Raw genomic sequence first — 144,179 nt, forward strand, 5'->3', positions numbered from 1 at the left:
AAAGATATTTAATTTTATTAATAAAATTTAAAAGAATACAAAAGTTGTGAGCGTTAATCACACCGCAACAATTTTATTATTACATAAGTTCTACTTTTGTATTAATAAAATTTTTTTAAAAAAATATTCTTCTCAACTTTCGAATATAATTTATTAAAAAAATAATATATTTATCAAATAAATATTTTTATTCAACTAAATAAAGTTAAATTTGACCCATAGAATATTTAAAATATTAGTTAACTTTGATCCAATGATAAATTATTATAATACTGTTTAATATACATTTTATTTTTCTATTGATCAATTTTAATTTTGAAAAATTATTAATCAAATTTATCTAGTTAAAAATATTTAATTGAGAGTCTATTAACGATGAATTATAAAAAATAGAGTGTTTGAAAAACTTGGAGTAGCAGAGACATTCTAATAATAGTATAAAAATGGCGAAAAAGAAAAAAAAATTAGAGAAATAAAATAAAATTTAAAAAGAAATAACTTTAAATGTGTTTTTGATTTTTTTTAAAGATTTTTTTTATAAAAATGTATCAATTACTAAAAAAAAAATTAATTAATATTTTTAATTTAATAGACAAACCTAACTTTGATTAATAAATCAAATTTTAATCAATAAAAAATTTAAAATTATTGACTAAATTTTGGTTGAAAAAAAATTATAAATTATCAATCAAATCTAAGTAAAAAAAATTAAAATTATTGATAAATCTAATCTTGACTAGTAAAAAAATTAAAAATTATCAATCATATCTAATTTTGATCATTAAAAAATAAAAAATTATTAGTTAAATCTAACTAAAAACTATCAACTAGAACTAGTAAAAAATTATAAATTATCAACTAAATTTAACTTTGACCGGTAAAAATTTTAAAAATACTGTTCTAATTTAATTCTAAATATTTAGATAAACTCATATATTTCTAAAATATATTAATAATTATATTTTATTTAATAAATGCTATATATCATTAAGAAGAGAAATGAAGGTTACTGATAAATGTCTTCCTTATGTGTTAGTTACTATTCCAAAGGTTAGTAGTCGTCCGTGGTTTACCTTCTCTGTGTTGGCTCTCGGACGGGTTGGCAGGAGCGCTGGGGTGAACGTATTCATCTGTTGCCACCATTGGTTAAGAATAGATTGAAGTATAAGGAATATGAAAACTTATTCAAATAGAAATTGAGTTGTTGGATTATTAGAGATGAGAATGTGATAAAAAGTTATTCGCTTGCTCTTAGTATCTTTATTAATCTATTTCTAGGTTAATATGGAGGAGGTAAATCATGGATGACTACTAGCTATTAGTTTAAGTGGTCAAGGCATGAGGAATGACATGTTTGAACGCTCTGAGTATTGACCCCAAGACCTTATGTAACAATACCCATGCTATGAAAAAAGTGTTGGAAAGTTTGAATACAAACAAGAGGTGGATGGGAAGGATTATCATGTGCATGAGAGTTTATTCCTACATTAGGGAGTGAGTGACTTGATGGTTGATTTCTATTAGATCACAACCATTGAAGTTGTGAACATTGACAAGGGAGAGGCTCTCTTTTATGTGTGTCAGTGTAGGGGTAGTTGTAAATCTAAGGTTTGGATTATATTGAATCAAAGGTGACTCGTGTGCGAACATAACTTGCGCATCGAATGTCGGACTGTTGGTGGCAAAATTTATGTAAGTGAATCAACTTACATTTTGTCACTCGAATCCAATTTTACTACTACTCAGATGCGTAACAGATGCATTAACTGATATTAACGATATATTCGTAACCTCCCGGGTGAAACGACCGGCTATATTTGACATTTTAATTTGGGTGAGGAAAGACAGTAAATGACCATTAACCAGATTGCCTAAAGACGAAGCTCCTATAAAAGAGGAGATTGTGATCTCAAGTAGGGAGAGGTACAAGCACTTAAGCAAAAGAGACGCAAGGAAATCCATCCACTTCGTTCCCCTCTTTCGTGCATCCTCGTTTGACAAAACTTTCATGATAGTGTCGGGTACACACTAGGTTCACCATGAACAACCAATGTTTGGTTGTATACTTGGTCTCAGATGTTCAATATGATCTCAAAGTATAGCCAAAGGGGACGAATTGAATCTGTTTTAAGGAAATGCATCAAATGCAAGCTTTGGTGTTGTTAGGATGTATATTAAAAGTCTAGCTTTTTGTACGAACATTTATTTTGAAATGAGAATCGCATTGGTCAAATGTCTGCATTTAGTAAAATACAGTTGTCCATTTAATTTATATTGTAGATAACATGGTGTGTGGTGTCACACAGAAGATCATGTTATCAGTTTCTTATAAATTATAAATAGTAGCTCACAACCAAGATGGATTGGGGCAAACCATTGGAATGGTTGTAGTGTAATTTGGTACTAGTTTATCTTGATTATAAAATTACACTAGTACACTATGTATGTATTGAGCAGGACCATTTGAGGTTGTTCCTTTTATACTGACTGCATAAAAGAACATAACCTCTGTCATTATGGATATGCATACTCTTAATCCCGATATAATAACAAGCACATATACTTAGTATTTATTTCTTTGATTTATCAATGGATGAGATTTATTTGTTAAATTAATAGGCCCAATAAGTTGGAAAATAATATTATTTATATGGTGTGTTGTTGATTATAGAAGGGAATTGTGTCCTAATTATCTAAGTTGATGATGCCCCCTTGAGGAGCTCATAAGGATTGTCATGTAAACCTTGTAGGTGGACTTAGTCCGACATGACAATGAAGTTGAGTGGTACTACTTTTAGAGTTAGATATTAATTAAGTGAGTTGTCAGTAACTCATTTAATTAATGAACATTCGATATCTTAAACACAGGGAGATTAATACACTTATGATAAGAAGGAGCTCATAATATAATATGGGATTGATGTGGTAGTTCAATAATAACTCTTTAGTGGTATGAGTTATTATTAATGAACTTGAGTTAGGTGTTCGGGTCGAACATAAGAATCTCAAGCTCATCGGGAGACCAAAACCAATCCCTCCACTCGGTCCCTGCTGTAGCCTCTATAAAGCCTCGTGTTCACCCGTTTTGATTTTCCTTCTTACCCAAATGAGGGGTTGGCCACATCCTTGCTTGGTGCCCAAGCAAGGGGCCGCCCAAGTCCTCTTGGAGCCCAAGATGTGGGTCGGCCAAGCTATGCTTGGTGCCCAAGCATAGGGTCGGTCATACAAGAAGAGAAAAGGAAGTTTTGTTGAAAATAAAATTTTGATAAAATCTTTCCTTTTATAGCTTTCTACAATAGATTAAAAGAGAGATTTTAATTTTGTTAAAATCTTTCATTTTTTGTAGTTATCTACAATGGTTAAAAGAGATATTTTAATTTTGTTAAAATCTTTCCTTTTTTGTAACCAACCATTATAGGAATAAAAGGAAGATTTTGTTTAAAACAAAATTTTATTATAATCTTTCCTTTTATAGCTATTTACAATGATTTAAAAGAGAAATTTTAATTTTGTTAAAATCTTTCCTTTTTTGTAATCATCTACAATAGTAAATAAAAGGAAATTTTATTAAAAACTTTCCTTATTAGCCGCTAGCAAAGATTATAAAAGAGGAGGAGGGAAACACCCAAAAAACTAACACAACCTAAGGCTCCTCTTTATTCTCTTGTGTGGCCGGCCCTTCTTCTATTGTCTTCTTTCCCTAAAGGTCGGCGGCATCCATCCTTTCTTCTTCATTAGGGTCGGCGCCCCTTTGGAGAAGACTCTACCTTGGTGGCCGGTTGCTTGGAGGAGGAGAAGAAGAAGAAGGAGACCTCTTCACTTTGTATTCTTTGATGGCCGATAGCTTGGAAAAGAAGGAGAAGGTCAGGTGTCTTCGTTTTGGTAGATTATCGCCCACACGACATCCAAGAAGAGGAGAGGAATACGGCAAAAGATCAAGAGGTCTTTAGCTACAAGGAAATATACAACTAGTTCTTTGTTCCGCTGCAAACTAGTTTAGTTTTTCTTTGTATGGATCCTGAAATACCAACCACTACAACAAAAACTGCAAACGACAACACCCCTACGACAACGGTTTTAAGAGAAAGCATTGCGTATTTGCTCAAAGACAACGGTTTTTGCCAAAACCGTTGTCTTTGAACTCCCCATTAAATATAAAAGACAACGGTTTTGGCAAAACTGTTGTCATTGAGCAATATTTTTTTAAAACGACAACACTTTTTACAATGGTTTTATAAACCGTTGTCTTTATCCGTGTTTTTAGCGTCTACGACAATAGTTTTGAAAAAAACCGTTGTAATTGAATTTGGTCATTTTCCCCCTCGCTGTTTTCCTTTCCCTCGCTGTTTTCTTTTCGGCGCCGTGTTTTTCCTTCGCGCTCCCGAACCTAGGGCAATTTTCTTTCCCTCTCCTCATACAATCTCTTCACGTCATCCCGTCGACCACTGGATCTTCCTCCACAACGGTGTGCTCTCCTCTCTCTCTCATTCTCACCCTCACTCTTGATTTGTCTACCTTTGCCTCCTAAAGGTTTGAGATGAGCCATGTCCTTGGTGCGCTCCTTGCATCTTCCCCTCTTCTGGCACAAGCCTGGACCCGCTGCCTGCGTGCCAATGCAGGTAGCGCCAACTTCGTCATTGACAGGAGCGACGATGCGGTCTTCATCACCTTCTCCGGGACACAAGCCGTCACTTCGTCGTCTGGCCTTGGCAGAGGGTTCTTCGAACCTGTTTCCCTATATAGCAACACACACGACATCTTCGCACCGCTAGGAAGAGGCGAGGAGGATGACGGCGGGAAGCCGCAGCCCATGCTCCTCCAGGCCAGTGCCCTCCGCTTGTTTATGAGCTTGTACCACACCTCCGAGTTCCAGGTCTGCGCTCGATCTTTTTTTCCTTCGATTAGGGTTTCTTCTGCTTCAGATTCAATCGAATTAGGGTCATTTTTTTTTAAAAAATAATTCACCAAATCATCTTAATCGTATCATTAATTGAATATGGCGATCATTTTCCACGAGATTTGTTCCTCTAGTTTTTCTTAATGACTTCTTAGATCATAGAAGAACATGAAGACATACGTCTGTTTCGCATGTAAGCAAGCTTCTTCTGCAGGGTCTATAGCAGACTGCAAAGGCATCAGGATTTTAGCCATGGCATCCTTGTTTATTGTTGTTTCTGTTCATGTCTATAGAACTACAGCAGAGTCGAAGATGCATATTTCTACATTATATGCTCCAAGAAGACTGCCCATTTTCTAACAAAGAGAGTCAACAAGTTTCAGTTAAAATAGGCTAATTTTTCCATGCCTGGAGAAGACAGCAGAATCTTTGATGTCCAAATAAGTTTGATATGTTTTCCATCATAAAATTAGCATGTGACCTCTTCTATACTCCTTTTGTTGTTTAGTCAGTATTAAGATAAGAAGTTCTGATTTTAAATCATTAATTAGTATTAGGATGGCGCCGAAGCCGCTGGACTACGAGTTGCTGAATGAGAATGTGAAGAAAGTTGCATATGTTGTCAAAGGGGAGCTTTACCTGCGGGCTTCGGAGTTGCAGAAGGAGGGGAAGAAGGTTATGATGCTTTCTCATACACAATTTTCGTTGATTGTGCCACAACATGATTTGAGTTAAATAGAATAAATTTTATTGAAAGAGACTCTTATTTCGATTCCTGAAAGATCTGACTTTGATTATTTTTTTTTCCATTCTTGTTATCTAGTTGAAGATATCTTCCTGGGTTATTTAGCACTGTATATGTTTGCTTTATTGCTTGTATCAAGATATGAAGTGCACATATGCCTTTGATTCTTTTTATTGTTAGCTTGTTGGGATGCCACTTGTGAGATTAAAATTTGAGGTTATAATACTGCACTCCCCTTGCAATTTATTCTTAAGAAACAAGATACAAGTTGGACTTACTTTCCATGAGATTGGCTTTTTTTGTTGTTTGCAGATTATTTTCACAAATGTCGGGAACCCTCATGCTCTCGGATAGAAACCATTAACATTTCCCCGTCAGGTTTCCATTTTCTCTTTATTCTTTCTTAAAAACTACTTGTATCAAAGTGTTGATCATTCTTCTCTATTGCTTGACTTAAGGAACTCAGTGAGAAAAAATCATCTTCACAAGTCAAAAATTCCTTGTACATGGAGCAATTTCTCCTTCTCTGTGCTCCCTGAGATAAAGAGACATTTTCCATTAGATTTCTCTTTTTAATGGTGTAATTTTTTACCTATACTATTCTCCAGGTGGTAGCATTGTGCCAAGCTCCATTTCTATTGGATGACCCTAATGTCGGGCTTTTATTCCCAGCAGATGTCATTGCAAGAGCTAAACATTATCTTTCATTGAATTTGGGTGGTTTAGGTATTCACATATTCCTATAATTTTCAACTCGCAGTCTACTTAAACCTTTTCCTTTTTGATGCAATCTGTTTCTCAAGCTAAACTGCTTTGCAACTTGTTTCCTCTTGTTAACGGTGATCTGGAAAAGAAATGTATTCTGTACTTGTTTGTGCATTTGTAACCCAAGCAATTTTTATGTTGACCTTTTCATAACATTTGTGTCATATTCCAGTTTTTAGTTGTATCTTTATATGTAACAAACCCAAAACATCATCTGCAGGCCATGTTATTTTTTTCATGTTGATGAGTAAATATTGTTTTAGTCATTCTGATAAGAATCTCAACTTTCTTTCGAGCAATCAGGTGCATATAGTGATTCTCGAGGACTTCCTGGAATTAGGAAAGAATTTGCAGAGTTCATTGAAAAATCTATGCATGAGTTGGACTTTTTTATTTCTTCTTCTAACTCTTGACATTTTGTATGGCCGATAAGTCATTTGCAAGGGATGTTCAATCGAACTATCAGATTATTAGAAGTAGGTATCGAGCCAGTGTAAGTCTATTTGCATGTCTAAATATCATTTTGTTTATCATTCAGCCACCATATTTTATTATCATCTTTTTTTATGCCAGATATGTATTTGACGGTCAACCTCCAGAGTTGAAGAAACAAGAACTTGCCAAAAGGCTAGTCTTTACAGTTTTGTCATTGTTCCCCTCCTTTTTTTTTTGTTGCAAGATAATGATAATCTTTAAGCTTATTTTATTCTTTAGATATTTAAAGAGGAAAGATGCAACTAACGATCTGAACACAACAATTGAGGTCATTGCTTGTGCATAACAAGTACCTTTATTGAGACTCCTTCGTGTGCTAGAATTTCTTTTGCTGTCTTGGTTACATTTGTTGTTTGCAGACTGGTGATTTGGAGGGAATTGAAAAGTACAGCAAAAGGACTGTCAAGGTAATCTTTGATATTGCTATTTTATTGGAAATTACCATGAGGATCTTATTGATTATGATGCAATCAACATAAAGTTAGCATACTGATTATCTGTTTTCTTCATATGTAACATAAAGTTTCTTTAAATATATTTTGAACTTTCAAATTACTTTCTTGAAGAATTTGATTCCGGTAGATGACTGTAGAGTTTTTTCATAGGTAACCAAGCAACATAATGAAGATTGTAAATGTCTCTTAAGACTAATGGGTGTGCCTACTATTGAGGTAAACTAGTCCACTTTCACTTATTGAATTCTTTATCCTTGCTACAAGAATTTGAACTAACAATGACACAATTTTACTTTCTCTTGCAAACATTTCCTAAAGCTACATGCAATTGCTTAATATACAAGTATTGTATCTCTAGTTTTAGAAGCTAAACTCATCTTTCTTATCTAAAGGCACCCTGTGAAGCAGAAGCTCAATGCGCAGCTCTTTACAAAAGTGACAAGGTAAAATGATGCAATGTAACACATTCTATTTTATTTTTTTAACTTTAATATCCTAAACGTATTTGTTTGTTATCAATCTCTAGGTGTTTGCGGTTGCCTCAGAAAACATGATACTTTAACTTTTGGGGTACCAAGGTTTCTCCATCATTTAATGGATCCTAGTTCCAAAAAAATCTCTGTGATGGAATTTGACATTTCAAAGGTATATTTATTCTGCTTATTGCTAATTGAATTACTGTATTTATTCTCATCCTTATTTTTCAAGTTCTTGAAGAGCTAAGACTCACTATGGATCAATTCATTGATTTGTGTATTCTCTCTGGATGTGATTATTGTGATAACATTAAAGGTAAACTTTCTTATGAGATATTGTACATTCAACAAGTTTAACATTCAAGGCTAGTACTCTACTGCTTACTGTTTACGAAATTTGATAACTAATGTTCATTCAAATCTCTAGTATGATAATGCTTGTGTGGTTGAATATGGTGTCAGTGCTACAACTGTTCCATGTCTATGTTACTTGGACTTGATATAGTTCAACATGAGTATGATCGCAATCTCTGACATGGCTATTTTTACAAATTGTACATGTGTTCAATAGGATTAGTGATTGTTCACTCTTAGTGTCACTGTTTGAGTGTCATTATCCAAGTATCTATATCCAACGCAGATTTGGGCAGTTATGTCATGCTTTGGAAATTTCCATTTTTTTTAAATGTTTGGTTGAAGGAAAAAAAAACTCTGTTTCTACATTTGATGTTCTATGAAATAAATTATACACATACCTTTGCCCAATACCTCATTCTAACATTTGATGTTACATGACGCTTATTTAGTTGTTTCTGCATTATGCAAGGACTGACGGTTAAATTATATTTTGTGAATACCAGAGTTCTTTTCCTTTCAGACACAGCCTTGATATTCCTCTTCCAATGTGTTACTCATGAATGCAGCTGATTGAGAGAGGATTTATTATTATTATTATTAGAACCATATTTTGATAAGGCTCCTTGAGTCACATGGAGTACATTAGTTGGAAGAGTTTCTCCATTTCTTCTAGCAGTGACTAACAGTTCTGCAACATGTACAAATAGATACTCAAAGATTATGTTCAAGGGTAGTCATAAGTTTGAGTCAATGTAAAACTTGATGAAGTTGCAAAAAATCCTCTTTAAACCAGTCATTAGTTGAAAACGTAAGAGAAGGAGGAAAATTTGTAATTGTCTATTTTTTTCCCTAACTGGATAAAAGTAGTTTTTTAGTTGCTCTTATTCTTTGGTAATCATATTTATAGTAATTTTGACTATAATCACCTCAAACATGCAACTTTGAGTATAAAATGGCCTGTTTCCTTGTATTGCTTATTTTCCAAGAATTCATGTTGTCATGTAGACTATAATCTGGAATTATGGAATTTTATAAGTTTTGTTGAATTTTTCTTTTGCAGGTGGGGCAATTCGTGAGGCTTGAGTTTTTTTGATGCAAGAAGTGAGCTTTGTTAGGATGTAGCTTGCCTTGCTAATTTGTAAATTTAAAGCGCGCCATATGGAGAACAACAAATGGAAAACATATGATTTAATGTATATGGAGAACAGTAATGGAAAACATGTGTATTTTGATGAGTAACAACTCATTTTGTATATATGGATGTTTATTTTGGATTTAATGTAGTAAATATTTAGTTTTGTATTGGTGGTTTGCTTATAGTAAAATAAGATTGGTTGTTTGGTATTAATGAACATTAAAGACAACAGTTAAAAATGTTGTAAAAACTATGTAAACCACAACGATTTTTTTTTGAAAAAAGTGATAAAAGACAACAGTTTTATCCGTTGTAAAATATATTAACAATGTTGTAAAAAAAAGTAAAACGAGTAAATATTATCTACCACAACAGTTTATCTCTGTTGTAAAAAAAGTCTACCACAACGATTCATTTCTGTTGTTGAAATTATCTACTATAACAGTTTTAAAACGTTGTCGTATCCTTCGTAGCCAAATTTGAGCATATATACAACAACGGATAAAAACCGTTGTCAAATGTCTACAAAGACAACGGATTCAAAACCGTTGTCGTAGGGCCATACATTCTACAACACCCTCAGTTACAACGGTTTTTTCACCCTACGACAACGGATAATATCCGTTGTCGTTTGCAGTTTTTGTTGTAGTGAACACAAGAGGTTAGTGATTTTGTGTTTCGATTTTGTGTTTCAATTTTGTATTTCGATCTTGTACTTCGATTGAGATCTCTTTAGTTATACCTAGGGTTTACTGTGAGGAGTTTAAATATTCAATTTTTTAAAAAAACTTTATCTAGGAAGTAACGTATGATCTCATAACCAAGAAAGTCGAGTGTCTCGCCAACGACCTGGAAGTCAATCCTTGAAATAAATATTTAATCAACTTCTGTAATATGGTTTAACTTCTGAAGAACACATGAGTTGAACTTGGAGTAAAAATATTAAGTTTTATTTCTAATCCAAGTTTAACTTATGAAGACACATGGTTTGAACTTGGAGTAAAAATGTTAAGTTTTGTTTCCAATCCAAGTTTAAGAACACATGGGTTGTTAGGAAAAGTTCTATGCTTGTACAAATTTTTATACAGGGAAAATAGAACGAAATTTCGAGTAACACCCAACACGTGTTTCCTTCCCTGATTTGGCATAGCTTTCCTGGCTCGGTACAATGACCCACTTGACATGATCAATACTTGGCAGTCGAGCATGCAACTTCTTGACTCGGCATTGCTCTCCCGACTTGGTAGCTAGGCAGCTCGGTTGACTTAACACTCCACAATTCCACTTGAGCTCAAGTAGCACTCGGGAGCATTCGTCGTTCGGCCTTCTTGGCGCTCAGACTTCGAGACACTCAGCAACCCGCTTGGGCCCATTCATACTAGGGAAGCACTCGAGACTGCTCAGCTCAATAGCAATGACTTCTCACTCGGACTAGAAAAGTACTCGGGAGTGCTCGACTTAGTAGCAGTGACGTCCCACTCATGCCCGGCAAATTAGCCCCGTAGGTAGTGCTTGTGATCATCTACTTAGGCCATCTAATATATAAGCCTCAAATTAATTTCATGTAATTTATTTTCGGCAAATATCGTCAAACAAGGATAGTGCCATACTTAGAATTTGATGTCCAGTTTTAATAAAAAAAAAAAAAAAAAAAAAAAAAGGTCCCTTACAAATTCTTATTACTATTTTAACTTAAAAAATCATCCACACATTTTTTTTTTTAAATATGATTCTCTTTTCATCGCGCGATAAATATTTTTTAGCGAGTCATAAGAATGCAATATGTAAAGTAAAATATGGAGTTAAATTACATTTAATATTGTAAAATATAATTAAATAAAAATATAAATATTACCAATAATCATTTGAAAATGACATATCTTGTTGTTTTAACGGTAAATTTATCAATTAAGTTTGTATAATTAAAATGCTTAATTATTTTTTTTAATATAATATAATATCATTAAATCATTTAATCTTTCTTATGACATGATGAAACGTATGTTTTAATAAATTTCTAACTTAGAAAAGCTCATTTCTGAGGATAGTGTGAGCTGGAGATGGCACTGTAACTGATATGTTTACTCTTTATCAACACATTGCTGACTTGTTCTTCCTATCATTGTCATATGACTCACATCGGTGTGAGCTGGAGCAATTACTACAAGATTGATGTGTAGCTAATAACTGTTTCCCGTTTTTGTATTGGCAATACATATTTAACAAGAATTGCTACATTAATTCAACAAATTTTTTTTTTAATTGCTAGTATGGTACACCATTACTTCCTTATATAAGGTAAAGGGAGAATTTGAGAAGCAAATTACAAAACTAAAATCAAAGAATCAATTATCCAATTCACAAATTATGAGAAAACCTTCAACTCAAAAGAATTCTCATAATCCTGATAAGATATTTGTAAAAAGAAAGGTGGAGTTGCGGATAGATAAAGCACAAAGAAGGCACAACCAGGAATGAAATTGTCTAAAAGAGTTTCAAGTGATAAAAAGATGAATATGTTCGCCCCCAGTACTCCCATCAATCCGTCCCGAGTCAATATGGAGGAGGTAAATCACGGACGACTACTAGTCTTTGGAATAGTAACTAGCACATAAGGGAGACATTTACCTCGACTTTGCCGAAATTCGAGTCCCAGACCTTATGATGGCAACACCTCATGCGTTAGCTACTAGACCCATCTGAGGGGACAGCCTAAAAGAGTTTCAAAAAATACTTTTGGGGTGCATTTGGTTGAAGATTATCATTGATAATCTTAGTTATCCATCTAAGATTATCAATAAAAACTCTGTTTGATTTAGATAATCAACAATTCCCGAGTGATGATCCATGCCCGACACGTCACCAAAAGGGGCATGTAGCATGGAATCAGAAAATCTCAAAAAAAATGAGGATTTTTTTGATTTCGGAGTTAACGAAGTTATTTTACCAAAAATACCCCTAAAATTTTTTATAACAAAAAAATCATTTTAAAGTAAAAAAATATAAAGTAAAATAATAATAAAAATAATAATAATAATAAAGTATAACGTAAACTAAAAAAATAAAAAAAAATGTAAATAAAAAAATTTTAAAAATTAAAAAAACAAGAATTTCAGAAAAAACAAAAAAGAAAAAAAACCAAAAACGTAAACTAAAAAAAGAACTAAAAAATAAAACCGTAAACTAAAAAAAGGAACTAAAAACAACGTAAACTAAAAAATAAAAAAAATAAAAAAACGTATAATAAAAAATGTTTGAAAAATAATATGTAAAGTTAATTTTGGAATGGAGGGTACAGTAAAATATTAAATTAAGTTATATATTAAAATCTTGAAATAAATAAGTTTTTGTTATATTATCACGGTTAAATCAAATAATTTTAAATTATGTTTTATTTCTCGTAATTTTAATTATATGATTATTTGATAATCATATAACTAAAATTATAGATGATGATTTAAATCAAATACATCACCCTTAATATTAACTCCTACAAATTTAAGGTACAAAATCTTACCCAACTTTAATTGGAGTTCCATCTGAGAACGTAAAAAACTTTTTTTCTTTTTTGGTTTAGAGAATTGTGCTCTAAAATGACAAAATAAGGCCTTCATTTCAAGAGATCCTCAAGAAAGCCCTATGAAAAAGACCGCAAATTTGCAACGCTCTCACCTCTTTCCATGCTTTTGTAACAGTGCAAAACAGATAGCACTTCGAAAGCAACAAAAGTAACGCCGCAAACCAGAACAATTAAGTTGATCAGAAATAAAAGCTAGACAAATAAAACAAAGACTTTTCAAAGAAGATGAATCGAAGAAGCTGATAGCTTGCTATCGCCGGCTGTGCAAGAGACAATAACTCTCGAGGAAGAGGTCATGGCGAAATTAAGATGATGAGGATCAACACTTTTCGTTCAAATTAAAATTTTAATATTAAATGATATAATAAATTAGTAATTTTTAAACCCCTTTAAGAAGTGGGCATGAGGTGAACCTCACCCCAATGGGCATGCAGACAGGCCCGACCCTAACTTTTAGAGGTCTTTTGATAAAAAGAGTAAAGTGACTTCTATAATAAAAAATTTTATTAACGTACCGTTTGAATATAATTTAATAGAAAATTTTAAAAAACAATATATTTTATTTAAAATATATATGGTAAACTTCATACAAAATTTATTTCTTAAGATTCTCAAAATATGTTTCCTAAGTTCTCCAAAAAGTGTAATGCCTACAAATTAAAAAAAGTATGAAATAATCATTGAAAAAATCTATATTTATAGCATTTTGAAAAGTAAAATCATCATTAAAATCTTCAAAATTAAGTTTTTCTAACACCTCATTTTTTATACATAAAATTATTAAGCCATTTACATTCAAATCATTATCATCATTTTCTCTCAATTAATTCTTCCTGCTCATTCGTTGCATGATTATAATCATCATTTTCTCTCAATTCTTCTCACTCATTAATTGCATAATTATTTAATTATTTTTTATTACTCGATTGTTGCTTATTTATTGTATGATTATTTAGTTCTTCTTGACTTTTTTCTTACAATTCATCAACTAAATCTTCAATTGAAGAGCTAGCTTTAAAAAACTTACGAAGACCACCTTTGTGAGTTTAATAATTTGTTCCACTCTTTTTCTTTTGTTTATTTTCTAACTCTAAGATTGATATTTTTTTAGAAACATGTTTCTATTACAAGTTTCAAGTGTAAAAGTAAAACACACAAAACCAGCAATAAAGCTAACAATGAAACAAACACAAGCAATGAAAATAATAAACAAAGAACAATAAAGCCTGGTTTGTGATTCAAGCAATCGATATAATTTATTCTATAATGATTAAAATTGGGATGATTTATTTATACTCTTTCAAATATGTAAGAAAAATCATAAAATATTGACTCCAATACAATATTAAAAATCAATATTGAATATTAACAATAAGAAAAAATATAAATAAGTAAGTAATTTATAGTTGTAAGTTTATATATTTATGAATGATGATGTTGATGAAACTAAAATTAATAAACTTTTCTAATTTAATTAGAAGAAATTCAAAGGAGAATACGGAGGAAATTAGTGTTTAAGATTCATACTTTACTATTTAGAGTCTTATGACTTCATTAAAGAAATTAATGAAGAAAGAATTGTACAAGAAATAAAATCTAATTGGAAAGAGAAAAAAAAAAGAACGTTTACCTTTCTTCTTTTTTTCTTTCTTTTCTTTTTTAGATTTTTTAAAAATTTTAATAGAAAATATATTTTTTTTGGATGTTTATTAAAAACAATTCAACAAAATATATATATATATATATATATATATATATATATATATATATATATATATATATTTGGACCTTTATTAAAATAATTCAATCAAACATATTTTTTAGGTTTTTATTAAAGCAATCTAAGTATATATAATATATATTATATATGCATATTAAATTTGGAGATTCTTAAAAATCAAGATCTCTTAGTCATTGCCTCAGTGAGGTATGCCTCAGTGATATACCTCATGACCGATTCTACATGCAAATGAGAGCTTCTTTGAAAGGGAATGAATATCTGCGTGTATAACAATAAGTGGCAAATGGAAAAGAAAGAAAGAAAAAACAAAAGTGTAGCTATTCCTTTTCTAAAGTAATAATTCTTATATAAGAGATTATGTTAAATATTAATTAAGGGTATTCCATTATACCCATCCGAAAGGACACCACATGATTTCATTTAGGATGTGTCCCTTCGGATGGGTATAGTGGCTAACGCATAAGGTATTGCTACCATGAGATCTGAAGTTCGAATTTCGACAAAGTCGAAGTAAATATCTCCCTTATGTGCTAGTCACTATTTCAAAGGTTAGTAGTCGTCCGTGATTTATTTCTTCCGTATTGACCTTCGGACGAATTGACGGGAACATTAATGACGAATGTATTCATTTTTTACTATCATGATTTCATTTAGGATGTGATGCTCACTTTAGGATGCAAGAGTTCCCGAGTTTAATTAGGGGAATGCCTTGGTTTTGATTTATTTTACCTTTATTTTTTGTTTTTTTATTTTAAACGGGGGCAGGAGCAATTTTGGAGTGGGTATAATCTGACATTTGGAAACTGCATTAAAGAACTACATTATTTATATATTTTTTTTGCCAAGGAAATCTGATGGTCATGATTCAACTCGTGTGCTAAATTGTATGAGGATCTTTGAAAGCCGAGCTATATGGAGAATTTGAAAGCCGAGTTGCATGACAAACTCTGTCATACAAATCCACCATCAATTCAGCTGGGGAGTGTTTGGTTAAGGGTTACAGTTGATAACCTTAATATGGTATTAATAAAAATTTTGGTAATGAGTGATTTTTTATAATCAACTATTCATGTCAACAATTTAGGAATATAATCCAAAAAAAAAAAAATCTTGAAAGCTTAAGATTTTTAATGATTTCATTATTAATTTTTTTCTTCTCCAGCTTCTCGTCCTTTGGAAGCGTCGTATGTATCATTCATCGATGTACTTTTCTACAGTATCTTGTCTTTCAGATGCACCGAACCCGTCAATTCACTTCCCGTGTCACCCTTCTCGCTAGTTGCGTTTTCAATTCTATTTCTTGTGTTCCTAAATTTCTGCACACTTAGGCACAAGAATCAAATACAACAAAATCTAACTTAATCCGGTTGATTACATCAAAATTTTACTAAGATACTTATAATCTCTTCCTTTTTAATCTGTATCAAACCCAAGTTAGAGTAATAAAAACAAATTAACATAAGTAAATTTTGAATTTGCAATTTACTAAATTTTTTTTTGCAATTTAAGTAAGCAATTTTGCAAACTTAATAGACCTCCCCTAAATATAAAAAATTAGAGGCATATATTAAAAAAATCCCTAAAATTTTCTAAGGAATATTTTTGAAGAATAATTTTTTGAATATCCAAATTTTTAAAATTTGAACAACTAGATTTTGAAAAAAATAATAATTAAAAAATTATTTTTAAGTTTCAAAAATTACTGAAAATTTTTCTAGTGGTAAAAAAACAAATAGATTAGTTAAAAAAAATTTATGACAAATAAATAGTTATTTTGACCAGTACAAATTATTTAATCAAAAATAATAATTTTTGAAGTTAAATACTTTAAAAATAAAATTTGATATATAAAAATCATGATAATTTTTTAAATATGTAAAATTGAATTTTTATTCATAGAAAAATTAAAGCTTTCAACAATAATGTTTAGAGAATTTTTAATTACCATAACATTACTTTTAGTAAATAATTCAAAATAAATTATATAACAGTAAAAAAAATAAAAAAAATTTCTTGTAATAGATAACATAATACTTTATTAAGGAAAAATAAATTTTATAAACTAACTCATGAAATATTTTTAATTTTTAAAATATGATTTTCATTAAAAAATTATTTAATGATAAAAAAATTCTAAATTTTTTTCTATTGGTAAATAACATATTTATTTTCACAAAAAAAAATTAAAATATAATTAACTTCGAACAGAAGAATTATGAAATAATTTATTTGATCAATTTTATTATAAGACAATTTTAAGCATATCAAAAATTAAGGTAAATTAAGATTAAAAGATGCATAAATATTAAACTAAGCATGATTTATGAACCCAAAATAAGTTTCTATCAACTGAATTAATAAGATATTTTTTGAGAATGTATTTTTGTGATACTTTTGTAATTTAACCATTGTAATATTTGAAATATCAATTTAGTCCTTAATTATTTATAAAATTTTGAACATGTGCACATGCATCATCCTTTTTTTTAACTTAGCATTTTCAATTTTCAGTTTGTCGAATTCTTCTAGTGAACATGCTTTGGCCAACACTACTTTTATTTCTAGGCTTTCCTTTTTCAATTATTCATTTTTTATTTTAAGCTAACATAGAGACTTAGGCATAGATTTTATGTCTAAATACAATTGATTAGAAGATAGAAGATATACCTCACTTATCAAATCAGATTTGAAGCTTAATTCTCCCCCTACATCACTATTGTCTTCTGATGTAGTTCTCTCTTTATCGATGCTTACTTCTGAGTTACTTGATTCTTCGTGACTCACCATCAGTGCCAGTCTAATGAAAGCTTCTATCTCAGATTCTGATGAAGAGCTTTCATCCTAGGTAACCTTGAGATTCTTGTGCTTAGATCACCTTGGCCCTTTGTCTTTCTCCTTCTTGAGCTTTGAGTAGTCATCCTTGATGCGCCATTCTTTTTGACAATTGTAGCATCGAACCTTTCATTTGCTCCTTAGATTTTTCTTGGCCTACATCTTATTAAGCTTGTTAGATTTAAAAAATGTTTTAAACTTTCTTACTATATATGCTTCTTGATCTTCGTTAAGGGATAAGTCTGACTCAAGTCCGTCCTTTTTGTTGGCTCTTAGTGCCAGGTTATAGTTTATCTTTGTTTCTTTTGTTACTCATGCATATCTAGATTTATGTAATTCGAAAATTGAAAAAGTTCTTCTAAGGTACTTACCTCCAAGTTCTTAGAGATATAATATGCATTTACTAAGGTTGACCACACCATTGTTCTTGGGAAGGCGTTGAGCGCATACCAAATTTCGTCTCGATTCATTACTACTTCTCCGAGGTTGTTGAGGTAGGTGATTAGTTCCTTGATCTTTGCATGGAGTTGGGCCACCTTCTCTCCCTTGTTCATCTGAATGTTTGTTAGTTGATTTCTGAGGATGTCCTTTCTCATTAGCTTTGCTTCTGATGTGCTTTCATGGAGCTCTAGAAATTTCTCCCAGAGTTCTTTGGCTGAGGTGTAGCTTTCGATATGATTGACCTCTTGATATGGCAAAACACTGAGCAGATGAAATTCTAATATTCTATCTTTCTGTTTGCGACGGAATTACTCTGTTCTTTCTTATTCCAAAGTTGTTCTTCCTCCACCTCTCCATGCTCCGGGTTCTACAAAACCATATTTAATAGTTAACAATATTTTAAACTCCGTTTTAAAAAATACCTCTATTTTTTTCTTCCATATCGTGAAGTCTCCCTCGAACTTCGATGGATGCATGCTAGTTTCGGCCATTTCTTGTGCTTTATATAGTGGTTAGTCCTTCTGAAGTGTCCTCACTCTAATACCACTTGTAGGTCCGGGGTGACCGACAAGAGGGGATGAATTGCCCTGTTAAGAAATTTAAGATTTCCTTTTGCTTTCTTATTTTAGTAAAGATAACACAGGTTGGTTGAGCAAAAGTTAATCAAAATAAATATAAAAAGAATAGTAAGAGACAAGATTGATTTACTTGGTTTGCAATCAGAAGATTGCTAGTCCAAGACTTTGAAAGCTCCATCGAAAATCTTTTCGTATCAGAGTAGTCTCTTACAGCAATTAAGTACAGAAAAAGACTATAAAAGCAATAAACAAAAATTTGAAGTTCGAATTCAAGTGTTGTCATGAATCTTAAGCTCTAAGTCTCCTTTTATAGCTTCACTGGTCGAAGTGACTGTTTGCTGATGTGATGCATTCTTGATGCCCAGACCAGGTCCAAGTACCCCAGCAATCCGCTTCGCAATGGCTAAGTGACAAGTCTTTTATCCACTCCCAGACACCCGGATCACTGCTGGCGTGAACATAAATATATCCACACTGCAACGTCTACACGGGGGCACCTCTTCTATACCAAACAGGTTCGGGCGCCCGAACTCCCGGCGCCTGGACAAGTCAACTCCTTGTTGACTTATCCGGTCGCTGCTCCGACGCTTGGGTGATTAATAGGACATCCAGAATTAGGCACACCCATACCCAGCTCTGGCCTTGTCTCCTCAAGTAGTCTTCCTCTCTGGCTTTTTGTCCCTTGGAAGCCTCATGTGTATTCTTCTCGTTCGTCGGTGTACTCTTCTACACCACCTCATCCTTCAGATGCACCGAGCCCGTCGACTCACTTCCTGTGCCACTCTTCTCGTTAGATGCATCTTCTGCTCGACTTCTTGTGTTCCTTAGTTTCTGTACACTTAAACATAAGGATTAAATACAACATGACCTAATTTAACTCGGATGATCTTATCAAAACTCCACTAGGGTACTTACACCCCCAACAATGCACCTTATTTGCTTCGCAATAGATCTTCAATGACTCATTGATGAAACTTTATCCTCGCCTAGGTGCCTAGATCGTTCAAACCACCTAGAGTTTTACTGACGTGGACTCCGAACATTATCCTGGCAGCAATGGCTCATTGGGGTGCCTCTGCTGGCCCAAGGTGTTCCGGCCGCCTGCAGTCCGGGCGCTTGGACTTGGTCTAGGAGCCTGAACAAGTCAACTTCATGTTGACTTGTCCGGCTGCTACTCCGATTGCTTGGGTGATTCTTGGTTATCCAGAGTTTAGCTCACTCGAACCCAACTCCGGCCTTCTCCTCCAGCAGTCTTCCACTCCGGCTTCTCGTCCCTTGGCAGCATCATGTGCGTCCTTCTCATCTATCGGTGTACTCTTCCGCAGCTTCTCGTCCCTCGAATGCACCGAGCCCATCGACTCGCTTCTTGTGTCATCCTTCTCGCTCTCTACGTCTTCCACTTGACTTCTTGTGTTCCTAAGTCCCTATACACTTAGACAAAAGGTATCAAATACACAAAATCTAACTTAACCTGATTGATCATATCAAACCAACCCAGGGTATTTATAGAAGAGTTACTCCTAAAAGATGAAAGGTTTCTTCCAAAAGGTGAATAGACATGAGGTGTGTCTTTTCACTTAAACCTTATCAATTATCATTAATTAATTTAATTGATTAATCTGATTAATTATTTACTTAATCTATTATAATTATTAATTAATTAATTAATTAATATTAGAATCATAATTAATCTTTTAATTAATTAATTAATTTAATTAATTATAATTTCACAACCCTCAATGGTTCCGTATACTCAAATTAGCGTTCATGTAATCTAATCCATGAATTCAACTCATGTATGAGTCAAGCTTCTGTCCGATCATATCGGGTCATCCCTTCATTAAACATTAATTTCTCATTTACTCGAAAAAATAATTTATGATGGTCTACTCGAGAAATAGCCGTCTTATCCCTATTAATTTTTTCCAACACTTTATAGAGTAACTTAGTATAGGAGTCTATCTATACACGAGAATCCATTGAAGACATAAAAGCATTGCTCTTAGAAATTAGTCCAATTTTAAAAACTAGTCACACAATCAATAAGATCAAATTTGGTGAACACAAAAAAACCTAGGCAAGCATTCAAAGCACAGAACCAATAACTCAAGAACTTAAGGTCGTCCAACTTTGTCTCTTCGCTAGAGAATCGACGAGAAGAAAGAGAGACAAATTTTTGTTGCAGTATCTAGTGGGGAATGAGAAGGAGTCTTGGTCTACACGACAAAACAAGCAGCTCATAATTTGAGTGTCATAGAGCTTGAGGCTTAGAAAGACCAGACCTTAGTCTGTGCCCAATTAGTTAGAGGGTGATCTTAGTCTCTACTTGTGCAAGTTATAAGGTTCTAGGAGAAAGCTGGTAAATTAGTAAATATAAAACTAGGTTGTTCCATATCTTAAGTTGAACTAAACAACATTAAAACTTTATTTTATTCTTCATAATCTTGGTTATATGATTACTATATAATCATATTATCAAGATTCTACATATGATAACTTGAACCAAACACATTTTAAAAGTTAAGTCATATCAAGAACTTCAAAATCGAATGGTATGAGAAACCCAATAAGTCAAGTTGCACGGGGAACTCAAAAGACTGAGCTATACGTATAACTCGATAGATTGAGTTGAATGAGGAATTTGAGAATCCAAATTGGGTTGAGAACTCATGCGAGGCTTCAAGTCCTATTTTACATAAATCATGTCGATTTAACCTATTGACTAGAATGAGATTGTTATCTCAAGTTTTCAATTCCTTTTCTTAATTCATAGATTGATCGTTGAAATACATAATTATTTTAAAGATGTTTATCGTCATAAGAAACTATTATTCAAGATAAACTACCCCAAAAAATAGTTATTATCATTTTGATTGGTAATATATTGTTCAAAAATAAATTTATGTGAACAACAAAGAAAAGTTAATCAACTCCCTCAATTTATTCACAAAAAAGGAGGGAAAAGGAAATGATTCCGGTCCAACCCTACCCATCCATTCATTTTCCTAAGCGCGAAATCAAGTTTGATCTCGAATATTAGCCATAGAAACTTTGATATCGAAATGTCCAAACACCTCCGTGATTGTGCAAGCTTGCATCACATTCTTTAGCCTTTTGTATAGATTCCCACTCCAACTCTGTGGGAAGAACACAGTGCCATAGATCTGCCCCTCACACCACTCTACAGTACACACATAAAGCACTTCTTCCATATTTATCGCAGCAACTTGTATTCCATCGCTATCGCCTTTCCTGCATGACACCTAGAGAATCAAATTGAGAAATAGTACACAAGTTGTCACACTAGGAAGTTGTATGGCTCCAAACTAAGCTACGTAATTGCATAAAAGATGTGGGCATGTCGTCATGAATGTGGTGTATGGATAAAACACTTTGGGGAACAAATAAGAGGATCATAGTTCGAATGATATTCTAGAGGTCAGCTTCGAAATGTGCATAAGTTGGGCTCCGGACTTACCCGATAGGCAAATTAGGAGGGAAGACCATTTACCTCCAGATTAATCGGGCAAAGCTTGGATAGTTGGATTATCAAAAAAAAAAAAAATTTAGAGGTCAACTTCCAAATGTGCATAAGTTGTTGTCTACCTCTAAGATTAATGGGATGAGATTAGATACCTAGATTATAAAAATAAAAATAAAGTTGAAAGATGTGGGCAGCCTTAGTTTCAATAGCCATTATTATTGCGCGCTGAGCAAAACATGAGTTGGACTACATAGGTAATTTTTGCCTCAATATGCCAAAGGTGTGATGATATTTCTCAAGAATAGAATTGATAAATAGTACACAAGTAGTTGCGCTAAGAAGTTCTATGGCTCCAAACTAAGCTACATAATTGTACCTCGAGAATAAGAGGCACAGATGGAGGTTCATGAAAGATGTGGGCAGCCTTGGTTCCCCAACGAATAGGGCATTGCTTCCTTCTCCACAAACATATCATTTATTCACTCAGCTTCGAGATACGATAGCAACCTTCTATTCAGTGCAACTGTTCATGTGTCCTTTATGTCTCAATCCTGCAAATTATGACCAAAATGTAGCAGTTAGCTCAACTTATTCATTATGTACATTTACCAGCATTGATTATGTTCATCGCCGTCATTTGTTAGACAGGCTTTGTATCCTGAAGAATTCTGAACTAAACGGTGAAACATTCAAATCTTATTTTTCGTAAGAAGATGCAGCTATTGAATGTAATAGCTAAGGAACCATTGGCTGGGCAGCTTGTCATAGCGAGTGTTAGGTAGCTATTACATAGGGGCCTAACCCCTTTTATACATCAATTTGCAAATGCCTACTAAAGATAATTACAAAAACTCAACAATTTTTTTGTATATATATACTAAAGGAAGTATAGTGGCTCCTCCTTTTCTACTTTTCATAGATGTGATATAAATGACTAACATATCTGAGAAATTTCATTTCACTCGACTGACCAGTTATCGACCAACTTTACTAGTTATGGAGGAATGTTTGCTTCCCATCCAATGTCTATAAAAGGCAGACTCTAGCTTGGCAAGAAAGCATCTCCTCCGCAAACCACTCACTTAGACAAGGGGTGTACAATTTCTTTCAAGCTTAATTCTACAGGTAATAACTCTGTTTACAGATCCTTATGTAGTTCATGCTATAGTAACAACATTTTGTGAGCAGATTGAATTTATTGAATCATATCCACTCTTGCAAAATACAGGTACTAATGGAGGCTAAAGTGCTTATGCCACCAAAAATTCAACAAACCTTCCAAAGTATGGATGAAGTATATGATCTGATTTCGAGATCAAGGCCAGTGCAGGACTACAATGACGGCATACGAAAAGCAAGGAGTGCTGATTCAATCATGGGTAAATTGCCAAATGATGGGCATTTTCCCTGGTTCAGCTCAAGGATGAACGGAAGCTTCGTTAGGAAGGTGAGTTCAGAGAGATCAGATTTGACTGCTGATGGTGGAAATACTGCAGAAAACTTGTTAGCCACTGTTGCAGCGATCGATAACGGCACAAGAAGCACAGGAAAAAGCGAGCATGTGGTTAACTATAGAACTATCTTGTCATCACCTGAAAAACAAGAGAATGCAACACATGGTAAAACTTGCCTGCTGAAGTAATATTATGATTAATTGATTATGAAGCTCTATAACCATATTTGTCAACAATGCTATCTAGTACCACTTGATTCTAGCAATAGCAGCAGAAACAGCAGACTTGCCTCAGTGTAGAGACAACTCAACTAACCAAATGATACTGTTAGTTTCTTCATGCTCAACTTTTGAAGTAGGAAGAATTTCAAATGCATGTATTATTTCAATTGATGATAGAATGATGCAAATTTCAAGCAAGCTTTGATTAATCTATATAAAAAAAATACATCTACTGACAAACATTTATACTAAAGATGGGGAAGTGGCATGGCAGGGTTCATGGATGGCAACAAAGACAAAGAATCAGCATTGTGGATGAAAATCAAGAAAGAGCCTAGCTTCCCTATATATCTCAAGGTACCGTAACAATCAGACATATTCCCTAAATGATAAACCATCTCAAGCTATTAGGTTTGACCACCCACTTCATACAGTTTTCAGATGTGGGATACAAGGTCAGAAGAGTAAATGAAAGGCCTAGTCCAGTTTCAAATTCGATGGAGTATGTTCTTCAAGGAGTTACAGGGTCAGTGGAACCTGGTGAGATTTTAGCTCTTATGGGGCCATCAGGAGGTGGTAAAACAACTCTGCTTAATATCCTGAGTGGAAGAATAAAAATTAAGAGTGACAGCGGAAGCATAACTTATAACGATCAACCATACAGTAAAGCACTCAAGCAAAGGTATCAAACTCCATGCAAAACTATCCAATCTCTGTTATAGACTTATTTCTAAGACAATGATTTAATCTTCTTCCCTACTACTTGGTGCACTTAAAGAGAATACTTGGTGGTGAGCAGGATAGGATTCGTGCTGCAAGATGATGTAGTCTTTACCAGCCTAACAGTGAGAGAGACCTTGACTTATGCTGCTCTTCTTAGACTTCCCAAAACATTAACTAAACAGCAGAAGGAAGAAAGGGTCATGAATGTCATCTTTGATCTAGGACTTGAAAGGTAACCACTTGAGCCTCAACACATTATCACTACAATGAAAATTTTGAGGTTTACCTAAAAATTTTCTTTTGGATGACAACTCATTGACGATCATAGTTTTGATATATGCCAAGCCATCCCTCATCATGCTAGCTGCTACTAACATCTATATGATCCACTACAGGTGCCAAGATATGATAGTAGGTGGAGCTAGTGCAAGAGGAATTTCAGGTGGCGAAAGGAAGAGAGTTTGTATCGGGAGTGAAATCCTGCTTGATCCATCACTTCTTTTTTTAGATGAACCAACATCTGGTCTTGATTCAACTACAGCAATTAGGATAATTCAGATGCTGCTCAACATTGCCCATGTATGCTATATACTTATATTAACAACTCACCTCCATATTTGCAAATTATCATTGTGGTTCATGCAGGCAGGAAAATCTGTGGTTATTACTATACACCAGCCTTCCAGTAAAATATTCAATATGTTTGATAAGTTAATTCTCTTGGGCAAAGGCAGTTCCTTGTATTTTGGAAAAGCATCAGAAGCAATGATATATTTCTCCTCAATTGGTTGTCGCCCTCTCATACCAATGAACCCAGCCGAGTTTCTCATAGATCTAGCCAATGGGAACATCAATGACAAATCAATACCTATGGAACTGGAACTTAAGTCCTTAAATGGGAGTCAACAAATCAAATGCCATGAAGACAGCCCTTCTCCAATAGACATTCATGAAGTATGTAGAAAAGCAAAGTATGTGCTCACTTTTAAACTTTTTTACTCTCATGCTATTAATTATTTCTTTCCACTATGCTTTGGTAGTATCTTCTGGGAGTATATGAAACCAGAGTTGCGGATGTAGAAAAGCAGAAGCTTCTTGCACCAGCTGCATTTGACAGGAGGTGGATAGTGCAAGGAGGAACCAGCTCAAATGACTTAAGGGTTAATTGGTTGGAGCAGTGCCACATTCTTTTCTGCAGGGGTCTAAAAGAAAGGCGCCGTGAATACTTGAACTGCATCCAGGTCACTCAAGTCATAACAACCGCAACAATTATTGGGTCACTGTGGTGGGATTCTGATGCTTCTTCACCAAAAAAACTACAAGATCAGGTGGGTGTTTGCAAAAAATATTCTGTCTTTGATAAACAAAGATCAGTTTCGAGTTTCTAACTTTTGACAGTAAAACCCACAGGTAGGATTGCTGTTCTTCATGTCTGTATTTTGGGGTCACTTCCCAGTTTTTGCTGCTATTTTCACATTTCCTAAAGAACGAGCTATGCTATCTAAAGAGAGATCAGTGGACATGTACAAACTCAGTGCATACTTCATTGCTAGAACCATGAGTGATCTACCTTTGGATCTCATCCTACCAACAGTCTTCTTGCTCATTGTCTATTTCATGGCAGGATTGAGATCCGACTTTGTGGCATTTCTAAATAGTATGCTAACGATATTTTTGACCATTGTGGCTGCCCAGGTAACTCATTCACTACTGTTATATTACAAAATATAAGTTAAGAGATACGAAATTATTGTATCATTGTTGTATAATAGAGAATTCTTACACCATACAAATAGAACTATCTTGATCGGGGCAGATAAATCATAAATCTTAATAACCTAATAGCTTGTATATATGGGACTACATAATTTTATGAGAATTCATCAAGAATATTCACTCACCGAGCAGTAGCAATGACTTTAGGGTACCCATAAGAAAGGAGTATAATGATTCATGGCTAAGTTTTATTTTGATAGGGTTTGGGACTGGCCGTAGGTGCATCTATGATGGACGTCAAGAAAGCTACGACATTAGCTTCTGTCATCATTATTACTTTCATATTAGCTGGAGGTTACTTCATAGAGGTAACTCATTTGTAGAAGCTCCTAACTGATCATATAGCATAACTTTATTAAATAAACTTTGCTTGTCCCTGCAGAAGACCCCATTCTTCATGGAATGGATCCGCTATTTGTCTCTCAACTACCATGCCTATCGTTTGCTCCTTAAGGCACAGTATCGATGCACAAACAAGAGCCACAACAGCTATGTTCCTTGTGAGTCACCTTACATAAAAGGATTCAGACTTGACAATGGAGGGATGGAAGTGGGAGCTTTGATAGCTATGGCATTTGGGTACAGAATATTAGCTTATCTTTTCCTAAAGAAGACAATAGTCCAAAGTTCCTAAGGCTAAAAACATGAACAAGAATTGAGCTTCATCAGAACTTCAGCTACTTTATGCTTTCTACATAACATTGTAGTAAGTAATGAGAAGTTTGCTCAACACATATCAGACTTAGAATTGTATGATGATGCAAAGAAATATCTATGGTAGATCACCAAATTAAAGTAAATAATAATAATAATAATAATAATAACAACATCAACTATGAATTCTGTTGAACTGATGATTCTATTCTTTAAATAGCTTTCACAAGCCAAAAGAACTCTTCCACTTAGTTGCTAGAAGAAGTTTCCATAAGCATGGAAGTTTAGAAGATCTTTTCTCACAGTGAATTGCGAAGAAATATGCAAAAAATTCCTTTTTGCCTCAATTATGCAAAAATTTAAATACAAATATTAAATCCTAAATCTCTAAATCTTCTACTTCTTAAGAAAATCGAAAATCCAAACCTTTGGGGCGTAGGCGGCACTGCAGCTGCGTCACTGCCACCACAGCGTCGTGTAACCTGTCCTTTTCCTCCAAATATGTAGTTTTTGTTGTGATATGATTACGCTAACACGGTAATTTATAATTGCACCAATAAATAACAAGCATACAATAAACGGTAATAAGAGTAAGGTTAAGAATTTGTGTATCTCCGGTTGAAACGTCGGGCTTGCCGACTGTCTTTAGAGAATTTATTACCGCCCACGGTGCAGAGGCTCTCCGTCAAAATCCTCCCAAGATCCGACAACCGCTCGCGCCGTTCGTAGGTGCACTCCAAGACGAACGCCGCACTCGAGGAAGTGTATTTATACACTTGAAGCAGTGCAGAGGAAGCGACACATGCTTTGCTTCTGCTTCCTCATCTGAGGCCTCACGCGACGCGGACAGAGCCGAACAGATGTCGTCGTGCGAGGGACAGATCCAAACCGGACCAAGCGATGATCACGTGCGTCGCACCCGGTTTATGGATTTCCGGCTCGAACCCCCCGAAACCACCTGATTTAGGCTCAGCCCGCACATGTGTGTAAGTCCCCTTAATATTGCTAAGCATGGATGGAAGGACTTCATATATAAAGCCTTCCAACTTTTTTGGCTTAACAATATGAGACTAAAAGCATAAGAAATAATGTGAATTAAAACTCAACAGTTTTGAGGCAGCACACTTCGCAATGTTATTCTCATTCTGCGGCAGGTGAAATCCCATTGCAGATTTCTCTTGGTCCAGATGAAAATGCTAGGCTGATAACATCTGTTGCTCTTAGTAACATTGGTCTTCAGGCATCTTGATAACTGATATTTGCGCTTCTGAACGAAGGGTCAACCCCCAAAAGTTTGTTCCTACAAAAGCTTGCTTTCGATGAATATAATAAGATCTCTGCAAAAGCTTTGTGTCATGTTTATATGGTTTGATGATGTGTCTACAATTATGCTTACGTAAAATGATTACGATAGCCATTTAATGGTTGTATTAGACGGTAAAGTGAGATTTCACCGAAATTGTTTGAAGAGATAGATCGATGAGGCACTGTTGGAAGGTGGAATTGACATCGCAGTTCATTCAATGAAGGATGTTCCTACTTATCTTCCACAAGACACCATCTTGCCCTGCAACCTTCCCCGAGAAGACGTAAGGGATGCATTCAACTCGGAATTACCTGCTGGAAGTGTTGTTGGAACAGCTTCCCTCGGGCGACAGTCTCAAAGCTTAGACAGATTAAGGTATTGTAAGGATCCCATTATATTTTGCTCCAGATAAAAAGCTTTTTTTGCAATCGTAGAGCTCGGTAAATCTATATGTTTTCGTCTTCCATCATTAGTGCTCTTTCACTTCGTTAAATGCCCTAGATCGACGTGTAAGCATACTCGTGCAAATATTCATGAGACCTACCATGGAATATGTGTTAATATGTTACCGTAAATTTTCAGAATTAGTTGAATTTAAATACATTAAATTAAATTTAATTTATCGGTTGATATGACCTGAGCAATCTTAGATTGTCAGCAGAGGTTGATTTCTACCAAATACTAAACCCAGACGAGTAACTGCTTGGGCACGCAAGCAGACAGTCGAGCAGACTGAGCGACCGACCGTGCGAGTGGCTCACTGGGCGAGTGAGAGGTCGGATGAGCAAAGAGGTTGAGCGAGTGAGCGGCCGGACGGGCGAGTCACAAACCAAGTGACCGAGGACCGAGCGAGCAAGCAAACGAGCGCCGAGCAAATTGAGCGAGCGACTGAGCGAACTGACCGAGCGGTCGAGCGAATTGATCGAGCGAGCTGAGGTCGAATGGGTGTGCAGCCAAGTGAAGAAGGGGCAAGCGAGCTGTGGCTGGATGGTGCAACCGAGCGAAGAAGAGGCCGAGCGAGTAGAGGTCAAACGGGTGTACAACCGAGCGAAGAAGGGGCCAAGCGAGTTGCGGCTGGATGGGCGTGCAGTCAAGCAAAGAAGAGGCCAGGCGAGCAAAGGCCGAACGGACGTGCAACCGAGCGAAGAAGAGGTCAGGCGAGCAGAGGGCCAAGCGAATGCAGAGGCCGACCGAGTTAGCGACCGAACAAACGCAGAATTCGAGTGGGTGGATGGACTGAGGCCTGGGAGGGTCGCAGTTTCCACGAAACAGATTCACTCCACCTCCGGTTGTGCTTCGAGGTTTCCTCGGGCCCTCTGTTTCCTAGGCTACAACGGTGAATCGTGATTCCCCACCAAGCACTGATGGTCACGGCGAACTGAGAGGTACTCGACTGCTATCACAGGCACTACACTCCTCTTAGCAAGAGATACATGATAGAAGAGAAAAGGAATGTAGGTGGAGAGCTTTAACTTTTTGAGCATGTAACCTTTTGTCTATGGTCTCGATCTCCTTATATAGGAGCTCAGATTAATAAGCAACGTTAATTATCATTTAATGATCATTATTCGTCAGCTATGAAACACCAACGTTTCACTTGGCTACATTAATTTTTAATTTAATGCATCTATTACACCCTTAAATAAGGGGCAAAAAATTTATGTAATAAATGTTGGTTGTTCCACTTGGACAAATTTTGCCTAGACCGATCCGACATTTGGTGGGTGCAGGTCATGCTCGCACACGAGTCAACATGGTTCAGTGCAATTCGGGCCCTAGATTTGCACCCCCTGTGCACCCACACGTGAGAGAAAGCCTCTCCCCATGCATTTATTTACATCATCAATGCATATGAATCAATATAAACCAACCAATATGTCTTGAAGCTCCCAATGTGGGACTAAAGTCCTATTTATAATAAAGCTTCATGCCTCTCCCACCTCTTCTCCATTCACATATATCCAACAATCCCCTACATGAATGGAGATAGGGTATGCGATAGCATTCAACAGTTGAGTCTAGTATAGAACAGATAGGTTTTACCCTTTTAATCTTCCCTTGTGAAGATCTGTTTGCTTACTGACTGATAGTAGACGCAATGTCCTTGAACTGTTCTGTCGTCTGTATAAGCATTGACATATTTCACCTAAGACTCTCCCTAATAAAACTCAATTCTCATGAGTGTGTTCATTCTTGGCCATGAACATGCTTGGTTCTATGTGAAGTTCTAAAAATTGTGCTTCCAATTCTCTTCGAAGCGGCTTCACTTCTTTCTCACATAGGTGATCTTTTAAGAGTATTCCATATTACTCTTCTTGGTGTTGGGACCTTGACGCCTCTAGGGCGGCGGCGGGGGGACGTGGTTTAGAGATAAAACTCCTATTCCATGACTATTCGTAAGGTGGACGATCCTGATCCGTCGGTGGATGACTCCCCGGAAAACCTTCGGCTAGCTTGAGTAGTTCCTTGTGGGTGGAGAAACCTCGCCACAAACTCGCACAAGCTCTTGATCACTTAAGAATGTTGGTGTGGTTAGCACTGACGGTCTAACTCAGGTTTTGATGAATGACAAAGTAGGTTAAGTTAGTTTTGTTGTGATCTAACACTTTGATGAAGTGTGCAGGAGAAGTCCAGATAGATCGACAGGCTGACCTGATATCTGGCACGAAACCTAGCTAGGTCGACAGGCTAACCTAATAGCTGGCATGAAGCCCAACTAGGTCGACAGGCTGACCTGATAGCTGGCATGAAGTCCAGCTAGGTCGACGGACTGACCTGATAGCTGGCACGAAGTCCAGACTGGTTGACGAGCTGACCAGATGTCTGACACGAAGTTCAGCTAGGTCGATGGGCGACCTGATAGCTGGCACGAAGTCCAGATGGGTCGACGGCCTGACCAGACGTCTAACAAATAAGTTAAGGTAAGTCAGTGGAGGGGAGTAATTTGGTGAGGGCGCGTTCCCCATTCAAGGGAACAATAGGTGTCGATCCAACTTAGAACCGTTTCGGGAATCTAAATTAAGATTGTGACTAGATTCCGATCTCGGTGAGATGAAATCTAATTACTACTCTTTTATTATATTTGTGCTAACTTTTATTTTGCAGGGTAGTATAACTTTTATTTTACCTCGGACTAACATTTTCTTGCAGGAGAAGGATGATAACCATAATTTTGCTACACTATTTTGATTCATAATGCATGTTTTTAATGATCTTGTTCATAGATGAAACCTATATTGATATCATATTTCATGCATTACATTTATCTTGGACTTAATTACAAATTAGTTTATTTTCATGGTATTTGATGCTAATTAATATTTTAATATTTTCTTTGTAGGCATCAAAAGGGTCATGGACCTGATTAGATCAGACTATATTTGGGTTAAAATCTAGGGCTAAACAAGACGATCAAGCCTTAGAGCGATTTGGACCGTTCATTGAAGATCGGAGAGATCTGAGCCATCCGTCAAGAATCTAGTCCATCCAACTTAATGAGGAGCAGATCTTATCCATTGATGAAGATCCAGAGATTTTTATCTAGATCAGAGATGTTCTTACCGTTGGATTAGATCTAAAGGATTCTGGACTGTTGATCAGAATTGAGGTTGATTTAAATAGCAAGAAGCTACAGTGAGATCGCGAGCTCGACGACATTTCTTCCTCGCGACTTCACCACTATACATCGTCTCCGACGCTTCCATTCACAATCTAGATCTCGAGTCTAAATTCCTTCTTCGACAGTGATTTTATCATCAATCAGAGATCAACAAATCGAGGATCAAATCCAGATCAGAGGGCGTTCCACGATCTGCAATTACTTCTTCCGTGATCCGTAGCTACCATAGAATTGAGGGCGTTCTCTAGATTTGTGGTTCCCAGTCATTCGCAGCTGAATGGGCGTTCCCTGAAGCTCCTAGATCAATTCCACCTCCACCTTCATTTGCAGCTATTGAATCAATCCGATCAATTGATTTAAGTGTCGTGATGAACATCAATCCTCTGTTCTTCGTGCAATCCGATCGCTAGCTGAATGGGCGTTCCCTGAAGTTTAGCCTATCATATTAACAGTCCGGAAGATTTGAATTAGTTGTTGAGAACTCAATGGGCGTTCCCAAGAGTCCCTTTGCAGATCAGCAGAGAGAAGGAATGGAATCTTGCTTTGAGTTTGTGAATGTTTATTCTTACCTAGATTAGAGTTTTTATTTCCAGCATTCATGTTTCAATTTCTTTTCTCTTCAGAAAACCCCCATTCAGTTTTGAATTTTGTTGTAGTTAATAACTGAGATGACGAGTTCATTTCCTAATCGTTTACAGCAAGGTCATTTGCCAATTTGAATTCTAGATTCCATTTCATAAGTCTTGTCTTAACAGTTTTTTTATCAGATTAAGAGTAGCATTTGTTAGTTAGTTAGTTAAGGAGTTTTAGGTTGTGATAAATCTGAATTCAGACAAGAGTTTAGATGAGCTATTGAATGAGATTTAGTTTCTGAATTTTGTACCTAAATTTTGGTTTCTGATATTATGCAGCAGCTTAATTGAAATGCTTATTGGACAATTTGATGCTAGGTGTTGTTGCCTTTTCAATTTCTCTTATTCTATACAGCCTAGTCTACAATTCATATAGGGAAGTTGTTAAGTGCAATTTAGCTAAATTTGAATCAAATCTTAGCTCTTTTTGTTAGAGTTCGATTCTTGTGTGAAGAATTATCTATCTACCTTGAGTTGATTTCGTTGTGCAGAATTACTAGATTGAATTACTGCAATGCATTAAAAGATGATTGTTGTTTACTTTCGAATCTAATTCGCACACATGAACTAGTTATCTTTGAAAAAATATGACTTGGGACTCCTTACTACAACAATGGTCTTTAGATTTAATGAGTTTCAATCTTAATTAATTTGGAGCGCCTTGTGACATGCGAAAACGGTGACTACAAAGGACTTTCTGAAAGATGGTGGTACGGGCGCTCGAAAGGCAAAACTCTATCCTGTCGCAACGAGGAGCGCGCTAATTGGCCGGGCCTACGTCACGGTCCAGGTGCCCCGAGCATGCCTATAAAAAAAAGGCCTTCACGAAGCATCAAGCACAACTTCTTCCTATGACTGCTCCATTGCGCACTGCTCCTGCGAGGCTGCTCTGACAACTTACGATTTGAGCTTATTATTTTTCTGTTGTCAGTATTTCATTCTTGTACTTAACTTTGTAATCAATTTTCGAATTGCTAGTGAATTGTCAAACGAAAGCACTTGACGAGTGCAAGCCTTAGAGTAGGAGTCAACGAAAGCTCCAAACCAAGTAAAACTAATTCGTGTTAGCGTTGTGTTTTGTCTTTCCTTTCTGCTTACTCTATTTCGATAACAAATTTTCAATCGCTATTCACCCCTCCTCTAGCGACTTCTACGATCCAACAAAGAAGACTTTCGAGACTCTAATAGGAGTTAACCATCTCTATTTTCGTCAACCTTGGCCAAGCACCCTGAGCTTTATTAAATAGAGCTCGGGAGGAAACACCTAGTAGTGTTTCCCGACACCAGTCGACTGGTACAACCACTAGTCAACTGGTCATAAGTGAAATTTGATCGTTATAAGTCAACAGTTGGCTACCAGCCGACTAATTAAAACACCAGTCGGCTGCTACAATAATGCTACAGTAATACTACAGTACTTCTACAGTAACACTACAGTATTGTTACAGTACACAATGAAATTTTACCCTGAGTACAATCTCTCATTCACTCGTCCTTGCCCGCACAACCTAGACCTAGCCTTCTAGCCTCCTCCATCAACCTTGCACCCCTCAGATGTCTCCCCATCCTTCACGCCTTGCCTTCTAGAGCTTCCATTAGCCTTGTCATCATTGTCGAGACTTCGCTACCAAGAGCCACGCTCTGAGACTTCATTCTTTACCAAGTCACACTTGAACTTACATTGCCAAGACTACATACCTGGACTTACACCGCTAAAACTCACCCTTGGACTTTCGTCCTTTGCCAAGATCACCCTTGGACTTTCCTTATTGTACCTACATCCTGCACACTCACAATGTATATCAAATACAACAATAACTCTAACTTAAATCTTTTCCCAAACATCAAAACCTAGGGTACCAAGATTGCTCCAACAATCTCCCCCTTTTTGATGTTTGGCAAACCGTTTAAGTTAGAAAAACAATATAGCAATACATATGCAAATAAATATGCAAATCAACTCATGCATAAATAATGGAACCTAGCTAAATCCCTAAGCTCCCCCTTTATCTAAGCTCCCCCTTGAGCTAGGATTTCTTGCAAAGGTAAACTTCTCCCCCTTTGCTAATAAATGAGCAATCGCCCCCCCTTCACCTAAGCTCCCCCTTGAGCTAGGATTTCTTGCAAAGGTGTGTAGGTTTCCCACTTAAACCTAAACTTCTCCCCCTTTCCATACATCAAAAAGAGCTCCAATAATATCCGAATTATTGGGCTCTTTGATCTCTAATGACCATAAACATTATTAATTAATCCCCCATAAGATTACATACATGTTCACCACTTTTTTGATCATTTTCTAATGCTGAAAAATATTTTTAGATCGTATTAGTCGACTGACATAAGTCTCAGTCGACTGTCATCATCAAAATAAGCTTACAGAGACATTATGTGCTCAAAATTACTATTACTAGTCGACTGGTACTCTATTTCTGTAAAAATCAACCTTTCAGATCCAACTTCATAAATGCACCAGAAATTTCACTAACCTCCAAAAAATCTTAAATTTTGTGAAGAGGTCTATTTTATCCATGTCTACTTGGAAAAATATATATAAAAATATATTTATCACAGATTCCAATATTGACATAAAATTCAAAACTAGCTAAATGGTCCAAATGAACCTTGACCTAAAGTTCTAGTTTTGGCTTCCTCTTTATGTATCTGCCCATACTAAACCATAATGTATCCCTAACATTAGTTTATATGATATCTATACATCAAAAACTAATTTTTATGCAATATGAACTCAATTCACATTCCAATGCATGAAACATACCCCAGTTGTGCTAACCCACTAGGTTAGAGACTTAAGTCCGTCTCCTAACCACTTGACACATTTGATAACCCATCTACCATGGGTCCCAGAGGCTCTTCCTAACCTTAGAAATCTTAACCTTAGTCACTTCCTTTGGTGACTCATCCACTATCGCTACACCCACATGGTGTACCATATGTAGGACCGTTAGATTCGATAGAGGGGGGGGGTGAATATCGATTCGAAAAAATAAGAGTTTAAGCGCAGCGGAAAAAGATAAAGTAGACACAAATATTTTTACTTCGTTCGGAGCCTGTGACGACTCCTACTCGAAGGCCCGTGGTCCTTGACCACTTTCGTTGGGCAATCACTAGCAAGTCGAAATATGATTACAGAAAAAGTACAGGAGATGCTAGTAATAATAAAGCAATACCGACAAAAAGAAAATTAAACAAAAACCGGAAGAGCACTTTTGTCGAAGCGTTGTTGGCGTCGCACTTGAACGTCGAGCAGCAAGATCAGCAGAAGAGTTCTCAGTCAAAGTTGATTCTGAAGCTCCTATCTGGGGCTTCTTTTATATGCTGTTCCGGGCGCCTGGATCCCTTCCGGGCGCCTGGAGTGTGACGTAACTGCTCAAATCAAGATGCTCCACGTAGCGACGAGGTGTCTGGATAAAATTCGCCTTCCGGGCGCCCGGATCCCTTCCGGGCGCCCGGACCTCCGGGCGCCCGGACCACCTTGTTCCAGAAAGACTCCTTTTTCCTGCAAAACAAGGTTAGTCCGAGGCAAATATATATCCTGTAAAACAAATGGTTAGCACAGTTAAAGTTCAACAGATAGATAAAGAGAGTATGACTTAGATTCCGTCTTTCCGAGACCGGAATCTAGTCACGATCTCGACTTAGACATCCGAAATGGATCTAAGCCGGATCGACGCCTAATGTCCCCTTCCCGGGAACACGTCCTCACAGTCACTCCCCTCCAGTGACTTACCTCACTTACCTGCCAGACGTCCGGTCAGCCCGTCGACCCGTCTGGACTTCTCGCCAAGCGTCCGGTCAGCCCGTCGACCCGCTTGGACTTCTTGCCAGCTATCCGGTCAGCCCGTCGACCTAGCTGGACTTCTCGCCAAGCGTCCGGTCAGCCTGTCGACCCGCTTGGACTTCTCGCCAGCTATCCAGTCAGCCCGTCGACCTAGCTGGATTTTTCCTGCACACTTGATCAAAGTGTCAGACAACAACACAACTAACTTAACCTATTTGTCATTCATCAAAATCTGGGTTAGACCGTTAGTTCTACCCGCACCAACAATCTCCCCCTTTTTGATGGAATGACAACTTGGTTAAGTTAGTGAAAGCATATGTACGAAACAACATGCATTTGTGTGGTTTTAAAGTCAGTTTGTGTTTTCAAATTGGTTTAGCTAACTTAACCACCTAACCCTCCTCCCCCTTTGGCATTCATCAAAAAAACAAGGGTAAACAATCATAGTGTAGAGTTACTGAATAACACTTAAACAATCATAGTTCAGAATTTAAGGACAAAAGTACAATTTTTCAATCCAAGAAAAGATCAAGTTGACTTGGGGGAGTATAAAGTTTTGAAAACTTGTATAAAGCAGTAGTTTTTAGCTTTTAGAAAAATTTCAAGATTTAAATTTACAAACATAAGTGTATAAGGTCTAAATTTCAAGATTTAAATATTCAAAACAAGTTTCAACTTTGAAACACTTTTTCAAACATAAGTTTTCAAAACCAAAAATTCCAAAACTAAGTTTGAAAAACCTATTTTGTTTAAAACTAATTAAAATTTACTTTTCAACACTAAGTTTGTAAAAGATTCAATTTTCAAAATCAAGGAAAATGAGTTTGAGAAGCTTAGTTTGTAAACTAATTTTTTTCGTAAAATTTAATCTTGAAATCAAAATATCAAATTTGAAGAACTAGATTCAGGACAATATTCAAAGTAAAGTTAAATTAAATTTAAATCTTTACTTTTAGTTTTCAAAGGATATTGGTAAAAGTAAGATCATATTTTTAGAATGTTTTTGTAAAATTTGTTTTTCAAAATCAAAATTTCAAAGTTCAAAACCTTTCAAACTTTCAAATTTTTGTAAAAAATTTCACAATTTTTAAACAAGGTGTTTTTAAACTTTGATTTTCAAAATTAAGTTTAAAATTCAATTTGGAAAACTAAAGTAGTTTTATTTCTCCCCTTGAATTTGATATTTAACTTTAACCAGCTGTCTAACCAATTAGGTACTAACTAACTATCAAAAGATAGTAGCTTTCACTTGGTTAGTCAGATTAAGTTAATTATAATCAATCAGTGTTTGACTTGACTGATGAACTTTAATCTGATTAATATCTGAATTGTATTTAACGTCCAGACTTATGCTGATGCACTGAAATAAGCATCTTAAGTCCAGACAGTTGGCCTATGCATCTCACCCCTTTCTATGTTTATCAAACACAAGCAAGGTAAACCTAAGGTGTTGGTGAGATGCTCAAAAAACTAGTCCTATGGGTACATGCTTTCTAAGGATGTAAAACTAGTTTAAGGCCAAAACTGTTTTCGAAAGTCTAAAAATGGAAAGTTTGAAAACAAACAAGTTTAACCTATAAGTTGGTAAAATCATTTTTGAAAGTATTTTTGAAAGATCCTAGTCTATTAAGCACATCCCTAATTTTCGTCGTAAGTTGCTAAATTCACTTTCAGGGAGAGGTTTTGTAAAAATGTCAGCTAAATTTGATTTGGACTCAATGTACTTGAGTTCAATGTCGCCTTTAGTAACATGATCCCTGATGAAGTGGTGTCTAATTTCAATATGTTTGGTTCTTGAATGATGCACAGGATTCTTGGTTAAGTTAATTGAACTTATATTGTCAATTAATACTTTTACATTTGTGATATTTAAGTTGAAATCTTTTAGAGTATGCATTATCCATAATATTTGTGCAACACATTCGCCTATAGCTATGTATTCTGACTCAGTTGTAGACAGAGCAACACAATGTTGCTTTCTACTAAACCAGCTGACAAGTGATGAACCTAATAATTGGCATCCACCACTTGTGCTTTTGCGGTCTAATTTGCATCCAGCATAATCTGAGTCAGAATACCCTATTAGTTCAAAATTACTTGTCCTAGGATACTAGATTCCTACATTTGTTGTTCCTTTAAGATATCTAAAAATTCTTTTAACCTGTGTCAAATGGGATTCCTTAGCACAAGTTTGGTATCTAGCACACATACTAACTGCAAATAGAATATTAAGTCGGCTTGCAGTTAGGTACAGTAGGCTACCTATTGCACTTCTATAATATTTTAAGTCAACTGGTTTTCCATTTGGGTCACTATCTAAGATTGTGTTTACAGCCATCAGTGTTTTTATTTCTTTTGTATTTTCCATTCCGAATTTTTTAAGTAATTCTTTGGTGTATTTATGTTGAGAGATATAGTTTCCTTCATTTGTCTGTTTGATTTGTAATCCTAAGAAATAGGTTAGTTTTCCCACTAAGCTCATTTCAAACTCTTTTTCCATTAGATTAATAAATTCTTCTAAAAATTCTGAATTTGTTGAGCCAAATATTATGTCATCCACGTATATTTGTGCAATAAATATGTTTGTATTTAATGATTTGACAAACAAGGTTGGACCGTTATTTCCAAAGGCAACTGTTCCTAGGCTTTTGTAAGTGAGTTGAGTGAACTTGGTGTGATCTCCAGTCATATGTTTGGAGCAACCACTGTCCAAAATCCACTTGGTTTCCTACAGTAAGTAGGATTTTGAAGTTAGTCTTTCGAGCATGCATTAATTTAAGTTTAAAATTAAGATTTTGAGATTAATTTAAGTTTTAAAATTAAATTTTGAGATTAATTTAAGTTTTAAAAATAAAATTTTGAAATTAATTAAAATTAAGTTTTAAAATTAATTTAAGTTTTTAAAATTAAAATTTTGAAATTAATTTTTTAAGTTAAAAATTGAAATTTTAAAATTAATTTAAGTTTTAAAAATTAAAATTTTGAAATTAATTTAAGTTTTAAAATTAAAATTTTGAAATTAATTTTTAAGTTTAAAATTGAAATTTTGAAATTAATTTAAGTTTTAAAATTAAAATTTTGAAATTAATTTAAGTTTTAAAATTAAAATTTTGAAATTAATTTTTAAGTTTAAAATTGAAATTTTGAAATTAATTTAAGTTTTAAAATTAAAATTTTGAAATTAATTTAAGTTTTAAAATTAAAATTTTGAAATTAATTTAAGTTTTAAAATTGAAATTTTGAAATTAATTTTTAAGTTTTAAAATTAATTTAAGTTTAAAATTACAATTTTGAAATTAATTTTTAAGTTTTAAAATTAATTTAAGTTTAAAATTAAAATTTTGAAATTAATTTTTAAGCCTTATTCATCTCACCCGATCTGTATTATCAATCAAGGAATCCTATGATTTTGTGAGATGAAATTGGTTTGATTACAGAGTTTTGGTTTAACTTGTGTTAGATTCAGACTTAGCTTTGGTTTCCACAAATAGGCATTCTTCAAATAAACTTCTAAGCTTGGTGAGTCACAAGGACATCATTAGAAGTAACCAACCTTTCGAGGTTTTCCGAATAGTCCTATCCACGGAACTTAGTACTACATCTTGGTCTAACTGGTTAGGATTCGTTTAAGGGTAGCTTCGGTCAGTTCCACTTGGCCAAATGCACCAGATAGAAACCATATCTTTCTAGACATGCGATGCCCAAGTTTCCCTAACGTACTATCATCCAAAAATTTCACCAGTACCATGTTTCAAGTTAAACTTGGTCTCTTTTTAACTAATCCTAATTACCCTGCCGGGTTGGTAAATTTTGGGTTACCCTATCGGGTAAGTTAGTTTTGGAGGTGCCAGCTATTCTGGAGCCTCCCCCTGAATTATTGGCCATTAATTTAAGTTTTGATTTTAGGCTTGTGTCGATTCTTTTTATAGTTATAGTTAACTTGGTGATAATTCTGTTTAGATTTTGAATTTGATTTAGGTTTGTATTTTGGATTTTGGTTTGGTTTATTTAATTTTATATAATGTATTTTTTCTTTAGGTATATAATATTGATTAAGTCCTACTTGCGTGGTCAGACACGCTTTCGGAACCCAAGCTAGATTGGTTGACTTGTATTGGGTTATTAATGATTTGAAGGTTTTATTTGAATTCGACTTATATCCTAGTCCGGTTTTATTATAACATGCTTTTTGATTATTTAGGATTAAATCTAAATTTTTTGATCTTGTTGTAAATTTTTCTAACATCTCTTTTAAGTTGTTTATTTCATTTTTTAATGATAAATTCTCCTCCTCAAGTGTTAGATTTTGAGTTGGATTTGAATTCTTTAATTGTTCCTTAAGGTTTTGATTTTCCTCAAGAAGTGATTTGTTTTCATTTTCTAATTTAGTTAATTTACTATTTAGACAGGAAATAATTCTAAAAAATTTTTTGTTTAAATTTAAGTATACCTCATTCGGGCCTTCGGAAACGAGTACGGACTCGTGGCTTGTTTCGGGTTCAGACTCATCTTCATCTTCCGACTCGTTATCTGTTTCGGCTTCGCGGGCCATCAGTGCGAGGTGGCTCTGATGTTTCTGCTCTTCTTCCTCCGATTCGTCCGAGGAGTCGTCCCACGTTGCTTTGAGTGCCTTCTTTCTGGTTGGCTTTGGTTTGTCAAACTTTAGTTTTGGACATTCGTTCTTGTAATGTCCCTTTTTGTTGCAGCCGTAGCAGGTCACGTTCTTTTGTTCTGAGGGAGAGCTGATCTTTTGAAGATCCTTTTTGCTGAAGCTCCTCTTTCTCCTAGTGAACATTTTTCTTACCAAGTTCACCAGGTGTTCTTCGTTTTCGGAGTCTTGGTCAGATTCTTCTTTAACTTCAGGCTTGCTTTTCTTGGAGGAACCTGCAAATAAGGCTACACCTTTCTCGGCTCCAGCATTAGTTTGTTCGTGCAATTCTAATTCACAGAAAAGCTCATCCAATTTTAATTTAGAAAGATTCTTAGAAATTTTGTAGGCATCCACTATTGATACGATGCCCACAAACTATTACGTGGAAAAGCGTTTAAAGCGTACCTTATTAAGTCTCTGTTCTCCATTTGGTGGCCTATCGCATGGAGCCCGTTGAGGATGTCCTTGATCCTCGCGTGGAGTTGATTCGCTGTTTCTCCTTCCTGTATTTTTATATTAAAAATTTTATTTAAAAGCAGGTCTCATTTTGTTACCTTAGCGTCGCTTGTTCCTTCGTGCAGCTCGATCAGTTTGTCCCATAATTCTTTAGCGTTCTTGTGTGGACCGACTCTGTTTAGCTCTTCTCTTGTTAGTCCGCACTGTAGAGTGTTGATCGCTTTGTTTTCTGTTGACGCTTTTTTCTTGAGATCTGCTGTCCAGTCTTCAGGATCCACTAGATTCCCGGCGTTGTCCACTGGAATTTTGTAAGGTCTTGTAATGCTCATCCACTGGTCAAAGTCAGTTTTAAGGTAGACCTCCATGCGCTTCTTCCAGTAAGGGAAGTCGTCCCCGTTGAAGAGTGGAGGTCGCACTGTGCTGAATCCTTCTTGTTGGGACATTCTGTGCACAGGTAAATAAAAAATATCCCAAGACTTGGTCTTGGATTAGTAGTGCGGGAAAAAAAAGCTAGATTCGTGTTGCACTAATTTAAATTGATTAGAGAAATATTAAGTTAACGAAACACCAGTTTAAAAAAAACAAAAGAAAATTCACCCCCTGTCTGATTGGTGGTTGCACCAAATCAGAGCGGTACCTGCTCTGATACCACTTGTAGGACCGTTAGATTCGATAGAGGGGGGGGGGGTGAATATCGATTCGAAAAAACAAGAGTTTAAGCGCAGCGGAAAAAGATAAAGTAGACACAAATATTTTTACTTCGTTCGGAGCCTGTGACGACTCCTACTCGAAGGCCCGTGGTCCTTGACCACTTTTGTTGGGCAATCACTAGCAAGTCAAAATATGATTACAGAAAAAGTACAGGAGATGCTAGTAATAATAAAGCAATACCGACAAAAAGAAAATTAAACAAAAACCGGAAGAGCACTTTTGTCGGAGCGTTGTTGGCGTCGCACTTGAACGTCGGCGGCAAGATCGCGAAGAGTTCTCGGTCAAAGTTGATTCAAGCTCTGTCGGGGCTTCTTTTATATCTTGTTCGGCGCTGGATCCCTTCCGGCGCTGAGGTGACGAATCTGCTCAAATCAAGATGCTCCACGTAGCGACGAGGTGTCTGGATGAAATTGCCGGCGCCGGATCCTTCCGGCGCCGGACCGCGCCTCGACCGCGCCGGCCGGGACCTCGCGCCGGATCCGGCGCTCGGACCACCTTGTTCGAAAGACTCCTTTTTCCTGCAAAACAAGGTTAGTCCGAGGCAAATATATATCCTGTAAAACAAATGGTTAGCACAGTTAAAGTTCAACAGATAGATAAAGAGAGTATGACTTAATTCCGTCTTTCCGAGACCGGAATCTAGTCACGATCTCGACTTAGACATCCGAAATGGATCTAAGCCGGATCGACGCCTAATGTCCCCTTCCCGGGAATGCGTCCTCACAGTCACTCCCCTCCAGTGACTTACCTCACTTACCTGCCAGACGTCCGGTCAGCCCGTCGACCCGTCTGGACTTCTTGCCAAGCGTCCGGTCAGCCCGTCAACCCGCTTGGACTTCTTGCCAGCTATCCGGTCAGCCCGTCGACCTAGCTGGACTTCTCGCCAAGCGTCCGGTCAGCCCGTCGACCCGCTTGGACTTCTCGCCAGCTATCCGGTCAGCCCGTCGACCTAGCTGGATTTTTCCTGCACACTTGATCAAAGTGTCAGACAACAACACAACTAACTTAACCTATTTGTCATTCATCAAAACCTGGGTTAGACCGTTAGTGCTACCCGCACCAACACCATAGGTGACAATTGACTTACAAACTTGACTTTCTTAACCTTAGAAACCTTGTTTTTGGTTAATTTCTTCTTGCCACCTTCACATTGGACACCTCATTCTTGCCATAATTATATGTCACCCTAGCATATTTCTTCTTATTGGCCTTGGATGACTCTCCCTTATTCTTTGTCACACCTCCCTTACCAATGTCATGTGTCACTTTAGCACTTGACCTCCACTTGACATGGGAGGGACCCAATTTGACATTTTTAGGTTTTGACCACCCAAATACATGTTAAGTCCTTTAGGTTTAATAATGAACCTCTTTATGATTTTCTCCATTTCCTCAAGCTTTACCTTCAAGGATTGATTTTTCAACTCTAGGACTCTAACCCTAGAGTCAATATGTCCACCTTGGACATCCGTAGACCTACCCACCTTCCTAGGCATATGTCTCCCTTTATTGGAATTAATGCTTAGGTTTTCACTCACTTTCCTTCCCTTTGGCAAAGAGGTTTGGGTCTTATTAGGTCTACCCTTACTTAATTTAGCATGAATATGTCTCTTAGGGTTATCACCTACATTAACCCTATTACTATCATTATATCTAAATCCCTGATTATGCTTGGGCAAATAATGAAAGTGATTTCTAACAAGCATATAAGAATTAGAGCTTGAATTAAACTTTAAAATAGAGATTACCTTCTCTTTTATCTTTGAAGTTCCCCTTTGACTTGAGCTCATTTTCTTTTCCCATTTCTTCAAGTGTACCCATTTTTTGAGCTCTCCTCTTCGTGGGCACTTCGTGTGGTAGTGTCCCCACTCACCACAAGTAAAGCACCTAATGTGCTTCTTCTCCTTCTTTTTCCTACAACTCACATTAGTTTCTAAATTAACTTTAGTGAGTTTAGGGTTTACCTCCTTTACCTTCTTGAGCGAAGGACACCTACTCTTGTAGTGCCCCATCTTACCACACTCAAAGCATTTGATGTGGTCCTTTGTGCTCTTCTTGCTAGTTGAGGTGGAGAGTTGAGCTTCCAAGATCTCCTCTTCCTTAGATTGCTCTTATTCCTCTTCATTTGATGATGTGGACGGTTCCACTTCTTCCTCCCTTGAAGATGTAGATGATATCTCCTCATCTTCCTTCTCCTCCTCAGATGTTAAGCACATGTCAACAACCGATTGATCCTTCTCTTTTTGAACCAATGAGCTCTTCTCCTTGGGCTCCTCCACTACTTGGAGTTTTGTAGGATCCTCATGAAGCGCAACTGCCTTTTTCCAAAGGTCACTTGCGTTCTTATATTCACCTACATTCAATACCAAATTAAGAGTTAATAAATTAATCAAAATTCTAGTTACCTCCTTGTCCGCCATTGATTGCTTCCTTTGCTCCTCGATCTAATACCGAGGCCAGAGGCACTTTCCCTTCTTGTCCTTTGGAGCTTCAAATGGTTCCTCCAACACAATCAATTGGTTCTAATCCATTTGGAACCAAGTCTCCAACCACTTCCTCCAATACTCGAAATCATCTTAATCGTATGGAGATGGGTTTGGATATCCCATCCTAGAGGGCCTTCGGACTCCATCTTCCTCTAGCGCTTTGCTCCCTCAGCGATTAGTGTTGGTTAGTCCTAGGAAAACATACCGGTTCCATTGTACAAAAATTTTTGTACAAGTGTCGAACCTTTCCTTAAATAACTTATTGTGTTCTTTAGAAGTTAAATAAGGAATTGCTGACGGAACTTAACATCATTGATTCCAAATTTAACTTATCTGTTCTTAATGGTTTAGATTTGAATCGCAAGCGGAACTTAACACTATTGATTCAAATCTACCTAAGTTATTAATTCCATAAATATTAATTTCCAAAATTGACTTCTAGAACTGCATGGCGAGGCACATGGCTTTCTTGGATATGGGAGCAACCACCGCCGCCTAGGCAAAGCCTTTTAAGAAAAGCTAATATTTATTTCCTTAAATAACTCTAGGTTAACCAAAAAAAAAAAATCTAATCACAAATTCGAAAAATAAGAAAACACAAAATCGAAAAATAAATTCGATTAAACTAGATCTAATTGCCTCTTGTATTTAGAATTCTTACAAAGAAAATAACTAGTATGATGCGGAAGAAAACTACTAGTTATACCTTCTCTTTGTAAGCTAATGACCTCGAGATCTTCTGCCGTATTCCTCGCCTCACCTTGGATATCGTGTGGGCGACGATCCTCCAAGATGAACACCACCCAAAAGAGTCCTTCCTCTTCCTCTAGAATTCGGCCACCACCACCACCAAGGAGAAGAGAGCAAAGGGAAAAGGAGAAGGGAGAGGGCCGACCACCAAGAGATCACCCAAGCAAAAGAATAAGAGTTGTATCTCATGAAGCCCCCTCACCTCTTCTTTTATATTACTTACCCAAGGCAAATAAGGAAAAACTTTTACAAAATATAAAATCATCCAAGAGTTTTTCCTTTTCCTTTTCTTTCCTCTTGATTAAATCAATCACCAAAATTAATTGGATGATGATTTTATTATTTTAATATGGTCGGCCACCTTGCTTGGGCACCAAGCAAGGTTGGTCGGCCCCCACAAGAGAAAGAAATAAATAATTTTTATATAAAATTTTACAAGAAAAATTCTTATAAAATTTTACAAGCTCTCTTTCCTAAAGTAAGAGTTAAAAAAGGAAAGTTCTAAAAATTAAAACCATGTTTTAAAATTTAAAACTTCTCTTATAAAATTTCCTTTTTTAACATGGTGATAGAAAATTTAAATTTTAAACTACTTTTCCTTTTTTTTCTTAAATCATGAGGATGGTTAAAAAAGGAAAGTTTTAAAATATTTTAAACTCTTTATTTAAACATGTGGCCTAATTCAAATAAGGAAAGTTTTAAAAATTAAAATCTCTCTTTTAAAACTTATAGTTTTCTACAAAGAGAAGATTTTTAAAATTCAAAACAACCCTCCCTTTTTGAATTATAGTGGCCTGCCCCTTCATGCTTGGTCACCAATCAAAGGGTCGGCCCCTATAGGAGAGGATGTGGCCGACCCTTGCTTGGTCACCAAGCATTGGACCGGCCAACTTCTTGGACACCAAAAAGAGCCTTACATTTGGATGGACTTGAGGCTATAATGAGGCTACGACAGGGACCTAGAGGAGAAATTGGTTTTGGCCTTCCGATGAGCTTGAGTATCCCATGTTCGCCCCGAACACACAATTCAAGTTCATCGATAATAACTTATTCCACTAGAGAGTTATTACCACACTACCACACCAATCCCAAATTACATTATGGGCTCCTTCTTATCATGAGTGTGTTAGTCTCCCTGTATTTAAGATTACGAATGTCCACTAATTAAGTAAGTTACTGACAACTCACTTAATTAATATCTAGCTCCAAGAGTAGTACCACTCAACTTTATTGTCATGTCGGACTAGGTCCACCTGCAGGGTTTAACATGACAATCCTTTTGAGCTCCTCTTGGGGACATTCTCAACATAGATAACTAGGACACAGGTTCCTTCTATAATCAACAACACACACTATAAGTAATATCATTTCCCAACTTATCGAGCATATTGATTTATCGAGCTAAACCTCACCCTTTGATAAGTTAAAGAAATAAATATTAAATATATGTGCTTGTTATTATATTAGGATTAAGAGAACATACTTTCATAATAACTAAGGTCTAGTTCTTTTACTAAGTCAGTACAAAAAGAACATACCTAAATGATCCTGCTCAATACACTTAAAGTGTATCAGTGTAATTTATTTGTCAAGATAAACTAATACTTAATTACACTATGACTATACTGATAGTTTGTTCCTTTCTATCTTAGTCACGAGCAACTGTTTATAATTTATAGAGAACCGACAACATGATCTTCTGAGTGTGACACCACACTCCATGTTGTCTACTATATAAATTAATTGAACAATTACATTTAATAAATAAATGCAGATTTTGACCAATGTGATTCTTTTATTTTAACAAATAAATGTTTACAAAAGCTAGGCTTTTAGTATACACTCCAACAATCTCCCACTTATACTAAAAGACTAAGCTGCCATATCTGTTGCCTTACATCTGATTCCCATCCCCTCCACATACCGATCAAAAGCTTTCGCCGGAAGGGCCTTTGTGAAAGGATCTGTTAGGTTATCTTCTGATGCAATCTTGGCGACGACAACTTCTCCTCGCTTGACGATGTCTCGTATCAGGTGGTACTTGCGCTCTATATGTTTACTTTCCTTATGAGCTCGTGGTTCCTTCGAGTTTGCAACTGCACCGCTATTATCACAATAAATTTTGATGATCTTGGGCAAACCAGGAATCACATCTAAGTCCATTAGAAAGTTCCTGAGCCATACAGCTTCTTTGGCTGCCTCAGAGGCTGCCACATACTCAGCTTCCATGGTTGAGTCCGAGACGCATTTCTGCTTAACACTCCTCCATGCAATAGCTCCACCTCCTAGAGTAAACACATAGCCTGATGTTGACTTACTATTATCCCTATCTGATTGGAAGTTCGAATCCGTGTAACCCACAGGGAGCAAATCGGCTGCTTGGTAAACTAGCATATAATCTCTAGTCCTTCTCAGGTACTTCAATATATGCTTTACCGCAGTCCAATGCCCTTGTCCAGGGTTACTCTGATATCTGCTGACCATGCCCACGACAAAACAGATATCAAATCTCGTACATAGCATTGCATACATAAGGCTTCCTACAGCCGAAGCATAAGGGACTGCCTTCATTTCCTCCATATCCTTTGATGTCTTTGGAGACATCTCTTTAGATAAAGCTACTCCATGCCTAAAAGGTAAGAAACCTTTCTTGGAGTTCTGCATGCTAAAACGAGCAAGAACCGTATCTATATATGATGCTTGGGATAGGAACAACATTATTTTCTTGTGATCCCTTATAACTTTGATCCCAAGAATGTGTGCACATTCTCCTAAGTCCTTCATATCAAATTATTGGACAACCATACCCTTACGTCCGATAATACCTTGACATTGTTGCCAATTAACAAAATATCATCTACGTATAGTACAAGAAATACCACCACGTTTCCGTTACACTTCTTGTATACACATACCTCATCCGTACACTGAATAAACCCATATGACTGGATTACTTCGTTAAACCGGATGTTCCAAGATCATGAAGCTTGCTTCAATCCATAAATGGACCGATTAAGCTTGCACACTAGATGCTCTTTGCCTTTTTCAATGAACCCTTCTTGTTGCTTCATATGGATGTTTTCTTCAAGACTTCCGTTAAGGAAAGCTATCTTGACATCCATTTGCCAAATCTCATAATCCATATGAGCAGCAATGGACAAGAGTATCCGGATAGACTTAAGCATGGCTTACGGCGAAAAAGTCTCCTCATAGTCGATTCCCTCTTTCTGAGTATACCCTTTCGCAACAAGCCTTGCTTTGAAGGTTTCTACCTTTCCATCTGTCCCTCTTTTCCTTTTGTAGATCCACTTGCATCCAACGACTTTTACACCATCAGGTAGTTCTACAAGCTCCCAGACCTTATTAGAGTACATAGACTCTATTTCAGAATTCATTGCCTTTTGCCAAGATACTGCATCTATATCTTGGAGTGCTTCATCATATGTCCGGGGATCGGGTTCATGTTTACCCGGGATCAAGTCCGAAGACTCTCCCAAAAACATGAATCTCTCATGTTGCCTCACAACCCTCCCACTACGACGAGGCACCGTCTGTGGTTGTGTATCATGTGTGACACGTGTTGCAGTCTCTTGTGGTACTTCATCTTGTACTGTTGGTACTGAAGTAGACGTGTCCTCTCTAATTTCTTCTAAAACTATTTCACTCATGGGCTTATGGTTTATTACATAATCTTCTTCTAAAAATCGAGCATTGGTGCTAACAATGATCTTCTGATTTTTAGGATTATAAAACAAACCACCTTTTGTTCCCTTAGGATATCCCATAAACAGACAAACTTCTATACGTGATTCCAACTTGTCAGTATCTCCCTTCAGCATATGTGCTGGACTACCCCATATCCGGATATGATTCAGACTAGGCTTGCGCCCATTCCATAATTCCATGGGAGTAGAAGGAACTGTTTTAGAAGGTACCATATTCAGAATGTACACTGCTGTTTCTAAAGCATATCCCCAAAACGAATTCAGTAATTCTGAATAACTCGTCATTGATCTAACCATTTCCATAAGAGTCATATTCCTTCGTTCTGCCACACCATTCTGCTGGGGTGTACCAGGTGCAGACAATTGGGATTGAATCCCGACTTCTGATAAGTAATTCCTAAATTCTCCAAAGAGGTATTCGCCACCACGGTCAGACTGTAGTGTCTTGATACTTTTACCAAGACATTTCTCCACATCAACCCTATATTCTTTGAACTTGTCAAAGCATTCAGACTTGCGACGCATCAGGTAAATGTATCCGTATCTTGAATAATCGTCTATAAAGGAGATGAAGTATTCATAACCACCTCTTGTCTGGATAGACATAGGACCACACAAATCAGAATGAACCAGTTCTAACGCATTTTTGGCTCTATACCCCTTGGCCTTAAAAGGTCTCTTGGTCATTTTACCTTCCAAGCAGGATTCACATGTTGGAAAGTTTTCCAACTCTAATGAACCCAATAGTCCATCGGCTACAAGCCTCTGAATCCTACTTAAGTTAATATGTCCAAGCCTTAGATGTCAAAGATATGTTTGGTTAATTTCCGAAGGTTCTTTTCTCTTTTTAGAGTTAGAAGATCTGTTATTAATTTCCATATTTTGCTTTGTGGGAGAAATTGGATTTAAAGTGTATAAATTGTCAACCAATGCACCAGAACAGATAATCACCTTATTTCTCTTTATAACCACATTGTTACTAAAAGAAACTGAATATCCATCCAAATACAGTTTAGAAACTGAAATTAAATTCTTTCTAAAACTGGGTACATAAAGATAATTTCTTAAAACCAAATTTCTATTCCTATCAAAAGATAAGTAGACGTCTCCCACTGCAACAACCACCACCTTAGTAGCATTGCCCATGTAGACGGTTATCTCTCCATCAAATAGTCGCCGGTTTCCTGGAACCCCTGCAAAGAATTGCAGACATGATCAGTGGCTCCCGTATCTACACACCAGGTGCTGGTAGATAACACCGCTAAACATGTTTCAACTACTAGAGTATGAGATATACCTTTATTGTTATGGTTCCTACGAGGACAGTCCGCTTTCCAATGTCCAGACTGCTTGCAGATGAAGCACTTGCCCTTCGGCTTCTTCATTCCAGCTTTCTGTCCTGTACTCTGAGGTTTATTCACCTTCTTTGCTGAAAAGACCTGTTTCTTCTTCTTCTTGCCTTTCGACTTAGAAGTAGAATGATTTTCAGCATAGTGAATCTGAGAACTATGACAAAATATTCCTTCTGCTGCCTGTAGTTCTGTCAGAAGTTCCACCAACGTATACTCTCTTTTGTTCATGTTATAGTTCAGGAGGAACTGCTCAAAACTTCTGGGTAGCATTTGGAGAATTATATCGACCTGGGTTTCCCCATCAATTTCTCCTCCAAGGACTTGTATTTCATTCTGATAAGCCATCATTTTGAGGATATGGTCCCTTACGGGTGTCCCCTCAGACATGGTGGTTGTCATTATCTTTCTCATTGCCTCTTGCCTAGCAGTCCGACTCTGGCGCCCAAAGAGTTCTTTGAGATTGTTCATTATATCATACGCTGTTGGTAAGTCTTGATTCTGATGTTGCAATACATTTGACATTGATGCAAAAATGTAACACCGCGCCATCTCATCAACTTTTACCCATTTCTTATGATACTCAATCTCCTCTGGGGTAGAGTCACTGTCAGGTGCATCAGGGCAAGCCTCAGTCAGTACAAACTTATAGCTTTCAGCAGTAAGAACTATGTCTAGGTTTCTTTTCCAAACAATATAGTTGGGGCCAGTAAGTTTGTTCTCTTTCAGTATAATGGCTAGTGGGTTGAAAGTCATCCTAAGAATCACAAAAATAAACTTTGGTCCAAACTTATAGCTTTCAGCAGTAAGAACTATGTCCAGGTTTCTTTTCCAAACAATATAGTTGGGGCCAGTAAGTTTGTTCTCTTTCAGTATAATGGCTAGTGGGTTGAAAGTCATCCTAAGAATCACAAAAATAAACTTTGGTCAAGACTCTAAATTTAGAATAATATTGATTCCTCAAATAATACTATTTTAAATTAACCAACACCTCAAATCACTGTGAATATTGCATGCCACGTTAATGTGGACGTATACAAATTCATCATTTGTAAGAGGAGGGTGTAACCCATTAATTTTATTATCTTCTCATCCTAATTTTATGACAAATAAAATTAATAGTTGGTTTCACTTTGGTCACACAAGACAATAGCAGTGACTCCGTTGGGGAGGATACTATTGAATGCGTCTAAGTGTATACCATTACTTGATACTAAGTCTATTAAATAGGATTGTGCCCCTTCAGTTGGAGAGGATCACACGCTCCTAAATAATTTCCTATAACCATCCATAAAAGGAAGTTTGATCTAGTGATCCGCAACAAACCCATCCGTTGTGGAGGGAGGCACTCAGAGCCAACACGCAGGCTTGTTGCATCACTTACAAATCAGTAATGAAGACCATGAGATTTATTAAAATCTCTCTCCCACTTAGTTATTTAAAAAATGAGGATTTTTAACCTATCCTAGCATACATCACATGCATATAAACATCACAGTAAATAAAAATAATAAATTTGGAAATTAATTTTCCAACTATTATGGCATTTTCCATCACTGTCTTCAGTATGCTCCAACCCTAGCTGCTGCCATCTTTAGCCACCGCCATCGGGTCGAGTTGTCGCATCCTTCTTGCTTCTTATTCCGCTGCGCCTCTGGTGCTCCAAAAGTACCACGCCTCGCAAGAATTCGATCCGCAACAAAAATAGAATTTTACATATATCGATCCTATATTTCACGAGGGAATGTACATGTATTCTAGATCGAATAAAAATAAAATTCTAAAAAAAAAATAATACAGCTCCTGTTATATTTTTATACATACAATCATGCACACAAATAATGCCCTTGACATGCCCAAGGGTCCAATCACACACAATATCAATAAGCCATAATAGTTGGAGTCTGCAACCAAAGAGTTAACACATCCTACTATTTTCCTGCCTAAATTATGTATGACATGTGCATAACCTATTTGAATTCTAAAAATACACATAGGCAAACCCTAGCTCTAATACCAATTGTTGGTTAGTCCTAGGAAAACGTACCGGTTCCACTGTACAAAAATTTTTATACAAGTGTCGAACCTTTCCTTACATAACCTATTGTGTTCTTTAGAAGTTAAATAAGGAATCGCAGATGGAACTTAACATCATTGATTCCAAATTTAACTTATCTGTTCTTAATGGTTTAGATTTAAATCGCAAGCGGAACTTAACACTATTGATTCAAATCTACCTACGTTATTAATTCCATAAATATTAATTTCCAAAATTGACTTCTAGAACTGCATGGCGAGGCACATGACCTTCTTGGATATGGGAGCAACCACCACCGCCTAGGCAAAGCCTTTTAAGGAAAGCTAATATTTATTTCCTTAAATAACTCTATGTTAACCAAAAAGAACAATCGAATCACAAATTCGAAAAAGAAGAAAACACAAAATCAAAAAATAAATTTGATTAAACTAGATCTAATTGCCTCTTGTATTTAGAATTCTTACAAAGAAAATAACTAGTATGATGCGGAAGAAAACTACTAGTTATACCTTCTCTTTGTAAGCTAATGACCTCAAGATCTTCTGTCGTATTCCTCGCCTCGCCTTGGACGTCGTGTGGGAGACGACCCTCCAAGATGAACACCACCCAAAAGAGTACTTCCTCTTCCTCTAGAATTCGGCCACCACCACCACCAAGGAGAAGAGAGCAAAGGGAAAAGGAGAAGGGAGAGGGCCGGCCACCAAGAGATCACCCAAGCAAAAGAATAAGAGTTGTGTCTCATGAAGCCCCTCACCCCTTCTTTTATATTACTTGCCCAAGGTAAATAAGGAAAAACTTTTACAAAATATAAAATCATCCAAGAGTTTTTCCTTTTCTCTTTTATTTTTCCTTTTCTTTCCTCTTGATTAAATCAATCACCAAAATTAATTGGATGATGATTTTATTATTTTAATATGGCCGGCCACCTTGCTTGGGCACCAAGCAAGGTTGGTCGGCCGCCACAAGAGAAAGAAATAAATAATTTTTATATAAAATTTTACAAGAAAAATTCTTATAAAATTTTACAAACTCTCTTTCCTAAAGTAAGAGTTAAAAAAGGAAAGTTCTAAAAATTAAAACCATGTTTTAAAATTTAAAACTTCTCTTATAAAATTTCCTTTTTTAACATGGTGATAGAAAATTTAAATTTTAAAACTCCTTTTCCTTTTTTTTCTTAAACCATGAGGATGGTTAAAAAAGGAAAGTTTTAAAATCTTTTAAACTCTCTATTTAAACATGTGGCCTAATTCAAATAAGGAAAGTTTTAAAAATTAAAATCTCTCTTTTAAAACTTATAGTTTTCTACAAAGAGAAGATTTTAAAAATTCAAAACAGCCCTCCCTTTTTGAATTATTGTGGTCGGCCCCTTCATGCTTAGTCACCAAGTAAAGGGCTGGCCCCTATAGGAGAGGATGTGGCCGACCCTTGCTTGGTCACCAAGCATTGGACCGACCCACTTCTTGGACACCAAGAAGAGCCTTACATTTGGATGGACTTGAGGCTATAATGAGGCTACGACAGGGACCTAGAGGAGAAATTGGTTTTGGCCTTCCGATGAGCTTGAGTATCCCGTGTTCGCCCCGAACACACAACTCAAGTTCATCCATAATAACTCATTCCCCTAGAGAGTTATTACCGCACTACCGCACCAATCCCAAATTACATTATGGGCTCCTTCTTATCATGAGTGTGTTAGTCTCCCTGTGTTTAAGATTACGAATGTCCACTAATTAAGTAAGTTACTGACAACTACTTAATTAATATCTAGCTCCAAGAGTAGTACCACCCAACTTTATTGTCATGTCGGACTAGGACCACCTGCAGGGTTTAACATGGTAATCCTTATGAGCTCCTCTTGGGGACATTCTCAACCTAGATAACTAGGACACAGATTCCTTCTATAATCAACAACACACACTATAAGTAATATCATTTTCCAACTTATCGGGCATATTGATTTATCGAGCTAAACCTCACCCTTTGATAAGTTAAAGAAATAAATATTAAATATATGTGCTTGTTATTATATTAGGATTAAGAGCACACACTTCCATAATAACTAAGGTCTAGTTCTTTTACTAAGTCAGTACAAAAAGAACATACCTAAATGATCCTACTCAATACACTTAAAGTGTATCAGTGTAATTTATTAGTCAAGATAAACTAATACTTAATTACACTACGACTATACTGATAGTTTGTTCCTTTCTATCTTAGTCGCGAGCAACTGTTTATAATTTATAGAGAACCGACAACATGATCTTCTGAGTGTGACACCACACTCCATGTTGTCTACTATATAAATTAATTGAACAATTACATTTAATAAATAAATACAGATTTTGACCAATGTGATTCTTTTATTTTAACAAATAAATGTTTACAAAAGCTAGGCTTTTATTAAGAGTTAATAAATTAATCAAAATTCTAGTTACCTTCTTGTCCGCCACTGATTGCTTCCTTTGCTCCTCGGTTTAATACCGAGGCCAGAGGCGCTTTCCCTTCTTATCCGTTGGAGCTTCAAATGGTTCCTCCAACACAATAAATTGGTTCTAATCCATTTGGAACCAAGTCTCCAACCACTTCCTCCAATACTCGAAATCATCTTGATCGTTTGGAGATGGGTTCGGATATCCCATCCTAGAGGGCCTTCGGACTCCATCTTCCTCTAGCGCTTTGCTCCCTCAGCGATTAGTCCGTAGAAGAGCGACCCGCTCTGATACCACTTGTTGGAACCTTGATGCAGATAGAGGGGGGTGAATAGAGACTCACTCAATGTTTGCTTCCTACAATGGTTAGTATGCCCAGCAGAATACAAAAATTAATACTAACAAGAGAAAGCAAACCTAACACGTTGATTTAATGTGGTTCAGAGATAAAGCTCCTACTCCACGGTTGTCCGTAAGGTGGACGATCCTGATCCGTCAGTGGATGACTCCCCAGAAAACCTTCGACTAGCTCCAGTAGCTCCTTGTGGGTAGAGAAACCTCGCCACAAACTCGCATAAGCTCTTGATCACTTAAGAAGACCTTGGAGACTTTAATAGGGGTTAACAACCTTTATTTTCGTCAACCTTAGCCAAGCACCTCGAGCTTTATTTAATAGAGCTCAGGAGAAAACACCTAGTTGTGTTTCCCGACACCAGTTGACTGATTATAAGTGAAATTCGACCGTTACAAGCCAATAGTCGGCTACCAATTGACTGATGAAAACACCAGTCGACTGCTACAATAATGCTACAGTGTTGCTACAATACTTCTGTTGGTTCGGGAAGCATCCGACGATCGAACCTAAGTTTTGATAATGGCAAAGAGATTCAAAGTTAAGATTCCTTGTTATCTAACGTGCTTAAATGAGTCTTCAGGAAAGTCCTAACTGCGGTTAGGCAAGAGGAAAATTCTAAGGGGTGGTAACCTTAGTTCTTATGGGGTGGTAATCCTAGTTGGAGGAAAACCCTAAGGGGAGACAACCTTAGGTCATAGGGGGCAGTAACCCTAGGTGGAGGAGAAATCCTAAGGGGGGCTAACCTTAGGTCCTAGGGGGAGGTAACCCTAGGTGGAGAAAAACCCTAGGGGGCGGTAACCCTAGGCCCTAGGGGGTGGTAATCCTAGGCAGAAAGTCCAGTCGGTCTGGAGAACCAGACTGGCATCAGGTATGCTCTCTCGAGAGGAGTAGGTGAGGACGCGTTCCTCGAAAGAGGGAACAGTAGGCGTCGGCTCGACCTAGAATTTTTGGTTGGAAATCCGATGTCAGAACTGGACAGTCTGATGACTGTCTGACTTTATATTTATGATATTATATGCTAACTTTGTGTTGAAGAGTATTTTTTAGACTAACGTATCTTGTAGGTACAAAGGAGCAACCTTAAGCCTCGGATGAACAGTGTCTGAGGCGCCTCTATGGATCTTGGAGGCGCCTCGGGTGCAAAGGAGTAGAGATTGCGCGCGACAGAGTTGGAGGCGCCTCAGACTAAGTTGGAGGTGCCTTTGACCGCAGATTGGAGGCGCCCTGGACTGGAATGGAGGTGCCTTCAAGTGGATCAGAGGAGAAGTTTTCAGTGCTGATCCACGCGACTGACTTGGCAGCATGGAGGCTCCTTTGAAGGGGTTTGAGGCACCTCCAACAGGCTTTATAAGGGACATCTCGAGCAGCACTTCAGAGAACAACCTTCCAAGCAACCCTTATGCAACCAGCTGCTAACGAGAAATTCCGATGAAGCTATAACTTGACGCCGACGACCCGGAGCCCTGATTCTACTATTTCTTGTTTGTCGTCTATAAATTTTACTACTATTGATTGTACTTCATTTGTAAACATTTTAACGATATTATAGTTGTTGCCCAACGTAAATGCTCAACGAGCGTGGGCCTTGGAGTAGGAGTCACCATAGGCTCTGAACCAAGTAAATACCTTGCATTTGCGTTGTGTTCTTTTACATTTCCACTGCTTTAATTCTTGATCATTTTTCGAATCCGAAACGCGTGAAATCCACAAGCGCTATTCACCCCCTCCTCTAGCGCGATCTCGATCCAACAATTGGTATCAGAGCGGGGTAGCTTTAATTTGGTGTAACCACCAATCAAGCAATTTTTTTGTGGTGTTTTTCAATTTTTTTGGAGTCAATTGGAATTAGTATTGTTGCTATATTCCAATCTATTTTCTTAGATCGAATCGATTTCTGCTCGAAGTTGGTGCAACACTACTCGAGTTCGCTATAAATACATCCCACACTACTAATCCAGGATCAAGTCCTGGGATATTCTTTTTGTCGATTTTTTTATGTGCATATCCTCTAAATGGCCCAACAAGAAGGCTTCAGCACTATCCGTCCCCCGCTCTTCATCGGAGAAGACTTCGGTTACTAAAAAGGCAGAATGGATAATTTCCTGAAGATCTAGTTCGAGATGTGGATGATCGTCAAGACTGGATTTGAACTACCGACTGACGGAGACGACAAATCTACACCCTGCGAAAATTGGGATTCAACACTAATCAAGAAGGTGGAAGCAAATGCCAGAGAAACTTGCACCCTCCAGTGTGGACTAACAAAGGAGGAACTCAACCAAGTTGGCCCGTTCTCAAGTGCAAAGGAGCTGTGGGAGAAGCTGATCGAGCTTCACGAAGGGGCGTCCGACACCAAGGTAAGTAAAAGGGATTTAATACTTAATAAACTATACAATATTAAACTGCAGGAAGGTGAGATAACTACCCAACTCCATGCCCGGATCCAGGACCTCCTCAATGGGCTTATGTGGTCAGACAAAAAGTGGAGAACCGGGACATAATCAGGTACTCTCTAAATGCTTTTCTGAGGAACACCCTGTGGGCATCCGGATACTTACAAGGAGTCTAAGGATCTTTCCTCTATTAAACTAGATGAGTTATTCTCCGAATTCGAGTTGCATGAGAAGATTAATGCATGCCCGACCGAGAAAGGGTTGGCTTTGGTTGTAGGTACAGGTAGAGCACGCGAATCGAAATCAAAACGGAGAATCGAACCGGAGACAGAAGAAGAACCAGAATCGGACGACGACGACGAGCTCACAACCGAGCTTGTCAACATGGTGAAGAAACTCTACAAAAAGAAGGGCTTCGACAAAAAGGATGTCAGAAAGGTCATCCAGTCCAAAGAAGCTCAACCAAGCTCAAAGGTGAAATTTGAGGTCACGTGCTACGGGTGCAATCAGAAGGGGTACATCAAGGCAAACTGCCCGAACCAAAAAGATCCGAAAAAGCCAAGAAGAAAGAAGGCCTTGAAGGCAACTTGGGACGAGTCTTCTTCTGAGGAATCCGACGACAAAGAACTCGAGTAGGCAAGCTTTCTCGTGTTGACAGCCCGGGACTACACCAACGAATCTGGAAGCGAGGACGAATCGGAAGCCGAGTCCGAAAGAAGCCACAGATCTGTATCCGTTTTCGAAGGGCCAAACACCTCTGTAAGTATAAATCATCTTTATAATTTAATTAATTATTTAATGCGTAAAGTAGCTAAGTCCAATGTTCAAATCAAGTGGCTTCTAAAGGAAGTAGCATCCCTTAAAGAAGTGACTAATACCGAATCCTTGACTGAATCTGTTCAGATTGGAACCTCAACTCAAGTCCAAAAGCTTGAGGAAGAGAATTCTAGCCTAAAAATTCAAATCAAGGATTTGAAGATTGCATTGGAACGGTTTACACTAGGTTCCAAGAAGCTTGACTTGATTCTTGGAAAATAAAAAGTCGTATACAATCGATCCGGACTAGGATTTAAAGCAAAACAAAAATTTCGTTCCTATTTATCGCTTATTAACAGACTAAATAGTAAAATAGTCCAAGCATGAGTACCCAAGTCCAACCTGGTCAATCAAGTTGGACTTGGTCAATATTGGATTCCCAAGGATCAAGTACATTACCTTGATAGACCATATCGAGGCTATGATCCAAGGGGAGCAAATAGAAAAAATATCCTGATAAAAATGTAAACCATTAAAGGAATATAACTCAAACCTAATTTATAAAGTTAAATAAAAATATACAAAAATCAATAATGAAGGGTGAGGCTCCAGAATAGCTGGCACCTCTAAAAGTAACCCACCCGGTAGGGTAACTAGGATTAGAATAAAAAGGGACAAGAGTTTAACTTGACTTGTGATACTAGTGAAGTTTTGGATGATAGTACGTTAGGGAAGCTTAGTCTATACATGTCTAGGAAGATATGGCTTCAACCTGGTGCATTTGGCTAAGTGGAACTGACCGAAGCTACCCCTTACGGATTCTAACTAGTTAGTCCAAGGTTTTGTACTAAGTTTAGTGGATAGGACTACTTGGAAAACCTTGAAGGCATGGTTACTCTAATGATGTCAGGTGACTTACTATAGCCCAGAAGTTTATCCAAAGAATGCCTATTTGTTAAGCCCAAAGCTAAACCTGAATCTAACATAAAGTTAAACCAAACCCTATAACTGAACCTAATTCATCTCACAAAATTATACGATTCCCTGATTTAAAATTTGGATCGGGTGAGATGACTAAGAATTAAATTAACTAATTAAAATCAAATTAATAATTAAATTAAATTAAAAAAAACTTATTTAAAAATCTTTTAAAAACTTATTTTAAATCTTTTAAAACTTATTTAAAAATCTTTTAAAAACTTATTTAAAAATCTTTTAAAACCTATTTAAAATCTTTTACACTTATTTAAAAATATTTTAAAAACATATTTAAAAATATTTTAAAACTTATTTAAAAATCATTAAAAAAAAACTTTTAAAAAACTTATTTAAAAAACTTTTAAAAACCTTATTTAAAAATCTTTTAAAACTTATTTAAAAATATTTTAAAACTTATTTAAAAATCTTTTTAAAAACTTATTTTAAATCTTTTAAATCTTTTAAAACTTATTTAAAAATCATTTAAAAACTTTTTTAAAAAAACTTATTTAAAAACTTTAAAAAACTTATTTAAAAATCTTTTAAAACTTATTTAAAAATCTTTTTAAAACTTATTTAAAAACCTTTTAAAACTTATTTAAAAACTTTTTAAAACTTATTTAAAAATCTTTTAAAACTTATTTAAAAATCATTAAAATTTTTTTTTTTTTAAAAAAAAACTTATTTAAAAACTTTTTTAAAAAAACTTATCTAAAAAGTTTTAAAAAACTTATTTAAAAATATTTTTAAAACTTATTTAAAAATCTTTTAAAACTTATTTAAAAATCTTTTTAAAACTTATTTAAAAATATTTTTAAAACTTATTTAAAAATCTTTTAAAAACTTATTTAAAAATCTTTAAAAACTTATTTAAAATCTTTTAAAACTTATTTAAAAATCTTTTTAAAACTTATTTAAAAATCTTTAAAAACTTATTGGAAATCTTTTAAAACTTATTTAAAAATTTATTTAAAAATATTTTAAAAACTTATTTAAAAATCATTTCAATCGATAACATAAGTTCCATTAATCTAACCAAAAACTCAATTCACCATTCAAGGACTAAGCATATAGAAGTAAGACACTATTTTGTGAGGGATCATGTGACTAAGGGTGATATTGTACTTAACTATATTGAGTCCAAATCAAACCTGGCCGACATATTCACAAAATCCTTACCTGAACTTGAGTTCAGTGCACTTAGAAGACAAATAGGGATGTGCTTAGTATAATAGAATTTATTTTAAAATTAGTTTATTTCTAACCGTGTTTGGAAAATTCTAAGAAAAATGTTTTTCAAAATCCCAATTTTGTTAGATTTTTAAAAATTTGAACTTAGCCTAGGAATTTACCCCTAGAAATCATGTTCCCCTAGATTTCAGCTAGAGCATCTCACAAGCACACTAGGCTTAACTTACTCATGTTTGAAAAACTTAGAATGGTGTGAGATGCATAGGGTACAACCTAGACTCTAGACTGCTTATTTCTGTGCATCATAGTGAGTCTAGGCATTAAACACCAAAATTACATTAATTAAGTTAAGTCATCCTGTCTTAGTCAAATCTAATTGGATCACTGATTTAACTTGACTAACCAGGTGAACACTGTTGCCCTCTAAGCAAATAGCTAGTAACAAATAGTTAAACATTTGCCAAGGGGATTAAGTTTTACTCATGCTTGGACTTTAGAACTGAAAATGAACAAATTCTCTATTTCAAAAGTGAAAATAACCTTAGTTAAAAACTTTACAAGTTTTAATTTCTTAAAAAGTTCTTTTAAATTTACACTAAGTTTTGAAGGCTTTCTAAAATTCAGTATCTTTCAAAGGCTTTTCAAGATTAAAAATTCTCAATTAAGTATTTTTCAAAAGCCTTTCAAATTTAGCTACGTTAGCCTATTTCAAAAGTTAGCTAAGTTCTCTCTAAAGCTCTTTCAAAATTTGATTAAGTATTTTACAAAATTTTCTTAAACTTAATTAGACCTTTTAAAAACTTTTAACTAAGCTGTTTTAAATCTAACTAATATTTTCTCAAAAGCTTTTCTAAATTTAACTGAGTACTTTTCAGAACTATCTCAAATTTGGCTAAGTCAAGTATGTTTACAAAGCTTTGTCTTCAAATATTTTAATCCAAGTACATAAAACCTCTATTTTCTAAACATTTTCATCCCCGCTTTAAAACGCTACGTGTTCATTTTGACAAATAAAATTTATGAAAAGTAAAGTTTTCTCAGAATAAACTAAGGCCATTGATCACTATTTATTTTTACACTCTTGTTTATTTTTTGATATATGGCAAAGGGGGAGAGTACAAGGAAAATTCAATTCAAAAGGAATTGAGTTTTTATCAGGGGGGAGTCTACACTTAATCTAGCTCTGCACTTAATTTTATCATTATGCTTGTGTTTTCATGCTTATCTTTTTTATGGCATTATTTACTTAACTTTGAATTTTTGTTGTCATAATCAAAAAGGGGGAGATTGTTGGTGCAGGAAGCATCCGACGATCGAACCTAAATTTTAAAAATGGCAAAGGAATTCAAAGTTAAGATTTCTTGTTATCTAACGTGTTTAAATGAGTCTTCAGGAAAGTCTTAACTGCGGTTAGGCAAGAGAAAAATCCTAAGGGGTGGTAACCTTAGGTCTTAGGGGGTGGTAACCCTAGGTGGAGGAAAACCCTAAGGGGCAGTAACCTTAGGTCCTAGGAGGCGGTAACCCTAGGTGGAGGAGAAATCCTAAGGGGGGCTAACCTTAGGTCCTAAGGAGAGGTAACCCTAGGTGGAGAAAAACCCTAGGGGGTGGTAACCCTAGGTCCTAGGGGATGGTAATCCTAGGCAGAAAGTCCAGTCGGTCTGGAAGACCGGACTGGCATCAGGTATGCTCTCCCGAGAGGAGTAGGTGAGGACACGTTCCCCGGAAGAGGGAACAGTAGGTGTCGGCTCGACCTAGAGTTTTCGGTCGGAAATTCGAAGTCAGAACCGGACAGTCCGATGACTGTCAGACTTTATATTTATGATATTATGTGCTAACTTTATGCTGTAGGGTATTTTTTGGACTAACGTATCTTGCAGGTACAAAGGAGCAACCTTAAGCCTTGGATGAATAGTGTTCGAGGCGCCTCCAAGCTCGCAAAGGAGTAGAGATTGCGTGCGACAGAGCTAGAGGCGCCTCGGACTGAGTTGGAGGCGCCTTTAACCGTAGATTGGAGGCGCCCTGGGCTGGAATGGAGGCGCCTTCAAGTGGATCAGAGGAGAAGTTTTCAGCGCTGATCCATGCGGCTGACTCGGCAGTATAGAGGTGCCTTGGAAGGGGTTTGAGGTGCCTCCAACAGGCTTTATAAGGGACATCTCGAGCAGCACTTCAGAGAACAACCTTCCAAGCAATCCTTACGCAACCAGCTGTTAACAAGAAGTTTCGACGAAGCTATAACTTGACGCCGACGACCCAAAGCCCTGATTCTACTATTTCTTGTTTATCGTCAGTAAATTTTACTACTGTTGATTGTACTTCATTTGTAAACATTTTAACGATATTGTAGTTGTTGCCCAACATAAATGCTCAACGAGCGTGGACCTTGGAGTAGGAGTCGCCGTAGGCTCCGAACCAAATAAATACCTTGTGTTTGCGTTGTATTCTTTTACATTTCCGCTACTTTAATTCTTGATCATTTTACGAATTCGAAATGCATGAAAACCATGAGCGCTATTCAGCCCCCCTCTAGCGCGATCTCGATCCAACAATTAATATTAGAGTGGGGTAGCTTTGATTTGGTGCAACCACCAATCAAATAATTTTTTTGTGGTGTTTTCAATTTTTTCAGAGTCAATTGGAATTAGTATTATTGCTATATTCCAATCTATTTTCTTAGATTGAATCGATTTCTGCTCAAAGTTGGTGCAACACCACTCGAGTTCGCTTTTATTTTATAATACATCCCGCACTACTAATCCAGGATCAAGTCCTAGGATATTCTTTTTGTCAGTTTTTTTATGTGCATATCCTCTAAATGGCCCAACAAGAATGCTTCAACACTGTCCGTCACCCGCTCTTCACTGGAGAAGACTTCGGTTACTGGAAGGGCAGAATGGAGAATTTCCTGAAGATCTAGTTTGAAATTAGGTTACCGATGGGCAGTATGAATCCTTCACTGATTCATTGGGTCGTTCCCTCACAGTGAGCAACTTTGTCAGTACAATTAGGTTGTCCATTTGAACCTAGTTCTTGGGTTTTCCAGTCTGCATAGGTTGGGTTTCCTTTACACCAACATTTCTCATCGGCATCAAACCCATCCCTTGCGATAAGATTGCAACTAACTTTTTGTTTAACCCTTTAGTCAATGGATCTGTTGTTGGTGCAATTTCCAGTAGGTCAAGGTTGACCGAGTTGACCAAGCGTAAACCTTGGTCATAGTTTCGATGTTTGACAATACAGAAAGACATGTAGACATGGACAATGCAGGTGCAGTTGTCCATGCGGAGAGATACTGATCAAGGTCTGATCAGGTTGAATGAAGAAGAGTCAAGTAGGTCAAGGTTGACCGGATACTTGACTGGGAAGTCCTAACTGGGATGTTAGGCAGAGTGAAAATCCTAGTGAGTGAAGCTAGGTGAAAATGAAAGTCCTGGTGAGTAAAGCCAGGCAGTTGGTGAAAGTCCTGGTGAGTGAAGCCAGACAGTTCGGAAAGTCCTGGTGAGTGAAGTCAGGCAGATGGGAAACCCTGGTGAGTGAAGCCAGGTAAAAGACCTAGTGAGTGAAGCTAGGCAGGTTGGAAGTCCTGGTGAGTGAAGCCAGGCAAGGGAAATCTAGATGGGTCAAGGTTGACCAGACATCTGGTGAAAAGTCCAAGCAAGGAGCTTGGCACGGGAAAAGTCCAAGTATGGAGACTTGGCACGGAGAAGACCAAGATGGAGACTTGGCACGGAAAGTCGGAGAGGGCTCGGTAGCTCGTTCTCCGGACTGTGGTCAGAGAGGGCTCGGTAGCTCGTTCTCTGGACCGGACGAAGTCGAAGAGGGCTCGGTAGCTCGTTCTCCGGACTGTGGTCATCTCTGACCGGACGAAGTCGGAGAGGGCTCGGAGCTCGTTCTCCGGACTAGAAGGCTCGGTAGCTCGTTCTCGGGACCATTTAGGGTTTAGGGTCGAGTTTAAACTCGGATCGGGTGACCGATCCGATACGCTGAGTATCTCGATCGGTCGTGACCGATCGGATAACAAATGAAGGGTTAGAAGTCATCGATCGGGAGACCGATCGAGAGAGCCAACTCTTCGTGAGGAACCGATCGGTGGGGACCGATCGTCTGATCGGTCTCAAGACCGATCAGATAACCATCAGTGGCATACCGATCGGTCCCTGATCGGTCCCCAGGACCGATCAGAAGGGCCCTGGACCGATCAGGCTTCAGCCTGATCTGTCCAGAACTATCCGTTGGGAGCCAACGGTCTTCTCTTCTGGCTTTTTCTTCGCAGGTGGATGCAGGTATAAAAGTGGCTGAGGGCTGGGTCTTCTGCTTACTACTTCTTCCTTCTTGCCCCTGCTCCTTGCTGTGCTTGAGCTTTGCTGAGCTCTCTGCTTCGTGAAGCTTCGTGTGAGCTTCCCCGGCTGGTCAGTTGCTGCTGTTCTTCCGTGAATTTGCTGCTTCATCAACGGAAACCAGTCGAAGGCAAGCAAGGTGTTTTACATTCATATTGTTTGTATTTCTTGCTGTATTTCTATCTTGTTGTTGCAAGTTATTGTGGCGAGGTTTCTCCACCCAGAAGGAGTGATTATTAGCCGGGTTTCCGGGGGCTTATCCACCGACGGATTGGTAGGCTTCGTCCACCTTACGGACACGCCGAGGAGTAGGAGTATCACCTCTGAACCTCGTTACATCCATCGAGTTTGAGGTTTGTCTTCTTCCTTTTCGTTTCTACGGTTTCATTTCCGCTGCGCTAACCCTAATCGTAGAAAGAAACGAAGAATTTGGGGCGGCTATTCACACCCCCCCCTCTAGCCGAGTACATCAATCCTAACAAGTGGTATCAGAGCGAGGTCGCTCTTCGTTGGATCAACACCCGGGGGAGCACGAGCTAGAGATGGATCAACTCGGAGAAGACATCACAATTCCACCCTTCTACGATCGCGACGACTTCGCGTATTGGAAGGTAAGGATGAAATATTTCCTTATGACTAACATTGAAAATTGGAGTTGTGTACAATTAGGTTTCAAGCCTCTGATGGACAAGAAAGGAGAACCCCTAGAGAAGAAGGAGTGGACCAAGGAACAAGTCCACCAATCCTTAGTCAACGATGAGGTATTGAAAATTTTTGAATTTTCTTTACCTAATGATGTTCTATGTAAGATAGGTGGATACAACAATGCCAAGGAGTTGTGGAACAACTTGGCTAAGTTCCATCAGGGGAACTCCACTTCAAGCCATGAAGAGGAGTCAAGTGAGCCAAGGAGTTCACATCATGGAGGGATGGATTTAGAAGTTGAGAGCTACTCAACATCTAAAGAAGAAGAGGAGGAGTGTTCCTCTTCAAGTTCGGAGCAAGGAGAAGAAGCTTCTACCTCCGGAAGGGATGAAGGAGAGAACGTTCATCCATCCTCAACTCTAGGTAACTCAAGCCATTTAGTTTCTAACAAATTACACATAATGTGCTTTGAGTGTAGGGAGTTTGGACATTACAAGAGTAAATGTCCAAAGAGGGTTAGAAAGTCCCCATCGGCGCCAAAGGTCAAGAAAGCCGGAGTCCCGACACGCAAAGGCAAGGAGCACGTGGTGTGTTTCCAATGCAAGCAAAGGGGACACTATAGGAGCCAGTGCCCGAGGGGGAGGCAATCTCACAAGGACAAGAGACCGAGCACATCGATAGGGGGAGCTAAGGCAAACCCTAAGGTAATTTTTAAGGCACCTTCTTGCAATTTGAATAAGACACATGTTAATAGTAGTTTTGTTGCAATTGTCAATAAAGATAGGCATGATAACAATAGGAATCAATCTAGGTGCCTAGGTGCTAAACATGTTAGCTAGAATAAGGACAACTCTAGAAATGTCAACCCTAGGATTAACTCATCTAAGGTTAAGGGAAACCTAGATAGGAATCCCAAAACTACTAGACATATGCCTAGGAGTACCTCAAAGAACAATGACAAATTAAAAATTGAGGTATTAGAGAAGGAGAATCAAGTCTTGAGGTCAAGACTTGATACTTTGGAAAAGACCCTTAAAAATTTAGAGAAGTCAACTCTAGGGTCTAAGGGTCAAAAACCCAAGTCCAAGGACAAGAAAGGTTTGGGTCACAAACCTAAGTCCCAAGTGGTTAAGCCCACTTATCATAATGTTCCATTCGATTATGGAACAAAATCTAGGGCTAGGAAGAACATCACCAAGGTCACAAGGGGAGTCACCCCTAGAGTGGATCTTGATGAGTCCCAAATGACCAAGGCTTTAAAGCCTAGGAGGGTCATTAGGAGTGTTGCTAGGGAAGTCATCCCTAGTGAATATTTAGTGAACCCAATGAGCTCCAATAGGTATTGGGTTCCTAGGAGCGTGATTCCATCACGCTAGATGAATTAGGGTGTGCCAACCTTAATTGAATAGGTAGTTAACCTAATCATGGAAAAAGGTGGCACTTTAGGATTTTTCAAGGTATAATCAAGCCTTGAAAATGAAATTAAGAATTATTCCTAAGGTGATTAGAATGTGCCAATCAAATTTGAGGAGTTTTCTAGAGTCAATCTAATTGGCATATAGTGATCTAAAAATCTTTGGTATATGATTTTAGATCTATTACACTTAGGAACATAGAACCTATGACAAAATGATCAAAATTATAAAAAATGACAACTAAGGCTAGAATTAGGTATCTTCTATACCTTTACATGTTATTTGCCATATATTGCTTGTCATATGCCATGTCATGACATCATACTTAATTTATCATCATTTGAAATGTCATGATAATGCTTAAGTTAGTTAAATGTCATGCTCTATTTAAGTTTCATACTTTATGCCATGACATCATGACATTGGCACATGTTTTTACTTATGATATCATTATATGCCATGTCATCATCTCTTGCATGTATGATCAATTAATTTGATTTAAGGACAAGAACACAATTTGATATAGAGATCAAATTGTTGTTTAGAAAATGCATGAGAACTTAGCCTAAGATGACCTAAACCCATATCTCACATCAAAATTGACTTGGATGTGTTTGATATACCTTAGATGTGTGTGAGATATTAGGATCATGAGTTAGGATCAAGGTGCATAGCTCTTGTACCTAGATGAGCCTAATTCGAAATTGGGGATCATAGGAAAAGCTTGTGTACAAGTCATGTACATTTAGCCCTAAGATTGTGGTCCCAAATTAAAGGGTTTAAAATCATTTCAAAATTGATTTGAAAAACCTTGATGAAGCTTTTCTAGTAATAGCCTTCATCATTGAACAAGTTGATACAAAGATAAGTTAACTTTGAGCTATTTCAAAGACTTTTGAACTTTGTATCAAGATTGAAAAATGGAAGTTATTTTCATAGAAAACTATTTTTCCATGATAGTATATGTTATGAGGAATGTATCCTCAAAATTTCACAATTTTTGGAATTTTCTGTAATTTTCTAGAGGTTTCTGAATTTCGTGGAGAGAAATCAGAACCTATCAAACCTTTATCAGGTTTGTGGACCGATCAGAAGGGTTTCTGATCGGTCCAGGGGAGCCTGGATCAGTCACTGTGACCGATCCAGAGGAAGCCTGATCGGTCTGGTGACCGATCAAGCCGTGCCAACTTGCTGAAATTCGACTGATTGTCTGAAATTTCAGCTCGGGAAGTTGGTGTTTTGGATTTCTAAAGGGTTGAAACTCTCCAAGACATTGTTGGTGCAATGGTCAAGGGGGAGTTGACATTTAGGGGGAATTTTACCTATTAGTCAAGGGGAGTTGACTTTTAGGGGGAGTTTTTACTCCTAAAGACTTGAGTGATATGGGATTATCACTAAGTTAATTGTTGGACCTTAGTAACAAGGGGGAAATTAAGGGTTTCAATGAAAGGTATGGGACTTTCATTAGGAAGAAACTCTTGACCTTGATTCACTCTTTTTGATATGTGTCAAAAAGGGGGAGAATGGAGAATGTCTAGAGGATGTTCAAGGAAGAACATTGGAGTTAGTGGGAGAGTTTGTTAATCACGACGAGTGAAGTTGTGAACAACGATAACTTACTCTTCAGGGGGAGTTTTTGTTGATGTATGCCAATAGGGGGAGAATGAAGGGTTTAAGTTAGACCTTCATTATCTAAGAAGGAGGTTGCCTTCTTAGAAGGAGAATGTAAGGTTATAACTTATGTTTCATTACCTAGTGGCATGAAGAAAGTTGAGGCTATTGGATTAGCCTAACTTAAAGGTATTGTCAAACATCAAAAAGGGGGAGATTGTTGGTGCAATTTCCAGTAGGTCAAGGTTGACCTAGTTGACCAAGCGTAAACCTTGGTCATGGTTTCGATGTTTGACAATACAGAAAGACATGTAGACATGGACAATGCAGGTGCAGTTGTCCATGCGGAGAGATACTGATCAAGGTCTGATCAGGTTGAATGAAGAAGAGTCAAGTAGGTCAAGGTTGACCGGATACTTGACTGGGAAGTCCTAACTAGGATGTTAGGCAGAGTGAAAATCCTAGTGAGTGAAGCTAGGTGAAAATGAAAGTCCTGGTGAGTGAAGCCAGGCAGTTGATGAAAGTCCTGGTGAGTGAAGCCAGACAGTTCGAAAAGTCCTGGTGAGTGAAGTCAGGCAGATGGGAAACCCTGGTGAGTGAAGCCAGGTAAAAGACCTAGTGAGTGAAGCTAGGCAGGTTGGAAGTCCTGGTGAGTGAAGCCAGGCAAGGGAAATACAGATGGGTCAAGGTTGACCAGACATCTGGAGAGCTTGGCACGGGAAAAGTCCAAGTATGGAGACTTGGCACGGAGAAGACCAAGATGGAGACTTGGCACGGAAAGTCGGAGAGGGCTCAGTAGCTCCTGACTGGTCGAGAGGGCTCGATAGCTCGTTCTCGGACAAAGTCGGAGAGGGCTCGGTAGCTCGTTCTCCTGACCGTGGTCAGAGAGGGTAGCTCGTTCTCGGACCGGACGAAGTCGGAGAGGGCTCGTAGCTCGTTCTCTGGTTGGAGAAGGCTCGGTAGCTCGTTCTCGGGACCATTTAGGGTTTAGGGGCTCTTTAAACCCGGATCGTCTGTGACCGATCGATCGCTGAGTATCGATCGTGACCGATCGGATAACAAATGTAAGGGTTCTAAGTCATCCGATCGGTGAGACCGATCGAGAAGTGAGCCAACTCTCAGGAGTGAACCGATCGGTCAGGGGACCGATCATCGACCGGTCTCCAAGACCGATCAGACGCAGCCACCTCTCTTCAGAGAGGTGGATCGTCCGGGACCGATCCGGGCCTGATCGGTCCCGTGATCGGAAGGGCCTCGACCGATCAAGGCTTGACCGATCATCGAACTATCCGCTGAGCCAACGGTCTTCTTCGCTTTTCTTCGGTGGATGCAGTATAAAAGTGGTGAGGGGGTCTTCCTACTACTTCTTCCTTCTTCCCTGCTCCTTGCGTGCTTGAGCTTTCTGAGCTCTCGTGAAGCTTCGTGAGCTTCATCTGGTCGCTTCGTTGTTTTCCGTGAATTTGCTTCATCAACGGAAACCAGTCGAAGGCAAGCAAGGTGTTTTACATTCATATTGTTTGTATTTCTTGCTGTATTTCTATCTTGTTGTTGCAAGTTATTGTGGCGAGGTTTCTCCACCCAGAAGGAGTGATTATTAGCCGGGTTTCCGGGGTCTCATCTACCGACGGATTGGTAGGCTTCGTCCACCTTACGGACACGCCGAGGAGTAGGAGTATCACCTCCGAACCTCGTTACGTCCATCGAGTTTGAGGTTTGTCTTCTTCCTTTTCGTTTCTACGGTTTCATTTCCGCTGCGCTAACCCTAATCGTAGAAAGAAACGAAGAATTTGGGGCGGCTATTCACACCCCCCCTCTCTAGCCGAGTACATCGATCCTAACATCTGTTAGGTTATCCTTTAGCTTCACATAGTTGACAATGATAACTCCCGTTGAGAGTAGTTGTCTAATGGTATTATGTTTACAACGTATATGTCTAGACTTACCATTATAAAGATAGCTTTGTGCCCAACCAATTGCTGATTGGCTATCACAATGTATGAAAATTATCGGTATAAGTTTTGTCCATCTCGGAATATCTTCTAAGAATTGTCGAAGTCATTTAGCCTCTTCACCATATTTGTCAAGAAATACAAACTCAAATTCCATCGTGGATCTGGTTATTACCGTTTGTTTAGAAGATTTCCAAGATATGATTGCACCTCCAAGATTGAATACATATCCAACCGTAGACTTAGAGTCTTTTATGTCCTAAAAGTGAATACATATACGTCCGTAGACTTAGAGTCTTTTATATCAGATATCCAACTCGCATCGTTGTATCCTTTGATCACAACAAGATTTCTCATATAATGCAGTCCATATTTACGAGCATACCTTAAGTACTTAAGTACTCTTGTTATCCTTTTTCAGTGCTCAACACCGAGATTACTCGTGTATCTACTCAATTTACTTACTGTGTATGCCAAGTCTGGTCGTGTACAACTTATCAGGTAAATTAGATTTCTAATCACTTGAGAGTACTCTATTTGAGAGACACTTTCACCTCGATTTTTTGATAGATATTGACTCGTATCTATCGGCATTCATGCCAACACAGTGTCATCCTTGGTGAATTTCTCAAGAATCTTATCCACGTAATGGGACTGACTAAGAACAAGTCTTATTATTCTAAGAATTTTGATTCCTAGAATCACATCATCTAGACCCATGGCTTTCATGTCAAATCTTGAGTTTAACATATCTTTAGTGGATTTAATTATCTTATCATTACTCTCAATGATAAGTATGTCATCTACATATAGGCACAAGATGACATAGTCATTCTCTGTATTTCATGTAAACACATTTATCATATTCATTAATCTCGAATCCACATTCCTTTATGGTATTATCAAATTTTTCATGTCACTGCTTTGATGCTTGTTTCAAACCATATAATGACTTTACAAATCTACAAACCTTGTTTTTTTATTCTAACATAGAAAACCCTTCCAGTTGCTCTATGTAGATTTCATCTTCTAAATCCCCGTTTAGAAAGACTGTCTTTACATTCAACTGATGTATTTCGAAATTCCATAAAGCGGCAATAGCCAATAATACTCTAATGAAAGTTATTCTCGACACTGGAGAATACATATCAAAGTAATCAAGACTTTCTTGTTGTCGGTATCCTTTAATTACCAATCTGGCCTTATCTTATCTATTGTGTCATCTGATTTCATTTTCTTCTTGAAGATCCACTTCCAACCTAGTGGTTTACTTCCAGGAGGAAGATCCACAAGTTCCCAAGTGTGATTTTACAAGATAGAGTCTATCTCAAATGCAATTACCACTCTCTAGTGAGGTTTATTAGAAGAGCCTACAACTTTTGAGTAACTTCGGGGCTCACTTTCCAACATGAAAGTGATAAAATATTATCCATAAGATTTTTCTACCTGAGCTCTTTTGCTCCATCGAAGCTCAATCTCCATTGGTTCCTCATCATCATCTTCACCTTGTGTTTCATATTCCCTCTTTGAGAAGCTAGCATCCTCTCAGGTCTTATACGAAAATACATGCTCGAAGTGTTAGAGTGTATACTAAAAGCCTAGCTTTTGGTATAAACATTTATCTAGAAATAAGAATCACATTAGTCAAATGTCTACATTTATGATAAATGTAGTTGTTCAATTAATTTATATTGTAGATAACATGGTGTGTGGTGTCACACACAGAGGATCATGTTATCAGTACCTTATAAATTATAAACAGTAGCTCACGACCATAATGGAAAGGAACAAACCATTGGAAGGTCGTAGTGTAATTAGGTATTAGTTTATCTTAACTATATAATTACACTAGTACACTTAGAGTGTATTGAGTAGGACCATTAGAGGTCGTTTCTTTTATACTGACTTTATAAAGAAACAAAGACCTCAGTTATTATGGAAGTGTGTGCTCTTAATCCTAATATAATAACAAGCACATATATTTGATATTTATTTCTTTAATTTATCAATGGGTGAGATTTAGTTCGATGAATCAATAAGCCCGATAAGTTGGGAAATGATATCACTTATAGTGTGTGTTGTTGATTATAGAAGGAAACTGTGTCCTAGTGATCTAGGTTGAGAATGTCCCCAAGAGGAGCTCATAAGGATTGTCATGTTAAACCCTGCAGGTGGACTTAGTCCGACATGACAATGAAGTTGAGTGGTACTACTCTTGGAGCTAGATATTAATTAAGTGAGTTGTCAGTAACTTACTTAATTAGTGGACATTTGTTATTTTAAACACAGGGAGACTAACACACTCATAATAAGAAGGAGCCCAAAATGTAATTTGGGATTGGTGCGGTAGTTCAATAATAGTTCTTTAGTGGAATGAATTATTATTGATGAAATTAAGTTGTGTGTTCGGGGCGAACACGGGATGCTTAATTTCATCGGGAGACCAAAACCAATTCCTCCTCTCGGTCCCTATCGTAGCCTCTAGTATATAGAGATTTATACCCACCGTATACCACCTTCTTACCCATCCAATGGGGCCAAGCTAGCTTGGAACCCAAGCTAGGGTCGCCAAGACCAAGTGGATGAGTTATGTAGGTGGCCAAAGCATGGGTCCCAAGCTTAGGTGGCCGACCACTAGAATATTAAAAGGATTTTATTAAAATTATTTCTTATGTGGATATCATGTTTTTAAAGAGAGTTTAAAATTAAAATTTCCTTTTATAGCTTTCTACAAAAATTAAGAGAAGAGATTAATCTCTTTCCTTATTTGTAGTTTAAAAGGATGGTTTTAATTTTGGTAAAACTTTCCTTATTTGTAAATCATCTACATGTTTAAAAGAGAGTTTAAAATTTGAAATCTTTCCTTATTTGTTGATTAAAGGAGGATTTTAAATTTTAAGAAAACTTTCCTTTTTAACCATGTTCATGATTTAAAAGAAAGTTTAAAAATTAATAATTCTCTTTTATTAGTTTCTACAAAAGATTAAGAAAAGATTTGATATCTTTCCTTATTTGTAGATTAAGAGATTTTAATTTTTTAGAGATAACTTTCTTTTTATCCACATGTTTAAAAGAAAGATTTTAATTTATTAAATTTCCTTTTTATTAACCACCATGAAGGGAAAAATTATTTGAGAAATTTTTATAAATTTCCGAAAGCAAATTAGGAAGTTTTAATTCTTGTGTGAATTAAAATTTCCTTGATTAAAGGGATTAAGGTGGCCGGCCATTACAAATAGAAAAGAAAATTTATTTTTAATTAAATAAATTTTCCTTTTTAATGGCAAAAGAATTAAGGAAGTTTTTTATTAAATTTTCCTTATTTGCCAAGACCAAGGATTATAAAAGAGGGGGTAGAGGAGGCTTCAAGGTGAATGTCTCTATTTATTTTTCTCCCTCTTTTCTTCTTTGGGTGTGGCCGGCCCTTTCTTTTCTTTCCTCTCCTTTGTGTGGCCGAAACTTTCTCATGGTGGAGTTAGCTTTGGTGGCCGGATCTAAGAAGGAGAAGAAGGAGAGAAAAGAAGCCTCTTTTCTAGCATCCCTTGAAGCATGGTGGTGGTGGCCGAACCTCTTCATCCTAGAAGAAGTTTTGATGGCCGAAACTTGCAAGGAAGAAGAAGGTGCTTGGTGGTTCTCATCTCGGAAGATCGTTGCCCACACAACGTCCAAGGTTAGAAGAGGAATACTGTAGAAGATCAAGAGGTCTTTCTAAAAGGTATAACTAGTAATTTTTCTTTCCGCATCATACTAGTTATTTTTGGAAATAATACTAAATACAAGAGGCATACGATTCTAGAGTTTCGAATTTGTTTTCGATATAGTGTTCTTTTGTTTTTCTTTCCCTTGTGATTTGATTGTTCTTTTCGGTTAACCTAAAGTTATTTTAGGAAATTAAATATTAGCTTTCCATAAAAGGTTTTGTCTAGTCGGTGGTGGTTGCTCCCATATCCAAGAAGGCCGTGTGCCTCGCCACGTCAGTACTGGGAACCAATTATGGAAATTAATATTTAATGGAATTAATAACTTAAGGTGATTTGGGTCGAACGTGTTAAGTTCCGCAGGAGACCCAAGTCAAAACCTAAAAGAACGAATAGATTAAGTTTTGGATCAAACGTGTTAAGTTCCGCAGGCGATCCAAAATTTAATTTAAAAGAACACATGGTAGCTAGGAAAAGGTTCAGACCTTTGTACAAAATTTTTGTACAGTGGAACCTCTAGGCTTTCCGAGTAGCAACCAACACGAAGAATGAGGCATTTCTCGATTTTATTATTGAGTTCTTGTGTATCTTCGATATTTATGACTCATACATAAAAAACTGATACACACCACTATTCTGTGCATATCCAATAAATATGCAATCAATAGTCTTTATTCTATCTTAATCCTTTTCGAATCAGGCACCAAAATTTTGGCAAGACAACCCCACATTCATAAATTTTTGTAAGATGGTTGTCTTTCATTCCACAACTCATAAGGGCTCTTATTTATTTTCTTTTGAGGTACCTTATTTAAAAGATAATTAGTTGTTAACACAACTTCCCCCCACATGAACTCTGGCAGTCCAGAGCTTAATATAATATCATTCATCATCTCCTTTAGAGTTCGATTCTTGCTCTCAGCAACTTCATTTTGTTGAGGAGTATAAGGACCTGCAATTTTGTGTCTGATCCCATGTTCAACACACAACTCAACGAACGGTGATATATATTCACCGCCTCGGTCACTTTGAATCACCTTAATCTTTCTATTAAGCTGGTTTTCAACCTCATTCTTATAGTGTAAATTTCTCTATAGCTTCATCCGTACTTTTGAGAAGATACACATAACAGTATTTTGTGTTATCATCTACAAAAGTGATGAAGTATTTATTCCCACCACATGTTGGTGTGTACCTTTGAGGTCGCATACATTGGTGTGAATTAGCCCAAGTGGTTCGTTACTTCTTTCAATATGTTAAAAGGAAGACCTTATCATTTTTGCTTCAACACAAATCTCACACTTGTGTTTCGAGTCAAGGTGGAATGTAGGTATGCTTTGTATATTTATTAATCTATGCAACATATTGTAGTTAACATGTCCTAGTCTACCATGCCACAAACATAGACTCAAGCATATAAGTGGAAGAGCATTCATTTTTATTTATCTTAGGCCTAATGGTCATTATATTGAGCTTAAACATCCCATCAGATACATAGTCTCTTCCAACAAACATTCCATTCTTAGACAATACAACTCTGTCTGACTCAAAAATAATGCGAAATCTATTCTTTCTTAACAGTGATTCGGACACTAGATTCTTTCGAATCTCTGGAACATACAACACATTGTTCAGAGTAAGGTCTTTGCCCGAGGTCATCTTCAGCACCACTTTTCCTTGGCCCATGATGTCCAAGGTTGTTGAGTTCTCCACGAATAGTTTGTTGATGCAGGAAGTATCCGACGATCGAGCCCAAGTTTTGATAAAGGCAAAGGGTTCAAAGTTAAGTCTTGTGGTGATCTAACGGTCTGAATGAGAGTGCAGGAAAGTCCTAAGTGTACTTAGATAAAAGACCTAATTGTGGTTAGGCAAGGTGAAAACCCTAGGGGGTGGTAACCCTAGGTCATAGGGGGTGGTAACCCTATGCGAAAAGTCTTGGTGGGTCGAGTGCTTCAGGCAAAAGTCCTAGGGGGTAACCCTAGGTGGAAAGTCCTGGTGTCGCGAACCAGGTGAAAGACTGGACCAGTCGGGAAGCGGAAGTCCAACAGAAAGTCCGGAAGCATCGAGCACCAAGCAAAAGTTCAGTCGATCTGGAGGATCGCACTGGCATCAGGTAAATCTCCTGAGTGGAGTAGGTGAGGACGCGTTCCCCATAGAGGGAACAGTAGGCGTCGGGTCGACCTAGGGTTTTCGGTTGGAAACCCGAAGTCAGCCCCGGACAGTCCGGAGACTGTCATAATATTCTATTGTCATATCTAATATTATCTCTGTACTAACTTGGTTTTGCAGGACGTGTTTTGTAGTTGTGGACTAACATGTTTTGCAGGGCCAAAATTCAGAGTTTAGCCTCGGATGAATAGTGTCCGAGGCGCCTCCATAGGGCTTGGAGGCGCCTCGGGTGCGAGCCAGCACATGTCTGCGCAGAAGACTTGGAGGCGCCTCAGACGTGGTTGGAGGCGCCTTGGACCAGACGTTGGAGGCGCCTTGGACCAGACGTTGGAGGCGCCTCAAGCAGGATAAAATGCGACTTGATCTACACTTATCACCGCGGCAGACTCGGTGCCTGGAGGGGGCTCGGACAGCCTTGGAGGCGCCTCCAGCACACTATAAAAGGGCATGTCGACCAGCAGCTCAAGACAATCCACTCCAAGCGATTCCTTTGCATATAGCTGCTAACGACACGATCCAGAAGTGCTACAACAACCTCCCGACGACCCGGAGCTCTGTTTCTTCTTCCTTAGTTGTCGGTATAAAGTTGTTATTATACTTTCATTGTAATTAGTTTGTAATTCTTATCGAGCTTATAGTTGTTGCCCACGGAAAGCGATCAAGGATCGCGGGCCTTCGAGTAGGAGTTGATCTAGGCTCCGAACGAAGTAAATTATCTTGTGTCTCTGTGTTTGTTTCTTTATTCCGCTGCGTGTTTTAACTCCGATAGTTTTACGAATCGAACGAAATAACCACGAGCGTTATTCACCCCTCCCCCCCTCTAGCGCTTCTCGATCCAACAATTGGTATCAGAGCGGGGTCATTTTGAATAGGTCCAACCACCATTCAAAATAATTTTTCGTGGTGTTTTCAGATTTTTCGGAGTCAATTAGAATTTAGCTTTATTAGCTATATTCTAATTCTTTTCTCGAATCAGTTTTTGCTCGAAGTTGGTGCAACACTACTCGAGATCGTTTTTCTTTTAACTACTTCCCGCACTACTAATCCAGGACCAAGTCCTGAAATTTTCTTGTCGTTTATTTTCCTCTTAGTTAATCTAAAATGGCCCAACAAGAGGGTTATAGCACTGTCCGCCCCCCACTCTTCACCGGAGAGGACTTTGGGTACTGGAAGGGCAGAATGGAGAACTTCCTGAAGATCCAGTTCGAGACGTGGATGATCGTCAAGACTGGCTTGGATCTGCCAACGGATAAAGACGGCAATCCTACACTCTGCGAGGACTGGGAACCTGCATTAATCAAGAAGGTGGAGGCAAATGTCAGAGCAACTTGTACCCTCCAGTGCGGACTAACAAAGGAGGAGCTAAACCGCGTCAGTCCATTCTCAAGCGCCAAGGAGCTATGGGAGAAGCTGATCGAGCTTCATGAAGGGACCTTCGATACCAAAGTAAGTAAGCGTGATTTACTATTCAATAAATTGTATAACTTAAAAATGCAGGAAAATGAGACGGTAAGTCAGCTACACGCGCGCATTCAAGACATCCTCAATTCTCTCCACGGAATCGGGCAAAAGGTAGAGAATCGGGACGTCATAAGGTACGCACTAAACTCGTTTCCGAGGAGCACATTGTGGGCATCAATGGTAGATGCCTACAAAGTCTCCAAGGACTTATCTTCAATAAAGTTAGATGAACTATTCTGTGAGTTTGAATTATATGAGCAGACTAATGCACAGCCAACCGAGAAGGAGTTGCTTTGGTTGCAGGTACCAGTCGAACGCGTGAACCGAGATCACGACGAAGAACTGAACCAGAGTCAGAAGAAGAACCCGACTCAGATGATGAAGATGAAGAACTAACAACTGAGGTCATAAACCTTGTGAAGAGACTCTACAAGAAGAAGAAAGGCTTCAACAAGAAGGACCTAAAGAAGGCAGTCCAATCCAAGGAGGCCCAACCAAGTTCTAAGGTAAAGTTCAAAGTGATCTGCTACGGGTGCAACCAGAAGGGGCACATCAAGGCCAACTGTCCGAATCAAAAGGATGCAAAGAAGCAGAGAAGGAAGAAGGCCTTAAAGGCAACATGGGATGAATCTTCCTCAGAAGACGACGACGACGAACTCTATCAGACGAGTTTACTTGCGCTGATGGCCCGGGTCTAGATCAACGAATTCAAGAGCGAGATCGAGTCGGAGGCCGAGTCCGAGCGAAGCCACGGATCCGTATCCATTTCCGAAGGGCCCGATCCCTCTGTAAGTATCCCTCGACTCAATAACTTAGCCAATTATTTGTTACGCAAATTAGCTAAGTCGAATATTAGAATTAAGTCACTTCTAAAGGAAGTAGCTGTCCTTAAAGAAGTGGCTGACTCCAAATATTTGACTGAACCAGTTCAGACTGGAAACTCAACTCAAGTTCAAAAACTTCAAGAAGAGAACTCCAGTCTGAAAACTCAAGTCAAGGATCTGGAGAAAACACTAGAACGGTTTTCTTTAGGTTCCAAGAATCTTGACCTAATTCTTGGGACACAAAGAGCCGTTTACAATAGAACTGGTCAAGGATTTAAACCAAAAAGAAAATATAAATCCTACTTATCTCTTGTAGAAAGAACAAATAGAAAAACAGTCCAAGCATGGGTCCCCAAGTCCAAATTGATTAATCAAGTTGGACTTGGTCAATATTGGATCCCGAAGGATCAAATACACTACCTCGATAGACCATATCGAGGCTATGATCCAGGGGGAGCAAAGAGAAAAATAATAGTAATAAAACGAATATAAATTTAAAATTCAAAAATAAATTAAAAAATAAATTAAAAAAATTCAAAATACAATTAAATTTGAAATTAAATTAAAATTCAAAAATAAATTCAAAAATTCAAAATACAATTAAATTCGAAATTAAATTAAAATTCAAAATTAAAATCCAAAAATAAATTTAAAAAATTCAAAATACAATTAAATTTGAAATTAAATTCAAAATTCAAAATTCAATTAAAAATTAAAAATTCAATTAAAATTTGAAAATTAAAAATTCAAAATTAAAATTTAAAATTCAATTAAAAATTTAAAATTTGAAAATAAATTAAAATTAAATTTAAAATTCAATTAAAAAATAGAAGGGGATCCAGAATAGCTGGCACCCCCAACTTAATCTACCCGAAATAGGTAAACAAGAGTAGACTACCTGGTAGGGTAATTAAGGATATATAAAATGGGCTAGGTTTAACTTGACCCACGGTACTGGTGAAATTTTTGGATGATAGTACGTTAGGGAAACTTGGGCAACGCATGTCTAGGAAGATATGGCTTCGACCTGGTGCATTTGGTCAAGTGGAACTGACCAAAGCTACCCTTAAATGGATCCTAACTAGTTAGACCAAGGTTCAGTATTAAGCTCAATGGGTAGAACTATTTGGGAAACTTCGAAAGCATGGTTACTTTAATGAGGTCCTTGTGACTCACCATAGCCCAGAAGTTTATCCAAAGAAAGCTTACTTGTCGAACCCAAAGTTAAACATAACCTTAAAATTGAACCTCAATTCATCTCACAAAAAAAGTATAGGATTCCCTAATTGAAAATTTAGATCGGGTGAGATGAATAAGGAATTTAAAATTCGTTTTAAAAATCTTTTAAAAATTCTTTAAAAATTCTTTTAAAAATCTTTTAAAAATTCTTTTAAAAAATATTTTTAAAATCATTTAAAAATTCTTTCAAAATCATTTTAAAATTCTTTCAAAATTCTTTTAAAAATTCTTTAAAAAAATCATTTAAAAATTCTTTAAAAAAATCATTTAAAAATTCTTTAAAAAATTCTTTTAAAAAATATTTTAAAAATCATTTCAAAATTCTTTTAAAAATTCTTTTAAAAAATATTTTAAAAATCATTTAAAAATTCTTTCAAAATTCTTTTAAAAATCCTTTTAAAAAATTCTTTTAAAAATCAATTAAAAATTATTTAAAAATTCTTTTTAAAATCTTTTAAAAATTCTTTCAAAATTATTTTAAAAAATATTTTAAAAATCATTTAAAAATTCTTTCAAAATTCTTTTAAAAATCATTTAAAAATTATTTAATCTTTTAAAAATTATTTTAATAATCTTTTAAAACTTAATTTCAAAATTCCTTTAAAAATATTTTCAAAATATTTCAAAATTATTTTAAAAATCTTTTAAAAACTTAATTTCAAAATTCCTTTAAAATTATTTTCAAAATATTTCAAAATTATTTTTAAAAAAACTTTTAAAACTTAATCTGAAAAAGTCTTTAAAATTATTTTCCAAAATTAATTAAATACTTAAAATTATTTCTCAAAATTAATTAAAAATATTTTTCAAAATTACTTAAAATTATTTTTCAAAATTCAGAATTAATTACTTAAAAGTCTTTGATCCAAAATTAACCAACCTAATTAAATTAAAAAAAAAAACGCACGTGGCGCCTGAACAAAGGCGCCTCCCATACACGGGAGGCGCCCTAGAAAGCGGCGGGAAAATTCCCGCCGCCTGAGACTAAGGCGCCTCGGATCATGTCCGAGGCGCCTCCAACATCCTTATAAGGCGCCTTGACTCCCAATTTAAGGCGCCTTCAATTCACATTATTGCAACGAACAGAAGCTCCTCTGATCATTTTCTGCCGACGCCAAGCACGAGCTCATCGTGTGTTTTCTTCCCAATCTAAGGCGCCTTCAACCCATCTCTTCCTCCTTTAATCCTCACAATGCCTCCTAGGTATAATCTAAACTCTTCTCAATCATCTATTACATAAATTTCGTGCTAGTTTTGCTATTTTTCTTATATAATGTCAACAATAGGAAGCGTCGTATTGTGGATCCCACACCGGCTAGGGCCCCTTCCACGAACCCTAGATTCCCCTCGGAATAGCATAGGATAGATTTCGCTAGGTTTACCTTTGAGTCTATTAAATCTAGATATATTGGTAGGGAATTTTTATCCCAATTCTGTCAACCCGCAATCCAGATGATAAACTACTATCATCTAGATAAACTAGTTGATTGTACCACTACAGTCAACCAAGACCTGTGTGCCCAGTTCTATCACAACCTTGAAAAGGTTGATGATAGTACCTATTCCACCAGAGTTGGTGGTACTGACCTTCAGTTTACTCCCTCCCTACTTCGCACCAGCTTAGAGCTTAGGGAGTCCCAGTGTACATTCTTGTGTTACCCGAGTAGGGAGCTACCTTTTGGTGATCCCTATTCCCACATTACCTTAGATGACATCTACATGCATTTTTTGGGGGAGGAGAGACCCTTGGGCGTGACCGAGTTCAGATCCACTCTTCTTCGCATTCAGGACTATGCTATGTACAGAGTCCTAACAGCATGCATTCTACCCATCTCATCTCGAGACATATCGAAGATGCGACCGTCGCACTCGTTCTTTCTGTACGCCCTCAGCCAGCGTCTAGATATAGACATAGCTCTCCATATGTTTCATAACATCATTCTTGCATCTAGTATAGTTACATCTGGAGTGATTCATATGCCTTACTGCCATATCCTGACCCAGATATTCTCCGGCTCTAGGATAGACATTACTAGAGGGGTACTCATCCCACTTACCATTTATGATGAGTTAGGTCAGCGTAGCCTTAGATTAGCGGGAGCAGAGGTCACTGCTGAGGGGATTCTGGCCTGGAAGGGCCGTCCACCACCAGTTGCTGCTCCTGGTGTTCCAAAGGTCGAGGACGCACCATATGCGGATGAGGAGTGGCCCGATTTCCTGGCAGAGGACTTTTTCACAGATCCTTCCACCTCTGTCGGACCCTCCACATCAGTCGTGCCTTCATCTTCGGCACAACTCTCTGTCGAGGACAGACTCACTCGGCTTGAGATCCAGTCCTCTCAGACGCGACGAGCTGTGATAGATAGCCATCGCTTCCTTCAATCTATGCGATCCGAGATGGCTGCAGGTTTTGTGTCTCTCCGAGGCGAGATACGGCGTCAGGGACAGCCTCAGCCGGCACCCGAGCAGCCTCTAGCTGATCCTCCAGCTGACGATCCGCCTGCTTGACTCTATCTTTTTAGACTGTCTGGATATGTCACTCATTTCTTGGATCTGGATATCTTACTCATCTTTTGGATTGTATCTTGGAGTTGGTTATCTTATGTTTAGCTGACTTATATTTAATTCAGTACTTATGTGTCACTTTTTCAAAATTGTGAGTATAATTTCAAAACCACTTTTAAATTGTTTTTAAACATATAGAAAAAATAATGATTTTAAATTCCTTTTTTATAGAATTTTCAAAAATTAGACTTAGTTTAGGCTTTACTCTAGAAATCCCGTTCCCCTAGATTTAAGCCAGAGCATCTCACAAACACCTAGGTATACCTTGATTGTGTTTGAAAAACATAGAACGATGTGAGATGTATAGGGTACAGCCTGGACTCAAGAATGCTTATTTCTGTGCATCAATATGAGTCTGGGCGTTAAATACTTTATTAACAGTAATCAAGTCAAGTCTTCCAGCTCTAGTCAAATCTAACTGGACTAAATGACTTAACTCGACTAACTAAGTGAAAGCTGCTGCCCTCTAGACAATCAGCAAGTAGCTAAAGGTTAGACAGTTGGTGAAGGAAATATTAAGATTAAGCATGCGTGTACTTTAGGGCTCCGATACCTGATCAAAACAAATTTTGACCCATGCTTGGACTTAAGGACCAACCAATTTGATTAGATAAACTAAATTAAATATTTAGTTTCTCCCTCTTCTTCCTAAAAATTAAAAAGTTCTTACTCATATGTTTTCAACAATAGGTATTGTTTTATTCCAATTAAGCTAAGTGTCTTTTTAACTTAAGCTCTATTTTCAAATTTCAATGTTTGCAAAAGACTAAGCTCATATAGAAACCTTCAAACTTTTTCAAACTTAGCAAAAAGTTTTATAAATTCTTGCTAACTTTTTATAAATTCTTGCTAAGCTATTTTTACTTACCTAAAAGTATTGCTTTCAAAATATTTTTTGCTAAGTAAAAAGATACTTCAATTTTCTCTAAGATTTTCAAAATTTAGCTAAGTATATTTCAAAAACATCTAAGTTTCAAAAGTGGCTAAAATTGTCCGTCACAGTCTACTATATATTAGCCTTTTAAACTTAGGTGAAAATTTTTCCAAAGTCAATTTAGCTTTTATCCAGTCTTTCAAGCCTAATATGTTCTTCAATAAGAAAAATTAAAAATTGCTTAAGTCTGGCTTATTTTTGATAAATGGCAAAGGGGGAGAGTAGGAAATTCAAATGTAAATATTCAAAAGGGAAGCCCTGAATTAAGGGGGAGCGTCACAAAGTTTAAGTGTTAGCTTAAGTTATGCTTTTATTTGAATTTATATACTTAAGCTTGCTCACTTAAAACTGTTTAATATATTTATGCATTTGTTTTACTTAACTTTGAATTTGGGTTGCCATAATCAAAAAGGGGGAGATTGTTGGTGCGGGAAGCATCCGACGATCGAACCCAAGTTTTGATAATGGCAAAGGGTTCAAAGTTAAGTCTTGTGCTGATCTAACGGTCTGAATGAGAGTGCAGGAAAGTCCTAAGTGTACTTAGGCAAAAGCCCTAACTGTGGTTAGGCAAGGTGAAAACCCTAGGGGGTGGTAACCCTAGGTCATAGGGGGTGGTAACCCTATGCGGAAAGTTTTGGTGGGTCGAGTGCTTCAGGCAAAAGTCCTAGGGGGGTAACCCTAGGTGGAAAGTCCTGGTGTCATGAACCAGGTGAAAGACTGGACCAACCGGGAAGCGGAAGTCCAGCAGAAAGTCCGGAAGCATCGAGCACCGAGCAAAAGTCCAGTCGATCTGGAGGATCGCACTGTCATCAAGTAAATCTCCTGAGTGGAGTAGGTGAGGACGCGTTCCCCGTAGAGGGAACAATAAGCGTTGGGTCGACCTAGGGTTTCCAGTTGGAAACCCGAAGTCAGACCCGGACAGTCCGGAGACTGTCATAATATTCTATTGTCATATCTAATATTATCTATGTGCTAACTTGGTTTTGCAGGACGTGTTTTGTAGTTGTGGACTAACATGTTTTGCAGGGCCAAAATTGTAAAATACCGAAAATAGGTGAATATTAATAAGGGAATTTTCCAAAAATTTTGAAAACTTTTCGGGAATTTTTCGGAGCTCATACGGACAAGTTAATGGGGATAAAAACGGGGCATGGGAAAGCCTGTTTAGGCTACCCATTTAAGCGAGGAAAAGTTTACTTTTTCTTTTATTTCTTTTCTTTATTTTTTTTTCTTTTCCTCCGGTTTCTCTTCGACGCCGTGTGCCATTTCCCGATTTCCCCCGCGCGCCTTCTTCCCCTCGTGCCGATCCGTGCCCTAACCGGTGCTGCCCGGCGGTTCCTCCTCCCCCCTCGTGATTTAATCCCTCGACCACTCCATCTCATTTTCTTTCTTTGCTTTGCTCATCTCTGCCCTAACCTCCCTGGAGTCCGCCGCATGGAGCAGCGCCAACGTCGATCACCGACCCCAGGAACTCGGGTGTCGCGGCTTCCTCTGTCTTAGCCCCGGCCGACCGGCGACTTCCCCTCCCTTCCTCTAGCCCGACGAGACACCGCCAGCCTTCCTTCTGTCGCAGCCGACACAAGGAGCAGTGACGTCGCCTTTCTTCTTCTTCCCTGCCCAAACGTCGGCGACGCGCGAGCCCCGCCGGCCGAGTCCTTTCCTCTCTTCTAGTAGAGCATCGCTGATTTCCCCTGTGCCCTAGTTTGGGTGTACAGCCTCCGCTGCTCCTCTATACAGTGCCGCCGTCGTTTACCCTAGTGCCGGCCAGCCGAACCCTTAGATCGTTGCTGGCTCACCTGTGCCCTAGTTCCCTACTGCTGAAGCCCTCCAACCCGTGCCCTAGCAGTGAAGTTGCTTGTTCTAATACCAGCAGCGACCATCTCTTGTCGTTGGATCAGTGATCACAGCTGTGAACTTGAGGACTTGACGCGGGATGAGCACTTCGACACCGAGGTCATTTAGCTCGATCTATATTGGAGGTTGATGCTGTCCGGAGGAGTTCCAGTCGCTAGTCCCCTGCAGACCACGAGGACGTCTATTGGTCCTTGAGTTTTCTTTAATTGACTATACTTAGACTTGTTATGTTTTGGATACTTTGGATCCTGTATAGATTGTTTTTATTTATTGATGACTTTCATTCAGATTTGTTTTACTGCATGCCTGCCTAGACGGCAGAAGAGGTGAGTGGATTTATTCCGTCAGATTTGTGCTTTATGGGTATAGTGGAGTAGGGTTGATTTCGAGTCATCGTATTACTGTTCTGTTTGTTTACTACTAAACTGCGTGGTTGTGTCAGCCAGAGGCTGAAATTGATATAAACTGCGTGGATGGTGTGGTGGTTTATTTATTATTATTGTTATTGTTCCAGCCATGTTAGCCGATGTATATGTGGTCCTGGGGGCGATGTATAAAGTTTCAGATTGCCCGCCGTACAGGGGAGATACTGCCGAAATTTCTTCGGACAGGGACTCCTTCGGGGCGTGACAATTTAGTGGTATCAGAGCCAAGTTTTACGATCTTTGCTTTCGTATTTTGAATATTTGGAATAACCTGATACCAATTTATTGGTATCAGAGCGCCAAGGTTTGGTGATACTTGTTTTGATTTTCGTGTTGCGGAGTTTGAGATTTATCTGATACCAAATTATTGGAATTGGTATCAGAGCAGGGTGTGATACCTGCTTTTGGTATTCTGGATATTTTGTGTTAACCCAAGTTTGCGAGTCAAACTGAGTATTTGTTTCGGATTTATATGGATTTCCAGTGATTTTCTTGTACGAAATTTCGAGTTAAAATGGGGACTAGACAGCGACGGAACATCTCCAGACAGCAATTAGGTATAATGTTATTTTGTAATTGTTTATACTTGTAGTAATATCTGTGATATAATTTAACAGATATGATGAGATCTACACATATTGCTGCGAAACGTGGTGCAGGACGGCCACGTACGAGGACCTTGAAATCTCTGGATTCGCCAGAGATGCCTACTGGGGCTGAGCCTGTCAGTCAGGGACAGACTCAGCATACTGCGGGTGCGTCGGGCTCTCAGACTCCGATGGCTCCCTTAGAGGTACCTACCTCAGCTACACCGACTGTATCCACCCCTACCATATTTATGGTACCACCAGGGGTACCATTGGCATACCCGACACCTGCTCCAGAGCAGCTTACGGCGTACTCGGCACCACCACCACCTGGACCTACAATGTACCCGACACCAGTGGCACCTGTGCCCCAAGTACCTACGGTGTACCCAACAGCACCTGCATCAGCGATACCGGCTGCTCCACATCCGATACCATTACCTACTGTACCTCCAGTCGCGGCCACCTATATTCACCCTACAGAGCCACCGACAGCATATGCTCCAGTTTATACAGCGACACCGAGAGTACCTCCTCCGATTTATTCAGCGGTACCACCTATAGCACCAGCTCCAGTGGTTCCGCCAGTTCCGACAGCCTTTCTGACACACCTCACTGACATTGTCGCGGCACGAGCCAGGATTCCAGCATTGGTAGAGTCGATGAAGAGTCGATTTACCCTCTTCCGAGGAGACCGTGATCCGAGTGTGGCCCTATCTTGGATTGAGACTATGGAGCGGACCTTCTTCTATATGGCTTGCTCCGAGTGGGAGAAAGCAGAGCTGGCTGCTTTTCACTTACGGGACGCGACCGACACTTGGTGGATTACTCAGTGTTTCATCATCGGCGAGTAGAACATCACATGGGCCAGATTCAGAGAGGCTTTTGAGAGTCGTTTCTTTCCACGAGCTTATCAGATGGCTCGCCGACAGGATTTCCTGAGTCTGTGACAGAACAACTGATCAGTGACAGAGTATAATACAGAATTTGACAGATTGGCCAGATTTTGTCCAGAGCTAGTTGCTGAGGACAGTTCACGTATGCAGCAGTTCATTCAAGGGCTGGATGGACATTTGCAAGTAAGGCTTGCCGGTCTTGGTACCACATCTTATTTGGAGACGTTGGACAGAGCCCTCATGATTGAGTCAGCTCAGCAGAGAGCGTTTCCGGACATCTGGAGTATCTCGTAGGCCTCAGAAGTCAAGGCAGTCTTCCTCAGGACGTTTCCGGTCTCCTCAGCAGAACCGGAAATAAACCGCCAGTGACATTCAGTGTTTCCGATGTGGATCCAGAGATCACATCACCACAGCCTGCTCTCTGGGACAGTCAGTTTGCTTTTATTGCAAACTGCCTGGGCACCAGAGTCGAGATTGCCAGATGAAGGCTCAGCATACTGCTCCCGGAGTTACTGCTCAGGGAGGACAGCATAGTCAGTCAGGGGCTAGACGAGGAGGGTGGAGATTTTCACCTTCACATCGCCAGCAGGGGACAGCTTCCACTTCAGCAGCTGCATTTGGCAAGCTCGGACAGGAGTACCCCAGTACTCCCATAGTACCCCAGAGCTCCGTTCCGGAATCTCATTATCTGACTCAGGGGCAGTATCAGCTGCAGTCCCAACCACATGATCAGTATCAGACGCAGTCTCAGCCATCGGTACAATATCAGTCGCCACCCTCTCAGACTTCTCTGGCACAGTATCCAGCACCGCCTCAGTGGCAGGCTCCTACCCAGACGCAGCAGTCACAGGCAGTGTTACCACCTCTTCTTCCGCCAGAGACTGGGCGTATTCATGCGGTCACTAGAGAGGATGTGCAGCGAGCTGACGGATCCATTTTTCGCGGTATGATTTCTATTTATGCCTTATCTGCAGATATACTGATAGATACTGGTAGCTCGCATTCTTTTATATCCCATACTTTTATGTGGGAGATTGGTAGATTACCCACTTTCAGATCGCAGCGATTGACCGTCTCTCTACCCTCCGGTGACACCATGGACGTCACCCAAGAGGTCAGAGGTTGTCTGTTAGATTTTGGCGACCTAATACTTATGGTGGATCTTTTAGTATTGGAAATGGTCGATTTTGATATTATACTTGGCATGGACTGTTTGTCAGCATATCATGCCACTGTTGATTGTTAGACGAGGGTGGTCACATTCCGACCTCCGAACCAACCCTCGTGGGATTTCATTGGCATCAGAGACGACGGCATATCGATCATTTCGGCGATTCAGGCTCAAAAACTACTGCCACATGGCTGTCAGGATTTTCTGTTTCTTTGATTAGTATTGAGGACAACAGTAGTTCGCAACTCTCCGACGTGCCAGTAGTCCGAGAGTACCCAGATGTATTCCCAGAAGAGCTACCAGGTTTGCCTCCCAGAAGGCAAGTGGAGTTCGCTATTGAGTTGATTCCGGGGACCACACTGGCATCGAAAGCTCCTTATCGTATGGCACCAAAGGAGTTGAACGAGCTGAAGGTTTAACTCCAGGAGCTTCTGGATAGGGGATTTATTCGCCCTAGTATTTCTCCATGGGGTTCTCCGGTGTTATTTGTCAAGAAGAAGGACGGCACCATGAGGTTATGTATTGACTACAGACAGCTGAATGCAGTGACCGTCAGAAATAAATATCCTTTACCACGGATCGAGGATTTGTTTGATCAGCTCAGAGGTACATCAGTGTATTCTAAGATTGATCTGCGATTCGGATATCATCAGCTGAGAGTCAGAGATTCTGATATCCAGAAGACAGCTTTCCGTACCAGATACGGTCATTATGAGTTTTTGGTAATGTCATTTGGGCTTACCAATGCTCCAGCGGTATTTATGGACTTGATGAACCGCATCTTTCTGAAGTATCTGGATCAGTTTGTTATCATTTTCATTGATGACATATTGGTCTACTCGTGTTCCGAGGAGGAGCATGCACAGCATATTCGCATAGTCTTGGAGACTCTTAGACGACATCAGCTGTACGCGAAGTTCAGCAAATGTGCATTCTGGCTATCCTTAGTCGATTTTCTGGGACATGTGGTCTCGAGCAGAGGTATTTTAGTAGACCCTCAGAAGATTGAGGTTGTCACCAGCTGGGAGCAGCCGAAGTCATTACAGGAGATCCGCAGTTTTCTGGGACTGGCCGGATATTATCACCGTTTTGTCGAGGGTTTCTCGCGTATTGCTATGCCGCTGACACGTCTTACCGGGAAAGGCGTGAAGTTCACGTGGTCCGAGGATTGTGAGACCAGCTTTCAGGAGCTGAAGCGGAGATTAGTGTCGGCTCCAGTTTTGGTTTTACCTTTTGGAGAGGATGGATTTGTACTCTACACCGACGCGTCTCTTCAGGGTTTAGGCGCTGTTCTGATGCAGCACGGCAGGGTAGTCTCCTATGCTTCTCGACAGTTGAAGGAGCATGAGAAGAACTACCCAGTTCATGATCTGGAGTTAGCTTCCATCATCTTTGCTCTGAAGCTTTGGCGACATCATTTATACGGTATTACATTTGAGATTCTCACTGATCATAAGAGTCTCAAATATATTTTTACTCAGAAGGAGCTTAATCTCCGACAGAGGAGATGGATGGAGTTCCTGAAGGATTACGAGTGTACCATTAGCTACCACCCGGGGAAAACTAATGTGGTTGTCGATGCACTCAGCAGGAAGTCCAGAGGGACTTTGGCTTGCCACCGAGTTTCAGTTACAGACTTGGTTCAGGGTTTCTCCGAGATAGACCTTGAGGAGCAGGGACAGACAGAGCAGGGTATACTTGTTACCATGGTTGCTCAGTCGTCGATTAGGACGAGGATCCGAGAGGCCCAGGCCAGTGATCAGCATTTGCAGTTTATTGCAGCAGACCTAGTTCACACGAGACGAGGAGGGTATTATATACTTCTGAGGCAGATTATGCATACCTCAGTCTCATCCGGTCTTACAGGAGCTACTTCAGGAGGCTCATCGCTCTCGATTTACGATCCACCCAGGCGGGACCCGCATGTATCGAGATTTGAGACGTTCGTACTGGTGGAACGAGATGAAGAAAGACATCGCGGAATTTGTAGCTAGGTGTCTTGTCTGTCAGCAGGTGAAGGCTGAGCATCAGAGACCTGTCAGATTACTTCAGTGGATTCCTATTCCTGAGTGGAAATGGGAACATATTACTATGGACTTTGTGGTGGGATTGTCGAGGACACGACGAGGCCATGACGCGATTTGGGTTATCGTTGATCGATTAACCAAATCCGCGCACTTCTTAGCGATTAGGAGGACTGATCTCCTGGATCGATTGGCAGATTTGTATTGCAGGGAGATCATCAGATTACATGGTGTCCCTTTGACTATTATTTCGGATAGAGACCCCCTGTTCACGTCTCGTTTCTGGCAGTGTCTGCAGCAGGCCTTGGGCACGCAGCTCCAATTTAGTACAGCTTTCCATCCCCAGACAGATGGACAGTCAGAGCGGACCATTCAGACTCTAGAGGACTTGCTGAGATCTTGTGTACTAGATTTTGGAGGCAGTTGGGAGGACCATTTGCCATTGGTAGAGTTCGCCTACAACAACAGCTTTCATTCGGCTATCCAGATGGCACTGTTTGAGGCGTTGTATGGTAGGCCTTGTCGGACACCCACCCTCTGGGATGAGGTTGGAGAGGCCCAGCTGTTGGGACCTCATAGAGCTCAGCAGGAGGCAGAGTTGGTCTGTGTTATCAGACGGAGGATGTCAGAGGCGCAGGACCACAAGAAGAGCTATGCTGATCGGAGACGCAGACCTTTGGAGTTCTCTATTGGTGATCATGTTTTTCTGAGAGTTTCACCCACGAAAGGGGTGAAGAGATTTGGCCTCAGGGGTAAGCTAGCTCTGCGATACATTGGCCCTTTCCAGATCCTGTAGAGGATTAGAGCAATAGCTTATCGGCTAGCACTACCACCGTCCATGGCAGGCGTCCACGATGTATTCCACGAATCTATGCTAAGCAGATACATACCCGACCCGACGCATGTGCTGACAGATGTCTCAATTCCAGTTCAGCCTGACGTCACTTATGAGGAGGTTCCGGTACGGATTTTGGACCGGAAGAAGCGTCAGTTGCGGAACAAGACTATCCGACTGGTTAAAGTCGGATGTCAGCATCATTCAGATGAGGAAGCTACCTGGGAGCTCGAGGATACGATCCGAACTCGATAGCCCCATCTTTTCACTCGAGGTATGTGATTTAATTTACCGTTCAACATTTATACTTTTTATTTGTTGTTAGTACTTGCTAATGGTAGATAACGAAATTTGGGGACCAAATTTTTATTAGTGGGGGAGAATGTAAAATACCGAAAATAGGCGAATATTAATAAGGGAATTTTTCAGAATTTTTGGAAATTTTTCAGGAATTTTTCGGAGCTCATACGGACGCGTTAATGGGGATGAAAACGGGGCCCGGGAAAGCCAGTTTAGGCTACCCATTTAAGCGAGGAAAAGTTTACTTTTCCTTTTATTTTCTTTTATTTATTTTCTTTATTTTTTTTCTTTTCCTCCGATTTCTCTTCGACGCCGTGTGCCATTTCCCGATTTCCCCCGCGCGCCTTCTCCCCCTCGTGCCGATCTGTGCCCTAACCGGCGCCGCCCGGCGGTTCCTCCTGTTGGGTTTTTCGAGCCGCGAAAATCGCTTTTCACGTCGCGGAAACCCCGAATCACCCATGCCACTGGATCTCGTGCGAAGAAAACTTACGAAAAATACGAGTACGAGTTTCTAAACCTCGATCTACAGTAGATCTATAAGGAAGAAAGAATATACCCTTGATGCGAAGCCCTTCGCAATCCCGCTTGTCCTCGGTTCGCTGGATCTCGAAAGTGTCAAAGTAGACACTTCTTTATGTGTATCCACACAAGCAAGAGATGGAGAAAAATCTCTAAGGATGTGCTAGCAACCTTAGAAATTAGTAGGGAGGAGAGGGAGAGCAAGAAGAAAACTCAAGAGGAAGAAGAAGATGGAGTTACAACCACTTGAATGAAAAATCAATTTTCATTCCACCTAAAAGTGGTCGGCCACTTCAAGGCATGTAACCCCCATGGAATATCAAGAGTCAAGTCTCTTGATCTCCTCCATGAGGTGGCATTTGGTCAAGTCAAACTTGACCAAATGAAGAAGCCTTGATGATGTGGCATTGGTCAAGTCAAAGTCAAGTCAAAACTTGACTCTTCATCTTCTTACTTAAGTCAAGTCAAACTTGACCACTTCTCTCCCTTGGTTGATCTAATCTAACCATTGGTTCAAGTCAATTTTAATTTAATGAATCTCTATTCATTGAATTAAATTAATTAAATGAGTCTAAGTCCAAATTAGACCCACTTAACACATGAACCAAATTGAGTCCAACTCAATTAGTCTAATTTGGATTACTCTTAATCCAATTTGGTTCATCATATGAACGTAATCATTTAGGTTCATCTAATGAACCTAATCTCCATCTAATTGCCCTTAGTGTGTGACCCTATAGGTTCTTGTAACGTTGGCAATGCCCCTAAACCCATTTAGGAGCATAAGTAATGAGCGGTATCTAGCAACACATCATTACTACCCAAGTTACAAGAATGTTGAGATCTAACATAACCTTGTGACTACTAATTGTGACTCCTCACAATATATGACAAGTGTCCTTCTATCCTAGACATCTAGATTGATCAATGTGAGGCATAGACCGTGTCATCCTCTGATCAATCTAAATCTTGAACTCCAAGTAGACTCACTAAATCAAATGAGCTCAATATCTTATATTGACTCATTTGGCCATGGCCATGCACTTCGTGGTCTCACTCTATCAAAAATACCGATGTCTCTCCTGTCATATAGGAGGGATAGATCCCATCTACATCACTCACATCCCTCCGCATAATTTGTTACATACCCAGTAATCGCCTTTATAGTCCACCTAGTTACGGGTGACGTTTGACGAAACCAAAGTACATAACTCCTTATGTAGGGAACCATGGTGACTTCAGGTCGAAGGACTAGTAGTCATACTAATAGCCACATGAGAAAGTATATGACACTCATATAACGATCCATGATACTTTCTCATGGCGGGTCATTCAGTATACATTCTCTAATGTATACCCATGTGTCAACTTGATATCTCTATATCCATGACTTGTGAGATCAAGTCATCGAGTTGACCTACATGCTAGTCTTATTGCATTAACATTGTCCCTGAATGTTAATACTCGACTAGGAATGATTTAGAGTAGTGTTCCCTATATCATCTCACTATCGATTCAACCAATTGATTGATATAGGTAAGAACCTTCTACTCAAGGACGTTATTATACTTAGTTTATTTGGCACCAATACAAGTAAGTATAATAACCAAAAACTAAATGTTTTTATTTATATATATATAGAATATGATACAACAAGTCCAAAATACAATCATCAAATGATTGGTTCTAGGGCTCTAGCTAACAATCTCCCACTAGCACTAGTGTCAATCAGTGTAGGCTCTAAGCCCCAATGACCTAGTGTGACCATCATGCTTCCTCTGTGCCAAAGCCTTGGTCAAGGGATCTGCGATGTTAGCCTCTGTAGGTACTCTACAAATCTTCACATCTTCTCTCTCGATGATCTCTCGAATGAGATGGAAGTGCCGTAGTATGTGTTTGGTCCGCTGGTGTGAGCGAGGTTCCTTCGCTTGTGCTATAGCTCTATTGTTGTCACAATAGAGCTCAATAGGGTCAGCAATGTTAGGAACAACCCCAAGTTCAGTGATGAACTTGCGAACCCAAACTGCCTCCTTTGCTGCCTCTGATGCAGCAATATACTCGGCCTCTGTCGTAGAATCAGCTACTGTGTCCTGCTTCGAACTCTTCCAGCTCACAGCACCACCATTAATGAAAAATACGAACCCCGACTGCAATCTATAGTCATCCTGGTCTGTCTGGAAGCTAGCATCACTGTAACCCTTTACAGCTAGCTCATCATTGCCTCCATATATCAAGAAATATTCTTTAGTCCTTCTCAAGTACTTAAGAATATTCTTGACCGCTATCTAGTGACTTTCACCTGGATCTAACTGGTATCTGGTCGTCATGCTCAAAGCATACTAGACATCAGGTCGAGTACATAGCATTGCGTACATGATAGATCCTATGGCTGAAGCATAAGGGATCTGATCCATGCAGTCTCTCTCCTCTCTAGAAGAGGGACCTTGAGTCTTCGAAAGACTCACGCCATGTGACATCGGCAGAAATCCCTTCTTGGAGTTCTGCATGGAAAACCGTAGGAGTACCTTGTCAATGTATGTACTCTGACTTAGGCCAAGCAATCTCTTAGATCTATCTCTATAGATCTGTATCCCTAGAATGCGGGATACCTCACCTAAGTCCTTCATTGAGAAGCAACTCCCTAGCCAGGTCTTGACAGACTGAAGCATAGGGATGTTCTTCCCAATGAGTAGTATGTCATCCACATACAATATGAGGAAGACAACTATATCCCCTACAACCTTCTTGTAGACACAAGGCTCATCTTCGTTCTTGATGAAACCAAACTGTTTGATTGCATCATCGAATCGAAGATTCCAGCTCCGAGAAGCTTGCTTTAGTCCATAAATGGACCTATGCAGCTTGCATACTCTGCTAGTATGCTGTGGATCTACAAAACCCTCAGGTTATATCATGTACACATCCTTGAGCAGGTTTCCATTCAGAAACGCGGTTTTGACATCCATCTGCCATATCTCATAGTCATGATAGGCTGCAATAGCAAGCATGATCCGAATAGACTTAAACATCGCTACTGGAGAAAAGGTTTCATCATAGTCAATACCATGAATCTGCTTGAAACCTTTAGCTACCAAGCGACCCTTATAGATAAGTCCATCCATGTCAGTCTTTCTCTTAAAGACCCACTTACACCCAATGGGGTTTACCCCTTCGGGTGGATCAACCAAAGTCCATACTTGGTTGGTGTACATGGATTCCATTTCGGATCTCATGGCTTCTAGCCATTTTTCCGGAATCTGGTCTCATCACAGCTTCCTGATAGGTGGTAGGCTCATCCTCTATGAGCATAACATCATCATGGTCAGACAAGAGAAATAAGTATCTCTCAAACTGACGACGTACCCTATCAGACCTACGAAGAGGTATGTCTACTTGAACCGATTGTTGTTCCTCAACTCTTTGTGGAACAACATCATCCACAACACTTTGTGGTTCCAGTTCAATTTCCATCGAGGCATTAGTGTTATTGTTCGCATCTTGAACTTCTTCAAGATCGAACGCGCTCCCACTAGTCTTTCTAGAAACAAAGTCCCTTTCTAGAAAGACCCCAGTCTTTGCCACAATTACCTTGTGCTGACTGGGAATGTAGAAGTAATATCCCTTAGTTTCCTTAGGATATCCAATAAAATAGCACTTGTCGGATTTGGGTTCTAACTTGTCTGAGACTTGACGTCTAACATAAGCCTCACAACCCCAAATCCTCATGAAAGACACCTGGGCATCTCTCCCAGTCCATATCCTATATGGTGTCTTTATCACGGCCTTGGATGGAACTCGGTTGAGTATAAAAGTTGCCGTGTCTAAAGCATAGCCCCAAAGGTATGTCGGAAGATCTGTGTGACTCATCATCGATCGTACCATATCTAATAGGGTACGATTCCTCCTTTCGGATACACCATTCCACTGTGGTGTTCCAGGATGAGTGAGTTGGGATAGAATCCCACACTCAGCTAGATAGTCACAGAACTCATGGCTAAGGTATTCTCCACCTCGATCGGATCGAAATATCTTAATACTCTTGCCAAGCTGGTTCTGTACTTCATTCTTGAATTCTTTGAACTTTTCAAAGGATTCAGACTTATGTGTCATCTAGTAGACATAACCATATCTACTGAAGTCATCAGTAAATGTGATGAAGTACCTATAAACACCTCTAGCGGCGACATTGAAAGGACCACATACATCACTATGTATAAGTCCTAACAAATCAGTCGCTCTCTCGCTGTGCCCACTAAAGGGAGTCTTGGTCATCTTGTCTCGTAGGCATGACTCGCATATCTCATATGATTCAAAATCAAATGAGTCCAGCAAACCATCCTTATGGAGCTGGGATAAGCGCTTGTCATTTATATGATCTAAGCGACAGTGCCAGAGGTAGGTTTGGTTCATGTCATTTGACTTGAACCTCTTGGTATTTATGTTATAGATAGGGCTCTCAAGGTCTAGAATATAGAGTCCATTTATCAGAGGTGCACTACAATAGAACATATCGTTTAAATAGATGGAACAACATTTGTTCTTTATAGTAAACGAGAAACCTTTCTTGTCCAAACAAGAAATTGATATAATGTTCTTAGTTAATGCAGGCACATAACAACAATCGACTAACTCTAGTACAAGCCCAGAGGGCAGAGATAGAAAGTAAGTCCCTACAGCAACAGCAGCAACCCGTGCTCCATTGCCTACTCGTAGGTCCACCTTGCCCTTTGTTAATGCCCTGCTATTTCTCAGCGCCTGCACATCGGTACAAATGTGAGAAGCACATCCAGTATCTAATACCCATGATGTAGAAATAGATAGATTGACTTCTATAACATATATACCTGAAGTGGAAGTCTCACTTCGCTTCTTCTTAAGATCCTCCAAGTATACCTTGCAATTCCTCTTCCAGTGCCCGGTCTGACTACAGTGGAAGCAGGTAGCATCCTTGGCGACCCCTCCTTTCGGCTTCAGTGCCTTACCTTTGCCCTTGGCTTGGGACTTTCCCTTGCCTTTGGGCTTGCCCTTGCCCTTATGTTTCTGAACCATCGAACGTTGTTGGGCTTAGCCTTCTAAGGTTCACCAGCAGCTTAACATGCTAAGCGGCAGGGGCTTGTCAATCTCGTTCATATTATAGTTTAGAACGAATTGACTGTAGCTATCCGGCAAGGATTGCAAGATCAAGTCAGTGGCCAGCTCTTGGCCAAGTGGGAACCCCAACCTTTGTAGGTTCTCTATGTACCCAATCATTTTGAGTACATATGGGCCTACAGGAGCCCCGTCTGACATCTTGCACTGAAACAGTGCCCTTGAGATCTCAAATCTCTCATGCCTCGCTTGTCCTTGATATAGTTGACGAAGATGTTCAACCATATCGTAAGCGCCCATTAACTCGTGTTGCTTCTGAAGCTCAGAGTTCATGGTCGCGAGCATTAGACAAGACACATCTAATGCATCATCTTGATGCTTCTTGAAAGCATCTCGGTCAGCTCGCGGGGCAGTGGCAGGAGGAGCCTCCGGAATGGGCTGCTCCAGAACATACAGTTTACATTCTTGGGTGAGAACTATTCTCAGGTTCCTGTACCAGTCCAGGAAGTTTGCTCCATTGAGCTTGTCCTTCTCAAGGATAGATCGCAGGGAGAAGGTGTTCGTATTCGACGTCATGGTAATCTACAACAGAAAATAAATGCAGAAATAAATATCATATTCTTAATCATTTAATTAGGCCTTTAACTAAATGATGCTCCCACTGAATTCTATAATTCATGTGGGACAAGATCCACATCATACTAACCCTTGAGTTAACATTGGCTAATACGCCCAAAACTTAGTATGATCGGTAGGTAACGATTACCAATTACATCTCTATGCAACTCTTGTTTATAGAATCAAAATCTGCATTTATATTAAAACTCGAGTTAGCTTTGGCTAATACGCCCGAGAGTTAATATATATGTGATTTTGACCTAACTTTCCAAACGTTGGAAGAATGCCTATAGTTATACTCGATCCAACCGAGTTAACTAGGAATACTCAATCTAATTGAGTTGTACTCACCCATGCGTTGATAGGCAGGACCAAGATTGTCCCTCCGTACCCTACCAAGATAGTATGTTTTGGCAGATTCAACAACAACATGCGATCGAGGTAGTGGTAGGTATCACGGCATGGTAGGCATTACGAGTTGACGTGATTTAGATCTAATATAAACGATGATGCGTATCATATACTCGATAGATCTAATCTAATCGAAGGGTGCATCATGTGCACGACTTAGATCTAATCTAATCGTTAGACACTAATTAATTACTTAATTAACTAGCATGCATCACATACACACAAAAGCAATTAATTAAATTAATTTGTGATTTAGTCATGGCCCTAGTACGATTTTCTCAAGCCAATGAGAAGATCGGATGGTCAACCTAAGGTCAACAACTTCTCAAGCTCCTTCCGTTGACCACCTCGTGTTGCTCGTGCCCTCCTCGTAACTTCGTCTCGTGTGGACCTTCCACCGCTTCAAAATTTACATTACAATTTTGAAACTCAAGTTACATTCGAGTCTAAATCTAATATACAACCAGAATATAAGAGAAAGGCATGATGCGCAGGTCGCGAAAAATAAAAATACAACACGCACATCACATCACGACACGCAGGCCGTATTATGAATTACAACACAAATTATCAAATCAAATTGGGTCTTTGGGTCATGACTATCACAAAAATAATATATAATTCAAAATTATATATTTCTATAATTTTTTGTAATTTTTTCTATAATTTTTACAATTTTTACGAGTATAATTTCCCGGCGGTTCCGTTTAACGGTTTTCGGGCGCAATCGCGGAACGAATCCCCTACCCGCGATCTAACCATCGCGAGGGTTCCATTGCGATCTAACAGCGCCTTAGCCCGCTGTCCCAAAAGGTTTTGGGGCAAAACTTGGCCGTTTTGGAAAAATCTTCCTGGTAGCGGAAGCCTACAAGCGCCGAAACACTTGTGCTTCGCTTCTACGAGAAAATTACCCATAAAAACTATAAAAACATGAATTTATAGAAAGTTTACAGATCTATATTTTTCATAAAAATACGAATCTAAACTCGTACTTGCTTTGCACGTGACTCTGATACCACTGTTGGGTTTTTCGGGCCGCAAAAACCGCTTTTCGCGTCGCGGAAACCCCGAATCACCCATGCCACTGGATCTCGTGCGAAGAAAACTTATGAAAAATACGAGTACGAGTTTATAAACCTCGATCTACAGTAGATCTATAAGGAAGAAAGAATATACCCTTGATGCGAAGCCCTTCGCAATCCCGCTTGTCCTCAGTTCGCCGGATCTCGAAAGTGTCAAAGTAGACACTTCTCTATGTGTATCCACACAAGCAAGAGATGGAGAAAAATCTCTAAGGATGTGCTAGCAACCTTAGAGATCAGTAGGGAGGAGAGGGAGAGCAAGAAGAAAACTCAAGAGGAAGAAGAAGATGGAGTTACAACCACTTGAATGAAAAATCAATTTTCATTCCACCTAAAAGTGGCCGGCCACTTCAAGGCATGTAACCCCCATGGAATATCAAGAGTCAAGTCTCTTGATATCCTCCATGAGGTGGAATTTGGTCAAGTCAAACTTGACCAAATGAAGAAGCCTTGATGATGTGGCATTGGTCAAGTCAAAGTCAAGTCAAAACTTGACTCTTCATCTTCCTACTTAAGTCAAGTCAAACTTGACCACTTCTCTCCCTTGGTTGATCTAATCTAACCATTGGTTCAAGTCAATTTTAATTTAATGAATCTCTATTCATTGAATTAAATTAATTAAATGAGTCTAAGTCCAAATTAGACCCACTTAACACATGAACCAAATTGGGTCCAACTCAATTAGTCTACTTTGGATTACTCTTAATCCAATTTGGTTCATCATATGAACGTAATCATTTAGGTTCATCTAATGAACCTAATCTCCATCTAATTGCTCTTAGTGTGTGACCCTATAGGTTCTAGGTTCTTGTAATGTTGGAAATGCCCCTAAACCCATTTAGGAGCATAAGTAATGAGCGGTATCTAGCAACACATCATTACTACCCAAGTTACAAGAATATTGAGATCCAACATCACCTTGTGACTACTAATTGTGACTCCTCGCAATATATGACAAGTGTCCTTCTATCCTAGACATCTAGATTGATCAATGTGAGGCATAGACCGTGTCATCCTCTGATCAATCTAAATCTTGAACTCCAAGTAGACTCACTAAATCAAATGAGCTCAATATCTTATATTGACTCATTTGGCCATGGCCATGCACTTCGTGGTCTCACTCTATCAAGAATATCGATGTCTCTCCCGTCATATAGGAGGGATAGATCTCATATACATCACTCACATCCCTCCGCATAATTTGTTACATACCCAGTAATCGCCTTTATAGTCCACCTAGTTACGGGTGACATTTGACGAAACCAAAGTACATAACTCCTTATGTAGGGAACCATGGTGACTTCAGGTCTAAGAACTAGTAGTCATACTAATAGCCACATGAGAAAGTATATGACACTCATATAACGATCCATGATACTTTCTCATGGCGGGTCATTCAGTATACATTCTCTAATGTATACCCATGTGTCAACTTGATATCTCTATATCCATGACTTGTGAGATCAAGTCATCGAGTTGACCTACATGCTAGTCTTATTGCATTAACATTGTCCCTGAATGTTAATACTCGACTAGGAATGATTTAGAGTAGTGTTCCCTATATCATCTCACTATCGATTCAACCAATTGATTGATATAGGTAAGAGCCTTCTACTCAAGGACGTTATTATACTTAGTTTATTTGGCACCAATACAAGTAAGTATAATAATCAAAAATCAAATGTCTTTATTTATATATATATAGAATATGATACAACAAGTCCAAAATACAATCATCAAATGATTGGCTCTAGGGCTCTAGCTAACACCTCCTCCCCCCTCGTGATTTAATCCCTCGACCACTCCATCTCATTTTCTTTCTTTCCTTTGCTCGTCTCTGCCCTAACCTCCCTGGAGTCCGCCGCACGGAGTAGCGCCGACTCCGATCACCGACCCCAGGAACTCGGGTGTCGCGGCTTCCTCTATCTTAGCCCCGACCGACCGGCGACTTCCCCTCCCTTCCTCTGGCCCGACGAGACACCGCCGACCTTCCTTCTGCCGCAGCCGACATAGGGAGCAGTGACGTAGCCTTTCTTCTTCTTCCCTACCCAAACGCCGGCGACGCGCTAGCCCCGCCGGCCGAGTCCTTTCCTCTCTTCTGGCAGAGCATCGCTGATTTCCCCTGTGCCCTAGTTTGGGTGTACAGCCTCCGCTGCTCCTCTATACAGTGCCGCCGTCGTTTCCCTAGTGCCGGCTAGCCGAACCCTTAGATCGTTGCTGGCTCACCTGTGCCCTAGTTCCCTACTGCTGAAGCCCTCCAACCCGTGCCCTAGCAGTGAAGTTGCTTGTTCTAATACCAGCAGCGACCATCTCTTGGCGTTGGACCAGTGATCACAGCTGTGAACTTGAGGACTTAACGCGGGACGAGCACTTTGACACCGAGGTCATTTAGCTCGATCTATATCGGAGGTTGATGCTGTCCGGAGGAGTTCCAGTCGCTAGTTCCCTGCATACCACGAGGACGTCTATTGGTCCTTGAGTTTTCTTTAATTGACTATGCTTAGACTTGTTATGTTTTGGATACTTTGGATCCTGTATGGATTATTTTTATTTGTCAATGACTTTCATTCAGATTTGTTTTACTGCATGCCCGCCTAGACGACAGAAGAGGTGAGTGGATTTATTCCGTCGGATTTGTACTTTATGGGTGTAGTGGAGTAGGGTTGATTTTGAGTCATCGTATTACTGTTCTGTTTGTTTACTACTAAACTGCGTGGTTGTGTCAGCCAGAGATTGAAATTGATATAAACTGCGTGGATGGTGTGGTGGTTTGTTTATTATTATTGTTATTGTTCCAACCGTGTTGGCCGATGTATATGTGGCCCTGGGGGCGATGTATAAAGTTTCAGATTGTTCGTCGTAAAAGGGAGATGCTGCCAAAATTTCTTTGGACAGGGACTCCTCCGGAGCGTGACAAAAATTCAGAGTTTAGCCTCGGATGAACAGTGTCCGAGGCGCCTCCATGGGGCTTGGAGGCGCCTCGGGTGCGAGCCAGCACATGTCTGCGCAGAAGACTTGGAGGCGCCTCGGACGTGGTTGGAGGCGCCTTGGACCAGACGTTGGAGGCGCCTTGGAGCAGCCTGGAGGCGCCTCAAGCAGGATAAAGCGCGACTTGTTCTGCACTTATCACCACAGCAGACTCGGTGCCTGGAGGCGCCTCGGACAGCCTTGGAGGCGCCTCCAGCACACTATAAAAGGCCATTTCGACCAGCAGCTCAGGACAATTCACTCCAAGCGATTCCTTTGCATATAGCTGCTAACGACACGATCCAGAAGTGCTGCAACAACCTCCCAACGACCCGGAGCTCTGTTTCTTCTTCCTTAGTTGTCGGTATAAAGTTGTTATTATACTTTCATTGTAATTAGTTTGTAATTTTATTGAGCTTATAGTTGTTCCCCACGGAAAGCGATCAAGGATCGCGGGCCTTCGAGTAGGAGTCGATCTAGGCTCCGAACGAAGTAAATTCTCCTGTGCCTCTATGTTTGTTTCTTTATTCCGCTGCGTGTTTTAACTCCGATAGTTTTACGAATCGAACGAAATAGCCACGAGCGCTATTCACCCCCCCTCTAGCGCTTCTCGATCCAACATAGTTTGTCTCCATTGACTTCTTCGAAGTTGTGGAGTAGCTCCTTGTTACAGCATACACGTCTGGTGGATCCAGTATCGATCCACCATTGCTGTGTGTTTGAACTGATCAGGATCATTTCTGAGACCACTGTGCAGAGGTCGTCCATTTCTGATCCCTCATTCAGGTTGGCCTCCTTCTTCTTCTTCGGCTTTTTGTATTTTGAAGATTTGTGACTGACTCGGTCATAGTTGAAGCATTTCCTAGAGAATTTCTTCTTGCTGATGCCTCCTCTGGGTCCCATCTTGGAAGACTTGGGGGTTTTTTCATTTTGAGCTTTGATCGTGCTTGACTATGTTGACTTTCACAGTAGCTTGAGAGAACAACTTTCTCTCTGAACTCTTGTTGTATTCTTCGATGCAAAGTCTAACAATGAGTTTTTTCACATTCATCTCCTTCCACTTATGCTTCAGGTAGTTCTTGAAGTCCTTCCAATCAGGTGGCAGCTTATTAATGATAGTAGCCACCTGTAAAGTTTCACTCAGAATTATCTCTTCTGAGTGGTTCTCATGCAAGATCACCTGAAGCTCTTGGACTTAGCTGATCACTATCTTGGAGTCAACCATCTTGTAGTCTAGGAATCGGCTCACGATGAACTTCTTTGCCCCTGCATCTTTAATCTTGTACTTCTTGTGCAGGAACTTCCACAGTTCCTTAGTCATTCCCTTCATGCTATACATAGTGTACCTCGAGCCGGCAAGGCATTAATCTTTTGCCTGTGGTCACAGCCTCCTTATATAGGAGCTCAAACCAATGGGCAGTGTTAATAATCGTTTGTATTAATCTTTAATTTAATGCATCCGTTACACCCTTAAATAAGCAGTAAAAAGTTTCTGTAGCAAAATGTTGATTATTCCATTTGGATAAATTTTGCCTCGATCGGTCCGGCATTCGACGCGTGTAAGTCGTGCTCGCACACAAGTTAACATGGTTTAGTGCAATTCGGGCCTTGGATTTGCATCCCCTACGCACTCACGCGTGAGAGAGAGCCTCTCTCCATACATTTATTCACATCATCAATACATGTGAATCAATATAAACCAACCAATATGCCTTGAAACTTCCAATGTGGAACTAAAATCTTATTCACAATGGAGATTCATATCTCTTCCACCTCTTCTCCATTCACATATATCCAACAATACGTACATGTAAAAATGCATGAGTCTTTTTATGGATTCATGTGATGGTAGAACATGTATGTGATTGATCACATAGATTTACACATTCACTAAAACAAATGGTAGGTAGTTAACTTCAGAGGGAACATCTAGACCCGATTGAAAAAACTCAATGAAGGTGAAGTTCAAGCAAAGTTGTTAGCATTGGCAGGGCTAAAACAATTGAATATGACTGACAAGGTCACTACGATACGCTCTATTGAAGATATGCTTCCGGCAATTTCCCAAGGTGCTATTGGAATTGCTTGTAGAAGCAATGCTGATAAAATGGCGAGTCATATGGTAATCAATAGAACTTTCCCTTGATCTCGCTTAATCGACATTTTGTAACCGACTTACCTCCATTAGTAGCAGAGACGCGATTTTTCTTTCCTATGAACATGCTTTATACAATGCATTTGTATGTGAATCAGGCTAATTACACAGCTTCAATGAACCACGATGATACTTGGTTAGTTGTTGTTTGCAAAAGGGTATTGCTTGAGACACTTGATGGGTCTTGTCGTACGCCAATTGCTGGCTATGCTCATCACGATGTTGACGGATATTGTGTTCTATAATGTTTGGTTGCTTAGCCTGATGGGAAAAGGGGTAACTTTACGAATTCAAGATCTATCAGTTCATTTGTTTTATTACTTGTGAATCAACCATAATTTTGTTAACCATCAGTACTAGAGACATCGAGAAGAGGACTATATGCTCTTGACAACATGGTGGCAATGGGAAAAGATGCAGGGAAAGAGTTACTTTCAAAAGCTGGCCCTGGTTTCTTCGATTGGTAATCTTCCACACTTAGAAGAGCAGTTTAGATACGAAATCATTGCTTTTGATTCGAGTTTGTATCGTGTATTCTTGACTTTTGTATCACCATGTGATGTCACATTGATATTCTACTTTGTTTAGGGAGAAACTATGGTCATTTTCTATAAGTCCTTGTATAGATGATTGAGGGTTCTCTCATAATGGTGTGGTGATTAAGACATGAGGTGCTATTATATTATGTCATAGGGTCGAAACTTGGCACATCCGAGCATTCCTTCCTTCATGCCTTGGCCACTGCACTAGTGACTAATAGTTATTGTTGTTTGGGAGTAGTTACATGTATTGTGATGTCGGTCAGATGATCTGGCTTGATCAACCCATCCTCCGTGCTATGTTGATCGACCAACAAGTCCTTGAGTGGCACAATACAGTTATTCTGAGTGCCATGGTTTGCACAACTAGCAACTGTACGTGTCTGGTACTGTAACACAGTCATGTCATCTTTTTTTATTTGTTATTTTTACCTTCTTCGCCCTCCCCCACCCAAATTTCCTTTTTATCTATTCCCTCTCTTCGACAAAATCCTCACCTCCACTTTTTGATGCCGTCCTCGCTGCCCCTCCTCAGGGGCGTAGCCACCTTAAGGAGAGGGGGTGCGACCGCCCCCTCTCACATTTTATTATATATATATATATATATATATATATAAAATCACTTTTGAGTAGTTAATTCATCATCATTCAATGTCGAAAATTAAAATTGATCATATATTTGGAAAGTTTATGATCTAAGTTATCCATTGGTACCATTTCTACCAGAAAATATCACGATTTGAAATGTTAAGTATTAAATTTTAAAAATAAAATATATAATAATAAACGGATGAACTAAATTGTAAGGTACAAAGTAAGGAAGCTAAATTAAAATTGAATCGAGTTTGAACTAAATTCAACAAGTAGATATGGAGATAAGTATTATGTTGGTTCAAATTGTAATTGATTTGAAGTTGAGTTATGTCCGACCAAGTTTAATGTTTAAACGAGTTCAAACGATTTAAAAAGAATTAGGATATTTTGGACGAAACATTTCATTTTTTTTTCTCTCTTTTCTCCCTATACATGTTACATCCTAACTGTACCATATGCCACCCCTTCACTCATTCCTCTCTTTTATTTTTTTCCCTCTTCTTCCTTGTTTGCTTCTTCTCCTTCTCTTCTCCAACATTAGAAAACCTACAATTTTTTCCTCTCCTCTTCTAAAACACAAGAGCTTTTTTCTTCTCCTTTCTCTTCTCCCGCAAGAAAGAAATGTAACATCAGTTGCTGCCCTATTCTAGCAACAAGATCAAGCAGCCATCAACCCCCCTATCTTCTTCCTCTTCTGGTATTTTTTAGGATTTTATCGGCATGACAAAATAGTCATGTCTTGTCTTACCTTGCTCTCTTTGTGTTATTGCCGAGCTCACCAAAACTAGTTAAGGTTGCTAACAAAGAAAGTAGAGTTCTCCATTTTTTACTTCTTCCTCTCTATTTTATCTTCTCTATTTTTCTCAAAATTAATGATCTTTCAAGAGTTGTAAGTTATTCCTTCCTCGTTTCATGAATTTTTGAAAATTGCCCCTCCTAATCGAAAATCCTGGCTGCGTCCCTGCACCTCCTCATCGGATACCTCACCCCCACTTTCAAGTTCCATTTCCCCTCTCGATGAGCCTATCCTCGTCGAGACTCTGAAGTTCCCTCTCCTCGCCAATCATCGAGACTCTTCGCCTGTCCTCGCCGTGACTCTTCCTCGCCATGACGCTTAAGTGGTTCTATGTCTCAGGAACAAACTCAGCTGGCGCCGCCCAACACCAGGACCGGTAACGAATTTTTTCTTCCCTAATGGCTATGAACTTTATAACGTTTGTTGTGGGCATTGCTTGTCTTCTATTTAATTAAATCTTTTTCCTATTCATTTAAGATACAGATTAACAAAGTTGGCGTGGTGCGATTTGGGTATTGGTGGTACAAAAAATAGTAGGATGTTTAAAGCTACTTTGAATTGCATAAAAAATTAAGACATATTTGTGTAGTGAATGTTTTGTTGTAGGCTAATAGATGATAACATGATAGATGCCTCCATTAAGATTGACATCTCTCAGTGACTTTAAATATTAGTAATCATCTGTTCCTTCTATACAGAGCTAATTTTATGCAGTTTCTCTGTCTGTTCAGATTTGAAGTATGCACAAGTGCATACTTTTTAAGCAAGAACTAATAAAGAACTTTGTTGGGGTAGCAACACTTGGGTACCGGTGTTAAATTTCCCTCCACTATTAGGTTTTTTTATAGGTTTTCTTTTGTTCAATCTCTTTTCTAATATTTGTGATGATTATATTTCATTTTTTTAATTAATCATGTAGTTATCCTCTATCAAGCCTTTTGACTTAGCTTCACTTCATCTAAATCTGACATTCTCCAGCAATGGAAGGCCATGACAGCGGGGGGCAGCTATACATTCCCCAAGTTCCAGATGGTCGAAAGCCCAAATCTGGGATGGAATTTGCATTACTAGATGAGGTATTTTTGTTCTATAACCAATATGCATGAGAAGCCAGATTTAGTGCAAGAATAAATAATAGTAAGAAAAAAAAAGAGGACCAATGAAGTTGTCTGGAAAATGTTTGTATGTTTTAATGAAGGTCATATAGATGATTAACGGAATCAACATGCAAAAGGTGATCAACAAAAAAAATGAAAGAGCGCATGGTGAAGTTAGAAGTGGTTGTTAGTCAAAGATTTCACTTGTCAAGGAACAAACTGGACCTAATTGGATTGTTAGTAACTTCATGGAGAGTCATAATTATCCACTCTCAACTCTTTCAAAGGTGCATTTGCTACGTTCACATTATAATGTTTCAACAACAAAAAAGCATTGACTCGACAGTTTTCAAATGCCAATGTGCCAACTTGTCAACAAATGTGATTATTGGAGATAGAGTATAAAGGGCCTAGCGAGTAGATTGCACAAAAGGATATATTAGAAACTTTGAGAAAGAGCTAAGAGGTGAACAAAATGGTATCGATGTCGAAACACTGATTGAATTTTTTTCATCTGAGAAAGAAAAGAATTCATCTTTTTTTCTTTGATTATGAGATTGATTTAGATAACATATTTAGTAAATGTTTTTGGACGGATCATGTATCAAGGACATCTTATAGTGTATTTAGTAATGTAGTTGTATTTGATATGACATATAATACCAACAAATATAGATTGATTTTTGCACCATTTGTAGGAGTTAATCATTATCATCAAACAATTATTTTTTATTGTGGCTTTATAAGTGATGAGAAAATTGAGTCTTTTGTTTGATTGCTTCATAAATTCATACAAGTAATGTCTAAAGGTGCACCAAATGTGATCTTCATTGATCAAGATTCTGTTATAACGAAAGTCATTGCTCAAGTTTTCCCTCAAACAATTCATCAATATTGTTTATGGCACATATGAACAAATTCCCAGAAAAATTACTGCCTTTGATATTTTGTGACTACTATCAAAGCATAAAGAATGCCATTGGAAATTCTACAACACCTGATAAATTTGAGAATTCATGGAAAGAGGTTATTAAGTGTGCTAACTTAGAGAAAAATGATTAGATGTTATTGATGTATGAATTGCGACACAAGTGGATGTCAACATATTTTAGGCATGTATTTTGTGCTGGAATATCAAGTGGTCAAAGATCTGAAGGCTTACATGCATTTTTCAAGAGATATGTCTCAAATAGACCTCATTGATGAATTTTATCATCTATTTTAGTAGAGCACTAAGAGACCAAAGACACAATGAGTTAGTTGTTGACCATACTGATATAAATTAGCATCCCAAAATTAAGACAAACTGGCTAATAAAAATTCAAATGGTTAAATTGTATACAAAAAGAAATTGATGGAGTTTTAAAGTGAAATGAGTGAAAGTCATGGTTATTATGTGCAACAAGTATCTATAGGAGTTGAGTTAGTCATTTATCATGTCATGAATTTTCAAAGTTAATTTCCTCCAAACCAAGGGTCCTCATGCATGACAAACAAAGAGACTACATATCCTATAGCTATAGGAAATTTGAGTTTGACAGCATTTCATGCAGGCATATGTTAACTTTTTTTTCATATCAACCAAGTGTTTCATTTGCCTGATAAGTATATACTCAAACGATGGACATGAGTTGCAAAGGTTGCCTGATAAGTATATGCTTTGGGGGAACAAAATTTCATCGATAATCCTAAAAGAGTTTTAATGTCAAGACACTTGAGGTTATCCTATAAATCTTTAATATTAATTGATGATGTATCTTTGACTGATGAGGAGACAAAATTCTTGGATAAATAATTTGATTGTATCTATAGCAAAATTCAAGAGATGAGCATTAGTAGAATATGTGATAATGAAAGTCAAAGGAAGAAATTCATATATGGATGGGCCCTGTTATTCTTGATCCTGTTTCAGTAAGAATAAAGGGATGTGGCAAAAGATTGAAATCATCAAAGGAGATATCAACCTCAAAGTCCCGGGTATGTCGTGAATACGAGCATCGAGGTGTGTCATATGACAAATGCAACTATCAGCAAGGGTGTGTCTATTAATTCTGTAATTGTATGATAATTTTATTTGTAAATCAATTAAATTTATAAAATTTTGTAAATATAATGATGTATCGATTATCAGATCAACTATAAATGATCAACATAACAGCGATGACGATACATATGAAGAAAATTTAGCATCTATAGCTGGTACTATCAAAATTTCATTTTATAAAATTATAATGGTTGATTGATTGAGAAATTGAAATTAATAATAGTTTTTATTATTACAGGTTCTAACATATCTTAGGATGAAATCCCCTCCATATGTAAAGTCATTAGTTTTTTATTATTTAGGTATATACCCCCTCCAGTAAGAGGTAATTATCTTCATTAGTATTGTTCTTGAAACTTGACGTATCCGAGCATGTCTTCTCTTATGTCTTAACCATCTGCATTAATGGTTAGTAGTCACTCATGATTTACCTCCTCCATGTTGATCTAAAGACGGATTAACGGGATCACTCGGGTGAGCAAATCACCTTTTACCACTTGAAAGGGAGGCGCAGAGTCTATCCACAGAGTTCAAATTTAAATATTATTCTTTTGGATATGATCAAATGTTGCATGTTGCATATTTTTCACTGATCTAATTTATCTGGATATCTATCCTATTTCTCCTCTCTCAAGCTCTAACATTATTTGTTTTTAATTTGATATTTTTTTTTTCAGTTAGTAGAAGAAGCTTCAATATATGAAAGAATCACTGGTAGATTTTGAGACTTGCCTTTTCTTTCTTTCCAAAGTGTGCTATTTTTTCTTCAGTAACTTCCACGAGCTACGGAAAGCTGGAAAAGTCCGCTCATGTCATTAGCTTCATCTATGATTCAATTGATTTTAAGGAAGAAAGAATAGATGTAAATTTTGTTACAATTTAGAGAATATGGTTTTGAAAAGAATATATCGTTATATATGTGTGATATATTTTGTATGCTATGCTGGACGTCTAGATACTATCATATGCTGGATAAAAATAGGAAAGATTGTACTTTGTATGAACTATTTTTCTTTTTGTGCTTATTTGATTTTGTGTTCCGATAAATAGTGGATTTGGACTTGATTGCTTTGCACAGTATTTATCATATTATTTTGGTAATGGCAAATTGTTGGATCGTGATCTTTCTCAAAGCCACTTTGTAGGTGTTCCACTTATAACAATAAATTTTGTCCAAATTGTTGGATCAGTCACTTACTCTTATTCTGTTTGAGTATTTGTGGTCGCGAGACCTTGGTCATGTGTTACGCATTCATATTTTGAGACAAAGCACTCATAACCTTTCTTTGGGATCTTTAGTCCCTTCATCTTACTCCAAATCCAAGTAGCATAGAAAAGACTTAAATGCAACAGAACTCTGATATGAAGATCCGTAAAAAAAAAAAAAAAACCATATCATACTAGAAGGAGATTAAAATGCAGGGCATGGGAAAAAAACATATAAGAATATAATGACCGAATAACAACTAGAAAATATATCATCTAAATTTTATTATATTACAGCTGCATTAATAGGCTGAATTATTAAAATGAATTGTTATTTGTAACAAATGAAAAGAAACCATTAGAGAAGAAAAGAAGCCGTTACAAGTCCTCGTGTTGAGCGGCGCCGACTGAGTTTGTTATGAGACATAGAACCACTTGAGCGTTGCGGCGGGGTAGAGTCGCGACGAGGAGAGGAAACTTCGAAGTCTCGGCAAAGATGGGTGAAGAGTCGTAGCAAGGATGGGTGAAGGGTCTCGGTAACTGACGAGGAGAGGGAACTTTGGAGTCTCAGCGAGGACAGGCTCGTAGACGGAAGGGGATATATATCACTATATATATATATATATATATATATATATATATATATATATATATATATATATATATATATATATATATATATATATATATATATATATATATATATATATATATATATATATATATATATATTACTATTTTATTAAAATCTTCCCCCTTTACTAACTAACTTTGGTGAAGCCTAAAATAAATTTATGTTACTGTCCTTTTTTCTATTCACACTAAAAATAATTTCAAGCTTTATTAGTAATTTTCTTTGGTTGTTTTATATAAAAAATATAGTTATCTTTAGTCTCACATCTTAGAATTGACAACACTATGATCAAAGAAGCTTCTATAAATATTTTAGACCGACGATGTTAAAAAATATACTTTTCTTAGTTTCTTTTATTAAGATAAGTATAATATTAAATTAAAATAATTTTTTGTATAGGGAAGCTCATTACAATAATTTATTGCTGGGATTCTCTAACGTGACATTAGAAAATCCAAATAATTCAGATTTTCAAAGACCCAAATAATTTATATATTATTATATTACACACGCAACGCGTGTGTACGATCACACTAGTATACAGAATGGATCTCCTACGGTGTTGGTGCGGCGGAAGAAAACAAAAAAAAAGGAAAATAAAAAAAAACACGTCAGCTAAGTTAACAAAAATCATGTTTCTGCCTTCTCTTTCCCCTTTCCCTCTATCGGTGACGCGCGACACCCCTTTCCCTCTATCGGCGACGCGCGACACCCTCTCCGTCGAAGCATACCTGTCTCGCCAAGATCTACCAAGGTCTCTCTCCGCCGAAGCTTGCCGCCTCCCTCTATCGCCAACGCCCGACGAGCTCTCCACCGAAGCAAACCTCTCTCGCCGCGATCTAGGATTTTTTGTTGGCGGATCTTCACTCTCTCACCGGCAGGGCATTCCTCCCTCTCTTGCGGTGTCTTGTGATCTAGGGATTTTTCCTGCCTTTTCTTCCCTCTCTCGCTGGCGGCGCACTCCCTCTCCTCCAAAGCTTGCAAGGTGCGGCGATCTATTTGTGAAAAAAAATGAGGATGAAATTTTTATTATTTTTTATATTCAACTGTTCTCATAGATGTCATTGTTCATTTCTTTGGGTATCGAGGGATCCTTAAATATTTCTGATGCATGGGATTAAAAGAGTTGATCAATATACAGATTGAATTTGCTATAAATTATTTTGTATTTAATTTCTAATATTGTTGATTTGTATTATACTTGTGAATGATATTACTCGAGATGATAAGCATGTACACGGATTTTACTATACTAATCTGCATAATTGATTCAACTTTTCCTAGCTATAATTATGTGGGAGTTTAAAAAGTAGCATTATTAGTTTGTCACCTTTCTTCAGTGGATGACAATTGTTATGTTAACTATAGGAACAACTACCAGCCAGGCTATTAACTATAGGAACAACTACCTCTGGAAGATAGTTTGCTTCATAACTAAAGGTGGCAATTGTTTGTCACCTTTCTGCTTTATACTGGTAGGAAAATAAATTATTTTCCTTATGTTATTTTGTTTTAGAAAATTATTAGTTTGCTTCTTTATTATACTTAAATTTGTTGTTTATTCTGAAATAAGATGTAGTATTTATTTATTTATTTATCTATTGTCAAATATAATGTGAGGACGCACAGAAATGGAAGAAAATAGAGTTGATGATCAAGAATTCATTCTCCAAGTTACAGATGCTCGAAAGCCAAAAATTGGAATGGAATTCCCATCACTAGAGGATGCATATTCGTTCTATAACCAATATGCTCGAGAAGCCGGATTTAGTTCAAGGAATAACATGAGCAGGAAAAACAAGATGACAAATGAAGTCACATGGAAACAAATTGTATGCTTTAAAGAAGGGCATACAGATCTAATGCGGAACAATAAACATCCAAACTCTAATCAAGCAATAAGGGAAAGAGCACGTGGCGCAGTTAGAACGGGTTGTAAGTCAAATATTGCATTTGTCAAGAAACAGACGGGGCCTAATTGGGTTGTCTGTAACTTCATAGAAACTCATAATCATCCACTCTCAACTCCATCAAAGGTGCATTTGTTACGCTCACATCGTAGTGTTTCTGTAGCCAAGAAAGCATTGACAAAACAGTTTTCAGAAGTCAATGTACCAACTTGTCAACAAATGCATTTATTAGAGATAGAGTATGGAGGCCCCGAGTGTATAGGTTGCACAGAAAAAGATATTAGAAACTTTGAGAGAAATCTTAGGGATGAGCAAAAGGGTATTGATGCTGAAACACTGGTTGAGCTTTTTACATCTGAGCAAGAAAAGAATTCAGCTTTTTTCTTTGATTACGAGACTGATTCAGATAAAAAATTTAATAGGTGCTTTTGGGATGATCATGTATCAAGAAGGGCATACAGTGTATTTGGTGATGTAGTTGTATTTGATACTACATATAACACCAACAGATATGACTTGATTTTGGCTCAATTTGTAGGAGTTAATCATCATCATCAAACAATTCTTTTTGGTTGTGGATTTATTAGTGATGAGAAAACTGAGTCTTTTGTTTGGTTGCTTACAAAGTTTTTAGAAGTCATGCCTAAAGGTGCACCAAACATTATCATCACTGATCAAGATCCTGCTATGACAAAAGCTATTGCACAGGTTTTCCCTCAAATAGTGCATAGATATTGTTTGTGACACATATTGAATAAATTCCCAGAAAAATTAGACCCTTTGACTTTTCGAAACCACTATCACAACATAAAGAATGTCATTACAAATTCTACAACACCTGATGATTTTGAGAAGTCATGGGAAGAGACTATCAAATTCGCTAACTTAGAGAAAAATGATTGGTTATGTTTGATGTATGAATTGCGGCACAAATAGGTTTCAGTATATTTTAGTCATGTATTTTCTGCAGGAATGTCAAGTAGTCAAAGATCTGAAGGCTCACATGCATTTTTCAAGAAATATATCTCAAATAAGAACTCATTAATGGATTTTATCACCCGTTTTAATAGAGCACTGAGACACCAAAGACACAATGAGTTAGTTGCAGACCATATTGATATGAATGAACATCCCAAAGTTAAGACAACTTGGCCAATGGAAACTCAAATGGTTAAGTTATATACAAAAAAAAATGGTTGGAGTTTCAAAATGAAATGACCGAGAGTCATAGTTATTATGTACAACAGACATTTACAGGAGTTGCCTCAGCGGTTTACCATGTAATGAAATTTCAAAGTAGTTCTTCCTCAAAATCAAGAGTGCTCACTCATGACAAACAAAGGGACTACATATCGTGTAGCTGCACAAAATTTGAGTTCGAGGGAATTTCATGCAGACATATGTTAGCTTTTTTTCATATCAACCAAGTGTTTCTTTTGCCTGATATGTATATACTCAAACGATGGACACGAGATGCAAAAGTTGGAGCAATATATACTTTAGGGGAGCAAAATTTCATTGATGATCCAGATTCAGAAAGGTATTTGATGTCGAGGCACTCGAGGTTATCCTATAAAGCTTCAGTATTAGTTGATGATGCATCTTTGAGTAATGAGAGGGCAACCTTCTTGGATGAACAATTTGATTATATTTACAATAAAATTCAAGAGATGTCCATTAGTACAACATACAGTGATAGAAGTCAAAGAAAGAAATCCATTGATGAGGGTCTTGGTATTATCGATCCATTTACAGTAAGAACTAAGGGATGTGGGAAGAGATTAAAATCATCAAAGGAGAAATCAACCTCAAATTTAGGCTTTGTCATGGGTATGGACATCGAGGAGTATCACATGACAAGCGTAACTGTCCCAATTTGCAACAAGGGTATGTATCGATTAATTTTATATTTTTATTATATTTTATTATATTATGTGTATGACAATGTGTCAATTATCAGATCAATTGAAGATAATAATCATATCAGTCTTGACGACACATATGAACCTGATTTGGAATCTGTAGCTGGTACTATCAAAGTTTTAAATTGTTAAATTATAGTGGTTCTAAATGAATTTAATAAATTATCTTTATTGTTGCAGGTTCTAACAACATGCGCTAGGATGTTGAGACTATCTATGGTTAGTATTCATCTATTTCATTTCTAATAAACTGCTATAATTCTCTAGCTCTTACCGCTCCTCGAAGTAATGAAGTAAACACCACGTTCTAGTATATCTTTATTGTTGCTTGTAATTCTCAATTCTATTTTTTTTTTGTTTGTAAATAAGTGTCGCAGTAACATCATTCTCTCTGTTATATCCTTAGGCCTGATTTACTGATGCATTATTGCGTGAATTGGCTGAAATAACTATATGATTTGATTTCGTTGACTGCAAATTATTATTTTTAATTTCGTTGACTACATGATCTGATTCAAGTTTTTACTCTCTTTTTTTTCCAGCTTGTCTCGATCTTCTCACCTTTGGCCTAAAAGTTCTATTGAGGTGTCTGCTAAAGAACAGAAGAAGACATAAACACATGAGTTATATTGAGATGTCTGCATCAAACTGGGGGTGGTCTTTAACCGTATAAGGACCATTTTGGTTGTTGATTTTACTAATAATTTTGACTATGTAAACTAAAACGGTTGTATAAATGCATATATTTGCTAGCTTGTGTTGGTTCCACTTTTTCTTGTTTAACTTTTTTCTTTTCTTAATACTTGTTAATTGCCACTCCCAATATGTTAGCGATTCAATTGTTGGTATATCTTAAAGTTTGATGAACTGATTCGATGTGATTCAATTGCTCAGTTTTGATGATTGTGTACTCATACTCTGGGGACCCTCACCAATTTCTCGTAACAATTTGATTTGTTTGCTTTTAGATGCTCTAATTTTGTCAAGTCATTCTCTATTTTCTTTCTTAATATCATCCGGAACACTAACACAAGGTGCAACCTCTTTATGTGTTTGAGCTAAATGTCCTTCCATTCAATATATGATGACAAAATTTGCATTTGGATCGAATCAACTAAAATATCAAATTCCTAGAAAAACCAAAGAAAAAAATTAGAACAAATAATTAATTAATTAGAAACATTATCAGCAAATAAAAAATAGGAATCAAGGCATCTGGATCGATCCAGATCCGTTCTGGAACGATTACTTGATCGTTCCAGGAGTCTGGATCGATCAAGTGATCGATTCAGATCCTTTCTGTTCAAACAGAAAGGATATGGATCGATCATTGGATCGATCCAGACTCCTGGAACGATTACTTGATCGTTCCAGGAGTTTGGATCGATCAAGTGATCGATCTAAGGGTTTGGATCGATCACTGGATCGATTTAGATCCTTTCTGTTCGAACAGAAATGATCTGGATCGATCCAGGGGTCTAGATCGATCTAGGGGTCTGGATCGATCACTGCATCGATCCAGGGGTCTGGATCGTTCAAGTGATCGATCCAATTCTGAAGTGATCGATTCCGAGAAGAAGGCCATGGATGAGCCCAAGCTGCTCGTCCAGGCTGCCCTTGCCAACGGAGAATTCATCCCTCCGGCATCTCCAACTCCTCCTATGGCCTGAAGAGCCCGCTGCCCCTACTGTGGAGGAGCCCAAGGTTGAGATGAAAGAGCCTCATAAGTCGGTACTTGGTGAAGGGAATTTGGGTATTTCTCTCTTGATTGTTGTAATTGTTGAAAGGAATCAAATTCCTTACACACTAGAGCATTTCAGGCGTTCATCAATGTTCCATGGTGGTATCTAGCCTTTAACCGGATGTTGAGTCCTTTCCTGACCCTCTAAGTCAGCAGCCTTTAACCGGAGGAGAGGGAGTGCGCCGCCGGCGAGAGAGGGAAGAGAAGGCAGGAAAAATCCCTAGATCGCAAGACACCACAGGAGAGGGAGGAATTCCCTGCCGGCGAGAGAGTGAAGATCCGCCAACAAAAAACCCTAGATCGCGACTAGAGAAGTTTGCTTCAGCGGAGAGCTCGTCAGGCGTCGGCGATAGAGGGAGGTGGCAAGCTTCAGCGGAGAGAGACCTTGGTAGATCTTGGCGAGACAGGTATGCTTCGGCGGAGAGGGTGTCACGCGTCGCCGATAGAGGGAAAGGGGTGTCGCGCATCGCCGATAGAGGGAAAGGGGGAAGAGAAGGCAGAAACGTGAATTTGTTAAGTTAGCTGACGTGTTTTTTTTTCTTTTTTTTTGTTTTCTTCCGCCGCACCAAACCTGCCGCACCAACACCGCAGGAGATCCATTCTATATATATATATATATATATATATATATATATATATATATATATATATATATATATATATATCTTGTAGAGTGATTGAGATTAGGCGTGCAAACATACCGGATCCAATAGTTTAAAAATATAAATATTTTAATTCAACTTGAAATATATATGGTTATAAATGAATCCAATGTTTATGAGTAAGTTTGGTATGATGTTTGATTTGATAAAAACTTGTTTATGTCTATTCAATAAATGAATAAATTTGAGAAAAATATGTTTAGTTTGTTAATATTTATGAATAAAGATGGTGCGATTTACTTTGTTAGTCGTTAGAAAATTTTTGTATAGTCGGATCGTTCATTTTCAGAATTAGTTGAATCATAAGAATTGGATAGCTAGATTATAAAAAAAAAACAATGATTGTGAATTGTTTCTGAATAATATCCACTCCTATCAATAAGGTAATAAATAAAAAAGCTTTTGAAATGAATAAATAAATTTGTATTATCAAATTTAATAATTAAAAAAACTTAGAATAGTAAAATTTTTAAGAATCTTATACCGAGTACGGGATAACATCTAAATAAATCAAGCTCAAACTAAACTTGAATGAAACTCATGTTGGTTGCTACTCGGAATATCATACCGGTTCCCCTGTACAAAAATTTTGTACAAATCCTGAATATTTCCTAACAACCTATTGTGTTCTTTAGAAATTAAATTTGGAATCGCAAACAGAACTTAACATTATTGATTCCAAATTCAACTTATATGCTCTTAGTGGTTTAGACTTGGATCGCAAACAATGCTTAAAATTATTGATCCAAATCCACCTCTGTTACAAATTCAATTAAATATTAATTTCAGAGATCGACTTCCAGGTTAAACATGGCGAGACACTAGGCCTTCTTGGGTATGGTAGCATCCACCACTTCCTAGACAAATCCTTTCAACGAAATTCAATATTTAATTTCCTTATAGTAACCCTAAGTTTAACCAAAAGGAACAATCGAATCACAAGTTCGAAAAACAAAAGAAACAAAAAATCGAAAACATAAATTCGTTAACCTAGAATCGTAAGCCTCTTGTGTTTGGTATTTCAAAATCCATATAAAGAAAACTAGTATGATGCGGAATAAAACTACTAGTTATACCTTTCTTTGTAAGCAACAACCTCTTGATCTTCTATTGTATTCCTCTTCTTTTCTTGGACGTCATGTGGGTGACGATCTACCAAGAAGAAAACCACCAAAGCCCTTTGCTTCCAAGTTTCGGCCGCCACCACAATGCTCCAAGGGATGCTAGAAAACAATGCCTCCTTCCTCTACTTCTTCACCTCCAAGCTACCGGCCACCAAGTGATCCACAAAAGAAGATGCCGCCGACCACAATGAAGAAGAGGAGAAGAGGTAGGGTCGTCCACCAAGGATGGAGGAGAGGAACAATAGAATAGGTTGTGTCTCATGAAGACACCCTCTCTCCCTCTTTTATATTCCTTGGTGAATCCAAAAAATGAAAGTTTTATAACAAAAATAAAACTTCCTTTTATTCTTCTTAATGGCCGACCACATCTTGTAAAACCAAACAAGGAAAGATTTTAAACAAAAATTAAAATCTCTCTTTTATAAATCCCTTTTGTAGTTGGCTATACAAGGAACGTTTTATAAATTAAAATCTCTCTTTTTTAAATCTTTTATGGATATCTATAAAAGATAAGAGATAAAAATAAAACTCGTTTTATATCATGGTTACTAAAAGGAAAGTTTTGTCAAAAAATTAAAATCTTTCTTTAACATTATAGATAACTACAAATAAGGAAAGATATCTAATCTCTCTTTTAATCCTGTGTAGAAAATCTATAAAAGGAAAGATTTTAAAATTTAAAACTCTTTTTTAAAACCATGTGGATGAAAACATAAAAGGAAAGATTTTATCAAAATTTTATTTTTAATAAAATCCATCTTCCCTTTTCATACTTGGTCGACCCTAGCTCAAGCACCAAGCTTGGCTTGGCCGGCTCCTTGTTTGGGCTCCAAGCAAGGATAGTGGCCTGCCCCTAGCATGGGCTAAGAGGCTAGGCTTTGGGTGGATATAAGGCTATATATAAGAGGCTATAATAGGGACCAGGAGGAGGAATTGGTTATGATCTCCCGATGAACTTGAGCTTCCCGTATTCGCCCGAACACCCAACTCAAGTTCATCAACAATAACTCATACCACTAAAGATCTATTATTGAACTACCGCACCAATCCCAAATTACATTTTAGGCTCCTTCTTATCATGAGTGTGTTAGTCTCCCTGTGTTTAAAATATCGAATGTCCACTAATTAAATGAGTTACTGACAACTCACTTTAATTAATATCTAGTTCCAAGAGTAGTACCACTCAACCTTATTGTCATGTCGGATTAAGTCCACCTGCAGAGTTTACATGACAATCCTTATGAGCTCCTCTTGGGGACATCATCAATCTAGATTCCTAGCACACAGTTTCGTTCTATAATCAACAACACACACTATAAATACTATAATTAATATTATTTCCCAACTTATCGGACATATTGATTTATCGAACTAAATCGCACCCTTTGATAAATTAAAGAAATAAATATTAAGTATATGTGCTTGTTATTATATTAGGATTAAGAGTACACACTTCCATAATAACAAACGTCTTGTTCTTTTATTTAGTCAGTATAAAAAGAAACTACCTCAAATAGTCTTGCTCAATACACTCATAGTGTACTAGTGTAATTTTATAGTTAAGATAAACTAATACCAAATTATATTACGACTATTTCAATGGTTTGTTCATATCCATCTTAATTATGAGCTACTGTTTATAATTTATAAGGAACTGATAACATGATCTTCTGTGTGTGACACCACACATCATGTTATCTATAATATAAATTAATTGAACAACTACACTTAGTATATAAATGTAGACATTTGATCAATATAATTTTTTATTTTAAAAATAAATATTTACAAAAAGTTAGACTTTTAGTATACACTCTAACAACTCAAGCTCGTAAAAAAGAAATCAAATCAAACTTAAATAATCATTTTAGCCGTTTAATTTATTTTTGATTTGATTTAGTTTAACTTTGAATACCTTATTAAACGCGTTTGAATACCATAAAATTGAGCTCGTTTATAATCCTGACTAAGCTCAATTTGAAATGAAATTAGAGCTCAAGCTTAATTCAAACATATTTATACTAAACTAAAAAAAAAAATTGAACATGTACGAATTTAGTTATAATTCGATACATATTTTTTGAACCCCTAAGTCAAAAAGTGCACAAACAAGTTAGATTCGTTTGGACCTCGAAAGATGGTTGGAATTGGCCGTTGGCTTAACGCCCAAAATAAAATGGAAGCGTCTTCTCCGCCTCCCCTCCCATTTCCTCCTTCTCCCCGAGAAAACAGGAAGCATCTCAAAGCCCACGACGACGGAGGAGGCGCAGGAGGAGGAGGAGGCGCAGGAGGAGGAGGAGGAGCAAGACGATCACGATGGCAAGGGCAAGGGCAAGGGAGAAGGCATCGGTATCATAATCGGCCGTGTACCACCGCCAACTGGGTCTCTGCAACAGTGACATCGCCGGCGGAGGAGGTGGCGCCGGCGAGGGACGTAAAGGAGATGCCTTTGGATTTTCTGGACCCCTCTGACTCCTCTGAAGACCTAATCTCCGTCGCCCTCGCCTCGTTCCTCCTCCTCCTCTCCGCTGCCTCCTTCGCCGCCGTGCTCCTCCGCTTCCGCTGCCGCCGCCGCCAACGGCTCCACGACCTCCTCAGCCCGCTCTGGCCCGTCCGCCTCCTCCTTCCTCTCTTCGCCTGCCTCTGGTCCTTCTCCCAGCTCCTCCGCTCCCCCGTCCTCCGACGCCGCCTCCCCGTGCTCCGCCGCCACCCCGACCTCATCTGCCACGCCTACCTCGTCTCCTCTCAACACCTCGCCGAGCCGGCCTTCCTTGTCATCTTACTCTTCCTCGTCCGAGCCTCCACGCGCCTCAAACGCGCCTCCTCCTCTTCCGTCTCCGCCTTCGCCGCAGCCATCGCCGCTGCGCTTCTCGCCGTCCTCCCCTTCCTCCTCCTCCATTCCCTCTATCTCTTCCTCGCCCTAAGCACCCCCCGCCTCGGTCTGTCCCACTACAACTTCGCCTCCTCCTCCTCCTCCGCCCGGTGCGCGTACCCCCTCTTCGGTACCGTCCTCATCGCCGCCTTCGCCGCGGTCTACGTTCCCATCTTCGTCTCCGCCTCATGGGCGGCCGTCTCCGTGGTGATCAATCGACGCCTCCGGCGTCGCCTCTACGTGCTCTGCGCCGCAGTGGTCGTCGGCCTCTCCGTCCAGGTGGCCGCCCTCGCGCTCTCCATTCTCTGGAATCCAGACGACCACGCCTTCCAGTGGCTGTCCGTCATCGAAACCTCCTCCGTCGTGGCTGTTGTCGCCGTCGGCGAGGCCATCCTCGTCTTCCGCCCCGTCATCGACGCGCTATCCGTGGGCGAAGTTGTGGAGACGGCGCAGAGGGAGCCGATCGCCGGGAGCACGTGCATAGCACGTGCCCAGCAACCGAATTTCTCCCCCGTTTGATTAAGATGGCAATCTGGTGATTTCATTTCATTTTATTTATTTTTAATCTGATACTTTTAAATAACAATAATAATTATTATTATTAAAATTCATTTTTCCCACCTCATTTGTTGAGGATTTTTCTTACTCTCAGGAGGACAACTCCCATGATGGAAAGGGACAAGGCTAAGAACTTCTTACTATCAACAAGGAATGAAAGGACAAGGTCGCAATGAAAGCCACAATTCTGATTCCTCGACCGAACTCTTACGTCCTTCATACCGACAAGGACCATGCATCAAGATGATCCCCTCCCCGACAAAGGCAGAGAGATTTGTGATCGCCATGTTCAAGGGAAGCATCATCTCATGAAGACAATTTTGTATTTACTTGACATTCAATCACTTGGAAATCATACTATAGTTCCCAAGAAAATCATACATATTTGTTCTTCCAATTTGATCAATGGAACAATTTTTTAGAACTCGAGACCGTGTTCCCTTGCGGCATTAGCCAAAGCTTCAATGCGCCCATGATAAGGATAGCCACCGCGATCGAAAGCCACCTTGGCGATTCCCTTCTCCAAGCAAGCCTTTGCGATGGCTTCGCCCACCTTCTTTGCCACTTCCTGATAACAAGATTACGACACTTAAATTAGCACAAGCCGAGTGATATGTACCCACAACCATGCCCGTTGTCTCTTGTTACTATCATTTCGAGGTGCTGCCATCACTTGAATATAACTTACAAGTATTTCTAGTCTTGGTGAGGGCTTCCCCTTCATCTATTGAACTCAAACATCGACTTTTCTATAGAGAGCATTTGATATGTGGATAGAATGCATTAGGATGTTAATGAGCAAAGAAAGATTGTAATAGCTAGATAAGACTTCCATAATCAATTAGGGGGATGTCGAAGGCTTACGAGAGTTGGACCAGAAGAGTAATCATGCTCTTCTGAAATAGGTTTCTGCATTGTAGAAGCCGAAGCTAGAGTGTGCATCTTGGAATCGTCGATGACTTGGACGTATAAATGTTTGTTCGAGCGGTAAATACACATTCTTGGTCTCTCCGGGGTACCATTCACCTGACAAAGACAAAATGCTTTCGGTAACCAAAAGCACAAATTGAATGGAAGCTTCACGACACGAGACATTAAAAAAAATGCTAAGAAATACACATTTTAATTGTGGATAACTATCGGCTATATGCATTAAAATGAATGCTCATTCCTATTTGAAGGACCGATGATGGTCATAAAACTTGAATCTTCAAATAACTTTCCACAATAAAGCATGAATGTAAACACATTTTCCCATTATAGAGGATCACAAAAATGATGATTTTTCGGTTTGTGAAAGGTAGGACAATATGCACAAACTGCTTTCAAGTTTAAACTCCATTCACCATAAGAAACCTTCAATATTCGTAAAAAGTGAAAGATTTTAGCGAATTAGTAGAATGCACATTTATTTACTCTTCAATCAATACAAGGGCAAAGTAAAAAGTACTAATGTCTACGAATTAAAAAGAAAAGCAACAAACATACTCTAACTAGAATAGTTAAATACTTTCAAATCATTTAGAGTAGAATGTATCTAAACACAAATATATGTTGAGGATCATGGCAAACATGATGAGTTCAATTGACACAAGGAATGTCAAATGCATTTACAAAATACTTCCACAAAATAATAAACTGCATAAGTATATATCAAATAAATATGCTTAATGAAACCTCAATCCACGCAAGAAACCACAAACTTATTCGAAAATAAGCATGCTTGTCATAGGAAAAATAAGCATGAGGAACTATCGCCAACAACATAAATTTTGTTTGCATATACGGTAACAATACTCGGCAAAAATAGCAAAATTGACACTATATCAGTTCTTTTGGTTAAGTTTAAATCAAAGGTAGGCTCCATTTAGGTAGAAGTATCGGCTAAAGACTACAAGTTCCATAGCTAGATAGTCTACAATTAACATAAAATGATGAAATTGTTCAATTCTGCAATATCAAGTTGGGTCTAGTGCCAAGCAGTTCATGATTGGAGTTCAAATGTAACATTTGCTGTGCTATTTTTGTTCCATCAAAAGTTGCACAGAGGCACACACGAACAAGCTACATAACATCGAAAAATGATAAATATACTTTATTCTACAGTATCAAAGTCCTGATAAATCAGATTGCAATACACAAACATCTTAAGATAGCAAAAAGTAACAATCAAAATATGTAGATTTAACAATTCAGCTTGAACTCTAGTTGGCAAAAGTATAATTCAGATTACTATTCACAATGTTGCATACTTAGTAGAACTGTTCCACAGAGGCACACATGAGCAAGCTACATAACATCGAAAAATGATAAATATACTTTATTCTACAGTATCAAAGTCCTGATAAATCAGATTGCAATACACAAACATCATAAGATAGCAAAAGGTAACAATCAAAACATGTAGATTTAACTATTCAGATTGAACTCTAGTTGGCAAAAGTATAATTCAGATTACCATTCACAATGTTGCACATTTAGTTTCATCATGAATGAGTGTGCATGAATGCCTACACAAACACATGTAATGAAGGCGTGTGAGAGCTCAGGTTGAGTGAGAACAAGAGCTCTCAGAGAGAGAATGTAGCGACAAAAATTGCTGCTTGTTTCGTTCAGGCATTTTACCGAACACGTAGAGGGCATGCTAGCTGCTCGAACCCTAATTACTTATTTTTCACATAATAGAAGGATGAAAATTGAAGAATGGTAAGATCGATCCAACCAGGAAAAGCAAAAAATGTCCATTTTGATACTAGAGCAAGCAAAAAGATCATCAAATCTCGGCCGCGCGAGCGGCGGCGGCGCCAGGGAAGCGAGAGTGCGTGTACCTTCTTGCGGATGCGTTCATGTCGAGCAGTACGGTTCTCTCTCCGGGTGGTGGCCTTGGCTACGATAGAAATGGCAGTCGCGGGAAGGGTACTAGTGAAGGGATTCTTGTTCGGTTGGAAGAAGAGAAGCTGCCCGCCGAGGAAGGTGCTTCTTCCCGCCATTGCCGGAAAACTGAGAGCGGCAGCTGCCGCTGGTGAAGAGGACAGAAGCATCGAAGAAGAAGAAGAAGAAGAAGAAGAAATCGGTTTTTGAGTTCTACTCGCTGAAGACAGACGATTAGCAACAAAGGATACCTTATCTCTCTCTATCCATGGACAAACTATTTCATTTTGCACCCTAACTTTACATTTTAACACAACCTTTTATTAACGATAAAATCATTTGCAAATTGCACTCTTATATAATTTGACATGGAAATAATTAAAAGGTTGTTTAAAAATATATTTTTTTTCATCTAAAAATACCATTATATTTTTAATTTTCGAAATCTAAGATTGTTATTATAAAAAATTCTTATCAAAATATATTAAATTATATTAAAAATCTAATATATCAAAAATTTCAATATGATATAACGATATTATATCCTATTGAAAATTTTTTAGTACGATACCAATATTTAATTTAATGGTTCAATATTCAGTTTATCGTACTGATATCAAAATTTAAATATAAACGATATAAAATTTATACGGTACTAAAAATTAATATATTAAAATTTTGATATATGCCATGATTTTTTTTGTATACTTAAATTTTGATAATATAAGATTTCGATACTTAGGTATCGTATTGAATACCCTCTCATCCATCTAATATGCTGGTACATCTTTTATCAAACTTACATCGATTTCTCGCTTGCCAAATAAAAAAAAGTATACATGACTTAATCAAAAACCTAAGCCAACAACTGTTCACTCGTAGTCTCTTGAAAACATGAGCCATAGTTCTCTCGGGATGATTCAGTGGTTAGTACATGAGGTGTTGTCATCATGAGATTTGGAATTTGAATCTTAACAAAGTTGAGGTAAATATCTCCCTTATGTGCTAATCACTATTTTAAAGGTTAATAATCATCCATGATTTACCTCCTCCGTATTAATTCTGAGACAGATTGACGGGACGCTAGACCTCCTCCGTATTAATTCTGAGACAGATTGACGGGACGCTAGACGAAAATATTCACCTTTTGTCATCTTAAAAATATTAACCACAACATTAGCGCATTTCTTGCACTGCACGTGTGTTTGCAAATCCTTAGTTTGCATCCTTCCATTGGCAAAAAAAAACCGCAAAGTGAATATGTGTTTTGGCATGAGGTAATGCTTTCAAACAACATCCGATTAAACTTGTAATCTGCGGATGAAAAAAATCGTACGCTTTGGAGACTCCTTGCTCGTCGACAACATACCAATCAACAGTCAGCCCTTCAGCCCTCTTCGATGCAGCAACACTCGTTTGATGAACGGAGAGTCAAAAGCCAAAGATCTACCTAGTTCGGATGATAACTCATCAAACACAATCTTTTTCCGTTGAATATTCCATTAAAAATACATTACTCTAATTTTATTATAGGTGTGAATATTATAACATATTAAAATAGCTAATTTGTATAACAGTTATTATTATAATTTTTTTAATCTAAATATTCACATCATTATAAGCCTAGCTAATTGGTCTGGTTTGAAATCGATGGAGACGGTACAATGAGTAGGTGATCATGGTGTTAACTGTGCAAAGACTTTAAGCTAGAAAAGATGACTTCCGAATGGTCATGCGCGTTTAAAGGAGTGCTAGTAACCGGGGCCAAAGAGAGGTCCCTGACGCAGATCATTCGACACTCAACTCAATGATTCGGTTGAAGTCGATGAATAATAAATAAACAATGGCTATGAGTATTTAAAGTTGTGCAGAGTCATATACCTGCGCCTATAGATAGAGATCCCTTTTATAGTGTTATTTTTTATCTATACATGAATTTCAAAGCATTTATAAAAAAGGGATAGACATGTAAAGATGCTCTGATATCATTCCCAAAATAGATCCACAATCCTTATATTTGACAGGGTGGAAGCTTCTAATGTACAACTTGCATATAAAATATTTTCTATCATACGTAGCACAAAACACCAAAAGGAAACGTGAGGTCGTTGGATTGAGGGACCCTCAATATACGTAACTAGCCAACTAACTAAGCCTCTCATATAGTCTGATCAGCTATCGCTTACAAGAGTGACCCGGTTGGACTTGAGGAATGTTGTCGGGGATCTATCCTTTGCTTAGCACCTCCATTTGGCGCCAGAGTTTTGTCAGTCTGAGTGTCCTGTTTATTCTATCGGATCATAGGACTGATCGACTAGATCATTCGGCCAAAATAGTTAACTATGCTAATCCTGAGTGATGAAGTGGACCTTGCCCTAGATGACGCTAACTCAAGTTAGAGTTCTTTTATTAATATTGAGGGGTTCAACATCCCGATGGCCCAAGGGTCTGGTCGGATGAAGGGCTCGACATCCAGCCGATCCTAGGGTCCGATTGGATAACCTTTTGGTCGGGATGATCGTCTAAGCTGGTCCCAAATGTTGCCCTTCCTTGACTTTGATCGTCATGCCAACTGGCATCCTGGACTTTGACTCGGCTCGAGGACCCACCTTATTCACCGCATCACAAATCTCCCCTTCAAGTCTAGTCAAAGGAGGTTATAAGTTCGATTGAGTGGACATTTATGTCGCTTGTGCCAATTCCAATCAGACGTTCAATTATCGTTCCTCCGCTCATCTCACTTGAATGTTATAATTTGCTACTGATGCTTATGGAGTCCCTTCATTCATTCTCTGAACCATTGCTCAGCTTGAGTTGACATCACTTTAGCGCCTTGGAAACATGGCACATCACTTATCATTAATGTTGAACATGATGAGCATGCATTTGTTGGCGTAGGTAGACTTGCAAGAGCGGGGGGGGGGGTGAATTGCTTGTAAAATAAAAAATAATTCTTTCCCTATCTTTCAACTTATATTAGTAGCACAATTATAATAAATTAATTTAACAACTAAAATAAAAGAGGCGGAAGAATTACATGGGTACAACCTAGGTGGTTGTTAATACAAGGCAAATCATAGCACTATAAAGTCTCTTTCATTGAAGGCAAAGAAGCCTCTTACACTCGTTAAACACTTAGAAATATGCTAGAAAATAGATACAAAAGTTGTTGAATATTTCCTAACTCCAGGGGTCTTTTTATAGTCCTTGAAAAATATTATCCGCAGCTTGAAGGTACCTTCAAAATAGTCCAACGTGCCTTCTATCGGATAGATTTTATCCACCGAAGATAAATGTCATGCCCCAGAGGAGTCCCTGTTCGAAGAAATTTCGGCAGCATCTCCCCTGTATGGGTGACAATGTGAAACATTACTACATACAAAATATACCTCAGCCACACTCGGCTGGAATATATATACAAAATAGAAATAATATAACCATGCAGTTAATATACACAGCCTACCCGGCTGGACATAAATGAATAAAACATTTGACATAATACAACAGCCCACACGGCTGGATATAAATACAACCACGCAGTTAATAACAGCTCACTCGGCTGGAACAAAATAAACACACAGCAGCGGAAGACATAAAACGATATGAACGTAAAACCAACAACGACACTAATAAAAATACCTGTCATCACAGACTTGACCCAAAATTCACATCGACTTATTGAAAACAAAATACACAAAATCAATATACCACCCCAAACGATAACAAAATCAAAACAAAAACTATCCTCGAGTGTGACGTAGGACCCAAGACTGGCATCCGACATCTCTCCAAGCATCCATGACTCATCTACCTGTTACCTGGCGAAAGAAACCATTTTGTGGGGTGGTGAGTATTGGAACTCAGCGGTTAAGGAAAGAGATAGTGCACGAACATAACATGTAAGTAGAGAGTGTCAACAATATACAGTCTCATAAGAAGAATAACAGATACTACAATAGAACCAAAATAAATGCTCATACCTGAAACCATATCCTAGGCTAGGTATAGTAGGTCAGAACTGGTACTAATCTGCTACAGTACTGCTCATATTACAGAGGTAATTAGCAAGGTATATACAATTTTCCAATGACTAAACTTCTACAATGAGAATATATCTCAACACAAGTAAGCATATCAGCATATGTGAACAATAGCAGTAAGTAAGCAATAACAGCATATATAGACAGCAACAGCCAAAACAAATATAATAACAACAACGTATGCACGGATGGTCACTCCCACCCACCTCTCTGCACCATGACCCCTGTATGATCGAGAGGCCGGGTCAGTGACAGACTGTACACCACTCCAGCTACCACTCACACGAATGGCCGAGGGGACAGTTGCATAGTAGCTAACTAGCTACATCTGCGACGAGATCCCTGCTGCTCGTACTCCAGCTACCACTCACACAAGTGGCCGAGTACAGCACGACAGGACAAGCGGTATCAACTCCAGCTACCACTCTCTCGAGTGGCCGAGGATGCGACATACATGCAATGACATGATGCGAACAATGCAACAGTCATCATATATATATAAGCAGAAACATGTATGCTACATGAAGCCAGCATGCTCAATATAGTACATAAATAAACAACAGTCAAAGTATACAAACATGGTATCTAGTGTCTGCTACTGATCATGGACAACAACAAGAGACTGTATAGATATGGAAATGAATTTCTCAAAGATCGCGTGGAAGTATCAAGCGCAGGAAAATAAGAATGGAGTCAAGGTAAACAGTCCTTATCCAAAATAATTCATGCACTAAGGTCAAAGTACTAAAAGAAAATAAAGCAAGAAGTACCCGCCTCAAAAGAAAATCATATCAAACCAAATCCGACGTCGAGACGCTCATCTCGAATCAGAGTCCTGCAAATCATATATATTATACAATTTAGCTAACAGATAAGCAATAAGTGGCTAGACCTAAAGATCCAAACCCTCAGAAAAAAAACCCTATTCACCATTTAATCTCGATTTATCTAATCCATTTGATTGAGTCAGGTTTAACCCAACATTCCCAATTCATCGAATAAATCCTATAATCCTCAATCAAAATCAAATACTCTACGTATGATAATCAATTCAATGAGCCCATCGACAAACATACAATCATGATATTCAACTAATCCCAATTACGCAAACCATGAGAGATTTACTAACACAAAATCCACGTTTAACCTCATCAATCAACAAACCAAATCCAATATAGAAATGAAATTAAATTAACAACAATCCATTCCTAATTTAACCCCAAGTTAACCTAGCTACACATGAACAACCAATTATATAATGGATCAATCCTATCCAAACCAACTCACCCAAACTCGATCGTGGTATTGCTGGTGTTATTGGTCGGAGTAAGTGGTGATCGGCAAGGTGACAGTGCTGTCCAATTTAAAGAATCGAAGTGTAGATCATTAACCCAACAATAGAATATATAATCATTAGATAACCTAATATTTACCTCAAATCTGCGCCCACGGAATTAACTCCGACGAAGACTATCTCCCGGCAACCAGGTAACCAACGATGGCAGACCCAAATCCGAAGCCTTGACCTGTGATCCTCCGCCGGAGACAAGTAGAAGGTGGCGACAGTGAATCAAGGCTAGGGCTCGGCCTTTCCTCTCTTGGCCGAGGTTCTGACCGTGTAGCCGGCTAGTCAAGGAAGAAGGGCAATCACCGGGAAGACGACAGGGCATTCCCACTCGGGTCAAGATTGTTGACGGTGATGAAGACAAGGATGGAGTGCTCAGCTACCGGCGACCAGCTCCCTTATGGCGCAGATGTCAAGGACAACTAGGGCGCGGGGCAGAGAGGAATCGGGCGACAGCAGGGGGCTCAACGAAGAGGTGAGGCCGCGGCTGTGACTCGAAAGAGAAGGAGAGGTCGCTGTGGCTCGGCAGCTGGTGCCCGCGTGCGGAGGAGGAGATCGTTCGCTGAGGTGCAGGAGATCGAGAGAGGGAGAGGGAAGAGAGGTTGCGACGGGGGTTTTGGGGAAGATGGGTTTCGGCGGATAAGGAAGCTAGGGCACAGGAGATGTTTTTATAACCTAGGGAAATTTTGATTAAACCCTAGATCTCTTTCTCAATCAACTCCCACCTCCGGGTATTTCCAAACAGGCTTTTTCCTAAGCCTATAAATGTATCCCCTTAATATACGTCATACGAGCTCCAATTAAATCCCGAAAAAATTCCTAAAAATTTCGTTAAAATTATTAGCCTATTAAACCTTATTATATAATTATTATTTAGTTCGGTATTTTACAATAAAATTTTATCCTTGGGTAATGGCTAGTGAAGCCGCTTTCCATAGCTGGAAGGCGCCTTCCATGAAGCATTGAAGGCGCCTTCCAACCCATGGAAGACGCCTTCCACAAGGCAGACCAGGCTGGTCTTCTTTTGTGTGAGTGATGCTCCAGCTATTCGGAGTTGAGCTCACTCGAACCTAACTTCAACCTTCTCCTTGAGCAAACTTTCTTCCCAGCTTCTCGTCCCTTGAAGGTCATGCACGTCCTTCTCGTCCATCAGTGTACTCTTCCGCAGCACCTCGTCCCTCGGATGCATTGAACCCGTCGACTTATGCCATCTTTTTCGCTAGCTACATCTTCTGCTCAACTTTTTGTGTTCCTAAGTTCTTGCACACTTAGACACAAGAATCAAATACATAGGACAAACTATATACAACATTTTCATCATACGCCTACTTATTGGCTCTCGTCCCTCATAAATGCTACCTATAGTTTGCTGCCACGTATCGAACACTGGTGAAAAGAACATCTAATGTAATAGGCGTCTGTTGAGATTTGATGTGACTTCTAGCGATTCAAATTTAATGATTCAGATTAAATCTCTTTTTCATACCCTTGATCGGACGGTCCTCAAGGACCCTCAGTAGGGTTTTTAAGGTTCACGTTTAGAAGCCACTTCATCGCTCTCATGTTCTTCTCTACATCTTCTCCCTCTCCGTTTTCTACTTACTGTCATTGGTGATTGTTCGAACTCTTTGTTTTCCATGTAAGTATTGGATCGAGACATACGTGAAAGGGGGGAGGAGTGAATTACGTGATTTTCAAAAACTTTTCTTTTATTTTTAGAATTAAAGTAACTACAGTGGAAATAAGAATAGAAACAAAAAATAAGATAAAAATGCAAGCGGTTCTACTTGGTTCGGATCATTTAGCAACTCCTACTCCAAGACTCAGGTCGCGCAGGCCTATTGATGGGTAATCTACTAAATACCTCAACCAAAATCGCCAGAAGAGGGGATCGAGTATAAGGAAAATAGGAATAAGTGTAGCACGCTACACTTTTCCTTTTACAGAAAGTAAATATAGAATTTAATTTTGTTACTCAACACTTTCAAAAATAATCGTCTTAGGCTCGGTGTTGGATGGCTCCTTAGTAGTAGTCAGATGTAGCAATGCCACAGAGGATCAACAACAGAAAACTGGAGCAGTCGAAACTTCAAACGGACGCCTCCAATGTGCAACAGAAAATTGATGAAGAATGCTTGGTCGAGCAACACTTTTATAAGGTGTGGAAGGCACCTTCCATAACTTTGAAGGCGCCTCCAATGTGAAAAATCTGATCCCGAATAGCTCGCTCCTTATTGTCAATGAAGTCTATTTTTATTCGTTGGAAGGCGCCTTCCAAGCCTTTGAAGGCGCCATCCATCAATAGTAAGGAAGGCGCCTTCTATTGCCTAGAAGGTGCCTCGGGTACTGTTCACTCGAGACCTTTTGTATTTCCTTCGTTCTATAAGATATATTAGTTCAACATAAAAATATTTAATCTATAAAATAAAGTTAGCACAATATTAATATGATTAATTTATGACTTAGACTTTATCCTCCAAATCAGGATCTAGTCAAGGTTTCAATTTAGGTTTATGAAATGGACCTAAATTGGATTGACATTTACTGTCCCCTCAATCGAGACATGTCCTCACTTAATCATTCTCCTCTAGTGACTTACCTTCACTTATCAAATGTCGAGTTACCTCCTCGATGTTCAATTTGACCCACCAGGCCTTCCTACCAGAATCACACATCTAGACTTCCTCCTGTCAAGAATCGAACATCCCGACCTCCTACCAAAATCCAACATCTGGACTTCACCAATCGAGAATCACACATCTCAACTAGACTTTCTACCTGGTGTCAGGTTCTCTTGACCCATCAGGTTAGTCAACCCTACACACTCGGTAAATGTATTAGATCATGATAATACCTAACTTAACTCACTTATCATTCATCAAAACCCGAGTTAGATTGTTAGTACAAATTACACCAACACTCTCCCCTTTTTAATGCAATGACAACGTAGGTTAAAGTTAGAAAAAAGATATACAAAATTAAAATAGTAATGACATGATTCAGGAGTAATTTAAATTTTTATTTTATTCTCTTAATCATTTTAGGGTTAAGATTTTATGTCTTTTTCTTACTTAATCCTTACCCTCCCTCTTTGCCATTCATCAAAAAATACAGATAAATGTAGTAGATTATAATAAAACTGTAGTAAGTATAAAGCTATTAAAGTAATTATAAAAAAATTTACAGGTTTATTGGAGGGAGGAGTTAAAAAGATTTATCTAAAGAAATTTTTAAACTTTTCAAATGGTTTTCAACATTTTGAAGATTGATTTTGCAAAATAAACCATACGTAAAAATAAATTTTTGCAAGAAATAACTATTTATCAAAATAGATTTCAAAACACTTGCTTAAAAAAAATAAAAGATTTGTTGCAAAGTATTACTTAGAGTTTCAATTTTTCAAGACTTCTTTTGAAAAGTTTGGCAAATTATCTAAAATATTTGTGAAAGTGTTTTCAAAGAATTTGTCCAAGCAAAATAATTTTGAAATTATAAACACAAGTTTTAAAGTAAAAAATTAACCTTTGAGGAAATACTTTTTGAAAACTTTTCAAGTGTTTTTCAAAGCTAGTTTTCGAAATACTTAAAGTATTTTTTAAGCAAATTTCAAAAGACCTACACATGTTTGAAAAAGCATAAGAATTTTTTGCAAAACAAGTATTTGAAAGGTATTTTTGAAAATATTTTGCAAAATATTTGTCACACAAAAGTTAATTTTAGAAGTAATTTTTACAACAAGTAGTAGGAAAGGAAATAAATTATTTTCAAATATCCTCCCGTAAATCTGATATCTTATTGTTTTAAAAAAATATTCATGTTAAAATTTATCTTAAATATCTAGCCGTTAATTACTAACTAACTATCAGAAGATAGCAGTGTTCATGTATTTAGTAAAGTTAAAGTAAATGTATTTAATTAGCGTTTAACTAAAATAGATTACTTAATCTGATCACTGTAATTTTAGTATTTTCCACTTAGACTTATGTTGATGCACTGATTTTAGCATCTGAAGTCCAGGCAATAGACTTTTGTATTTCATATCATTCTAAGTTGTTGAATATACAATCAAGATAGACCTAGTATGTTTGTGAGATGTTCATTACTTAGATATATAGGATCATGCTTTCTATGGGTATGATCTAGTCTAAGGCCAAAATAATTTTTGAAATACTAAAAAAATAATAATTTCTAGAAAATAAAGATTTTCCTAGAAATTATAAACCATTTGAAAATTATTTTAATTTATCCTTATTCATCTCACCCAGTCTAAGTTTTCAGACAACAGGATTCTATGATTTTGTGAGATGAGTTAAGTTACATTTTAGAGTTTGGTTTAACTTGTGTTAGATTCAAGTTTAGTTTTGGGTTAAAAAAATAAGCATTTTTTGGATAAACGTCCAAGATATGGTGAGCCACCTAGACATTATTAGAGTAATCATGCCTTAGAAAATTTTCAAATAGTCCTATCCACTAAACTTAATATAAAACTTTAGTCTAACAAGTTAAGATTAGTAAGGGATAGTTTTAGTCAGTTATACTAAGCCAAATGCATCAGGTGAAGCCATATCTTCCTAGAGATGCATAGACAGAGCTTCCCTAACTTACTATCATTCAAAACTTCTCTAGTATCATTTATCAAGTTAAACTTTTGTCCCTATTTATCCTAGTCCTAATTACTTAGCTGGATAAATTATTATTTTTAGAGGTGCCAACTAATTTGGAGCATCCCTCTGAATTATCAAACTTTGAGTTTAGGTTTCAGGTTTGTGTCGATTTGCTTTATAATTATAATAGACTTGGTTATAGGTTGAGTTTAGATTAATTTTATTTTTATTTAATTTAGGTTTAGTTTTATTTGATTTGATTTTATTCTTTAGGTTTGAATTTAGTTTTGAAGGTTTAATTTTTGAGACTAAGAGTGAGTTATTTGATTTATTTTGATTTAGGTAGTGTATTTTATTTTATGGTATATAGTATTGATTAAGTCACTTGCGTGTTAGTTTTTTTATTTTGAGTTAGGGTTAGAAATGATTTAAAGTATAGTTAGACTTGTATCCAAGTTCGGATTTATTATACACAGCTCTTTGAGATCCAAACATCATGTTAAACTATACTTGATCTCTTATGGTAAACTTTTCAAGCTGTTCTTTTAACTCTTTAACTTGACTTTTCAAGACAAAATTTTCTTCCTCAAGATTTACAGTTTGAGTTAAATTTCTGTCTTGAACTTGGTCAGTTAAGGAGATCAAGCTCAGTTGTTCCTTAAGGATGTTATTTTCCTTAAGGAGGAGTTTAGCGTGTTCCTTAGTTTTTGTTAAATTTTTTTTTACTTAAGTAGGAAATAATTTTAAAAAATTTTGTGGTATAATTAAATGTTACCCCAGTTGGTTCATCCGAACTAGATGCAAATCCATTGCTTGACTCGTATTCAGACTCTTCTTCTTGATTCGATTCACCTTCGATTGCCATCAGCGTGAGATAGCTAGTTTGCTTTGGTTCGTCAGCTTCCGATCCATCCGACGAAGACTCGTCCCAAGTCACCTTGAGTGTTGTCTTATATTGTCTTCTTGATCTTGTCTTTGTTCAGGCATTTATATTTGAAATGCCCCTTCTCGTTGCACGTGATATTCACCTTTGAGTTGTTAGATGCAGACTTGGACATCTTCTTTATGTCGTGTTTGGTGAAGGGTTTCTTGCGTCTAATGAACATCTTCCTTACCATGTTCACTAGCTGCTCTTCTTCATCTGATTTCGATTCAGACTCAGTTTTCATTTTAGGTTTAGCTCCCTTCGAAGTACTTACAAGGAATGTAATTCCTTTCTCGATCTTTGTGGAGTTAGTTTGTTCGTGCAACTCTAATTCACAAAACAATTCATCTAATTTTAATTTTGAAAGGTTTCTTGAAACCTTATAGGCATCTACGATCAATGCCCATAGTGAGGTTTGAGGGAATGAGTTCAAAGCTTACTTGATAACGTTGCGATTCTCAAGTTGATATCCGATCATATGCAGGCCATTGAGGATGTCCTTGATCCACGTGTGTAGTTGGCTTGCAGTTTCTTAGTCTTACATTTTAATATTAGATAACGAATTTAGAAGTAGATCTCATTTAGTTACCTTGGCATTGTTAGTTTCTTTGTGTAACTCGATGAGCTTATCCCATAACTCCTTTGTGTTCTCATGCAGACCGACTTGGTTGAGTTCTTCTTTCATGAGTCTGCACTAGATTGTGTTCAACGCTTTTGAGTCGATCTGGGCTTTCTTCTTATCTTCTGGACTCCATCTTTTTGGGTCGAGTGATACTTTAGTTGATTCATCTATAGGCGCCTGGTACCCTCGTCGGATGGTGAATCATTGCTTGATGTTCGTCTTCAAATAAACCTCTATTCTCTTCTTCCAATATGGAAAGTTGTTTTCATTGAAGAGAGGAGGACAAGCAGTGTTGAATCCCTCAAGTTGGGTCATTGATTACTGAAATAGAAAACTAGAAAGAGTTAACAAAACTTGGTCTTAGATTAGTAGCGCTTGAAGAAAATATCAACGACTTGAGTGGTGTTGCATCAACTTCGAGTAAAAACTAAATGAGAAATAATTATCTAAAGAGGTAAATTTTACCAATTTAAATAAGATACGAAAAACCAAAATCTGAAAATAGAAACGACTCCCCTAGCTTAATTGGTGGTTGCACCAATTCAGAGTAGAACCTTGCTTTGATACCACTTGTTGGATCGAGACACACGTGAGAGGAGGGGGAGGGGTGAATCATGTGATTTTTAAAAACATTTTTTTCTTTTAAGAATCAAGGTAAGTAAGTGCAGTGGAAATAAGAATAGAACCAGAAAAGGATAAGAATGCAAGCGGTTTTACTTGGCCCAGGTTCCGCGGACCTATTGACGGATAATCTACTAAATACCTCCTCTGGAACCACCAGAAGAGAGGACCGAGTACAAGAAAAATAGGAACAAGTGTAATACGCTACACTTTTCCTTTTGCAGAAAGTAAATATAGAATTTAATTTCATTACCCACACTTTTGAAAATGATCAGCTTAGGCTCGGTGTTGGATGACTCCTCGGCAGCAGTCAAGTGCAGCAACATTATAGTGGAGCAACATCAGGAAGCCAAAATAGTCAAAACTTCAAATGGACACGTAAAAGCTCGTAGAACAATTTTTGAAGAATGCTTGGTTGAGCAGTACTTTTCTAAGGTGTGAAAGGCGCCTTCCATTGCCTTGAAGGCGCCTCTAATGTGTAAAATCTGATCCCAAGCAGCTCGCTCCTTATCATCGACGAAGTTTGTGTTTATCCGTTGGAAGACACATTCCAAGCCTTCAAATGTGCCTTCCCTAAATAGTAAGGAAGGCACCTTTCATCGCCTAGAAGGCGCCTCGGGTACTGTTCACTCGAGGCCTTTTGTGCTTCCTTTATTCTGCAAAATGTGTTAGTTCAACATAAAATTATTTAACCTGTAAAACAAAATTAGCATAATATTAATATGGTAATTTATGACTTAGACCCTATCCTCCAGACTAAGATATAGTTAAAGTCTCAATTTATGTTTCCAAAATAGACCTAAATTGGACCAACGTATTGTCCTCTCAACCGGGACGTGTCCTCATTGAGTCACTCTCCTCCAGTGATTTTTTGCTTTACTTATGGAGTGTCGAGTTAATTACCTCCTCGACGTCCAATCTGACCCACCAGGTCTTCTTGCCAGAATCACACATCCGGACTTTCTCCTGTCAAGAATTGAACATCCTGACCTCCTGCTAGAATCCCACATCTAGACTTCGTCAATTGGGAATCCCACATCCCGACTGGACTTCCTACCTGGTGTCAAGTCCTCTTGACCCATCAAGTTAGTCAACCCTACACACTCGGTAAATGCATTAGATTATGATAATACCTAACTTAACTCACTTGTCATTCATCAAAATCTGAGTTTGACCGTTGGTACAAATTGCACCAATAGTAAGTTCTACTTCTTTCCTTCCTTCATTCATCCTTCTCCTTTTTCCTATGGCTTCAATTCCCTTTGTCACTATTCATGGGCTCTGATACACTTCCACCTCCTCTGACTTCAATGGTGGGGAAGTGGGCGAGATGTGCCTCAACTATCACATCCCTACCGATCATCGTATCATTATCCCCTCTGGTCGCGATTGCCCCAATCTTCCTCCGGCCGAGTATCTTTACTTTCTTCAAAGACCAATTCTTTATCAACCTCCATTTTTCGTTGCATCCTTTTCCTCTGAAGTTTGTGTTAAATTTTGAGTAATGTCCTATGACAATCGCCTTATGATTTTACTATTTATTTGATAAATATAGATTCAATATTTGAGTTCATATTATATTTTGAATAGTCTTAAACTCATTTACTAATGTTTGTAATACAATTCATATCATGATAGAATTTGTGATTGAATCACAACTTGTGATTATCTCTACATGTATAATTATGAATATATTGAAATTTCCCTAGTTATTGAATTAGCGCATTCAAACATCATCAATTCTGTAAGACTAACACAGGTTATACTTCTTAGTTCGACCAAGCAGCTGTTTCTCACTGACTAGAGATATTGGGATGTCGAGAGTTAAACATGGATGCTAGTTATGGTAGCTAGTTCATTGGAGTGACTTGTTGTAAGATTTTATATGATTATCTACATATATGGATATGCTTGTGAAGTTCTTACTACAGCTCGAGTGCAAGTTTCTTCGACTTGAGGTATACAAGTCATCTTGGTCATGGAGACTTATACTTTAACATCTTAAGTAAACATCTCTTGGAGGTGTGAACCCAAGATGATTGAGTACAAGTCAAAGTACCAGAAGGTATTTGGATATCCCACAGAGGATTTATCACTCCTTGCGAGGAGACATATACCCTATGACCACTCGTTAGGATTATTACTTAAAGTATTTGGCCAAAACATCATATGTTAAGAGTATGAGACTCTTGTACACATAGAGTAATTTGAATCTGCAGAACGAGAAAGTATTACTTGGGCTAGGTGTGACATAGTCAACCTAGTAGGGGCAGATACATAGACCATGTCTTGAACCAAATGGGTATAAGATGAGTGAAAGGAATGAGACACGACTCATTGTAGCTGCTAAAGGGTTTAGAATTAGTTTTGAGATCAACTGTGATTTTTTGATTAATTGGGGATCATGATATACTACTAGGTGTCACTCATAATCATTCTATAATTAAATAGTTAATTATGGATAACTAAGATAAATCGAGAACCTATTAGGTCACATGCACTACGAGTCTCTAAAAGATGTAAAACAAATTAGAGAATAAGATTCTCAGATCAAGAGATAAATGTTTGGTTGGACCATACATAAGATAAATATATAAAATGAAAGTGCGGATGAGTCACATCTCTTATGAAAGAGTCATATTCAATTTGGTTTATCCATGAATTAACTTGATTTAGTTGTGAACCAAACCAAGGGGTTAATGGGCTAATTTTTAGTTAAGGCATAATGGGTTGGATTTAGGCTTTCTAATTCAACTTATTAAAGAGGACTATATATTGATATGATTAAGAGAGAATTAATACATAATTTATTATTGGCTTGATTAGGTTTTGAAAATCTAAACTCAATACCTCTCTCTCCCTCTCCCTCTCTCTTGCCACTGACTACAACAAGAGGGTCTCCTCTTGTTGCCGTGAGCCACCTAAAGGAAGAAGATATTCCTTTTGCTTCTTCTTCCTCTTCTTGATCCTTCTCCTTCGCTCGTGGCTAGTACCTCCTGAAGGTGAAACTTATTTTCTTGGAGTTGTCTTGAAGAGCTCAGCGTGGATACGAATAGAGGCGAGTTCCGATAACGTCGCAAAAGGTTGATGCCCTTCTCGTTACAGGTCATCCGTAAGGTATACTTAAAATAATTTTTATTCAATTTTGTTTTGTTTTATGATTTTGTCTGACAATTGTATCTTGGATGCGTGTGGTGTGTGCAATGTAATAAATTAGTTTATTTATCGTTAAGTCTTTGGCTATTTATATTTATGAAATATGATTTTAACACACACCACATCGGACATATCCCAACAATTTGTTCTTATTTTTATATCCTCCTATAACAATTACACCTAACTCCATTAGGTTATTGTGTAGGGTTATAGTACTGTTTTGCCTGTACAAAGTCCCACTCCATCCCTGAATCTTCCATTACTTTTACTACCCTAAAGAATCTAAGCTGGATGTATTCATCTTCTAAGCCCGAGTGAGTGCAGTAGTTTTTGAAAAGATGCCCTTGTCCCATAAAGGATGAAAGTCCCACTACTTTTATCTCCGACTGGCCCCTCTAGTGATCTTCCCAATCGAGTGGCAAATGGAATTGTCCAACCCTCTCGATCTAGGTGTGTGTCGATGGGAGTCGGTCTATCTCACGATGTTCGCTCAATTGGCTGGTCTAAAATATTATATCCATAAGTTTCTAATTGAGGGCGTACTATATATTTTTAGACTGAGTCCTATCCAAGTTTGATTGCCCGATAGCTTCGGTAAGCAATTCAACCTCTTTTCGTTATTGAATCTAATTGATTTCCTTTTATATTTTGTAGCTAAAATTATGTGGAAAACTTTACTATCAACTCCACGAAGCTAGCTGATGAGGAGATGATACCCATGTTGGTGCAAAGAGCATTGTTTTGATAATAGCAAAGGAGTTCAAAGTTAAGCTATCTTGTTGTCTAACAAGTTGACTAAGTGCACAAGAAAGTCCTAAGTGATCTTAGACAAAGGAAAGTCCTAGCTATGGTTAAGAAGGTGGAAAGTCCTAGCTATGGTTTGGCAACAAAGTCCTATTCTGGGGGACTAGGCCAAGTCTTGTGGGTCAAGGACATTGAGCGAAATCCTAGAGTCCCAGACTCTAAGTGAAAATCCCGGGGGTCGCGGACACCAGGTGAAAGACTGGACCGGTCATGGATCGAACGTTCGACATGAAGTCATGAAGTCTTGGACGCTGAGCAAAAGTCTAGACGGTCTGGAGGACTATTCTGGAAAAAGGTAATTTCTCCTGAGAGAAATAGGTAAGGATGCGTTCCCCAAGAGGGAACAGTAAGCGTCAGTCTGACCTAGAGTTTTAGCAAAACTCAAAGTTAGGATTGGACAGTCCAAACCTGTCAAATCTTATCATTCTTTACATATTATTTGCCTAAACTAATTCTTTTTGTAAGAAAGAGAAGTGCGAAAAAGGAGAGTTTGGGTGCCAAGGATGGTCTAGGTGCCCGGAGTTGGTACGGTCGCCTAGACCAATATCGCCCGAGCGAGTGCCATAGGTACTAGGGCGGCCCGGGCACTCGGAGCTGGTATGGGCGCTCGGACTAGAAAAGTTATCTCGAAGCTGAGTTGGAGCGCCACAACTGGTAGAACTCACGTCAACGATCCAGGCACTCGGAGGGGTTCCAGGCGCTTGGAATGGACTATAAAAGGAGGCTTTGACTAGTGGCTCAAGAATATCATTCCAAAGAAGTTCTTCTGTTGCGCACTGCTCAGAAAAAGCTTCCATGACTCCCAAAAGTTGCTCTGATGACGACTACGCTGAAGATTTTATTCTCTAAAGTCATCAGTATTTTTATTGTTCAAATTACTTGTAATCATTTGAAACTATATTTGTATTCTTTGATTGATTACTGATTTCCCAACGAAAAGACTCTCACGTGTGGGTCTTAGAGTAGGAGTCGGCATAAGCTCCAAACCAAGTAAATCTTAGATTTGTTAGCATTGACATTTCGTCTCTTTATTTATTCCATTGTGTTCTCTCTGAAGTTTTAAATGAACATGAAAGTCACGAGCACTATTCACCCCCTCCCTCTAGCGTATCTTGATCCTACAGTTGATATCAGAGCGAGGCCGCTCTAAATTGGTGAAATCACCAATCAAGCAGGGGGTTTATTTTTGTCTCTTTATGCCTTTCATTTTTTTCCCTCCATTTTTTTTTTAAAAAATTTATTTTCATTTTTCTACCATTAGTCAGAGTTGATGAAATATTGCATTTAACAAAATTTATCATAATATTTTATTATTATTATTATTATTATTATTATTTATTATTATTTTTCAAAATTAGTGAAACATCCTTATTTTATTTTTTCCAGCACTACTAATCCAAGACAAAGTCTTGGGACATTTGTCATTTTTTTATTGTGTGCAAGATTTTTCTAAATGACCCACCAAGAAGGTTACAACACCACTCGTCCATCTCTTTTCTTTGGTGAAGACTTCAGGTACTCGAAAAGTCGAATGGAGTATCATCTCAAGACCCAAGTAGAAATGTGGATCATAATCTAAATCGGGTTCACATTTCCTATAGAAGCCGGAGTACCCATCCCCTACAACAAGTGGGATGCACAAATAAAGAGGAAGATCAAGGCGGATGTAAAAGCGACATGTATCCTCCAATGTGGCCTAACCAAAGATGAACCGAGTTGGCCCCTTCAACAGCGCCAAGGAATTATGGGAGAAATTGATCGAACTATACGAGGGGACCTCTGATGCAAAAGTAAGTAAACACGACTTAATATTAAATAAGGTATATAACATTAAAATGCAGGAAGGTGAGTCGACAAGTGAGTTACACGCACATCCAAGATCTTCTGAACAGCCTCGATGCAATCAGACAAAAAGTGGAGAATCACGACGTCATCAGGTACGCGCTAATGCTTTTCCAAGGAATACCTTTTGGGCATCGATGGTAGATGCCTACAAGATATCTAAGGACCCTTTTCTGATTAGACTAGATGAGCTATTTTCAAAATTTGATTTGCACGAACAGACTAATGCACTTTCGATCGAGAAAGGTATTGCGTTGGTTGTAGGTACAAGCAAGACAAAGGAATCTAGGAACAAGTGCCAAACCAAACTCGAGTCTGAAGACAAATCAGACGTAGGAGATAACAATGAAATCACAATCGATCTCGTGAAACTGGTACAAAAACTATACATGAAGAAGAAGGGCTTCACCAAACGAGAGATTAAGAAGGTGACTCAATCGAACACGAAGGCTAAGTACAAAGTTACCTGCTATAGCTACAACAAGAAAGGGCACTACAAGCCTGAATGTTCAAACTAGAAGCAAGGAAGAAGGGAGGCGTTGAAGGCAATGTGGTCCGAGTCATTGGAAGAGTCGGACGAAGAAGAACAAACTCAAGCAAGCTTCCTTGCTATACCTGTACAATTCCATGTTGTCGAGACTAAATCCGAGTCTGAGATAGAATCGGACGTCGAATTTGAGCGAAGCCACGAATCCGTATCTAGTTTAGAAGGGTCTAAATCCACTATAAGTATCTCCTTGATTAGATCACATAACTTAATTTCATACTTATCTAGAAAACTAGATAAATCCAACCTCTGGGTCAAGTCACTCCAAAAGGAGGTCAAAGCCCTCAAGGAAGTGACTAACCCAAGCTCCTTGTCTGAATCTGTTGAAGTTGGAACTTCAAATCAAGTCAAATAATTTGAGGAAGAAAATTCTAACTTGAAAAGTTAAGACAATGAACTTAAGGATACGTTGGAATAGTTTACCTTGGTTCCAAGAACTTTGATATGATTCTTGAAAAACAAAGGGTTGTATACAACCAAACTGGACTTGGGTACAAGGCTAGAAATCGATTCAAATCTTACTTGTCTTTAGTGAATCGATCAACTAAGAACTTAGTCCAAACATGGGCCCCCAAGTCTAACCTGACTAATCAAGTTGGACTTGATCAATATTGGATCCCCAAAGATTAAATCCACTATCTTGATAGACTTTATCAAGGCTATGATCCAGGGGAGCCAATAAAAAGATCATTTTTATAAATAAACTTGATTAATGCTTGATTTACTACTTTTTCCTTATACATTCTTAGATTAGGATAGATAAGGATTTATGATTGATCAACACTTATTTAGTTAGTCTAAGGATTCTCAAAAAGAAAATTAAACATTTAATTTCTTTAAAAGGTTTTTTCAAGAAGTAGTTGTTGTTCCAATATCTAAGAAGACCTAGTATCT

The 144,179-nt window shown here is 38.2% G+C and overlaps 2 protein-coding genes, 1 long non-coding RNA gene and 1 pseudogene across 3 annotated transcripts; 3 read left to right on the forward strand and 1 right to left on the reverse strand.

Moving 5' to 3' along the window:
* Positions 1–7,232: 7,232 nt before the first annotated feature.
* LOC122018945 lies at positions 7,233–7,802 on the forward strand. Its single transcript, XR_006121957.1, has 3 exons — positions 7,233–7,309; positions 7,508–7,573; positions 7,750–7,802. It is a non-coding gene; the product is annotated as an uncharacterized LOC122018945 (long non-coding RNA).
* A 15,254-nt stretch (positions 7,803–23,056) lies between these two features.
* LOC122021005 (ABC transporter G family member 22-like) lies at positions 23,057–26,889 on the forward strand. Its single transcript, XM_042579073.1, has 11 exons — positions 23,057–23,106; positions 23,210–23,600; positions 23,931–24,013; positions 24,091–24,338; positions 24,456–24,611; positions 24,775–24,958; positions 25,025–25,333; positions 25,420–25,707; positions 25,790–26,074; positions 26,356–26,463; positions 26,538–26,889. Exons 2-11 carry the CDS (start codon positions 23,216–23,218, stop codon positions 26,787–26,789), a joined length of 2,298 nt encoding a protein of 765 aa, XP_042435007.1. The 5' UTR covers positions 23,057–23,106; positions 23,210–23,215; the 3' UTR covers positions 26,790–26,889.
* Positions 26,890–27,669: 780 nt separating this feature from the next.
* LOC122019214 lies at positions 27,670–104,676 on the forward strand (annotated as a pseudogene).
* Positions 104,677–122,217: 17,541 nt separating this feature from the next.
* LOC122021877 (50S ribosomal protein L18, chloroplastic-like) lies at positions 122,218–125,074 on the reverse strand. Its single transcript, XM_042580048.1, has 3 exons — positions 124,737–125,074; positions 122,773–122,934; positions 122,218–122,476 (listed from the first exon to the last, which is right to left on the reverse strand). The coding sequence occupies exons 1-3, from the start codon at positions 124,947–124,949 to the stop codon at positions 122,327–122,329; spliced, it is 525 nt and encodes a 174-aa protein (XP_042435982.1). The 5' UTR covers positions 124,950–125,074; the 3' UTR covers positions 122,218–122,326.
* Positions 125,075–144,179: the final 19,105 nt, after the last annotated feature.

Source organism: Zingiber officinale, chromosome 9A, assembly GCF_018446385.1.
Source record: "Zingiber officinale cultivar Zhangliang chromosome 9A, Zo_v1.1, whole genome shotgun sequence".
NCBI classification, from domain to species: Eukaryota; Viridiplantae; Streptophyta; class Magnoliopsida; order Zingiberales; family Zingiberaceae; genus Zingiber; species Zingiber officinale.

What these genes read in the sequence shown, in the direction of transcription:
- LOC122021005 (XM_042579073.1), top strand. Translation starts at nt 23,216, where the DNA reads ATGGAGGCTAAAGTGCTTATGCCACCAAAAATTCAACAAACCTTCCAA. An exon ending in TTTGATCTAGGACTTGAAAG is followed by an intron (nt 24,612 to 24,774) that starts GTAACCACTTGA and finishes GATCCACTACAG; the next exon opens with GTGCCAAGATATGATAGTAG. An exon ending in TGCTGCTCAACATTGCCCAT is followed by an intron (nt 24,959 to 25,024) that starts GTATGCTATATA and finishes TGGTTCATGCAG; the next exon opens with GCAGGAAAATCTGTGGTTAT.
- LOC122021877 (XM_042580048.1), bottom strand. Translation starts at nt 124,949, where the DNA reads ATGCTTCTGTCCTCTTCACCAGCGGCAGCTGCCGCTCTCAGTTTTCCG. An exon ending in ATGAACGCATCCGCAAGAAG is followed by an intron (nt 122,935 to 124,736) that starts GTACACGCACTC and finishes TGTCTTTGTCAG; the next exon opens with GTGAATGGTACCCCGGAGAG. An exon ending in ACTCTTCTGGTCCAACTCTC is followed by an intron (nt 122,477 to 122,772) that starts GTAAGCCTTCGA and finishes TCTTGTTATCAG; the next exon opens with GAAGTGGCAAAGAAGGTGGG.